The sequence below is a fragment of the Notamacropus eugenii genome, chromosome 3 (assembly GCF_028372415.1).
Source record: "Notamacropus eugenii isolate mMacEug1 chromosome 3, mMacEug1.pri_v2, whole genome shotgun sequence".
NCBI classification, from domain to species: Eukaryota; Metazoa; Chordata; class Mammalia; order Diprotodontia; family Macropodidae; genus Notamacropus; species Notamacropus eugenii.
In genome coordinates this window covers 292,386,958-292,529,094 of record NC_092874.1, presented here as the reverse complement: position 1 = coordinate 292,529,094, position 142,137 = coordinate 292,386,958, and the positions used below count along the sequence as shown (strand labels likewise).

The 142,137-nt window shown below is 47.5% G+C and overlaps 3 protein-coding genes and 2 long non-coding RNA genes across 17 annotated transcripts in view; 2 read left to right on the top strand and 3 right to left on the bottom strand.

Annotated features, from left to right (window-relative positions):
- The window catches only part of HMOX1 (heme oxygenase 1), a 13,892-nt gene extending 7,494 nt beyond the window's left edge, over positions 1-6,398 (bottom strand). Inside the window, 4 exon segments of the mRNA XM_072655873.1 lie at positions 4,129-4,249; positions 6,127-6,321; positions 6,323-6,378; positions 6,381-6,398. Coding sequence (XP_072511974.1) covers positions 4,129-4,249; positions 6,127-6,321; positions 6,323-6,378; positions 6,381-6,398 — 390 coding nt within the window.
- LOC140534638 (uncharacterized) lies at positions 6,361-9,865 on the top strand. The gene is made up of 2 exons (XR_011977405.1): positions 6,361-6,714; positions 9,557-9,865. It is a non-coding gene; the product is annotated as an uncharacterized lncRNA (long non-coding RNA).
- Positions 9,866-49,385: 39,520 nt separating this feature from the next.
- On the bottom strand, positions 49,386-97,777 carry TOM1 (target of myb1 membrane trafficking protein). Of its 6 annotated transcripts, none has more exons than XM_072655866.1 (16): positions 97,652-97,777; positions 75,507-75,591; positions 74,006-74,084; positions 72,909-73,058; positions 70,953-71,087; positions 70,628-70,774; positions 68,742-68,858; positions 65,852-65,985; positions 65,228-65,261; positions 64,252-64,369; positions 63,165-63,285; positions 55,837-55,912; positions 54,437-54,490; positions 52,498-52,557; positions 50,897-50,939; positions 49,386-50,500 (listed from the first exon to the last, which is right to left on the bottom strand). In XM_072655866.1, exons 1-16 carry the CDS (start codon positions 97,701-97,703, stop codon positions 50,364-50,366), a joined length of 1,542 nt encoding a protein of 513 aa, XP_072511967.1. In that variant the 5' UTR covers positions 97,704-97,777; the 3' UTR covers positions 49,386-50,363. The 6 variants fall into 6 exon arrangements, with proteins under 6 accessions (XP_072511967.1, XP_072511968.1, XP_072511970.1 ...); XM_072655867.1 differs by having other exon boundaries at positions 50,900-50,939; XM_072655869.1 differs by lacking the exon at positions 54,437-54,490.
- A 5,501-nt stretch (positions 97,778-103,278) lies between these two features.
- Positions 103,279-135,469, bottom strand: HMGXB4 (HMG-box containing 4). Of its 8 annotated transcripts, none has more exons than XM_072655861.1 (12): positions 135,332-135,464; positions 127,097-127,193; positions 126,301-126,449; positions 126,005-126,083; positions 125,810-125,924; positions 124,323-125,257; positions 115,132-115,213; positions 114,019-114,083; positions 109,506-109,614; positions 109,162-109,331; positions 105,983-106,105; positions 103,279-105,350 (listed from the first exon to the last, which is right to left on the bottom strand). In XM_072655861.1, the coding sequence occupies exons 6-12, from the start codon at positions 125,181-125,183 to the stop codon at positions 105,306-105,308; spliced, it is 1,455 nt and encodes a 484-aa protein (XP_072511962.1). In that variant the 5' UTR covers positions 125,184-125,257; positions 125,810-125,924; positions 126,005-126,083; positions 126,301-126,449; positions 127,097-127,193; positions 135,332-135,464; the 3' UTR covers positions 103,279-105,305. The 8 variants fall into 8 exon arrangements, 7 of the variants coding, with proteins under 7 accessions (XP_072511962.1, XP_072511963.1, XP_072511960.1 ...); XR_011977403.1 differs by lacking the exon at positions 125,810-125,924 and having other exon boundaries at positions 104,718-104,816; positions 105,232-105,350; positions 135,332-135,451; XM_072655862.1 differs by lacking the exon at positions 127,097-127,193 and having other exon boundaries at positions 135,332-135,469.
- Positions 135,470-135,598: 129 nt separating this feature from the next.
- LOC140534636 (uncharacterized) lies at positions 135,599-136,498 on the top strand. Its single transcript, XR_011977404.1, has 2 exons — positions 135,599-135,684; positions 135,887-136,498. It is a non-coding gene; the product is annotated as an uncharacterized lncRNA (long non-coding RNA).
- The last annotated feature ends 5,639 nt before the right edge of the window (positions 136,499-142,137 follow it).

The following is a 142,137-nucleotide window of genomic DNA, read 5'->3' as shown; positions in this document are numbered from 1 at the left end:
TGTCAAGGCCAGCTCTTCATTGGCCAGTGCGCCCTGCCTCTTTTTCCTCCTTGGGTCCCCACTCAGGATGACTTCCCTGGTTTCTCAAATGTCCCACGGGTAGGCAGGAGGAAGGTCTAGCTTTGTAGGTAATATGGTTTTATTAATGGAAGCATCAAGCAAAAAGATCCATTGCCATCTGTCTTGTCTCTGTCCCTTAAGGACCACGAGTCCCTCCCATCTGCCTTGAAGCTTGGCCCCTTCCCCCATATGTACCCTTCCCTTGCCCTGCTCCCACACAGCAGGGGGCTGCCTGACCCTTTCTGTATGCTCTGGCTTAGTACACTACTTGGCACACAGTACAGACTTAATAATAATTGATTTTTTTACTTAACTTGTCATTCATTCATTAACTCTAGTCACCCATTAGCCACTTGGGTGAAAAGTGAAGAGGGGAACAGAGTGGAAGCTAATGACTGAGGAGCTGGCATTTTTGTAAATTCCAAGGAGGCAGCCTGCATGCTAGAAAACTGGACTTGGGATTCAGGAAAAGCAGGGTCCAAATCCTCCCCCTGATGCTTAGGTGACCCTGCACAGCATAATCTCATCGCATTTCTGTTTCCTGATCTATAAAATAAAGACGAGACTAACCAGGAGTACCTTAATTCACAAGATTTTGGTAAGGCTCTGATAATAGCGATTCAGTTAATATGCCGTTATTAAGTGTTGGCTGTATACAAAGTTCCGTCATACACATCTTAGATAAGACAAAGTTTCAGTCCTTATAGTGCTTGCACCTCTCTGTGACTCAGTTGTGCAAAAATGAGGGGGCAGACTAGAGGTTTTCCAAGGTTCTGACCAGCTTTGAAGTCTACTTTGCCACTTAGTTCCTGTGTGACTGTGGGCAGGCCACTTAAAATCTGAATCTCAGTTTCCTCATCTGTAAAATAAGGGAGGTTTACCAGATGATCTCTAGGATGCCTCCCAGCTTAAATCTTATGACTCTTTTTCTAAGGTCTTTTTTAACTGTCTCACTGTCTTATTCAATGAAATTTCCAGGAGTTAAAAAAGGGGAAAAAACCCAACAAAGTGATGGGGCAGTGGTTCTTTGGCCCCAGACTCAACTCAGTGATCAAGACAAAGTCCAAGCTGGTGGGGCCATCCATTCCAGCCATAATTTAGCTGGGCAAATCCAAGCCTACACAAATGGTTGGGTCCAGGCTAGTTCTCCCTTCCCTGCCCTAAAGCACTCAAGTCAACAATTCTAGCCAATAGCATTTATTAAGCACCTTCTGTATGTCAGGCATTTATGTTCTGGGAACACAAATGCAAACCAAAGAGGATAGCCTTCTTTGGAGAGTGGCAGAACCTCTCATGGGCAGTGTGAGGGGGAGTTACCCGGCTGCTCAGGGATAGGGACAAATCCATAGTCAAGAGCAAAGGAGTGGGATGGGCCTTCACCTCATCATGGCACCAAGTAATCAGGGGACGTTGGGCAAGTCCCCTTCCACTCTCTGGGCCTTGGTTTGCCCATCTTTAAATCAAGATGGGGTTTGGTTGGACCAGGGGATTTAAGGCCCTTTTGGAACCTAAAACGTGGTCAAATGATTTAGTCCCCAGTCTAGACTTTCATGAGCTTTCTTAAGAACCTAGCCTGAGTTAGTTAACCCCATCTCGCAGAGCTGTTAGCATTTCTGGAGTGCTTTAAGGCTTACTAATAATTATTACTCAACATTTACATAGCTCTCTAATGCAAAACAACCCTGTATGGCAGGTACTGGGTTACCACCCATTCTTTAGATGAAAGAACTTAAAGTTTGGAGAGGATGAGCGTTAGGGTCAGCGCCAGCATGAATTGAGGGTTCAGGTTAGTGAGCTGGTGGCTGAGGCAGGTTGGGACTCCAGCCTTTTCACCATTACATCATACAGCAGGCGACCTCCTCTGTGTATCCCAGTTCAGTTTACAAGGCATTTTTCTCACCTCTGTGGGGGTGCCCTTTTAACTGAGGCTCAGAGAGATGAAGGGAGTCACCCAGGGAGTAAATAACAGCCTTCTTGCCACAATAATAAGAATGGCAAGTGTAGCTTACATTTATGTGGGCTCTAAAGTTTCCAAAGCACAGGGTCATCCTTCTGGAGCTGGAACAGACCTTGAAGGTCACCTAGTCTAACTTCCACAATTTACAGCCAGGGAAACTGAGAACCAAGGAGGTGAACTGACTTCCCCGAGTCACACGGAGATGGTTTCATTCATTGTACTGTACCCCCAAGTGCGTAGCACAGTACCTGGCACATAGTAGGTATTCAAGAAATGTTTGTGGATTAAAAGTGTCAGAGTCAGCACTTGAACCAGGGTCTTTCCCCTAGTCTCTGACAAAGAGGCAGCCATTCTTGCCAAAGCCAACTCCTCTGCATGGGCCCTTGATCTCATTAGTTCCCATCTTCTCCAGCAGATTCCATCTGTACTTATCACGCCTGTTTAGAATCTCTAACATTTTCTGTCAGATGATCTCTGCCCTACTGTTTTCAAACATGTCCAAGTCTCCCTCATCCTTTAAAAAACAAGACAAAAAACTTCACTAGGCCTTATCGTACCATCAAAGTGTCATCCTATATCTGTCCTCTCCTTGGTGCCAAACATCTTGAAAAAAGTTGTCTATACCTGCTTCCTTCCTTCTTCTCTTCTCACTCCTCAACCCTTTGCAATCTGTCTTCTGACCTCCTCACTCAACTAAAACCACTTTCTCCAAAGTCAGCAATTATTTCTGGATTGCCATATCTGACAGTCTTTTCTCTGCCTTCTTCCTTCTTTTCATCCATGCTGTGTTTCATGCTGTAGACCACCCTCCTCCTGAACATTCTTTCCTCTGAGGTTTTGTGACCCCACTCTTTCCCAAATCTTCTCCCACCTGCGTGACCCTTCTTTCTCAACTTATCATCCACACCCCACCCCTTAACTGTGGGTATTCCCCAAGTCCCTGTCATAAGTCCACTTTTTCTCCCACTATCTTCTCAGTAAATGTATCCAGTTCCTTGGATTTAACTATCACCTCTCTGCCAAGGACTCCCACCTCTATATATCCAGCCTCAGTCTCTCCCCTGAGACTCCCTCTTCTTGCACAACCATTGCCTATTAGTCATTTTAAATAGGATGCCCCAAACCAAACTCATTCTCTTTCACCCTAAAGCCTTCTCTCCTCCAGACTTCCTTATTTTTTCAAAGGTGCCATGGTCTTTCCAGTCTTCCAGGACCGTACTAGAGTCCTCATTCTTCCTTATCCCATATACCTCACAACACATTGTTGTGGTTTCAAATCTTGTGGTTTCTACCTTTGTAACATTTCTCATATTCAAACCCTTCTCTCAGCTTACATGGCCTCCCCTTGGTTCAGGCTCTTACCACCTCCTGTCTAGATTATTTTAAATTTCCTAACTAAAGTGGTCTTCCCCAAATGCAGATCTGACATTTCTCTATTCAACCAACTCCAGTGGCTCCCTATGTCTCTAAGATAAAAATTAAACTTCTGTTTTTATCTTTGAAAGCCTAACCTCAATCTGTTGCTTCCCTTCCTCTCATTCTCTGACCCAGCCAACTGACCCTCTCTTTATCCCTCCTCTTCAATCACAACACTCCATCCCCAGTGCCTGCCACACAATTGATGATTAACAAATACTTCTAGATTAGCTGTCTGATTCTTTGTCTTTTCCTTCCTAGTGCCTGGCACACAGTAGGTGATTAATAAAGACATGTTGATTCATTAACTGATTCTTTATCTTTAGATCCCTAGTGCCTAGTATACATAGTGCTTGGCACACAGTTGGTGATTAAGAAATACTTGCTGATCGGCTGATTCTTTGTCTTTGTATCCCCAGAGTGTGGCACACAGTAGGTGATTAATCAATGTGTTGATGCATTAAATGATTCTTTATCTCTGCACCCTTAGCGGCTAGCACAGAGTTGGCACTTGATGCATACTTGTTGATTAAAGAAGTCACATAGCTGATTAAGTGTCAGCCAGTTCATGTTACTCAGCAAGGCCTCAGTCATCTCTTTAAGTTACACCCAGACCTCACCTGCCTTAGGTCCACACTCACCACATACCCCCACCAAACCCCAGTTCCCTGTTCATACCAGGTGTCCCACCATACCTTGAAGCCTTCCCGGGGCACCTGCCCCTTCTGGAAATTCTTCAGGAATTCCACATTCTCAGCCTGGGTGTGAACCTCCTTTGTGGCTTCTTTCAGGGCCTCTGACAAATCCTGAGGCATGCTGGGAAAAGAAGGCCAAGGAATCATATTGTTACTGGGGCTCCCACAAAAGAACACCCACATTCTTCCTGTACTTCTCTTGTGAGGTGGCCTCCAGCGGGCACCCATCCTGCCTTCCAGGTGGCTGCCAGCAGGAAGGCAACCTCACCGGGGGTCACCCAGACCACAGACAGAAGCATCACTGGACTTCCTAGTGAATATTCATTTCTAAATACAATGTCATTTTTTAAAATGCCCATACTCCCCAAAATGGAAGAAAACGTTTTTCTCTACCTAAGAGGAAGTTGGCAAAGTGAATAGAATGCCCAGGTTGGGGTCAGCAGCACCTGAGTTCAAGTCCATTGCAAGCAGACGAGTAGACCAAGTCAGGAGAAGACCTACTAAATCAGTGCAGGGAGCTTACTGGCCATTTAAAGAGCAGAATTATTCTTCCATGGTTTTGCATATCTACACTATTCACATTCTCAGTAGTGGGTAAGGGGTGGGGTTCATGTCCACCAGCTAGAATATATTAGAGAGAGATAGCACCAGGTAGTGCAGGGATGGTGAACCTGCCACCCAGGTCTAGTGGGTAAAGACAGCCAGAAAGATGGAAAGACCGGGAGGTCAAGTTCTGCCTGGGGCACAGACCGACTGGGTGACTCTAGCTAAGTAGCTTAACTGCTCAGGGCCCCAGGCAACAGTCTCTAAGAAGCCAAGCTATCATCTTAGGTATCAGTGTAGATAAGAGACAGACAAAGACATATATATCTATATACACAGAGAGACATACACATTTAAATATTATATGGACGCCATGCTTTCTTCTAATACAGATTGATTAAATCAAATTAATTTAAGAGAAATAAAAAGACTATTGAAATTAGCTATGGGTGTCTCCTTTTCCTTATAGCCATGAAATCCCCCGTCCAGACATCTAGACCCCATCCCATGTCTATTAAAGCCATAGCACTGAGCAGTGAAAAGAACCCTGGAACACAGATCTGAGTTCAAATCTTGGCTGTTGATGACTTTGAGGCGATTGACTTGTGATTTGTCTGAAGTCATTCTGCTAGGAAGTATCAGTCAGAATTTGAATGAGGGGCCCACAGGAGGTCCTGTGCCACAAGGTGGGCTTCCCACAGACCAAGTTCCATCCTGACAGTGCCTGCTTTCCAATAAGGAGATGTCTCAGGAGAGAGCTCTAGAACCAGGGTCATGTCTAGAGCTTCCTCCAAAAGTAGGTAACCAGGACCTTTCTGGATATGAGGAAGCTTTTCCCACTACACCACACTGCCTACACTTTCCTATATGGGGAAACTGAGGAAACCCAGAATGCTGAAGTCAAGTGTAATGCAAGGGTGCCCCACATCCCAGCATCCTTCCCTACCATTCAAACCAGTTTGGTTTTCCCATGAGAGTGATTGGGGAGGGGCTGGGCATCACCTCCCCACCATCAGGAAAAGGGGAACAGCCAAAGGAAACTGGGAGTGTGGGGAGGGGGGTCCAGAACAGCCCCAAACTCCAGGCATCACAGAGTTAGAGTCGTCGAGTCTCTCCCATTCACAATTAATATCTGAGGAAACTTCGTAATGGGGGAAGTAATAGTCCAATGCCACACTGCGGGTAATGACATTTTGGATCGTCGAGTCCTTAGATTCCAAATCTGGAATTAAAGTGGGGAAGAGGAGAGAGAAAGCGGGTGGCCGGAGGGGCACAGAGATGGAAGGGAGCTCATGGCCTCGAATTCCTCCCACCCCCGTTTTACAGACTGGAAAACTGAGGCCCGGAGGGTGAGTGGCAGAGGCGGGATTCGAAACGGCCAGTGCTCTCTCCCCTGCGTCCCGCTGCCCGCCTGAACTCGGACTCCGGCCCGGGCGTCCCCGTTCCCTTCCTCACCTGTCCAGCTGCTCCGCCTTGCCAACTTCCATGACGATCTGCTCTTTCTTTGCTCTCCTCTCGCGGCTCTGTCTGCGCTTGCCTTGGCCCGGAGTGCTCAAAGTCCCGGTAGCAGAAGCGCAGTGGACGGAGTTGGTTTGGGGCACTGCCCCACGGCCAGCTTTAATACTCTGTTGGGGTGTGGGAGGGAGGGGGAGTGTCACGTGGGAAATAGCTGAAGCCCTCCCCCCGGCTGATTGCGACACTGCCTCTCCCGGGACCAGTGCAAACATCTGGCCTCCCTCTTCACTACGCCCCCCCAACCCCCGCGCCTCCCGGACCCCAGCCCAGAAGGACAATGGAAGTGGGGAGCCAGTGAACCCGGAGGCCTAGGATATCCTCCCGGACAAAGCGACAAAACGCAGCCACAGGATGTGCTTTCAAAACAAAAGAAACCCCACCAAACTGGGACGGAAGCGCGAGCTGGCTTTGCTCTAGGGCACTGATAACCCGAGAACCTCGCGGCAGAAGCTGGGAGCTGGTCAGGCTGGCCCCCAGCCGCCCGTAAACTGAGTCCCCGCTAAAGCAGTTTACTCGAATAGGAATTAGGTGGGTTCTTGTTTGTTCCCTGAAGGCAGATCCTGCACCTTTCTAGGTGAAAAGGCTAGCTGCTAATTAGAGAGGTCCCAAAAGTAACCTTGTTGGTTAGGAGTCTCCCCAATACTGGAGGAAGTCAGCAAGCAGAGGCGAGATGGGGCCACTTTTGGGGGATGCTTAGAAGCCCTGCTTGTTCCGGGAGGGGTCAGACTAGAGGCAGTGTGGTCCATGAATAAGTATTAAGGGCTTATTGAGAAGGGAGGAAAGAAGCAAGCATTTATTATGCAACTACTGTGTGCCAAAGTACTAAGTGCTTTATAATCTTTTCAACAACACCACCCATTTTACGGTTGAGGAAACTGAGGCTGGTAGGGTTTAAGTGACTTGCCCAGGGTCATAGCTAGTGTCCCTGCCAGATTTGATTTTTCTAGACAAAGGGCAGGATACAAAAAAAGAGGGGATGGGGTTAGAAAGCATTGCCCTCAAGGAGATCTTATTCTAAGGTGAGAGACAATGGCCAATCCGAGTCACCAATACTCATCTTCCAGAGTTCAAATCCAGTCTCAAACACTTACTAGCTGTGTGACCCTGGGCAAGTCGCTTCACTCTGTTTGCCTCAGTTTCCTCATCTGTCAGATGAGCTGGAGAAGAAAATGCCAAATCATTCCAGTATCTTTGCTAAGAAAACCTCAAAATGATGTCAGGAAGAGTTGTACATGACTGAACAACAACAGTCTGGAAAAGGAGACACTAGCAGCTGGGATAAGACCAGGAAAGATTTTCTACAGACGATGGGATTTAAGGTATCTCAAAGGAAGCCAAAAGGTAAAGACAAAGAGGGAGGGCATTCTGAGCAGAGGCATGGAGGTAGGAAATGGTATTTTGTTCAGAAAATTTCAAGGAGGCTGTGTCACTGGAGAGTAGAGTACATGAAGGGGAGGCTGGAAAGTTTGGAAGTACTTTCACAGACCAAGAAGGTTTTATAATTGATTCCGGAGGTAAAGGAGACACTGGAATTGAGTGTGGGGGGAGAGAATAGGGGAGGGGTGATGACATGGTCACATCACACAAAGAACAGTCATTTGAATACTAATTCTGCTACTTTATAGCTTTGAAGAGGGACATGCCTGATCGGAGAGAGAGCCTGAGCTTCTGTGGTGTTTGGGGTCCCCATGTTTGCATTAGCTCCATGATTCTGAGATCCATTGCTGGGGAGGAGTTTGGGGGGGGGGGGTTCAGTAAAGTAGCACCTAGAAATCTCCATCACTACCTGTTTATTTCCTGCCTGGGGCTCCTTTAGTGTGACTCCACCCAAGGAGCTCCATCATGTCTCTAAGCCTCAGCTTTTATACCTATAAAATGGGCTGGAAGCTCAGAATACTCCTCCCCTCCCCTTCATTGTTTGCACAATGAGATGAGTTCGTGGAACCTTCCGGGTTTTAACCCTCCCCTTCAGTAACTTTCCTAGCCAGAGGAGGGTACTTCCAGTGAAAATATCCCTTGCTCTGATTTCTTCACTGAAAAATCAGAGTGAGAATTAGAAGAAAGAAACTTTAGGGCTCATATAGTGTTAGTTCCTTCTTTTACAGATGAGGAAACTGAGGCCCAGGGATTAAATGACTTGGCCAAGGTCATGCAGCTAGTAATTGATTGAGCTAGGATTTGAATCCTGATCTGTTGGGTCCAGATTCATCATTCTTTGTACCTCAAGATAAAGACAGAAGCAGTTTACCCTCATTTCTGCTCATCAAGCAGAAATCATAATTTGACCCAGAATGGATTTATTTTCTTTATTGACCCACTGAGTTGCCAAAAAGAGAAATGTCCTATGTGATTTGTAGCTTAAAGAATAAGAAGCATTTCTCTTGGAGAAGAGAAGGCTGAGTGTGGACAACTGGATAACAGTATCCATTAATGGTGTAGGCCATGATCTAGGTAAGAAGGTTGCTGTGAGTCCTTTTGATGAGGTTTGAAGGGAGGAGAGTTCAGGGACCCCTTGAGGACTGAAGTACAGGAGAGGGTCATCTGGAATGAATTCACGGACTCAAGCAATCTTTAAGACAAGTTAGCATGGGTTTATTATTATGCTAATTATAGCGGGCAAAACTGCTTAAGAAACTTACATCTTCACAGGAATGATGCTAAAGCTTATCCAGGAAAAAGTAGTGGATAATGTGCCAGATATGCTAATTAGGTGATAGCCTACCTCATCACTTTCAGTGGTGTCATCTGGGGTTTTCTTGGCAAAGGTACTGGAGTGGTTTGCCATTTGCTTCTCCAGCTCATTTTCCAGATGAGGAAACTAAGGCAAAAAGGGTGAAGTGATAAATCCAGGGTCACACAGTAAGTATCTGAGGCAGGATCTGAACTCATGAAGATTTGTCTTCCTGATTCCAAGCCCAGCTCTCTATCTATTGCACCATCAAGCATTTGGATCTGAATTGTCAGAATCCACATCTTAACATTCTTTCCACTGTGTACCACCACTATGATACAAGCAGTAGGACTTGTTCTCTGACCTCAAGGAGTTTACATCTTAATTGGGACTTGAAGTATGAGCACAAAGAGAGTTCTCATCTACAATCCTAATGAAAGGGCACAGTTATTCTGGAAAGATCTATGTAGTTAAAAGAGGCCTCAGATGCCAGGGTTTACAACAACCCACAGGACTAGTCTAATCCAGATTTCAGGAGGACTGGGACCCTGGGGGGTTTGGTAAGAGTAAGTAGAAAGTGGGAACAAGGGTATTGGTAAGGACCCTGGGGCAGCTACAGAGATCAGCTTCATGAATGTTTCTGGCTGCTGATTCAGATAACTACCTTCTGACTTCCCTTATTTCTCTCACACCAACCAGAATGTTCCAGAAGTCACCCCCTCCTCTCCTCTTTCAGACCTGCCTTTACTTGGGAACATGAAGAGAGGTGAACATGAGAGATCATGAATGCCATACTGGGACCTGGGAGTCCTGGCCAGGCTAGCCTTGGCTGTGCCAATGTTTGACCTTGACTGAATTACTGGAATCTCCCTTACTATATAAAGAACTTTGTGAACCTTAAAGTTCTATATGAGCTCTATATAAATCCTCCAGTGTCATGGAGGCCCCTACTAGTTTTGACATTTTTGTTCTTTAAAAATTTTTAAAATAAAACTTTGTATGCATATATTTCATTTTACATAACCCATATTTCCACCTGTATTCCTCCCCATCACCTCAGATAGCTATCCCCTATTTTTAATTTTTTAAATTTTGTTAGTCTATCTTGCCCAGTAACCCTGCATCATTGAGCATATTTTTAAAAAGAAAAAGAAAAATGAGACTTCAATATTTACATGGATAGTATGGCAAAACAAATTCCCACATAGACCCTGTCCCAAACGATATGACTTATCCTGTTCTCCAGCCCCTCCCAGCTCTGACATTCCTTGTTCTGAGCTCCCTGCCAGCTCTGACATTCCCTGTCCTAAGCTCCCTCCCAGCTTTGGCATCCCCTGTTCTAAGGCCCCTCCAAGCTCTTACATCCCTTGTTCTAAGGACCCTCCTGTCTCTGATTTTCTATAATTCTCAGCTATTGTCCTCAAGATGTGATTGTGAGATCACCAAGTTTTGTCTCTCATGTCACACTCTTCTTTCCCTCAAAAGACCTTCCTCCAATTCTGCCAGATATCCTATCGTTAGAGGTACATTTAAAAAAAAAAAGTATTTCTAGAATTCTCCTTTAAAATGCAAATAACCTTGGGAGGTAGACATTGTAAGTTAGCCCCAGCTATTTTAATTTAAGTGAACAGATGCTATCAGATGTGCCCTGGCCAGAGAAGGCTGGAATGAGGAAGGGAGGTGGAGAAAAGGCCAAGGTCCTTTCCAGCTCTCCCTGTCTTTGATCTTAGGACCCTACCAGGGTTTTCTTCAGCTCTCTGGGCCTCAGTTTCCTCCTCGTTAAAGGGAAGGGGTTGGACTAGAATGCCTCTGAGGTCCCTTCTAGACTGGGCTCCTACCATGCAGACAGGACAGGGAGAGGCCCTGTGTGTTCAACAGGGTAAATAACAAACCCATATTAATAAGTAAAAATGTGAGTTAAGGGAGGACAGAAAAGAAAAAGCTGTTCCAGAGGTTTCACTTCTCTCCAGCAGCTGCTAACTTGGCCTTTGCCACCCTGAAAGCTCAGCTGGGAAAAGAAACCATGACTCAGCAAAAACATCTCTTCTGTTTCTGTTTTTTTTTTTCCTTCTCCCCCCATCCTGTGGGGCAGCCAGACTGCCTGAACCATGACTAAGCAGAAACGAACTGCCTGGACAAGACAAAAGAGTGACTCAGCAGTAGCCTGGCCTTGGCTGGGAGCCCAAGGAAACAGTGCCTCAACCTAAGGGCAGAGGCTTCTGGGATTGCTAAAGGACCTGACCGGCTGAAGCAGGGAGAGTAAGCCTGCTGATGTGTGGGGGCCCAATCCCAACCCTCTTGTCTCTGAGGAGACCAGGCTCTTTGGAGGGCAGGGTGACCTGCTTAGTCTCATCCACAGCAGGCAGGAGCCCACAGACACAAGGTCAGCAAATCTGGAGCCAAGTAACAAGGGAGCAAGTGATCTTAACCTGACCACAGATTGGAGGGGCCCCAGGGCTCCACTGTATCTTAGACTGGGTGGGGACCAGACCCCTTCCCTGCCTCTGAATGGAGCACAAATGGACTGGGCACTGGCCTGGGGATCTGGGAGCTTGGGGTTCAAATCTCAGCTCTGGCACAAGTCATATAACCTCTCTGTGTCTCAGTTTCCTCTTCTGTAAAGTGGACTAGGGGACTACTACTATCCCTTTAAGCTTCACAGCTCTGAGTCTAAGTCACTTCACCTTTCTGTGCCTCAGTCTTTTCATCCGTAAAAAAAAAAAAATAGTTAGCATTTATTTATAAAGCACTTAAGATCTGCAAAGCACTATGCATAGGTTATCTCATTTGATCCTCACAACAAGGTTTATCATCCCCACTTTACAGATGAAGAAACAGATGAATGATTTGCGCAGTCACCTTATTTGAAAAGTCCAAGAACAGAATTTGAACTGAGCTTTTCCTGACTTCCAGTCTGATACTCTATCCACTGTACCATCTCTCTGCCCTTGTGGATTGAAGTACATAGCCTCTCAGGCCCGTAGGATTCTACGATGCCTCCATCTCCAGAAGGAATCTTCCCCACCCAAACAACTTTTTGTCCAGTGAGCTAAGATCCAAACCTACAATATGGTTATGTTAGACATAGAAATTGGTATATCATGGGAGTTCTGGCTGAGCTGAATAATGACAAAGGAGGATAGAGACAGCCCCTGTGACTTCATTAGCAAAAGGAACTCCCAGATGAGGAAAGTCCTTTCACCAATGTGGGTTGACACATTTTTTACACTTTATAGTTTCAGAGATCTGTCTAGAGCAGTGGCATGGGCACTAAACAGTACACAAGGATCCCTGCAGGCTGCTTTGTGACTTAGAAAATCACATATTAACATTATCTATGTTCTGTTGTTTTTACATATGTTTTGTTAAATATTTCTCAATTACATTTCAGTTCAGGCTGCATTCCTGAGTAATAAGAGCCCCAATAAGGTCGGTGGGGGTGTTTGATACCTGTGCTTAAAGCACTCATAAGTTAAATGACTTGTCCAGGGTCAGAGAGCCAAGATGTGTTAGAGGTAAGATTGAAACCTAGGTTTTACTGGTTTTCAGGTTGACTTTCTATCCACTATGCCTGTAACCTCTCAAAAATAATAAAATACTAAAAATAATGTCCCATTTTGGTAACAATCTAATGCTTATAAAGTGATTTGCTCACATTAGTCCAGTTAAGGAGGGCACATATTATTTCTATTTTTCAGATAAGAACACTGAGGACAAATGACTTACTTAAGGTCACACAGCTAGTAAAGGTCAGAATCTGAACCCAGGCCTTCTGACTCCAAGGAGCGTTTCTGTACATTGTCCTGACTCTCTAACCCCGTATGTAGAGGAGAGAGCACTGATTCAGAAGCACAGTTGAGCTTCACAATCCCAGCTCTCTACCAAAGTGCTTTTGAAGGCAGTGAGCTCCTCATTGTCAGAAGTCTTTGAGGTCCCGGGAATAAGTTGGATAATCTCAGGCAAGTTACTTAGGTTCTTTGGGCCTTGGTTTCCTTATCTGTAAAAATCTAGATGAACCCTAAGTTTCTTCCCAAACTTCTTAGCCTTTCTTCATAAGGTCATACCTGCCGAAGCTATGGCAGGGGCAGAGCTGGAGGATACAGTGTCCTGGGATTCTGGAGGGTGAGCCTTCTGGCTCTCTGTACTCCACCTGAGGCTCTCCTGGGGCACTGAATCTGTATGTGTCTTAGGGGTGGGAGCAGGAAGCCCTGGTGATGACCAAGTAGGAGTCATACCAGAGCTTAAGTCTGGACAAAGACTTCCTTGCTCCCTGTTCATATATGGGAATGTGTGTGTTCTCCAGCACCAAGGAGAGAGCCAGACTGAGTGCAGATTAAATCCACCATTTGTATCAGGAGCAGCCAAGCATTCACAACCAAGCTTCCGTTTACCTTTCATACCATCATCTCTCATGATTCCCCCTCAATACCTTAAGCTCTGGCTCAAACAGACCACTTGTTACCCTCTAATCAACCCACAAACATTTGTTAGGCATCTCAGATGGTGCCTAATATGGTGCCAAGCACCATTATGCATTCAAGATAGAGATGGGGATTAGGGGTAGGGATGGGGCCTGTGATTTCATTGGTTTAGGGAGTTGCCAAATGAGGAAGTTCCTTCTACTCCTTAACCTTAGTTAATAGCCTTAGAATTTTGCCTAAAGGTTAAGTGACTTGCCCAGGGTCACAGAATCAAACGTGTCAGAGGAAAGGTCTTCTGGACTCTTAAGACCACTACTCCACCAGGCTGCCTTTGAGGACAGGGACTGACGTCTGCCTCTTTTTGTATCCCGGTGCTTAACACAGTGCCTGGCACATAGTAGGCATCTAATAAGTCCATAGATTGTGTATTGTCAATATTCTTCCTAAAATGTGACTTTAACCCAGGTCTTTCTGACCTCAAGACCAGTTTTCTATTTCCTATGCCATATGACTCCTAGAGATAATAACAACTGTAGCTAACACTTATATAGCACTTTCAAGTTTTCAAAGTGCTTTACAAATATTCTCTCATTTTATCTTTACAGTATCCCTGGATGATAGGATTATTATTATAATTATTAACCCCTCCCTCCATTTTATAGAGGAGGAAACTGAGGCAGGCAGTACTTAAGTGAATTGCCCAAGGTCATATAGCTAGTGCTTATCTGAGGTAGAATTTGAACTGACTGAAAGCCAGTACTAAATCCTCTGTATAACTTTTCAGTTTAGTCATTTTTCAGTCGTGTCTGACTCTCTTTGACCCCACTAGGGGTTTTCTTGGCAAAGATCCTGAAGTGGTTCGCCATTTTCTTCTCCAGCTCATTTTACAGATGAGAAAACTGAGACAAACGGGGTTAAGTGACTTGTCCAGGGTCACACAGCTGGTGAGTGTCTGAGGCTGGATTTGAACTCAGGTTCTTCTGACTTCAAGGCTAGCGATCAGTGTATCACATAGCTGTACACTTACTTGTCTAATAAAATAACAATAGTGAAAAATCTTGGCTTTCAAGGAACTCATGAAATTTAGAGCTAGAAGGAGATAATTAAACCATAGCCCAGAAAAACGCCAAAGTCCTACAGGGAATAAGAACCAGAGCTGGGATCTGAAACTTGGCATCCTACTCCCGTGCTCTTGCCAGTTTCTAACCTCCAACTATTCTCGACTCTTCTGCTGACTTTCTCCCTCTGCTCCATCAGGTGACATCCTACCTGTTCCTTGAAATCCACCTCAGAATCCTGTTTTCCCTTCCTTGATCCCCACCTGCTCCTTTTCCTTTCACCTGCTTCTAGATATTTATGCTAGATATTTAGATATTCTAGATATTTATCATTGGTATTAATTATTTGTGTTTCTATCTCCTCTCCCCAACTAGACTACTCTTTGAGGGCAAAGTGTGTTTCATCTCTGTCTACATCTTTCTACAGCAAATAACATGTACTTTGTACATAGTAGGTATTGGGTAAATGTTTGTAGAGAGAAGCACTCTGATTTGGGAAAGTCTGTGCTGCCTTAGCACCCATGAGACAGGACAGTTCCTAGAGTAAGTCTGGTTCTGTTTTGGATGAGGTTTTGGGGTCCCAGCCCAGTCTCCCCCAGATCTGGAGTCAGAAAACCTATATTCAAACCTGACTGTGGAACATGGGGCACAGCACTCAAACCTGTCTGGACCTCAGCTTCTTCCTTTGTAAACCAAGGGGGCTGAAGTGGGGGGGAGGTCTCTGTGTTTCGCTCAAGCTCCAATCCTCTGTCTAATGTTTGAACCCCAGCTGTACTGCTTACCACCTGGATTATTCAGTTGTCACAAACATCAGCTGAGGGGGCTGATGTCCAAAGTCTGTCTAAATCCTACAGAATAGGAGGAGGGCAGGTCAGACCTACATTGAGTTAAAATTATCTGATGTTAAAGCTAGAAAAAGACCTAAGTGTTATCCACCTAACCCAACCCACTTGGCCTTTGAAACATTTATTTTTTTTAAGAGGAGAAAAATGAGGTGCCCAGAGCTGGTGGTGGTGGGCGACTTTATCACAGTCACATGGTTACTTCATGGGATACCTCCCTTTGGTCTTTCTTCTCCTGGATCAAAATGCAGTGCTCCTTCTGTTGCCATACTGGGGCCTGGGAAGGGTCGCACCATTACCTTTGAGGGTGTCTTGAGGTTGAGGGAGATGTGAGGGATGGGTGCCTCTTTGTTCTTTTGACTAGGGCCACCCTGGAAGAGAGCCATTCTGAACCCTGAAGAGTCCTAACTTGGGAGGCAGTATGGGATCAGGAATCAATCAATCAGTAAACATGCCATAAGCTACTATTATATGCCAGGCTCTGGGCTAAGTGTTGGGGATACAAAAAGAAGCAAAAGATAGTCTGTGCCTTCAAGGAGCTTATATCTACTAGAAGAGCTGGATTCGAATTCTTTCTTTGCTCTGTACTTCCTAGCTGTATGATCCAGGGCTAGTCATTCAGCCCTTCATTTCTAAAATGACGAAGTTGGCCTCTGAGGTCTCTTCCAATCTCAAATTCTGTGATTCCTCAGTGAAGGGGCCAGAGAAGAGAAAAAGTAAAAAAGAGAGGAGAAAGAGAAAGAAAAGAAAGACTTTTCAAAGAAAGGAGAATAAGAGGGCTGAGACCTATACAAAAATGTATGTCTCACCTATGTTCCTATGTTCACCACTTCTCTGTCAGGAAGCAGGTAGCATGCTTGGTCATGGGTCCTCTGGAATCTAGTTTGTGAGACATGGGTATTTGAGAGCTGGAAGAGACCTAGAGGTCATCACATCCCACTCCTCATTTTAATCCTTGCACTTCCTTTCTCAGAAGGTTGCAGTGAAGAAAATGGTTTGTACCCTAGAAATAGAACCTACTGATTTAAAGGAAGTCTCAAGGAGGGCAATGGGGCAAAGACCCAGGGTCAAAATCTGAGTTCTCTCTTTTGTGGTGTGACCCTGACAGGACTCTCTGGGTCTTGTCTATAAAACAAGAGGGTTAGACTAGAATTCAGAACAGAGGTTTTTAGCTTTTGGGGGTCTTTTTTGGTAGTCTAAGGAAGCCTAGGGATCTCAGAATAATGCTTGCTTTTGAATGAATTCATATTTGAAGAAAATGCTACATTTCAGTTAGAGGTTAGTGGGGGGAAAAAAGATGTATTTTTCATCCCATCCAAGTTCATAAATACTCCTGAAATTGTATCCACAGACCTCTTGGGTTTTCATGAATCCCAGGTTAAGAACCCTATGAGTCAATCAGTGGTTTCTAAAGCTTTTGGTCTCAGTACTCCTTTATGCTCTTAAAAATCATTGAGAATTCCCACCCCCCCACCCCCACCCCCAGCTTTTGTTTATGTGGCTTACAAACTATCAAATTTTACCATTTAGAAATTAAAATGTCTTAGCATTATTTAAAAAATAGTTTTGACTCCTTAGATTTCCAGAAAGGACAGAGGAACCCCTAGGCTACATTTTGAGATCTTCCAGATTAGATAATTTCTAACATCCCTTCCATCTCTAAGGCTGTGATTATAATTATTTTTTTTAACAGGAGCAAGGGGCCTTACTGTTGTTTGTTTTTGTTGTTTTCTCGAAGGTTTTGGTAGCAGCTGAATTTTCACAAAATTTGTCCTAGCCCTTGCTTTCTGGAACTGGCCATGTTTAGCCCTAGAGAAGTGAGGACTCAGGAAGAACATAATAGCTGTGTGTAATGTTTGAAGGGTTGTCATGGGAATGAAGGATTAGACCTTGTTCTATTTGGCCCAGGAGGAAGAAATCCTGAGCCCTGGGGGAAAATTTCAAAGAAACAGGAGAGCCTTCCTGGCCAGCAGAGCTGCCCCACAGTGGAACCGGGGCCTCAGCAGGGGCTGGACGGCCCTTTTGGGTATATCCCAATGGGGGAGGGGTTCCTTCAAGGATGGGTTGGACCCAATGAATCAAGTTCTCAGAATCCTCATTGAAGGGGGTGGGAGGTTAGGATGGAGCTGGGAGTAAGAGGAGGAAGGGGAGAGTCCATTGCTTGGCTAAACAGAGCTTTTCTGAAAAGCCGGAGAAGTAGCATTTGGGGCCGGAAGTCACTTCAATGTGCTCCTGATACAGAAGAGGTAACTGACACGCAGGGAGGAAACTGACACCCCAGTCAATTGCAGGGCCTGGAACGAAGAGGCCCAGCAGGTTTTCTGCTTCCAGACCCACAGCTGGGGCTGCTTTTCCTTCTAAGTGGGGCAGGGCCAGCTGAACTTTCTCGAGCTTGGGGCCAGGGGCAGGCTGAGTCCCCAGGATCGCCTCCTTTACGATCCTGTGACTCAGCCTGCAGGTCAGCCTCGTGGCACCCTCTTTCCAGGCTCAGCCCAGCAGATACTGGCCTGCCGGCTTCCGTGACTCAGCAGAACTCAGCCCGGGAGAAAGAGTGACTCAGCAGTAAAGGGGAAGAGGTGGGGGTCTGAGAAGCATTACTCAGCACAATTCCCACTCCCGGCTTCCAAACCGCTGGGGTCTGGTGACTTGGTGTAGGAAAGGGAGGAGCTCACTTGTGGCTAAATCTAGTCGAAGGCTCTAGAACTGGAAGGAACTGGAGAATTCTGCCTTGTAGACCCAAACCCCATATTTTACAGATGAGGAAACTGAGGCAGATTCAGGTTAAGTGACTTGCTCAGGGTTCACACAGCTGGCAAAGATCTGAGGCAGGATTTGAACTCCTTACTCCAGTCCCAGGATACTATCTGCTCTCCTCTGGACTCCCTTTGCTACTTCCAATTCTCATAGTTGCATGTGACTTCAGAGATCATATGGTCCTAATCAGATTACTTTATACAATCCCACTCTGATCAGCTAGATTGGGAAGATTGTGCTGACTCTAGTCAAAGTCCAGCAGTCAAAGGCCTCTCCAAGCATTAGCTGTTTCATCTATATTAATAATGGTGCTTTATAATGATTTCCTTTGATCTTCACAACTGGAGTTTAGGTGCTAGGATTTCCACCATTTTATGGATGAGTAAACTGAGGCACAGACAAGTGAAATGGAGGTTAACATAGAAGTCAATAATAATACAGGCCTAAAACAAGAACAACCAGTTCCATGTTATAAAGGTGGCTCTCTGGGAGAAGGTAGAATTTAGGCTTTTCTTGTGAAAACAAAAGATATCGCTAACAGAAATGAATTTGAAAAATAACTCCCACTTAGCTGTCCTGCCCCCATCATCCCAAAGTCTTTTTGCCCCCTCATTCCCTCCTTGTTCTCTCAGTCTGCAACCAGAGCTCCTGGCCTCACTTTCCTCCCTTCACTGCCCTGACCTGAGAGTTGGCCAGCTCTGCAACTGCAACAACCACTAGCTTGATATCTTTGTCCTCTTGTGCTGTCCTCTTTCCTGCCTCGCCAATCCTTTTAAAACAATGTTTTGTTGATTATCTTTTTTAAAAGTATAACTGATGGGAGCACCTAGCCATAGCACCCTTCTCCTGAACAAATAGACAGAGTCAAGCAAAACAAGTGGCAGCATTGTTGAAATCTGAACAAGTATGAGTCATTCTGCACCTCTGGTCCACCACCCCTCTGGTGAGAGGCGGAAGGCATGCTTCACAATCTGCTCGGGGAGTATTTCCCTACCAGTCCTCAGCCCCTGATCTCCCTCTCCACCATCTGCCTTCTCCGCCCCTACTGTTTCTCAATGTTCCCGAGGAAGTTCCATCAGAGCCAATACAAATTCACGTTATCTCATCTCCAGTGGGCTCTCTCTGTCTCTGTAGGGAAGCAATTCTGCCTTGACTGACTCCTTATCAACTTCCTTGTCCCAGCTGAGAGACAGACAGAGACAGATGGGGCAGGGGGAGGGGGGAAGAGGTGAGGGAGGAAGGGAAGAAGGGAGAAGAGAGGGAGAGAGGAGAGAGATTAGAAAAGAAGAGGAGAGAGCAGGAGGAAAAGAGAAAGAGGAGGGAAATAGAGAGGAGGGAGGGCCACTCCCATCAGGATCCTCCCTGATCTGTCAAAAACATCCCTGGGACCCGAGACTACCTGGAGACACCTGGATGCTTCCCTCAGTCTTTTTCTGTATTTAAGTTCCATCTTGCCTCCATGAAGGCACTCAGATTCAATCCAGCTCAGACTCCTTCTAGCTGAGATTCTATCTGGCTAGCTTGTGAATACAAGTGTTACAAATGCTTAGGCTCCTTAAGAGTCAACCCAGTATGTGAATCTTTAATAAACTTTGTTTTTCTTTGGCTTTAAGAAGGTTTGTGCCAAATTCATTTGAACAGGACCCAGCCTGTTGGTATTCCGGGGTCCCTAGCACCCCTGAACCTCAACAGGAGATTACCAAGCCTCTCTGAACTGCCAGGGCCAAAGGCTTTTTCAGGGTCCTATTTATGTAGACCTACGTGTCCCACTCTCCCAGTCTTGTGAGCCTTGGTTCTGAGTGTCAAGCTGCCCGTGGGAAGTGTCCACCTGCGCACACTATCCACATCTCATTTGTAATTTCCAAAATAGGAATGATAAAAAGCCTCTTCTCCAAACCTACCCCTCCTCCAAATTTCCCTGTTTGTGTTGAGACCTTCTCTATCCTCCCCTATAGTTTTCAACATTGATGTAAATGTAAAAACCAAACCCTACCACTGATTCACAGACTCTGAACCAGACACAGTCCCTGTGATCTCTTCCAGGATCACACTCTTGCAATCAGCCATAATTTTTCCCCATCTGTTTCACAGGCTTGTCCACTTTCCCATCACAGCATCTCCTGTGTACCTAGCCTTCTCTCTACTCCTTAGGGGCCCTCATTAACTCCCACCTAGATTCTTGTGATAGGCTTCATTGCTTCTCCTGCCCCTAGTCTCCTCCTTTCCCATACCCTCTTCCACATACCTGCCAAAATGGTTATCTTAATTATATTTAGGATTGGAAGACACCTTAGAGCCTCCCTGCTTCAGCCCCTTTATTTTACAAATGAGGAAACTGAAGCCCAGAGAAGAAAAGCCAAGCAACAAGGGATCAGTGAAAAGGGCACAGATTATGGAGTCAAAGGACCTGAGTTTTGCTGACTACTTGTGGGACCTTGGACAATTCACTGTATGTCTATGGACCTCGGTTTCCTCATTTGTAAAATGAGAGGGTAGAACTAGATGACCTCTAATGTTCTTTCTGTTCTGTTCCTTTGGTCCATAATTAACAATTTGGGGGGTGAGCAGGCAGCTAGGTAGTGCCATAGTGCACAGAACACCAGACTAGTGTCAGCAAGATAGTCCAAATGCAGCTCAGCACTTACTGCCTGTGTGACCCTGGCCAAATCACTTCACTCTGTTTTCCTCAGTTTCCTCATCTATAAAAATGAACTGGAGAAGAAAATGACCAATGACTCCAGTATCTTTGCCAAGAAAGCCCCAGATGGGGTCACAAAGAGTAGGATATATATGACTGAACCAATTAGTGCTCTGGAGAAAGCAGGAGAAAGCTTTGTGCCCCTGCATCACCTTTATAATTCATGATGTGAAAATGATGCAAGAAATTAAGACAAATTTAGTTGAGGAGCAATTACCATATTGGTTTCTATTCTACTAAATAGTATGTGTGTTGGTTTTTTGTATCTAAATTTTAGTGCATTGAGATAAAGCCCTTGTTTCTCCACCCTAGTTACAGCTCTGAGAGGAGGGTATCTTCAGAACAAGGACCAGAACCCGGATCTCCTGATTGTTTAAAAAGGCCTTTTTTTAAGACCATGGAAACAATTGGGGCTAAGTAAATACTTGCTGATTGATCCAAGTGGATGGTCAGGAATTCATTGGTGTCTTACAGGAAATAGGCGAGGTTGTTTACAATGGACCAAATGCCAGGTCTGTGCTTGGCTCTGCAACTAGAACTCGGACCAGTTTTCCAGTATGACAGGTTATTTACCAGTACTTTTCAGGTGCTGGCAAGGCAGCTGAAGGGAGCAGTGGGACAGAGCTGGGAAGGGAGGGAGGACAGGGGTCAGAGAGTGCAGTCAGGCCAGGGCCCAGATGTAATCACCCCATAGCCAGGTGGGAACTCAGCCCACTGGGCTGTGCTGGGGCTTGTTGGCCTCCAAATGAAAAGACAGAGGAGAAGCATAATCCACTCAAAGAGACTATCTATTAGCTGCAGAATTAGGGGGTTAGAGGAAGGGGGACATAGAAGTTGGACATAGAATGTCAGAGCTGGAAGGGGCCCTAGAGCATGGAATGTCAGGTCTGGGAGGGCTTTTGGGACAGGCAAGGTCAGGACTGGGAAGAACCTTAGAATAGGTAATTTCTGAACTGGGAGATCCATTAGAATGTGGAATGTCAGAGTTGGGAAGACCCTTAGAACAGGGAATGTCAGGGCTGGAAGGGGTCTTAGAACAGGGAATGTCAGGGCTAGGAGGGGTCTTAGAACAGAAGCTGTCAGGGCTGGAAGGGTCCTCTATTAGAACAAGAATGTCAGACCTGGGAAGGGTCTTAGAACATGGATAGGGTTTTAGAGCACGAAACCAAAGTTGAGAGTTCTTAGTGAATTGTAATAAAGTATATACAATTACAGCAGAAACCAGTTATTTTGGTGATCAAAATGTATTTTTATAAAAACACAGGTTCACAGACCCCAGGTTAAGAAACCCTGAACAATATGTCTCTAAAATATCTTCCAGCTCTAAGTCTATGGATCTATGATCTTCCTTGTCGATAATATTTCTAAGTACCTAGCATGGTGCCAGGCACACAGTAAGCACTTAATAAATGTGGGTCCCCTTCCCTTTCTCTTGTCCAGCCTCTGTGGGCATCTTGGTCCCCTGGGAACTTGGGGGCATGTGCCTTCCTACATTTTAGTACTTGTTTTGGGGCCAAGAGCCGAGCTGAGGGGCTTCTTAGTTGTCAGGGAAAGGGAGAAGTCCAGGCAGGAGCAAAATCGCTGCCTCAGCTAGATAAAGCTGCTAAGAGCCCAGGAATTGACGTGTTGCTGAAGAATGAACAATCCCTGGCTTTCCTCTGTGCCCATGACAGGTGAATGAATAACTATAATGTCATTCCCCTGGGCACTCTCAGTGACTGCCAAGAAAGCATGGGATGCCAACTGCCAAATTGTCCAAGGGCAGGAGATATGGACACCTATCTCTTCCCAGCTTCTCTGACTACCTGGTTTGAGGTTTTCATTTGGTCCATATCAGTGATTTTGTGATTATACTTGCCTGGAAATTCTCTAGTCTTAGAAAGTTGGCTGGCCAGTAAGAGGTGAAGGGACTGGCCCAGGTTCATAACAGCCTTTGTACAAGAGATTTAGCTAGAAGGGACCTCAGAGGTCATTGAGTCTAACCACCCTCCCCATCTTACAGATGAGGAAACTGAGGCCCAGTTGGGGAAATGACTTGCCCAAATTTCTCCTCCTTTTTTGCCTGGGCATCTCCTCAACACTTGTTTCATAATTGTTAGTGTATGTATCCACATGGAGACTTGTAGGGGGTTGTGGGGGACAGAGGGTCAGAAGGAGAATGGGGAGAGATGGATGGGGGAGAGGGAGATTTGAACCCAGCATCTCTGACTCCATCTAGCTTCCCTTATATTACACAGGCTGCCTCTGATCACTACTTTGCTCATCCCTTGTCCCCATTGTGTTTACTATTGTTCCCCCCACAAAAAAGACCCAACTCCCACCCACCCTAATGGAAATCCTGGGGGACTCTTAGCCAGTCTCTTCTGGGGGCTGGACAGGAGGACCACCCGTCCCAGAGGAATCTTATATTCTTGGGTGTTGAATCTCACTGTTTATGCTTCAGGGGACGTGATTCAACCTGTACTTTTCTGGACTAAGAAGATGCTTCATCGTAAGGTTCTAACTAACAGCCAGGCCTGGCACCTGGCACCTCCCTGCTACCACACAGAGGCCTGGGCCATTCTTGCCTCCAAGCCTGTGATCACAGCCTTCCTTCCCTCTTCCTCCCTTCTCCATCCTTGAACCCTGAGCCTGGAGTCCTTCAAAGCGCCTCCCCTCTCGACTCCAGCCTGATGCAATCAATCATTCAGCATACTTATATGAAACACTATGTGTCCAGCCAAGTGCTGGCCACTGGGTTCAAGGTCATGAGTTCAGGGACACAGGCCCTGGCCTCAGGTCACTTACATTCTAATAGGAATACAAAGACATCTTTGGGTAGAATTTGTTGAAGTCTTTATTTTGTGCTAAATAAAATTAAGCTAAATTTAAAAAAATGCAAAGACAAAGAATCAGCCAGTTGGATAGTGCTGAGCCTGGAGTCAGTGAGACTCAGGTAGAATTTGGCCTCAGACGCTAGGTACCTCAGAGGTTAGCCTCAGTGTCCTCATCTATAAAGTGGGGATCATCATAGTACCTACCTCCCACTGTTATTATGAGGATCAAATAAGATATTTGAAAAGTACTTTGCGAACCTTAAAGCACTATTATTAGTATAACTTTTTAAAAATAAATGCCAACTCTGTGCCAGGCACTGAAAAACAAGTACAAAGGATGAAATCATCCCCACTCACAAGGGAGAGAACTACATTCTAATGAGGGAGACCATGTGCATATACATAAAGATACGAAGCATGCATCCAAGTGAATAAATACCTATTCACATAGTAGTTAAATACAGGGTAGTTTGGGAGGGAGCACACTTGCATTGGGAGGGCTAATGAAGGACCCTCTACAGAAGGTAACTTTTTTTTCTGGAGGCAGTTGGGGTTAGGTGACTTGCCCAAGGTCACACAACTAATGGATTTGAAATCAGGTCTTCCAGACGCCAGGCCCATTACCTAGCTCCTCCCCTTATCTGCACCATGAAGGAGTTGGGTTAGCTGACTTGTGGGTGCCCCTTCCAGCTCCAGACACGAGATCCTTCCAAGTCCAAGACTCTGATTGGTTGTCTATCCACTTACTGGCTGGATGCTTTCATTCTGCTCTCAGGGAATCCTGGCCATAAATGCCTTCATCACTTCAGTTCATTCAGTGAACATTTACTAAGCACCTACTATCTACCCAGCACTGTGCTAAACCCTGGAGGTTACAAAAAGTGGCAGAAGACAGGCCTTGCCCTCAAGGAGCTCCTGATCTCATGGCAGAGACATTATGCCAAATCATGGGATTTGCCTGGGATTCCATTTACAAGGGACAGGGGGATGTTTTCTGGGAATAATAAATCACACTGTCCTACACTTACTAAATTTGGTGTTTTTTGAACAGAAGAGCAGGAACCTGGTGGTTTGGGACCCAAGTTTTCCTTCTGACTGTGACACTGTGTGAACCTGAGGCAAGTTCTCTGGGCCTCAGTGTCTGCACCTGTAAAATGGGACAGGGAAGGTGGACACATGATTCTTAAGTGGGGAGAATGACATTTCTTGGGGGAAATCTATTTTTACTTGAACTTGGTGCTCAGAAGACCTGAGTTCAAATCCTGCCTGTGCCAGGTCACTGTGCGACCCTGGGTGAGTCAATTGACTGCTCTCAGTTTCCATGTCTTTATCTGGAAAATGGATATAATGATAGCACCTCCTTCCCTCCCTCCCAGAGTTGTTGTGAGGATCACATAAATTATATTTGTAAGACACGTAGCAAAGTGCCCTGCACATAGTAGGTACTATATAAATGTTCACTATTATTATTCACTGGGGATGACGTTGGCATCAGGGTGAGCTACTGCACTGACGGTAAATTCTTCAATTTGAAAAGGCTACAAGCCAAGACCAAAGTGGAGGGAGTGTTGGTGCATGATTTTCTGTTTGCAGATGATTGTGCACTCAATGCAGCTGAGATGCAACAAAGTATGGGTCAGTTCTCTCCTGCTTGCACTCATTTTGACCTGACAATGAACTATTATTATTAATAATTATTGTTATTTAGCTATCAGGAGTGATCTGATAGGCTGTGAGAATCAGCCTTCTGTGTGACCTCAGGCAAGTGTAAGAGCTTCTCTGTGTGGCTTTTAAAAAAGATTTGAGAGACATAGTTTCTGGGTAACTTAATCACTTTATTAATAAGGCCAGTAACTTTAGTAATAAAAGGATGGCCATTTGAGCAACTCTCTTAGACCAAAGTCATTCATGGCAACATGCTCCCAGTTTATGTGCTCTCTGAAGAGTGAGTATTCCTGAGGGTGGCAATCACCTCGGATTGGTTAACAATTAATGAGAGGATGAATATTAAAATGAGAGGGTGGCCTCTATTACAATGAAGGTCTTGGGGCACCTGACTTGGGTCATCCAAATTTTGGTCAAAGAGACTTATCAATTTCCATGTCATCTCTCTGACAAAAGGGAGGATCCACATTTTCCAAACCTGTCTGAGCAAACCCAGCGATCAGGGATGCACCATTAGCCCAAACTTCAAATTTCTTTTACTGCTTTTGATTAGATCTCAGCCATCCTGCTGGGTAAGTATTTTAGAAAGATTTCCCACACTGGTTGATTTCTGGATGAGGAAGTAGAAAAGGGGAAAAACCTTGGTTCTGATTCAATAATTAGTTATTAATACAAGAGAGAAACTGTCATTTCTCACATCTAGGAGGCACTTTTGTCATTTATGAAGGGAAGGGGTGGGTGGAGATGACTTTTAAGGTTACTTCCAGGCCTGTTCATCCTCTATTACAGGCCTCCTCTGATGTCTCATTGTGAGGCATTCTCAGTTCTTAAGGGCTTATGGGGCCCAGTGGAAAGAGTGCTGATCTGGGTTCAAATCTACCTCTGACACTGTATTTATGACCTTGAACAAGTCACCTAAACAGCTTGGGCCTAGTTTTTTTGCTATGTAGAATGAGGGGATTGGACTATATGGTACCTGAGATTTCTTCCAGTTCTAAATTTATAATTCTGTGACATTCTGATATTTTGGAAATATTTTGTTCATTCATTCATTCATTCATTCATTCATTCATTCATTCAACCAACGAACAGATTGTGTTTATTCTTACCCAAGCACTGTTCTAGGTTCTGGATCTCAAGGAGTTTATATTCTAGTAGTAGTAGTAGTACTAGTAGTAGTAGTACTAGTAGTAGTAGTAGTAGTAGTAGTAGCAGTAGCAGTAGTAGTATTGTGTATGTGTATGTGTGTGTGTGTGTGTGTGTGTGTGTGTATGTGTACAATATAGGCACTGAAAAGTAAAGAACAAATTATACACAAAGTAATTTTGGAGTGGGGATCTAATCACTAATAACTAACAAGTGGAGGGAATCCTGAGCCATCTGCCAGTAGCAGCTGAGCTTCACCTGGGAGGGGGCTAGGACATGCTTTTCAGCAATTGCAGCTCATGAGGACTGTCCATTAAAAGGTTCAAAGGAGAAGGGATTTGCCTGTTCTGTCAGGACAACAAGAGAATCACAAATCCTCAAAGTACAGAAGTGAGGAGCTAACTAATAGGGCAACCTTGTCATTAATTAACCTCCTTGCTACCCATTCAATAAATCAACAATCTGTCATTCATTTCAATTCAATTCAGTCCAATAAGTCTTGACTTTGATGTCCTTTGGACTCATGGTTGGCTGAACTTTGCTCCCAGGATTCAAAGCCACAGAGGAGGGGACTCCATCATGGAGACCTCAGAAGGTAATGAGTTTCTCATCACTGGTTATCTGCTGGTAGTGTTTGTTAGCTTTAAAGAACCAGTGATAAAGAGGATTCCTATACAGGTACGAACAGGATGAGGGGGTATGCTGGTGAATGTTTAACAACTGGATCCAAAGCAAAATATTCTTGACACACTCTTAAATTTAATCTGCATTATTCTCCATCACCTTCTTAAACCTAGACAGTCAATAAAACAAACAAATCATGTCCTGATTTATAGCATTTGTTGATTTATGAGAGAGTAAATGAAGATTTAACCATCAGCTACAATGATCCCTTTGGATATTTAGCATGGTAGCAGATGAAATACAAGTGAGCAAGTGGGTGATGATGGCCAGCTCCAGACTGGGCTTTTGTGTCAGCAGCCAATCCACTTCTTTGATCCTTGGTCTATAGATGTATAAAATGGTTTAAAGCCTGATGATCTTGGCTTTGCCAACAGTCACCAAACCAATAACACATGAAAGAAATGGTTTCTGACACTGTATATAATGAAGTGCTGGGTGGTATGGTGTAAACGGGAGATATCGGAGGTAAGGGAAGGTGTCAATGGAGCTCTAGGGAAATGGGTTCAATTATGAGCCCCAGACTATTAAAGGGCCATTAATAAAAAGTCAATTGATCTGAAACCCATATCTGAGGAGGAAGAACTGTGAGACACGGAGGGCAGTATGGGATAGTAAAAAGATTACTGCTTCAGGAGTCAGAGGCCCTGGGTTCAAGTCCCACCTTGTATGAACTTGGGTAAGTTCCATTACCTCCCTAGGTCTCAGTTTCCTCATCTATAAAATCAAGGGACTGGATTAGATGGCTCCTAAACTCCCTGCTAGTACTAGCTCTAAATTCCTCTGTTTAATCTGGAGAAGAAAAAGTCTCTTGGGGGAGCTTACATTTGTCTTCAGATACAAATATCTGAAAGGCAATCAGCACTTACTGTATACTAGGTTCTGGGGGTACAAATGCAATGGATGAAGACGTCACTACTTATGAAGAACTTATACTCTAGTAGAGGAGACAAGTATGTGTATGCATACATATATCTTTATATGTATATGCTTATGAAGAATATACACAAATAACAAAATTTAAGACAGGGAGATTAGATAAAGCATTTATTAAGGCTTACTGTGTTCCAGGCACTGTGCTAGAGAGAACACTGGTAGTTGGGGGAAGAAGAAAGTCTTCATGTAGAAAGGGGGGCTTGAGCTGATTCTTTTTAAAAATTATTTTTTATCTTTAACATTCTTAAAAAAAGTTTTTTGAGTTCCAAATTCTCTCCCTCCCTTCCGGCCCTCCCCAACCCACTGAGCAGGTAAATAATATGATATCAATTATACATGTGAAATCATACAAAATTGTCACATGAGCCATGTTGCAAAAACAACCAACCAAGAAAAAATTTAAAAGTCTGCTTCAATCTGCACTCGGAGTCCATCAGCTCTCTCTGGAGAACAGCATTTTTCATCATGAGTCCTTTGGAGTGGTTAGATCAGTTAGCAATTCTACCAACAGTGCATTAGTGTCCCTATTTTTCCATATCCCCTCCAATATTTATCATTTCCCTTTTCTTTCATGTTAGCCAATCTAATAGGTATGAGGTGGTACCTTGGAATTGTTTCAATTTGCATTTCTCTATTAGTGATTTAGAGCATTTTAATAACTTTTATTTCTTCTTCTGAAACGTGCCTGTTCATATTCTTTAACCTTTGAGTGAAGGAAGAGAAGGCCTTTATGAGGCAGAAGTGAGACCTTTAAAAGACACCCTAGCTAGCATTTGTCTGCCAAGAAAAGTCCAAAGTCTTCAGGGGCCTGCTATGAAAGGCTCTTCCCAGTTTGGTAACACCCTTCCTTTGTCCTGTAGTGTCTTTCTTTTTTTTGGAATTGTATATATATATATATATATATATATAATATAAAACAAATATATTTTAAAATAATGTTTTATTTATTTTTTAAAATAGGTTTTTATTGATATCTTTTGTTTTTCTTTTTAACATCGCCCAAATTTCTCCCGGTATCTCTCTCTCTCTGTCTCCCTTCTTCCCCTCTCTGTCCATCGCTGTCCATCGCTGTCTTTCTCTGTCTCTCCTCTCTTTCTTTCTCTGTCTCGCAGAGAATTGCCTCATATAAAAAGAATATTTTTAAGGAAAAAAAAGAGGAAAATAAATCAGCGCATCAAAAATTCTGAAAACACCTGCAGCGTTCCACCCCTGAGAACTCCTACCTGGCTAAGGAGTGAGGAAGAGGTGGGTGTGTCTTCTGTCTTAGTTGGGGCCAGGCTTGTTCTTTGTCATTTTATAACATTCACTTTTGATGGGTTTTTTTTGTTGTGTTCTTTGTCATTTTCATTGTTGTAGCCATTTTGTCCGCTGTTTTTTTTGGCTCTGCTGACTTCCCTCTGCATCAGGTCATGTAGGTCTTCTCATGCTTCTCCATGTTCACTGCACTCTTCATTGCTTATAGCACAATGACATTCCATTACATTCATGTATCATAATATGCTTAGCCACTCTCTAATCCATGGGTATTGACTTTGTTTCCAGTTCTTTGCCACTATAAAAATAATGCTGTTATACACTTTCTGTTGCTTATGGAGACAATCTTCTTTTCAGTGAGGAAACTGAGCCCCAGAGAGAGGAAGTGACAGGATCATAGGCAGATAGATGGCTGATTGGATAGATAGATGGATGGATGGATGGATGGATGGATGGATGGATGGATGGATGGTTGAATAAATATATGGATGGATAGATAGATGGTTAGATGGGTGAATAGATGGATGTATAAACATATGAATGGATAGATCAGTGATAGATAGATGGGTAGATGGATGGATAGATGGGTAGATGGATATATATATGGATAGATAGGTAGATGAATGGAAAGATAGGTGAATAGATAAATGGATAGATGGGTAGATAGATGGATAGATAGGTGGAAAAATAGATTGAGAAATGAATGGATGGATGAATAGACAGACAGACAGACAGATACAGGTAGATAGATAGATAAATAGATTGATAGATAAACATGTTTGATCAGAGAGTCAAAGCTAAAAGATCATCTTAGTCTAATCCCCTCATTTTTAAAATGAGGGAACAGGGTTAAGTGGCTGGTTCAGGGTCATATAAGCAGTAAGAGGGAGAGCTGGGGCTCCATGTTCATGTCTCTTTCCACCAAATTATGTAGCCTCCCAATGTTGTGTCCTCCTACCGAATGAGGACAGGTTCTGCTTCTCATCTGCTTCTGTCTCCCCAGTGCTTACTTAGTGCAGTGTTTGGCACAGAATAGGAGTTTAATAAATGCTGATAGTTGTTGACAGGATGTGCTAAATCTGTCAGTCAAAAAGCTCAACGTGCTTACTGTATGCTAGGAACTATTTTAGGATCTGGGAATACAAAGAAAGACAGAAACACAGCCCCTGCCTTCTGTTTTAATCAGGGAGACAACGTAGAACAACTGTCCATGTAAGATCCATGTGGTATAGATGGAAGGAAATCTCAAAGAGAAGGCACTAGCAATGAGGGAGGGTGGGGAAGCAAAGGTCTCCTGCAGAAAGTACAGTTTGAACTGAGTCTTAAAGGAAACCAGGGAAGCCAAGAGGTGGAAATAAGGAAGGATAGCATTCCAAGCATGGGGAACAGCCCATGCAAAGGCCCGGAGTCTGGAATTGGAGTGTTGTGTTTGAGAAACCCCAAGGTGTGCAGTATCACTGGATTTCAGAGTGAAGAGAAGGGAGTGAGCTGTAAGAAGACTGGAAAGGTAGGAAGGGCCAAGTCAATAAATGGCTTTAAAAGCCCCAAAGAGGATTGTACACCGATATAAAATGAAAGACTTGCAACGATGTGAATAGTGTCATTGTCACCAATACCGCCATGGCAGCCGGGAGCGTGGGGAGCCCTTCTTCCTCCCTGTGCCCTCTCGCACATCTAATCTTTGCAGAGCCAGATTGTGTATCCCAGAGTTCACTGGGCTGTTTCGACAACACTATGAGGAAGGGCTCCATGGGCCTCAGAGTCAGAAAAGGAACAGAAACAGCCGGATCAGGAGCAACTTGGCCTGGGGCCCCAGGAAAGAGGAACCAACAACAAAATCACGAGGAGTTAGCTCACGGAGCCCGATGCCCTCATGTTATAGCTCAGGAAACAGACATGGCTTCCCCAAGGTCAGAGAGCTGGTGAACAGCCAAGGGTCATGGAACCGGAGACTTGGAGCTGAGGTGTGATAGGGACACAGAAAATTATAATGTTAGATAGAAGATAGATGGGTATAAAGATGTAAGTGGATGGATAGAGGGATGGATGAATAGATATAAGTGGATGGATGATAGATATAAATGGATAGAGGAATGGATAGATAGATGAATAGATAGGTACAAATGGATAGATATGAATGAAGGGATCGTAGATGGATGAAAGGATAGATATAAATGAATAGATGAATGGATAGGTAGATAGGTAGATATAAATGGATGGATGGATATAAATAAAGGGCTAGATAGAAGGATAGATGGATGGATGAATAGATATAGATGGATAGATGGATAGATATAAATGGATAGAGGAATGGATAGATAGATATAAAATGGATATAGATGGATAGATAGATATGAATGAAGGGATTGATAGATGGATAGATGGATGAATGGATAGATATAAATAGATGGATAGATATAAATGAATAGATGGATGGATAGATGGATGGATGGGCAGATAGCTGAATGGATCGACAGAGAGCAGCTAGGTGGTGCAGTGGATAGAATGCTGGACTTGGTAGTTGAGAAGACCTGAGCTCACATCCTTCCTCCTCACCCTGCAACCCTGGGCAAGTCAGTTAGCCTGTCTCAGTCTCGGTTTTCTCTGTATACAGGGATAAATACCAGTACCTCCTACAAAACACAGTTCTGAGGACCAGATGAGATCATGTATGTTGCTTTGCAAGCCTTAATGTACCATATAAATAGCGGCTATTTATTTGTTTTAACTCTATTAGATAAAGTACTTTTTAAGCATGACCAAGTGCCAGGCACTGTGCTTAGCCCCAGGGGCACAATCCCAGCAAGACTGTCCCTGCCCTCAAGGAGCTTATGTTCTAATGGAAGGGGACAATCCGAAGAGGGAAGTGGGGGAAGGCTGGGGACCTGGGGGCCTGGATCAGGGCCAGATGAGGCACAGGCTCCCCCAGGAGCAGTGGGTCCAGGAGCAGAGTCCACGATTCTTTTATAGTATAAGTGAAATGCACTCAAGAAGTACCAACCAAGTGTGGGGTGTGGGCCTGCAGGAAGGTGACTCTCGGTGAGGGGGATCAAGGAAGGTTGTTGAAGGAGGGGGTGTCTCTGAGTTGGACTTTCCAGGACTGGTAGAAGAGTCAGGACCTTGGCATCCCAGTAGCTTTCCTGTGATTTATCCCCTCGCTCTATCTCTTCAACCCAGGTGCTTCCACTTCCCTCCACCCACTGGTCCTGGCCCAGTTGAGCCCTGAGGATACTTCCCTGGCAGGGAGGTCATGAAAGCTCCTTGGCTAAGGCCTCTGTTATCAACACCTGATCAAATGATCTAGGTATCTGTCCTCCTCCACACCTGTCCTTGCTGACTCAGTCCTATTCCTTCAGCCAGGTGCTCCCAGGTGGCTGCTCTAGCTAGAGCTGAGATTGTCTTATGATCCTACAGAACTCAGTGTGATGAGGAGGCTGAACAGTTGGCTGGATGACCATAGGAACCCAAACAGAGGCAAAACGTGAAAGGCCATGTAGGAGTGTGGTACCTTGGAAACAGGAGGGGGTCTGAGTTCAAACTCTGCCTTTGTCATAGAATCACAGATTTACAACCAGGAGAAACCTGAAAAGTCATTTAGTCCAACCCCCTCATTTTACAGATGAGGGAATGGCATCAGACACACAGATAGCCAATGGCATTTGAACTCAGGCCTTCTGATTCAAAATCCAGAATTCCTTCCTTCCACTCCTTCTGAGGTCCACACTGGTCTTCTGATTCCAAATCTAAAAATTTCCCCCACATATCATGCTGCTGTCTCCTTGAGACCTTGGATAAGTCATTTAACTTTCTAGGACTAAGTTACCTCATCTGTAAAAATGAGGGGGTTAGACTAGCTGATCTCCAAGGATCCTGTCAGCATATGAATGTTAATGTACTCCCCTCGCTCTCCCCTCCCTTTAGCCTAAGCCTGGGACAGTTTTTCTGAGGGAAGGGGAAAGAATGAGAATAATTATTTATTAATCATCTCAGATGTACCAGGCACTATGGTAAACACTTTACAAAGGTTATCTCATTTGATCAGGGACAGTCTTGGGACTTCTTTATGAGCCTCTTCTGAGAAAATCATGACTCATGGTCTCTCATTGGTTGAGAGAATTAAGTTTACATTAATAACAATAATTTGCATAGAATGAGAGTTAGAATGCCAGAGCTTAGGGACCATCCCATCCAACCCTCTCATTTTACAAATGAGAAAAATGAGGCCCAGAGAGGTGAGCCTGATTTAACTTGTTATTTTGTCGTTGTCTGCCCACTCCCTGCCATAGTGCCCAGCTTTGTAGAAGGGGTGAAGAAATACTGATTGATTGGATTATTCACTTTGAATCAACTAGGGGAAAAGGAAAGGTGAGGTTTTATATGCTTGCTTCTCATAGACACTTTTGTTATATTTAAGTTGGAAAGCAAGGACTCTTTCCTGGGGTGTGAAATAAGGGCTGTTAGCTGGGTATCCATCCCCTGCAGGGACTCCCTCCATCCATTCTCTCTTCCCATCCTTCCTTATTTCAGGAAGGACAGAGGAATGGGGAAGGCTGGACAGAAAGCCACTAGTGTGACTTTACTGGCCTGGGGTGTGTGTGTGTGTGTGTGTGTGTGTGTGTGTGTGTGTGTGACCATACATTCAGAAAGGAAAGTGATGTAAAAACAAAAAAGATAGGGATTGGATCTGTCGTTTAACTGGCACAAGGAACTCCCAACTGAAGAAATTCCCTCCACTGAAGCTAATCAATACCTTTCCTTCTAATTGATAGGACCATGGATTTAGAGTTGAACCTTAGGGGTCATTAAGTCCAACTGCCTCATTTTAAAGATGAAGAAACAGTCAGAGAGGTCAAGGGACTTGCCCAGGGTCATACGACCAGCATATGTCAGAGACTGAACTTGAATCCAGATTTTCCGGGCTCTAAGGTTGACTGTCCACTACACCAACTCTGCTTCTCAGGAATAGCAATCTATTTGATAGTAATAAGAGAATAGATAGCCAAAACCTTTTATAAAATGAAATAAATGTTTGCTGAAAGGTAACCCAGCTGCTGAGACAGAATCAAGAGCTGTCTTTTGTCCTCTCAGAAGAGTGTGATTATGGGCACGTCCACACTCAGCAGGGAGAGAAGTCTGCACAGGTTCCAAACGAAGGCTCCAAGTACTTTTGTCAAGTTGGTTGGGAAATATCTCTGACTATTCCCCCTTCCCTTGTCATGGGGATGTACCTAGAGAGTCCTCAGCCCTCAAAATGCCCCTGGGTTCAATAGCTGATACAAAGAGATCAAGATGATGACTATATATCCATTGAGCATAACTCACAGGTGTCTGGCAACTCCTGTGATCCAAGCCAAGCACAGAACTCAGTAGGGTGTGGTACAGTAACCAGGTGGTAAGATAGAAAACATGAGTCTAGTACTATCTCTGCTACTGTTAATAATAAGGAGTCCCAATTTAGGATTTCTAGCGAGATAAAGTGCTTTACCAATGTAGGTCATCATCTTCTGGCCAACTGTGACTTGCCCAGGGTCATACAGCTAGCATATCACAAAGGTAGAACATAAATCCAACGCTTCTCAGCTCTGAGGCTGGTTCTCTGTGCAATCACTTATGCTGCTTTGTGGTAACAGGAATATTACTTTGACATTTTAAAAGATCCAGATTTTCCTCTGAGGGTCTTCCCGTCACTCGTACAGTGACCCAGGCTTTACAGCCCAAAGAACTTATCACACCAGCTGACCTGGAATGGGCTTCTCTGCTAAGGTGGATCCTCAGACATACAGCTCATCACTTGCCCCTGCATTCAAAGCCTCTTCAACTTGCTGGGACCTACCCCTGCTGTGACCATTCTAGAATGTAGGGTGACTGCCACTATGTAACAAGGCACCATGGGAGGACATTTGTGGAGGAATACTCATGTATGTATCTATTTAGGATTATCAAGTATTTCACACATGCATTAACTCACCTGATTATCAGGTCACTTCAGTGAGGTAGGTATTGAAATCCTGGCTTCCGTCCCCGTGTAACTGTTCTCAGGTATTGGGAGGCCTGTGGTTTGGAGGAGGGCTTAGCTTTAGTCAGCTTGGCTGGGGTACAGAACCAAGAGCAGCAGGTGTGTGCTACAGAGAGGCAAATTTAGGCACCAGTCAAAAGACCTTGTCTGGAAACCTAGTTTTGATGCTTTCTAGCTATTCTGAATTGTGGACAGTCTACCTACTTCTCTGAGACCCGGTTTCCTTCTGTGTGAAATGGGCATAATTCTTGCTCTAGACTCTTCTTAGTATTGCTGGAACTTTCTAATCCTCACTGGCATCATCCTCAGGAGGAGGCTCTCAATGGGGATAATGTTCAAGAGCTCAGGGTGAGAGGTCTAAGGTCTGAATTGGGGTTCTGGGCTCCCTCTGAGTCAGTGTTCCCCGAAATCTTGGATACCCAGGGAAACCTGCCCTGGGGATAGAAGTTTGGAAAGAGGAGGGGGCTGGTGGGACAGAACGTCATGCACACTATCCCTTCCCATAACCCCAGGCTTCATGGCACTCCAAATTTTCTCACATGCCACTTTTAATAAGCACCTTAATTAACTTAATGATGTCACCAACCATGCCCCACAAACTGCGTGATAAGAGATCCTTGGTTCAAATCCCACCTCTGACATTCACTAATGACAAGTACTGTGTAACTTTGGACAAGTCTCTGGGCCTCAGTTTCTTCATATGTTTAATGAGGGATTGGACCAGATAACTATTTGAGAACCCTCCTAGCTCCCACTCAATGATCTGTGGTGTGTGACCTTAGGCAAATTGAATAATTTCTCTGGGCTTCAGGGTTTCAAGCATAAAATCAGAGAACTTGGGTGAGGTGATTTCTAAGGTCCCTTCCAGGCCTAAGTCTTATGATTTGCTTTCTTTGTTGTTGGAGGATACAGATAGTGTCCCCTCTGGGCCCCAGATCCCACCCTGGGGTGTGTATGGTAGAGGAAGAGCTGCCCTTAGGTATCCTCAGGCTCACCCCTGGCAGGACCTTGGAGAAGTGAATTGGATTTGGAGAAATAGATCCCATCTTTGCCTCTATCTGCCTTCGAGACCTCAGGAAAAATCACCTAACTTCTCCAGCCCTCAGTTTCCTCATCTGTAAAATGAGGCAATTGATAGATGATCCCTCAGGTTCCTTCCAGCTCTTAACCTGATGATTCTAAACCAGTTTTTATAGTTGAGCTCTCTGTTTCCTTTCCCATTCTCAGTACATTGGGTCCCAGACTCCAGATGGAATTTAAGACACCTGTTACATTCTGATCACGAAGTGCTGTAATGTAAACTTTAATGACATACATACGTTAGCCTGGCATGTAATAGGCGTTTAATGAATGCATGTTAAGTGAAAGCCTTCATTTTTGCCGATCCAGAGATCAAGGGGTTCCACAGAGAAGTGAGCAGCCATCAGGACTCGAACCCTTCTCTCACTTCAAGGTCTGTGTTCCATCCAATGCACAATGCTGTCTCTGGTGCCTGCTGAGTCATTGTTCCAAGTTTAGCAGGAAATGACATTGTCAAGCAAATTCCTGTTTTCCTTCTTAACTTTCCGGTTAGATCTTAGGATCTAGACTAGGAAGAAACCTTAGAAATCAATGTGACCTAACCTTTTCATGTAAAGGGTATATCCAAAGCCCCTTTACAGCTTTGCCTACACACAAAAGGTCAATAAATGGGCTTTGCCAGTAGGAAGGACTAGAATGATCCTGCCTTTGAATTTAACTTTGTCTCTGAGCCTTTTCCACCCTTACTCATGTTTTGGGGGCAGGGGGACAGAAGAGATGTAGGCTTCAGAGAACTGGAGAACCCTGATTTCCAGAGCTGGGGGAGGTTCTTGGGCAAATTGCCCTTATATAGCTTACGGTTGAATCTCTAGAATTTGAATGTGGTGTGGTCCCCATGGGCTAGCTAGAGTGAAGCTGCCCATAGAGACCTGTCAAGTCCCGAGATAGGAAGTTTGATTGAAAGAAAAGACTTACTAGTGGTTTAGCTAAGTGCCAGACCTGGGTTTAAGAAGATCAGAGTTAAATATGGCTTCAGACACTTACTAGCTGCGTGACCCTGGTCAAATCACTTAACCACCATCTACCTCAGTTTCCTCATCTGTAAAATGGGGATAATAATCCTTCCATAGGTTTTATGGGGATCAAATGGGATATTTTTAAAGTTGTTTGTAAACCTTAAAGTAAGTAAGATGTGCTGTGTGGCTGTTAATTTCCTGAGAAGTGAGAGGCCACATAGCCAAACCCCAAAGCTGAGATTTCCCTCAACCCTCCCCCACTCCCCACCAGCTTTTTGTTGTTTAAGGTAAGAGTTTCTTCCTTTTCCAAAAGAACTGTGGCCAGAAAACAACAACTAAAACCAACTCTTCCCTTGAGGAACAGCTCCCTAAGAACTTCTGTTGAGTCAGCAGCTTGAGATAGCTGAGCATATCCAGAAGACACTGTGTGGGGCCTTCAGACAAGTCTCCAGCATCCACAGGAGTGATATTAGGAAGAAGACACGAGACCAGCAGGAACAGGCCTGGAAGCTGCAGCAACATCTGGACATTCTTGGATGAAATCAGCAGCTGGGAGGGCCAGTGATTTGAACTGCCCTTCTGTGTGTGTACACAGGCCTCACATTTCCCTTACATGAGTTCTCCCACATACGTATGTCCTTGTCACAAGCTCCATAATTGTGTCTTTGTTTTTGTGTACGTGTTTTTGAATTCCCTATATTTATATATATGCATTTGAGTTCCATATATATACATATATATGTATGTATTCTATTCTATGTTTGAAGCATTTAATTCCATCAAAAGTAAAGTACAAGCAAAGCTTAGAGAGATGTAAGATTCCTGGCTCAGCAACAAGGCAGATGAAATTCAGTTTTATGCTGATAGTAACAATCCAAAGCGCTTTTCTGATTCCCTGAAAGTTATTTATGCACTAAAAACCTATGGTGCATCACAACTACTCAGTGCTGATGGAGCCACATTGATTAGTGATAAGGACATGATCCTAGAGAGATGGGCTGAACACTTCCTAGTGTTCTCAACAGACCATCATCAATCAATGCTGAGGCAATTGACCATATACCTCAGGTTGAAGTCAATCCCTCCTTAGCTGAACTTCCAACTGAAGAAGAGGTTTTGAGGGTCATTAGGCTCCTTTCATGTGGCAAAGCACCTGGTGCTGAGTCTATCCCAGATGAGATTTACAAGGTAGGGGGACCATTGTTCATACAAAAACTGACTGAAATTTTCCAGGTTATATGGCAAGAGGAGATTATCCCCCAGAAGTTCAAGTTCAAGGATGCCTCCATTGTCCATCTCTGTAAGGGTAAAGGGAATAGATTGTCCTGTGACAATCACAGGGGGATCTCTGTCTTAGTCATTGCTGGCAAAATTCTTGCTAGAATCCTTCATAATAGGCTGACCCTTGATCTGGAGGATGGTTATCTACTTGAGAGCCAGTGTGGCTTCAGAAAAGGTCAAGGAACAGTCAATATGGTGTTTGCTGCCTGACAACTCCAGGACAAATGACAGGAGCAGAACACAGGTCTGTACACAATGTTTGTAGACCTGACCAAGGCCTTTGACACTGTTAGTCATGAAGGCTTATGGAAAATTATGTCAAAATTTCGTTGCCCAGAGAAGTTCATCGGTATAGTATGTCAGTTTCATGAAGGCATGTTTGCCCAGGTTCTGGATAGTGGACAAAGCTCTCATGCCTTCCCAGTCACCAATGGAGTGAAACAGGGCTGTGTGCTTGTTCCTATGCTTTTTAGCATGACATTTTTAGCCTTGTTGTCAAATGCTTTCAATGAGGATGAACACAGCATCAAAGTCAATTACTCTACTGATGGTAAGTTCTTCAATTTGAAAAGGCTACAAGCCAAGACCAAAGTGGAGGGAGTGTTGGTGCATGATTTTCTGTTTGCAGATGATTGTGCACTCAATGCAGCCTCTAAAGCTGAGATGCAACAAAGTATGGATCAGTTCTCTGCTGCCTGTGCTAATTTTGGCCTAATAATTAACACCAAAAAAACACAGGTGCTCCATCAGCCACCACCACACCATCCATATGTGGAACCATCAATTGCAACAAATGGAGAAGTTTTGAATGCTGTGGATAAATTCACTTACCTTGGTAGTGTACTCTCCAGGGATGTACACATTGACAGTGAGGTTGATGCATGCATTGCCAGAGCTAGCTCAAGTATTTGGGATGCTCCAAAGAAAAGTTTGGGAGAGAGGAGGTATTAGACTGACTACCAAACTGAAGGTCTACAGAGCCATTGTGCTGACCTCATTGTTGTATGCTTGTGAAACATGGACAGTCTACCAGCACCATGCCAGGAAACTGAATCGCTTCCATTTGAACTGTCTTAGGAAGATTCTGAGGATCACCTGGCAGGATAAGATACCAGGCACTGAGGTCCTTGCTCGAGCTGAACTGACAAGTATTCAAACTGTGCTTCAGAGAGTGCAACTCCAATGGGCTGGCCACGTTGTTCAAACACAAAATGGATGATTGCCAGAAAGACTTTTTTGGAGAACTCGCATGGGGCAGATGATCACATGGTGGCCAGAAGACAAGATATAAGGACACTCTCAAGGTCTCCTCTCAAGAACTTTGGATTTGACTGTGCAACATGGGAGACACTGGCACAGGACTGCTCAGCATGGCATGCCCACATCAGAAAGGGTGCTGTGCTCTATGAGCAAAGCAGAATTGAGATAGCACAAAGTAAACACAGGATGCACAAATTTGGGATATTCACATATTCATACGGACTATCTGTGCCCAGTCTATGGTAGAGCATTCTGAGCTCGTATTGGTCTAGTCAGCCACAGTCAGACATATTGAAATTTCACTTTATCATGGTGATGTCATTTTGGTCCTCTTCAAGAATGAAGGACAACAACCATTTATACATGTATTTGCCTTCCCAATATATGCATTCATATGTGTGTATACGTTACCTATATTTGTATTTACATATCTGTATTTGAGTTCTCCATATATGTAATTGAGTTCCCTATTTGTATTCATATATGTATGTATTTGTGTTCCCTGTATGTATGTTTGAATTCCCTTTATTCGTATTTATATTTATGTACTTGCATTCCTTATATATATACTTGTGGGAGAACACACTGAAGTCAGTGGTGGAAGTGCTTTAATGTTGCCTATCGTTTTATGCTATTTCATTAAATACCTTTGCTTTGGACCAATTGTCCTTTGGCTGACTATTAAAGGGAATCACATTGGTAGGGGCTCATGAGCTGTGGTTTTTGGGGATGTGGACCAATAGAACACTCTGAACCATTCTCTGAGGGAGGGGAGAAGACGAGGAAATGCCATCAAATGTACACATGGGGCTCTGAGAGGGGAAATGACTTGGGTCCAGTATCAATGTAGTGGCAAACTAGGCTAGAACTCAGGTGTCTTGGACAGTGGTTCAGAGCTCTTCCTCCGTTATGATACTCATACTGGTTTAGTGGAAAAATCTTAGTGAGGCCAGTCCTAAGGGGAAGGAATAGGGGACTGGTTCTGCACTTTATCCATAGAATGGAGATTTAGAGGTCATCTTGTCCAATCTCCCTCTTGTTACGAACGATGAACCAGACCTAGAGAAATTCATTGATTAGCCCAAGGTCTTCCAGGTGATGCGTATCAGAAGTAGAAACAGAATTGCTCACTGGAAAAGCATTTACCAAGTGTCTCCCACATGTCAGGCACTGGCAGCGTAAGGACTAAGAAGGAAACAATCTCTGTTCACCAGGTGCTTACATTCCCATGAGGGAGACAGAAAGTTCATATGTAGGTCAGTCTGTCTGCATATCTGTTAGTCTCTCTCTAAACAGAGGTTGATATATATGATAAATACAAGTAATAATGATGGTAGCAGAAGTGTTAATAATTGTCATCAGTCGTATCTGACTTTTTGTGACCTCACTGGGGTTTTCTTTGCAAAGACACTGGCATAGTTTGCCATTTCCTTGTCCAGATCATTTTACAGATGAGGAAACTGAGGCAAACAGGGTGAACTGACTTGCCCAGGGTCACACAGTAAGTATCCGAAGCTGGATTTGAACTCATGACCATGAATCTTCTTGACTCCAGGCCCAGAGCTCTACCCACTGCACCACTGAGCGGCCCAGTAATAGTGATAGTGGTGGTTGTTTATACGGTGCTTTAAGGTTTGCAAAGCATTATATGTGTGTATGTATACATACATATACATGTATACACATTATACTATATATGTATATATACTACATCGACATAGATGTGTGTGTATATAGCATGTGTACATACTTACACACATACATACATACATATGTGTGTTTGTGTATTCTCTTTTGATCTTCACAACAACCCTAAGAAGTAGGTGCTATTATTATCCCCATTGTACAGATGAGGAAACTGAGGCAAACAGAGGCTAAATGACTTACCCAATACAGCTATAACTTGTTTGAGGCAGGATTCAAACTCAGGTCCTCCTAACTATAAAGTAGTTATTTTAAGTAGAAGATAGTTACGGGGAGAATCCAGGGAGAATCTTCTCGCAGAAGATAATGCTGAGTTGCATCTTAAAGGAAGAGAAATGAGGAAGAAATGCCTTCTAGGCTTGGGGGAGGGAGAGGGCAAAGGCACTGGAAGGGAGGTGGAGTTTCCTGTGTGAGGAACAAAAGAGAAGGCTAGCCTGGCTATCTGAGAGGGTGGGAGTGTGTGTGTGTGTGGGGGGGGGACCAATATCCTGTCATGCTGGAAATGCAGTTTGGGGCCAGGTTTTGTGGCTTTTAAAAAAAAGAGTGTTTCTTTTGTTCTACAGGCAGTAGGGAGCCATTGGAGTTGCTTGAGGAGTGGAGTGATGTGGACAGTTTTGTGTGTAAGACAGTTCACTTTTTTAGCAGTATGGAGGAGGTACTAGGGAGGGAGGGGTTGGCAAGGAGGCTGTTGCAATAACTAAGAACATTTTAGCCACAGGAGTGGGGAGAAGGGTGTGAGAAGCATGGAATCCATGCAGGGGAAGAGACCCAGAGCCCCCACTTGTGCCTGAGGGAATCTTTCTCTGCTCTGCCAGGGTTAGAGCTCTCTAGAACTCCGAGCCATTCCGAGGATGTCTGCTTTTAGGGCTGGAGGTTTTCCGTCTCTAAAGGGAGGGCGTGGGAGATGATGTCTAAGGGCTCTAAAACCTGTGCTTGCTGACCAGGCTTCTGCCCACGGTGGGGTGCTGCTGCCATCTAGTGGTCAGCGAGTCTCAGGCCCTTTAGAGGCAAGACCTGGCTGGGGAGGCCTTTATGATATTGCAGACAGAATCGTAGCATCATAGTGACAGAATTTGAGCTTGTTTTTGTCTTTGTGTCACCAGTGAATAAAACATGAGAGGCGCTTAATAAGTTCTGGCTGGTTGGTTAGTTGACTGAAAGAGCTCTTAGACATCGTCTAAAGCAGGGGGCCTTCCCCCTTTTTGTGTCCTGGACCCGGTGAGCAGTGATAAAACCTATAGGTCCTTTCTCAGAATCGTGTTTTTAAATGCTTAAAATGAAATGCATGAGATTACAAAGGAAACCAATTATGTTGACTATATTCATAAAAATCAGGGAATCAGGCTGAGTCTTATATCGAATTAAACCCCTTCATTCCCTAGAGAAAAGCTCTAAGGCCCAGGAAGGTCATTGCTGTTTCAAAGCTAAAGTAAGTCAGAATTTGAATCCAGGTCCTGTGACTCCAAATCTCTTTCGTTTATCCTCCTTGGTATGCCTTCAGAGCACTGGGCATATCACAGATGCTGTAGATGGGTAGAGACTTAAGGAGACCCTCCAGGGGCCCAGAAGAGATGAAGGAAGGGGGGGCTGGGGCTCAGCAGGCTGAGCTAGAGGTGGGGCCATCCATTAAGGCAGAAATAGTGCCAGAGACAAAGAGTCAGGGCTAAAGGCAGTGTTGTGACCTGAGAGCTTGTGTTCTTGTAGTGGGAAGGACTTTCATGTGTAGGATGGATAAGGGTCCTTCCAGCTCTCAAATGTGGTGGTTTCTCTGACCCAGAGCTTAGAATCCAGAGCACAGGATAGGTAGAGAAATTAGCAGTCAAAGACAGGGTGTGGTTAGAAGGAGAGGCAGGATCTGGGGAGGGATGCTTGTGGTATTTTTCCTGGCAGTTTGGGGGCTGGGAGGAGAGGTGAGCTAAGTCCTTGGTGGTATCCTACCAAGTTCCTGCTCTCTCCCCCTCCCCCATCCATTCTCTTTGCTCTCTAGACCACTGCACCAAAGCTTGGAAGGACCCGTCCCCCTCCCCTGTCTTGTAACTCCAGTCCAAGAATGGATGAGGTGGGGAGGGCTATGGTTTCTGTGTGGGGCTGGTGGTTTCCAGCCTCCCCTCCCTGCTGGGGCCCCCTTCCTCAGCTGCCTGGCCTCCTCCAGCCTGCAGCCAGGTGCCAGGGGGCCTCCCCTGGGGACTCCTCCAGGCCCCTCTGCCTTGTTCATGGTGGCCAGGGCAGGCTCCACCAAGCATCTGGTTCTACTTTAGTCTGGAGGGCTCACTTCCTGTGAGCTGTAAAGTGAGCCGTTGGTGGGAGGTTTAAAGCAGTCCTGGGCCCCAAACCCAGGAGTCTCCAGGAAACCTGAACCCTCTCTCCCTCCCCCAGGCCTAATGGTTTCCTTCCACTGGCTCAGCTTTCTCAAAACACACCAGAATTTAAAGAAAAAGCACAGAAGGGGGTCATGGGATCGATTTGATTTAATTCTTATTAAATTGAACTCAACCCGTGTATATTAGGCACTTGTGATACACAAGCCTAGAGGCAGCCTGACTTTGTAAATAAAAAGATTCAGTTCAAATCCTCCCTCTGACACACAGAGGCTGTGTTATCCTGGGCCAGTGCCCTCAGGATGTTCTCTGAGACTAAAAGTTGCAGAGAAGCTGGCCTGCATTGGTAGAGGGAGTCTCCTCACTTCCGTGTGTCTTATGCTGCTTAAATTCTGATTTTAGTCCCTATTCCCATGAGCAAGGCATTGGACTGGAGGTTGGGCCTCAGTTTCTTCATTTGTAAAAGGAGGTGGTTGGGATTTGATGACCTCAGAGGTCCCTTCTCTACCTAGGACAAAGTGTACATCCATAGAGAAATACAAACTGTATCAACAAGTTGACCAACAAGTATCCTTGTGCCAGGTACTGTATCAGATGCTGGGGATACCATGTATTTGCCTTCTTCCTACTGGGGTGACTTTGGACAACCAGGCTAGATGATCCATGTCCTGGCCAGTTGTAGGCCCTCATGGCCTCAGTTCAAGGTGGGGCTGTTTGCTAAGTACTTCAGCTTTGGGCAAGTCATCTCCCTTTGCTAGGTCTGTTTCGTGCTTGAGTACTCGGTGCCTTACCTCTGAGATGACCTTCCATTTAAACTGTATGTGTTTTCCTTGTATGTAGTTGTTGGCATGTTGTCTCTCCCACTAGATGATGAGCTCCTGGAGGGCAGAGACTCTGTTTTGTCTTCCCTTTGTCTGCCCAGTGCACATAGTAGGTCCTTAAGGCTTGTTAGCTGATTAAAGATTTTGGAGTGACTAGCTATAGTAATACACCCATTTATCTTATGGTAAAATAAGTAGAAAGCATAAGTTATGGAATCATAGTTCAAAGGGGGCAGAACCTAGAGTCAGAAGATCTGGCTTCAACTCCTGCATCCAACACTTACTGGCTGTGTGCTCCTGGGCAAGCCACCTCTCTGACCCTTTGTTTCTTCTTCTGTAAAATGGAGGTCCTAATTTCCCCACCTACTTCATGAAGATGTGAAGAATGTGATTTGCAAACTTTTTCTGATTTGTATTTTCTCCTTAATCTAACTATATTGATTGTTTGTGCAAACGCTTTTAATTTTTATATTACCAATAGTCTATTTTTTTTTAAATAATGTGATTTGCAAACCTTAAAACATGAATACAAATATCCATTATTGGAGCTACAAGTAACTGGAAAAAGCCTCCATATAGCACGGAGAAAAATTGCCCCAAAGCTCTTGCATTTTGCCCAACAAGAGTCTGTGTTGTGGTTCAGTTGTTTCAGCTGTATATGACTCTTTGTGAGCCCATTTGGGGTTTTCTTGGCAAAGGTACTGGAGTGGTTTGCCATTTCCTTCTACAGCTCATTTTCCAGATGAGGAAACTGAGGCCAACAGGGTGAAGTGATTTGCCAAGGGTCACACAGCTAATAAATGTCTGAGGCCAGAATTAAACTTGGATGTTCCTGACTCCAGTCCTGGCACCTGAGAGTCTCAAGACACTCTAGCATTTTGACATTTCAGAGCTGGAAGGGACCTTGGAGATCATCTAACCAGAAGTCTCTCATCTTACAGACAAGGAAATTGAAGGCCGTGTCCAAAGTCAAGAGGGAAGTTAGTGGGAGAATCAGACCTAGGACTCAGGTTTCCCAGGCCAGTACTTTTGACTCCCAACCCAGTACTTTCCACAGTGCAATGGATGATGAGCATGGATCAAGGTCCAGTCCTCTGATTTTACATTTGAGGAGACCGAGACTCAGAGAAATGAAATGACTTGTATAAGATGACTGAGGACTTAATGAGCAGACTCAGCAACCAATGTCAGCTCCTTATTCTGGCTCCAGAGCATTCTTGGGTCATAGAGCCATAATGAATGTTGACTCCAAATGGATTTGCTATGTTATTTGGTTTTTTGTGGACAGCAAATCAGATATGGTAAGGTGTGTGTCTTTCTGTATAGGAGGTGAGGAAGTGAGCGTGTGGAGAGGCAAGGGGTACTGGTAAAAGCTGATATGATGAAACCAAGCCCATCAATCACCAAGCATTAATTAGGTGCGTTCTGTGTGCCAGGCACTGCTGGGGCTAGGAACTCAAAAACAAAACCTCCCTCATGGAGTTGGCCTTTTGTCTACGAGGTAAGGAGAAGCCAGGAGGGATGATGGAAACAAAAATGTTGTGATCTCTAAGGGTGATGATACCAATGAACGCAGAGATTTCTAGAGGCCAGCCAGCTCAATCTCTCCTTTTACAAATGAGGAACCTGAAGCGCAGAGAGTTTAAATGACTTGCTCAAGTTCTTACAGCCAAGAAGTATCAAAAATTGGATTTGAACTCAGGTCTTCCTTACTCCTCTCCCACACTCTATCGACTATGTGGATGGAGGGCTGTAACGAGATCCAGAACATGGCTCTGAAGCTGAAGTGAGAGGCTTGGCTTCCAGGTTAGGGAGGTGATAACTCATTGAATTTTGTCCTGCTCAGACCATGACTGGATTACTATTCTCTGTTCTGGGTGCCATATTTTAGGAAGGACCTTGCTAAAGTGGTATAATGGTAAGGGAATTTGAAGATTTTCCCTGCCCCTTAATAGGCCCATGTGACCTGCTTTGAGCTCTGGCCCAGCCCACAGCCTGAGTCACATGTCATGGTGGGAGGAGCAGGAAGGGTGCAGCCTGAAGAGGGAGTGGAGCTGAGAGAGCAGAGCAGCTAGCATGAGTGAGAGAGGGAGTGATTTTGTCTAAAGGAGCTTGTTCAGTGAGGTTAATTGAGGGAAGACAGGGATGGCCTAAGGGATTACCTATTGGTAATGTGTAGAAACTTCTTTGTTATCATGGTGGAATTGATTTTCTGGTATCTGAATAAATACTTTGGTTTTATCTTTAAGGAACAGAATTTATATTTTGGGAATTTACCCTGGAAATACACATGCATATCCATGGTGGCTGCTGTGAGTACCACATTGGTGTTACTAGTAGCATTTGCAGGAGGACAATTAGGACAGCAAAGGGTCTTGAATCCATATTACATCAAGGTTGGCTGAAGGAACTAGGGATTTGTAGCCTGAGAAAGAGGACTGGGGGCAGAGGGGATGATGACTCTTTTTCAACTATCTGAAGGATTGCTATGTAGAGAGGAGTGATACCAAATCTGGAAGGGGGAAAGCTGCAAAGAGGCAGACTTAAGCTTGCTCTGAGGAAGAACTTTCCAACAATGAAAGCCATTCCCGAGTGGAATGGGTTGCCTTGGGAGGTAGTGAGCTCTCCTACATCAGATGTGTTCAAGCAGAGACGGAATGTCCATTTGAAGACTCAGTTGCTGAGGAGGCTTTCATTCAGGTGAGGGGTGGATGGGATGGTCTGAGGTCCTTTCTGATTCTTGAGACTGAGACCCTCTAAGGGAAAGAGGGACCACTACTAGTGTAGGAGTGAAGACCCTGCCCATTTCAGCAGCCCCAACTACACTGTTAAATATAGTAACTCATGTTCCTCTTGAGGTCCCAGGATTGGGAAAGTCTGAATGATTTCCAGAATTCTGTGATCACTACGGCAGGATGTGTGCAATAAGTCTTTAAGTGTCTATTTCAAAATAGCCAAATGTAAAGAAAAATCATGACATTTGAGGCTAAAAGAAAGCAATTTTTGATTTACACTTTAGATTCGTGTAATGTGGGCATCTCATTCAATGGTTGCTGCATGAGAAGTTAGATGATGGTTTTGCAGAAAGTGTTTCACTGACAGCTACAGGAAGATGTGGGTTTGAATCTGTCTAACACATACCAGCTGTGTGGTCCTGGGCCAATCAGCTCATCTTTTATTGCCTGAGCTACCTCTGCAGACTCGCTGTCACAGAGCAGGGGCTGATCTGTGTTGGTCCAAGGAATTCCCTACAACAATGAAGCCAGAGGCCCGATTCTGAAAAGAAGGGTCCTCCACTTTGTGTACCACAGACCCTCTGATGGTCTTCTAAGGATGTTTTTAATGCACCAAATACAATACATAGGATTAGAAAGGAGACCCATTCTATGGAAATACAGTGAGCAAAATTAGAATATCTCCAAGTCTAGACTTTTGGGACACCTTGTATCCAAATAAAAAGATAGCTCATGGACTCTAGGTTAAGATCCTTGATAGAGGACTCACAGAGAAGGCCTGTTGGAAAGTCCCTTAGGACCATCGAGTCCAATCCCTGATAATCTTATCTTCTACCATCTATGACAATGGGGGTCCTACCTTTACTTCAAGAATCCATGTAGCCTTCACAGAAGCTAGGGATTCTGAGTCAGAGGTCAGAAAGAAGTGCACTTCAGGCATGAGAGAGTGGAGGGGGGACTGCCATGGATGAGAAGCAGGTCAGGCATCATGGTGGGACCACAGGGCCCTTGGAGAGGAATGATGTTCAGTAAGGCTGGAAAGGGAAGCTGAGGCCAGGTTGTGAATGCCACAGTAATTTGTACATGACCCTAGAAGTAATGGTGCCACCAGAGGCTGATGGGTATGGCAGTGATCTGTGCTTTTGGTGGCTTTGTGGAGGCTAGCAGGGGCAGGTCTAGATCAGAGGGGATGGAGGCCTGAAGGTGGCTGTGGAGGTGGAGAGGATTGATGGGATTCGTTGGGAGGGTACAAATGACAGTTGGTTACTGAATGATTTACCACCAAGACTCAATGCCTTGCCATTGACTTTGCTGCTGCACCCTGAAGAGCTGGGTGGGTGGGGTCTCCCCCTGAGAATGTGAGGACTGCCTGACTTTTCTGTCTGTATCCTCAGTACCTAGCACAGTGCTTGGCATACAGTAAGTGCCAAATAAATGCTTTTCTCATTATAGCATGTCAGTGTTTGTTCATAAACTTCTTAGGCTGGAAGGATTTTGGAGGCTCCTCCCCAAATCAAGAAAAACTCCTCCACGGTATTCCCTGCAGATGCTCTCTGCTTGCAGAGCCCCAGGTACGAGGTGCTCAGTGCCCACCAAGAAAGCCCACTCGCTTTGCACGCATGTAGCTCAGTGGAAGCTGCTTATCATTTACCTTGTCTTTTCTATTCTCTTCTGCTATGAGACTCCTGCAAAGGGAGTTAAGCTCTGATGTGAAGGACCCAGGGGCAGGGGGGGGTGCGGTGGGAGAGGAGAAACTGGGGAGAGCAGGGTGTCAGCAGGTGCTGGGTCCAGGGAGGCCTGGGTGAGCTCTGAGGGCCACGCCTTGTCTACTGCAGGCTCTGTCGTCCTCACCAGCTGTATGACCTGGGACAAAGGGTCTCCAAGGCTCATCCTGGGCAGGAGGATGCCTGGCTGGCTCACCTGCTTGGGGTGTGATCATGTCAGGCTCAAGGGGCCACTGGGTGATGCTCGGAACTCTCCTGAGCAACTCTGGCTCACATCCCAACCCGCTTACCACCATCTGGGATGGTCTTTGCCCTGTTTAGGTCTCCCTCCTGAGGGCTGAGTTAACAAAAGGATGGAGGCATTGCTTTTCCACCTTTAATATGGAATACACAAAAGGCCAATTTCCCAGTTACATGAACAACTCCGAGTCTCCTGGCCCAGGTAGGTCCTCATTTCTTTCAACATGTGTGTTCTTGGCTGCCTGGTGGTGGGGCCCTGCCCTGGTGTTAACTCCCATTCTCCAGGAAGAGAGGGGACACAGGTGGGTAGGGCAGCTGTCATGACCAGGGAGCTCTAAGGCACAGCTGTCAGACCTGGCCTAGGGGGGCTTGCCCATGAAAGTGCACTTGCTCTGCAGGGACCCCTGGTGCCTTCACTTGTGAGCTTTGGTACCTGGACTTTGTGCAGCTAGAAAGGGGCCCACGAGGGCCTCTCTCATTCTGTGGACTGAGGGCCAGGGTCAGCCTGGGAAGGGAGGAGTTAGAACCGTGTGTAGCATTCCTGGGGGCTGGCAGGAAGGGGGACCGATTGTCCAACGGCTGGATCACAGGACGCTTGCAGGACAATGCTGGCCCCACCCATTCTTGAGGGTGAGCAGGGATGGAGATCCTCAGAGAGGATTGAGAACTCAAGCTAAGGGCCAGGGTGGGGGGCAGAGAAGGCCACCCTGGAGAGAGGTACATGGAAGAGAGATGCCCTGAGAGAGGAGGGGGCCAGAGGAGATCACAGAAGCGTCAGTCTAGAGGTGGAGGCTACAGGAAGAAGCAGGCATTCAATCATGCCACAGACACTCAGGAGAGGTAGTGGTTGGAGGGGGAGGGGAGGAAAGAGGCCAGCCAAGCACCCTGCTCTCCTGGTACCAGGCCACCCACCCCGGCCCCTGGTCTTGGCCCAGACCACGCTACTCCTGGGATAAAAGCTAACAAACCCCCCCCCAAAGCAGCCTAATTGCCAAGGCTGGAGAGGAGGCCCAGTTGGTCCTTCCTGTCCTGGCCCCGGCCTAGCAGGTAAAAGAAAAGGGGCCTCCAGTCCCCTTGTGCAGTGCCCTCGAACACAGGGCTCACAAGGCAAAGAGGGAGTCATCGTCCTTGTCCTTCTTCTTCTGGGGGGCTGAGCGGGGTGACCCTTCTGGAGGGCTGGGCAGGGTGGGGAGTCTCTCGGCAGCCTTGGCTCGTTCTTCCAGAAATTTGTCAAATTCTTTGAATAAAAAGAAAGAGAGGAGGGTTAAGGTGGCCAGGAGACAGAGTGCCTAGTGTCAGGGAGAAGGGCACACTGGCTCCAGAGAATGAGGATGGACTCAGAGCTATTTCCTCCCAGGAGAGGGGTGGAATGGGGCATATGCTGTTAGAAGTGATCAATGCTTTTGCCTAATGGTTCTGTTACAAGGGAGGCTTGGAGTGGGATGTCAGTATTGCAAAGGGGCAGCAATGCCCAAAATAGCATTGATAAGATGTTTTCTTTTAAATAAAGGGAGAAGGGGGTAAATTTTATTCACTGCAAACTGAAGAATTTTCTTAAAAGAAAGAAGATGCTCATATGGGTGTGCCAAGAAAGGAGGAAAAGGTGGAGAGGAGGAGGAGGAAGGGAGACCACTACCTTCGCTGGTGACCCCCTTGGACTCCTCTGCTTCATTTCCCTAAGGAAGAAGGAAAAGGATCATGGGATCGTGGCGCGTCAGCTGAGCTCACCCTCTTCATTTTATATCTATGTAGAGAGGAGCTGGGCCTACTCAAAGCCACCAAGGACATGAGGGGCAGAGCTGGGACTCGGCTTCTGATCTGCCTCTGGGATCAACCCCCCATGCACATAGAGGAGCCCCCCCCCCCCCTGCCCCTGCCACGTCATCCCCTACAAGCATGTGTCCGGCTTCTTCCTGAAGACCTTCAGTGTCGGGGACCTCACTACCTCCCTAGGGACACCTCAGCCCTTTGGCCAGCTTTCACTGATGCCCAGAATAAGGAATAGTGGGAGAGGTAGAAGATGAGCCAACAGCCAGTGACCATAAGGACACCCATCCTTCTCTGGAGTCATTCCCTGGATCCCGGGGGATGCTGGAGGATTCTTCCTGCACTCTCCCGTGGCATACACTCTTTGGTTTCATATTCAAAGTCCTTCCCATCCTGGGCCCAACCTCCCTTTCCAGCATCCTCTCTATTCCTTGCTCACCAAGGGCCATCTTCCACCTCTGTGACTTTGCCTGATGGGCTGGTAATGGCCTTTCTCCTCACCTGTCCACCCTGCTGTCCCTCCCTAAATCCTGTGTGCATATTCACACATATTTACTCTTCATTCAGATTTATACATTCAGATTATACTTAATACAGATTTATACCCCATTACAATGTAAGCTCACTGGGCTGCAGGATTGTTTCATTCTTTGTACTTCGTGGCTGATTGGTTAAGAGAAGAGGGATGTGATGGTTTGGGACAGGGCAGGAGGTGGGCTCAACATTATGTCTCAGTCAAGACCCCAAGGCCAACTTCACCAGGGGAGGATGGAGCCTTGGCACCAGAGAGCCCTGGAAGTCTGGGTATGAGGAATGCAAGGGCCCTGTTGCCTTCTCCCCTTCTCTTCAATCCTGGAGTTGGCACGGGTGCCTGGGGGCCCTCTAGTCCAAATCATTTGTGAACAATATATCTGATGCCCTTCCCCCCCTAGCCTGTGCTGGTAGAGAGGAGGGCCCACAGCCCCCTGAGGCTCTCAGGAAATATCCCCTTCCCCAGAGCTGAAATCTGTCTCCCAGCCCTTTCCAGCCTTTGCCCTGTAAAGTCAAGTGGCCCCTCTTGCTTAGGCTGCAGACCTCCCCTGAAGGGAGGCTCCCCACAGGGCTCTGTCTGCTTGTCTCCTTATGTGTCTGGGCCTCAGTTTCCTCAGCTTTAAAAGGAAGGGTGGGATTAGATGGGTCCTTCCCCTCCCTTCAGTCTTCTTCCACACCCCTCCCCTCTTACACACCTGACAGGCAGCTACCCAGCCCTTCCCCTGCCCCGCTCTGACCCAGCATCCTATGAGCCACCTCCTCAGGCTCTCCCTGCTCTGCCTGCCCTTTCCTTCAGCTGCCTGGTAAGGGTTCTCCTATCCTTCTCATGGTGAAATGGCAGGGGGCTGGTGGTCCTGCCCCTGAGGAGAAGATGAGGCTCCTCAGGCTCTGCTGCCCACACACTTGGGGCTTGACTCAGGGGTGGGGGCTACTTACCACATCGGTGGAGAGCCACTGCTCAATGTCCTCCATGAGGGAGGCCTGAGTGACTGGGATCTGGAGGACAAGGAGAGAGACACATGTGAGCATAAGCCATGGCCCCTTGAGAAGTCTCTTGCCCACGGCCCCGCGGGTGACCCTGAAAGCACCGTCCATTGGTCAGAGCATGGGATTGAGACAGGACACTTGGGCCCTGGCTTGGCCCTACCGTGTACTGGCCAGGTGGCCTGGGGCATGCTGACACCTGGGCACTCTCAGGTAAGGAGCCAGGCTGGCACCCCTTTCAACTTGGAGACTCAGACTTGTCTAGAGCTCCCGTCTCCTGTTGGGTTGTTGTTTGCCCAAGACACAGTGAGGAAGCCCACCCAGGTTAAGAAGTAGCAGGTTAAGGAGTGTTTAAGAACATAAATAAAATTACAATATAACATAGATAATGTTAATTTGTGGTTGGTGCCACTGGACTAGAGGATAAGTGACCCGCCTAGGGGCCCTCAGCCAGGACATGTCAGAGCCCTGCTGGGATAAGGTTCACAGGAGGGTCCTGGAGGAGTTCTTCCTCCAGCTCACAATGTTATGGGATGGGGTGTGGCATGATCCTGGCAGTAAATGGTCGGGGGCTTCTGGGTGTCCATGGAAAGCTGGGCCTGGGGAGTCTTGAGACAGACAGGGAGTGGCAGCCCAAGCCCAGTGTAGGCCAGTGGGGAAGACCCCTTCTCCTCCAGGGTGCTCCCTTCAGGCTGAGGGGCTGTTGGCCAAAGGGGTGAGCCCCCACACCAATTGCAGCTTATGTGTAATGGCCACCCCACCTCTGGCTGCCGGTTCTCTGACAGGGACACCACAAACAGACTCTCTGCCTTCCCATATCTGCTTCTGAAGGTTCAGAGCTCACAATGGGATCTGACATGGGGCTAGAAGGGATGGAAGCATTATGACCAGGAAAAACAAAGGTTAGCTGCATGTCCACAGCCAATGGCTGCTGCACAGGAGAGACGGCAAGGAGCTATGAAGGGGCCGGCCTTTCTTCATAAACCATGGCTAGGAAATAATGGAGAGAAAGGGGAGAGGGGAAAGACAGAAAGGAAAGAAGAGAGGGAGGGAAGGAAGAGAGGACAGAGAGAGAGGACAGAGAGGCAAAGTAGGGGGCAGAGGGAGAGAACAAAGGAGAGAAGCAGGAGGAGAGAGAGGGAGAGAGAGAGAGAGAGAGAGAGAGAGAGATGAGAGAGAGAGAGAGAGAGACACTATGGATTGGGATGGCAAGGGCAAGTGAGGTAAGGAGAGAGGGAAAAAAGGAAGACAGGCAGAGAGAAGGATGGAGAGGGAGAGATGGAGGAAGGAGAGATAGTGATGAATGGGGACATTCAGCAAAAGACTCAGAGAGAGAGGGAGAAAGGGAGGAGAGAGACATACACAGACACACACATACAGAGATCACTTGTTCTCAACCAAGCCCTCATCATCCCCAGGCTCCGATAATCGCCAAGCACTATCCCCTCCATGGGCCATCACACCATCACCCCAGAATGGTTCAGAAAACTCCCCAGGGCAGAAGGCACAAAGGATTGGAGCTGAGCAGCAGGGGCTGTCCTGGGCACCATCGGCCACAGGGGCCCTTCCAGCCCTACTGTCCTTGAAAGCCCCACCCAGGGAGAAAGCTCTCCCCAGGGCTACTCCCAGGTAGCCTAGGCCTACCCCCGAGGAAGCCCCAGAAGCCCAGGTCTGCAGAGGCAGAAGCAGAAGAGCCTTATCCAGCGGCAGCAGTGACCAGCAGCCTGAACCCTTGGGCAGCCTGCACCCGCCTTCCCAGCTGGCAGAAGAGCAGCATAGGCATGCCCAGATGAGAGGAGGCTGCTGTGGGCTCTCTGTCCCTTTGCTGCTTCTTTGCCTGGCCATGCCCCCAAAAGCTCCCTTACCCTGGGCTCTCCCAGCCCAGTCTCACCATTCCCTGATTCGTCATCCAGGCGCTGAAGGCCTCCTCATTGCTGCCTTCCATCTAGTTGAGAAAATGAGCACTGAAGGCTGCTGCCACAGGGCAGACAATGGGCTAGGGATCCCCAGGAAACACAAGTCCTCCCCTATGGGGAGAGTGATTCAAGACACCTTACTGATTTTTAAGGAACGGGATAAGGGGGTGGAGGAGAGGGGGCTGCGCCATCCCCTGGCCCCTTCACAGAGGATGTCTCAAGCTCTGAACAGTGAGTGTCTTGGTCCAAGGATTCAAATGGCTCCGAGAAGTGAGCTCATAGGCTTTTGGGACACAGTACATAAATTCTGGGGCTGGCAGGCTCTGAATGAGCCCAGGCTGATGCGAACTTTGACACAATCCCAGAGGTCATTTCGTCCAGTCTTCTGCTCTCTTCTCATAATCTCCATGAGTGGTTATGGACAACCTCTCTGCTTGAATACTTTTAGTGACAGGATGCTTACCACCTTTTGAAGAGCTATCATCACCCTCCCCCCACAACAGAAATCACCAATATGATTTCCTTTTAGGAATTATGAGGGTCCTTCAAACAGGAATGGTAACACAGGTTTCATTAAGAAACCGTAAGAATGCCTGGGATTCTTCCTTTTATGAAATCTGCCACGCCCACCATGACTGTGCCCCCACACCCAACACCCAAGATACTGCTCGCACCCCAATCCCCTTGTGGCTTGAACCACATGTCTGGGTGCTTGATTCAGTCTGGACATTCTCTACTGTACCGAGCTGGGTGAGTCTGGGCAAGTCACTGAATGCCTCACATATTCTGCCATGATGCTTCTCATCTGGGTCCTGCCACTAACAGCTGTTCCCTTGGTTTCTGTTTCCTCCCTTGTAAGATGAAAGGGTCTGCCCAGCTGACGCTGGTGTCCCACGTGTCCTTGGCCCTTTCCCCAGATGGTGAATTGAGTTGAGCTAACCCTGTCTCCTCCCCAGCCTCCCCTACTCAGAGCAAGAAAACATGCCTCAGTTTGCTCTCTTAATGAGCTAGGGCTGGGACACAGAAAGTGGGGGCCTGCCTGGTGGGCCCCAGGCCCGAGTATGGCTCACATGAAGGCGTGATTGGCACCAGCACATCTGGCCCTGAGTTCTAGCCCAAGGCTTCCTCACAGAATCCTCAGTTTAGGGATGGAATTCTGGGAACTAAGGAGTCTAATCTCCCCATTTTAAAGATGAGGAACCCGAGGCCCAGAGAGCTGAGGGGACTCACTCAGGGTCACACAACTTGTCAGTGTCCTGTGACCTCCCCACTTGGCCATCCTGTCCTATCTGTGATCAGCCAGTGATCCCGGAGATCCAGGAGAACACAAGCTTTCTGTGCATAGGGGCTGTTTGGGTTTTGCATCTGTACTTACTGCTCCAGTGCTCTGCTGCCGGGCATCCAGGGCTCCCGCCAGTCCATCCTTGGCCTGAGGGGCTTCATACTTGACTCTGAAAGAGACAAATGGGGTGGTTCAGGATGAAGCTAAGCCCAGGCTGGGAAATGAGGGTGACATGAGCCAGGGAAGGTGCCACAGGGGCCCACACAATCTCAGCTGATGTAAGACCTGTGGGTGTGGGGTATGGATTGCCTCAGCCTGTGTCTTCCTGGGCCTCACCTCCTTCCTCTGCAAAATGGAACCAGACCCAGTCCTCACCCACTGGGATGTCTGGAGGCAGGAAGTCTAAATTCTGCCCCAGACACTTATTAGCATGGAGACCCTAGGCAAGTCCCTTCTCTCTTAACCTGTAAAATGGGAATAAAGATAGCGCCAGCCACCCAGGGGAGACAATATTCATACACGTCTGACCTGTGGCTGGAAAGAGAGGGGAGGACACAGATGGAGGCTTCCCCTCAGACCCCATTGCCAGCGGCCACTCCTGGCCCAGCCTCTCTCCCACCTGCCATCCCATCAGCTCTGCCCTGGTCCCTGGCTCTGCTGGCTCCCCCTGAGAGCAGGGCTTGACTTATGTTCTGTGTTCTCAGGATGTTAATAAATGCTCGTCATTAACCGATTCATCCAGCTGCGGGCTGCCACCCACCTCGACCTGGCCCCAGAGCCTCATATTCACAAAGCAACCAGTGACAGGACGTTGGTCCTGGGGAACCTTGACCTGTGGACCCCAATTCTTCCACTCAGGCTCTTTCAGCAACAACACCTGTAAACCATGGAGCCTCCTCTGCAGGACAAGCTCAGATGGCCTCCAGAACCAGCCTGACCCAGCCCGTTGGGCCCGGAGGAGGCTGCCTTCTCTCTGGCCACAGGACTGGACACCTATTGCTGGAAGGTCCCAAGAAGAATCACAGAGGCTGGGAAGACAGAGGAGCTGCAATCTGCACCTGTGGGGGGTGTGCTGCTACTGGTGCGGAGTAGAGTACAAGTCACAGGACCACTTTCCTTATTTTATAGAGTACTAAACAGGTCCACAGAGGTTGGGGGGCTTGGCCGGGGGCTCACAGGTCACCCTCATGATGCCATCAGGTCTCTTCGAGAATGAAGAATGAACAACATCAACAGGGAAGCAGAAGGGCCGGGGCCAAACCTTGGTCTCATATCCAGCTCTGCTGCCCCTGGGCCCACAACCCATCAAAGGACCTACCAGAGCAAGGTCTTCTCATCCTGCGTATTCGGGGGGCCAACACAGGAGGTTAGCCCCACTAAGGCTGCTAGAGGGTGCCACAGCACTGAGTGTTGGGCCTGGAGTCAGGAAGACCCGAGTTCAAATTCCAACTCTTGATGACTATTAGCTGGGTGACCCTGGGCAAGTCATTTAACCCTGTTTGCCTCAGTTTCTCATCTGTAAAATGGGGATCACAATAGTGTCCACCTCCCAGTGTTGTGGGAAAGCATTTAGCAGAGTGCCAGGCACACAGCAGGCACTATACTCCCCTGCTCCTCCTCTGGTTCCACCATTTACCTCCATTTCATCTACATCATTGTTCCCATTCCCTTCATCACGTGCCTCCTCAGCACTGACCCACTGGGACTCTGCCCAGGGTCAGAGGGATGGACTCCCTGAGGAGCAGGGTGACCTTGCACAAAGCAAGGCACTTTCCTTATCTGCCAAATGATGGACTGGATGGCATCAGTGGTCCCCTACCGCTCCGGGGCAGGACCCAGGGGTGAAGATCACAGAGGCTGGCTCAGCAGGGGACTGGAGGTGGAGGCAGGAGGGCCTGGGGTCAGACCTCATGGCTGATCCTGATTTAAGCTGTGGCCATGGGCCACTTACCTGTTTCCTCATCTGCAAAACGCTACAACTTCAGAGAGTTACTGCCAGGTTCAAAGGCAGATGTGTACGTAGAGGTCTTAGTGAACCCTTAGGTGACAGACAGATGTTACCTACGTCATTATTAGGACCTAGAAGGCAACAAGAGGCCTGGCAGCATCCATCAGTCAGTCAGTAAACATTTGTTAAGCGCCTACTATGTGCCAGGAGCTGGAGACGCAAAAAGAGGTAAGAGACAGTCCCTGCCCTTGAGAAGCTCACAGGCTCATGCAAGCAAATCTATACCAACAAGCTACAGAGGGGAGAACAAAGACGAACAGGGAAATGTTTCCTGTAGAAGGTGGGATCTGAGTTGGGACCTGAGAGGCAGGTGTCACTATTGTCCCCATTTTACAGATGAGGGAACTGAGGCAGCAGAGAGCGAAGCGATGTGCCTGGGGTCACCCAGCTAGGAAGCATGTCTGACGCAGGATTCTAAATCATGTCTTCCTGCTTTGAGTCCAGCCCTGGGAGACGGAGCAGCCTCACCTGGGAGTTTCCAAAGGAATAACAACATTGCTCTAATTCCTGTCATTGTTTTTATCATGATTGAGTCCCAGGGTGCTGAGTGACTCCCATTTTCCTCCCTCCACACCCCAGTGAGGTGAGTCAGTCCATTCTCTTGGCAGCATTAAGGGGGTGGCTAGATCCAAGCCTCTCCAGATGGGGGCCAGAGAAAGTGTGGCAGAGGCTGGGAGGTGACCGAGACCCTGCCTTCCAGGGGACAGGGAAATGAGGAAGAAGACAGACACTGTTGTGTCTGAGAGCAAGCCCCTGGGGGAGCCAGGGTGTAAGTAACTACAGGGTGGGAGAAGGCCATATAGCTTCCCTGGCATTTCGGGGAATCCAGACTGGAAGGTGTCTGGCAGATAAAGGCAGACTCCATCCAGTGAAGAGCAGGCCACAGTCCAGTTCTGGGCAGATTGGGTGGGCTGTGGCTGATCTACGTGAGCCTCTGGACACAACCGACACACGACCTACACAACCCAACACTCTGAGTGACCCTGTGACTACCAGATCAAGTTAAACACTCCTGGCTCCCAGGCACAGCTGAGTTCATTCTGATCTTAAAGGAGCCTTGCAAATAAGTTATCCTCAAATCCCAGCCAAGGTCATTGAGAAAGAACTCACCAAAGAACTACTGCTGGGATTCTTGCTGCCTGTCCTGACAACCACAATGCATTTTACCTCTGGGATGTCAGTTAGGCAAATCAATCCCAACCTCTCCAGGCCTCAATTTCCTCAGTTGTCAAATGAGGGCTGGACTAGAGGTGACTGGCCAAGTCACTGAGGCTCAGCTCGTTTTACAGCAGAGAAAAGGGAGGCTGAGCTGGCACTTTTAGCCCACGGCTCTTCCTGCTAGACCACACTTCCTCTAGTCCAGACAGAGAAAAGAGACCTGTAGCCAGTGCCTGCAGACGCTCATGCTGAAGGGGTTGCAGGACTTGCCTTCCCTTTAGAAAGGCAGACATCAGTTCACCAACAAGCACACTGACTGTGTTCCCTACAAGCCTCACTGTTAACCAAGACGTGGACCTACTGTGCGCCCCATGCCCCAGCTATTCATCAAGCAGCATATCATTTCCTCCCCACCCTCCTCACATCTATTGTGAGCCCTGTGCCCTTGCTATCCACCAAGGAACACACTCTTATTCCCTTTCCACCCTCCTCAATACTACTATGTGCCCTGCACCCTCACTGTTCATCGAGAAGCACACCTACTGTGCAACCTGCCCCCTTGTTGCTCCTGCCTTCTCCATCTGCTCCAGGCTGCTGTCCCAGCAGGGGAGGGTGCACACTGTACGCACATCACTTCTCAGGGGAGAGGGAGGCCATGGTGGTTGGGGATCCTCAGGACCGTGGGCAGGCTGCCTTTAGTGGCCAAGGAAGGCAGGGATGGGCGAGAGAGGAGAATCACAGCCTCCTAGTGTGGTTGAAAGCCGAGGGCCTGGGCCATCTGCGGTCAAACTTGTCAAAGAAGTCCTTGTCGGTGAAGGGGCCGCCATACGCGATGGCATGCAGGATGAAGTAGAGTGCAGCCACCAGGCTGCTAATGAGCAAGAAAGGTAGGAAGGGCCTCAGGTGCCTCCAGCACTGCTGGGCCCACATGCCCATGCACAAGCAGAGAGATGAGCTTCAGCTGCTGCAGGCCACGGGGCTGAGTGCAGGGAATAAATAGCAGATGCTCCTTAGGCAGAAAAATCTCCTGGGCCCTGCCAGATATATAGGGCATGCGCTTCCCCTCCCAAGCACAAGCCAGCCAATGGGTCCATTAGGGGGATGGGGGACAGGAGCATGAGCGACAGGTCAGGTTTCTTCCATATTTCCTCCATTCCATGGTAGCAGAAATCAGGGCTTTAGAAGGCTGGTAAAAACTCCCCTACCTTTAGAGGGGCCCTACTCCCCACCACTGTCCCCAGGTCTGTCAAGGAGCCAGTGCTTCCTCCCAATGATGTGACCCTGGGTAGAGGTGGTGGCATAGGGAGAAGTGGGGCTGGCTGAAAGTTGGGGCATTGAGCCTAGGAGGTAGGGCAGCAATCAATCAGTCATACTGTCTTCAAGATGATGGAGTGAAGGCTAAGGCCAGGCTGGGGGGAGGGGCTGGACAGGCAAGAAAAAATACAGAAAACAGAGACCATGAGTCAGGGCAGGCTGGAGGTCAGAAATGAGCTTCAGACCAGGATGAGGACAAGGCAAGGTGAACAGTCAGGCATGAGGAGCCCTGGAATCACCAACCTCTGGGACGGAAGAGACTTCTGGGGCTGCCCGAACAGAAACAGCCCATTTGGGTCATCCTTGCCAACAGACCACCGGCATTCACTGGGGGACCCCAAGTGAGAGGTAATGCCCATTCCCTCTCCCCCACTGGGGTAACTCAGGCCATTGAGCAAAGCTTTTCCTTCGATCAATGTTAAATCAGACTCTTGAGTCCCAACAGAGGCCAAGTTCAACCCTGCCATTTAACAGATGAGGAAACTGAGGCCCAGAGGCATGAAGATTCTTTTCCAGGGTCACAGTCAGCGTGGGTCAGGCAGGACTTGAACCTGGGTCTTCCTGACTGAGGCCAGCTCTCCACCCCTTCTTCCATAATGCCTTTCTATTCTAGGCCTGGCGCCTCTTTGAATGCACCCTAAATCACATCAGCTTTTTTTTTGGAGGGGAGTGTTACAGGCTTTAAAAGCCCCAGATCTGTGCCAGTCCAGATAGGGTTGACCCTGAGAAGAAGACAGGAGAGATCCCAGCAGGTCTGGGAACAGGCAATTGAACCCAAGGCACTGCTCCCAAGGAATGGCCTTGATTCTCAAACAGGCCAAGAGACTCCTTCCATGTTGTTTGCTAGTCCCGGCTCAGTCAGTCTCCGGGAAAGCAGGGAGCTTTGTGGGCTGCCCAGCTCTGCTCCCAGACCAAGATACAGACAGCAAAGTGTGAGAAAGGCACTCTGGCCTGCTAGTGCACTCCCAGGGTCAGGAATTCTACAGTCCAGCTGTTAGCTTGGCTGTCCAGAGCCCAGCACTAAGGAGACTGACTTCTGTGGTCCATGCCCTGCTTTTCACCAAATTCACTACCCTGCACTTCCTGGCTACCATCTCACTACAGATGCCAAGGCAATGGGCAAATTTGCACACAGGGCCGAGTGCAAGCCCATCCCTGCTACCACTTTGAGAACCCCAAAGCATTTGCCAATGAATTCTGCTAGGCCCCAGCAGATAGAACTGGGAGCTGTGGGCTGAAGCTGTAGGAAGGAGAAAGAGGCCAGTACACATTAGAAAACCTTCCCAACAATCAGATTGAGTGCGCAAGTCCAAAATGGAGCAGGCGCAGACAAAGAACCAAAGATAGGGGGTTGGAAAGAGCCTCGGAGAACCTCACTGAGCAGAGCTGAAGGGACTTGTCCAAAGTCATCCAGCAATGAGGCCCAAGACGGGGAGGGCCTCAGGACCCCAAGAACTGAAGTTTGGAATTGGAAGAGATCAGAGATCATCTTGTCTGAACCTTCCTCCCCCCATCCTCCCACACACAAGCTTAATTAAGTGACTGCCCAGGTTAACTTGGCCTCTGTGACTAAGGTGGGCCTCTTCCCACCTCACCAGGGGAGTTCCTTACTTCTGGAGGTTCCCCCTGAAGGCCAGCCAGCCACCTGCTGGGGATGTTGAAGGAAGGCCCTCTGGACCACATGACCTCTGAAGTTCATTCTAACCCAGGAGATGCTGTGGTCAGCAGCCCAGGTCTATGCTATGAGCAGGACCACAGACCACTGCCATCTTGGGATTAAAGCAGGGAGGCCCAATTGGCCCCCTTTGGGAAAGGTCCCAAAGACCATCACAGAGATCTCCCAGGGTCTTGATGCCCTGGGCTGGTTGCTGAGCCTGTGGCTAGCCTCTTGGGATGAATCTCTTTCCTGGTTCAGAGCTCCTCCTCTCTGTTTGAAGGGTCCCATGGGCCACCCACAGCTAGGCCCTGAGGGAAAAGGCAACCTTAAGAACAAAATGACTGCTTACTATACCCATGACAACATGGGGGTAAGGGTGAGGGCATCGGGAGTCAACCCTGAGCAGGGTGAGGGAGAGTGGGCCTGCTCTAGGGCAGGCACTCAGGCTAATGCCCATTTATGTTGATAACATCTTGCAGAGAAGCAGGTGCTCTAGGGCAGGCTCACTACTGCAGATCAATGGCACCTTCTGGGGGAAGGCAAAGCCCTGAGGATTTCCCAAGAGCCCTCAAAGGGCAGGGGGCCCAGGGCTTAGGCTATACTTCCCTTCTGCCCTCTCTCCCTCTGAGAGGTGGCCAGGAGAGCCCCCTTGGATTTGTCTACAGGAACATTTTGTCACCCATGACAGCCTCCCCTAGCCATGGAGGTAGCTGGAGACTCTTGGCGTGACCCTTCACAGTCAGGTCACACAGCACAGGATCTCAGATCCAGAACAGGAAGGGAATTCAGGCCACTCATTCTATAGAGAAGGAAAGTGGGACCCAAAGAGGTTGGAGAGCTCTCAGGCCCACTTATAGGATCTGAAGTCTAAAGCAGGCAGGCCCTTGAAGGCCACCAAGTCCAATCACCTTATTTTACAGATGAGGAAACTGAGGCCCAAGAGGCAAGCTTCCTTTGGAGCTGAGGGATCTGGTGTAACATGCTGGTAGGACAAGAGGGCTGAGGACTGGAAGTGCCCCGGGGGATGCTAGGGGATCACAGAGGTTGCCTATTCCTTTTACAGGCTCTGGCTGGTAGTACTAGGACTCAGACCTTCTTGCTCCAGACCTGGTGGTATCCCTGTGGATGCCAGACTTGGGGCAGATTCCCTGCCTGGACCTTGGGGGCTAAGCAAGCAGGTACACATAGTGCCTGGGCCTGACTGAAAAGCAGGTACCAAGGACCAAAGCACATGGGGCAGCCAGGATGGGGGGAGGACCACCCCCTTCCAACTCCCCCACTCACTCCTTTCGCTGATCTGCCAGCGAGCTTCCTCGAGTCAAAGCGAACATGTCAAACTCGTCTTCCATTTTTCCTGAGGTGTTCAGCGACTCCAGTGTGGCGCTGACACTGCTGGAGCCAAGGTCTGCAGGAGAAAGGTCAGGCAGTCAAAGGGCACTGATAAAACGCCTGCTATCTCAGGCCCCTCAGGAAGCTAGCCTCCCAATGGGGGGACAATGGCAGGCACCCATGAAGTATCTAAAAAACAAATACCAAGAATGCTAGGAAGTTTGGAAAGGAGGGCACTGGCATCTCAGGATCTTTGCCTGAGAGAGGGAAGGGACCACACTTGGTTTGTCTTGGGTCACACAGCTGAGTGCCCAAGGCTGGATTTGAGCTAGACCCAGGCCCAGTCATTGGTGCCACCTTGCTGCTTCCCCAACAGTGGGGTAGATGGTACAGCTTGAGCTGTCTTGGAAGAAGAGAAGAAGTCTATGAGATGGGGGAGAGGATGAAAAGGGAGGGCATTCTAGGCACAAGGCACAGCCAATGCAACGGCATGGAGATGGGAGCAGATCTCATAGGTCTGGAGGAATCATTCCATTTTTGAGCTACAAGAGTTGGGAGGGGGAAGGAACCATTTTCCCGTGGTCCCACAACCAGGAGCAGTGGGGCCATGCCCAGGGCTCTCCTCTGAGGCTTCCTCAAGACCAGCAATGCAAGAAGAGTTGGCCAAGGCTCCTAGATTGGGGCTATGGGGCACTTCTTGGGGTTCATGCTTCAAGCTCGCTGTGTCCCTGGGAGTGTCATGTAGTGGAGCATGCTACAAGGAGCTGGTTGGGCCAGCAGCCCAGCACCCAGCCAGTGCTGACTGTTGGGTCCTCAGGACGGACAGTACCTAACGTCCCTACTCCTCTGGAGGGCCTGGGCCAGAGTTTGCAGGCGCTGCCCTGGGGCTGCTGAGCTCTCTGCCCACTGCTGAGAAACTGGGAAGGTGGCAGCCAGCCTGGGGGGCTCCCACTCCACTTGAAGCTGAGTGTCCAACAGGAAGAGGGCGCACTACCATGATCCCAATTCAGATGCTCTTCCCCAGAATCCCTCGCTCACTTACTCATCCCCGCGAGTTGAGAGGAGAGGTTTTTGGGGGCTTCGGGCTGGTGCCCCTCGGGGGCAGAACCGGAGCTGCTGAGATCAATCAGATTGGTCGCTGGCTCCCCCTCACTCGGGACCTTCAAGAGGGAAGCCCAGTTATTCTCACCTTCTGAAGGCACCTGTCCATGGTCCCAGAGCATGGGCTTTAGGGGCTGCCTGCCCCACTGGCTTCCCAGGCTGGATGGGGATGAGGAGCCTCCTTGGCTCTCCTGCTCCATTTACAGCTGCAGGTCCCTCCAGTTCTGACTGGAGGCTCTTCACTCACTTTTTAATTATCTTGTATATAATGATTTCTATGTTATTATCCCCCCCTCCCTGGAATGGGAACCCCTGAGGGTGGGGGCTGTTTGTGCATTTTCTTTGTAGCCTCTACACATGCATACGGGCTGGCACATAGTAGGTGCTCACTCAGTATTTGCTGACTGATTTATTAGTTACTCAGCGGATCAGCACTTATTATCACCTGTTGGGGAATTGTGCTAGTTTTTAAGGACAGAAATGAAACCACCCCTGGCCTCTAACTGGAGACAGCCTGGAAAGATATAAGAATGTGTGTATAGAACAAATACAAGGTAATCTGGGTTGGGGGCCAGTGGGAGGAAGGTCACTAACAATCTGGGGGGTCATATGTAGAAAGTGGCCCCTAAGCTTAATTTTGAAAGAAACAAATACTTTCAAAAGGTCTGGAGGACAGGAGGACATGTCTGTAGTGTGGGGGCAAAGGTGTGGGAGTGGGAGATGGAGGGAGGGTCATGTGTGAGTAAAGGTAGGAAAGTCTGACTGACTGGAGCACCGGGTGTGTGAAGGGGGTTGTTGGTGCTAAGCAGAGGCATGCCATTGACATGGATGGCACTGTTAGCACATGGGGCTCTATACAAGGTGGGATCAATGGGGACTTCCCATGGGATTGAATGGGTCTCTTCCCAGTGTCTTACCTTGTTATGCTGGCCTGTTCGGAACCGCTCAAACCTGCGAGGAAACAGAGAGGGGGTTCAGGGCTGGCACTTATGTCACCTCAGTCCCAGAATCCCAGAACCCCTGAGCTGGAGGGCAGCTCCTGAAGATTGGATGAATGGGCCTCTTGAGGCAGTCCAAGCTGTTTTGGGACAGTGTCATTTGGAGAAAATGTTTCATCCCTTATATGGTACTGAAAGCTGCCTCTCTGGGTCTTCCATATACTGGTCCCAGGGAAGCCCTGTGATGACCTGATGACCCAAGCCCCCTAAATCTTCTGATCTAGCAGGGTTTGTAGTCCCTGTACCAGCTTGCCCTTTTGGACTGGTATACTAAGGAGATGATCTAGGGGGTGGGGGCTCAGGTCTCTTTTCATCCTGGATTTCTCAGGGAGATATTCCCAGCTGTCCCCAGCTTGGCAGAGAAGCCCTGTAGCACCCTGAGCTCTTGGAGCATAGGTCCTGGAGGCACGCCTTCTTTCAGCCTGTATGTTTTAACTCTAAGCCCCTATTTTACTCTTAGTCTGGCTCTGTCCAGAGAGAGATGCTATGGAGTCCACCCTGGTGGAGGAGGAGGGCGAAGGGCTCAGGCAGGGTCAGGGCTACCGTTCATGGCGAAGGAACACGTTGTTGAGGTTGTCATTGACGATGAGCAGCTCCTCAGTCAGCTGCTCGTTGAGGACCCGAGGGATCAACTCGAGGACTCGCTGCTGCATAGCTCGGCATGTCCGGTTCAGCTCCTGACCACAAGGGGGGAAGCAAGCAGATGGTGGGAACCCCCCAGGAGAGAAGGCAGGTGGGCGGGCAGGTCCCTCCAGGAACTCAGATCTACAGGCCTGGGGTGGCCAGAAGAGGGATGGGGCCAAGTCAGGACTCCCAGTAGGTGGGCAGTGATGTGGTAGGGATGTGGTGGACAGTATGGAACCTGAGATCAGGCAGACCCGAGTGAGAATCCTGCCTCAGGCACAAGCCTGGGTTTGACCTTTCTTGGTCTGTTTCCTCATCTGTAAAACAGGGAATTGTAGTACTCAGCTCCCCAGGCTATAGTGAGAATCCAGTGGGATGATATATGTAAAATGCAATGAAAATGCAGTCGTCAGTGGCAAACCTATGGCTCTGGAGCCGGAGGGGGCTCCAAGAGGGGAAGGTGATACCTCTAGGGTCACAAAGTCACTGCGTGGGAGAGCCCAGAGAGGCCTGGAGCCGAGATTCTTCCTGTTCCCCACTGCTCCCATCAGAGGTGCAGGTACAAATCCAGGCCCTGCATCTCCAGTCTCACCTTAGGTAGTCACTTAACCTTTCTGGGCCTCAGTTTCCTCATCTGTGAAATGGGGGGGAGGGGGCCTGGAATCGATGGCCTCTAGAGACTGTTCCCTGTCTCTTCCACTGCTGCTACCTTCTCCTCTCAGATAACTTTTGTCCTTCCATCTTCACACTTATTTACAAGCTGTCTCCCTCATAATAGTGTGAGCTCCTGGAGGGTAGGGGCCTGGTACACTGTAGGCACTTTGTAGATGCATGACCCCAGGGTCCTCCTGGCTTTAAGGCCCAGGCCTCCTGGGGCTCTGCAAGGCAGTGGTCTTCAAAACACCAAACTACTTACTTGCTACAAGGTAAAGGGGAGGCTGGGGCGTGGGATTCGCCAGGACAAGTGGGAGGTGGGTGGGGAGGTGGGAGCTTAATGACATCTGGGAGCAGGTGAACACTGCCTTGTAATGGTGCAGGGGAAGTGTGGCCCTGTCACAGAGAAGGGCAGCCCCACCCATCTCTGCACCCTTGAGATTTATCACACCTCCTAGGGGGTCAGGCCACAGCCCCCACTCCAGACAACACTGCCCTGAGGCTCTTTCTTATCAGTCGGTGCAAGGCAATTTGGGAAGCTATCCCTTTTCTCCTGGCCTAGGGCTAGAATTGCTAGCCTATTAAATTAATTATTTATTATTAAATTAAATCCTATTAAATCCGGCCTTCCCATCAAATATCATTCTTTAATAAAGTCACAAAGAGTTAACCATCCTGAATCCTAAATGAGGATGTCCTGGGCCTGAGGTCCCTTGGGGGGATGTGGATCAGGCCTCCTTGTTTTCTGGCCACTAGCGCCTTCCTTGGTTCTAGTTTCAGCCCAGCCACTGACTGACAGGGAGATTAAACAATCCCCTTCCTCCCTGTACAGGCATTATCTTTCACAGCTGTCAGAGGAGGGCCTTGAGAGGAGCACAAATGGCCCCTCTGGTTTCCCAAGGGCACCAAGAGCCTGGCTCAGACTTTGGTTTCCTGCTTGCTTGGATGCTGGGATGTCAGGGTGGCTTCTGGCTGCATCACTGGCCCCAGCCTTTGGGCCCTTCGTTGACCAAAGTGTTTTGTGGTTCTCTCAGCTTTCTTCTCATGCAACAGAAACATCTCCCTGGTTCATTCTGATGCTGGCCTGTCTCAAGCCTTTCCCAACATCTTGGGCAGGAAGCTCCTCTTCCCCCTTCCCCTCCCCTGAAGGCTCTGTGGATGTCAACCCCTTCGAGCTCATCCAGGCTCTGTCTCAAAATGTATTTGGGAAGTCCTTAATTTATTCAGTCCAGGACCTCACAAAGCATCTCTTCAAGAGAATATCAGTCTGACCTCAATATAATCCAGGAAAGGAAACCCTAAGATGTGAGATCCAAGGTCCGAGAGCTAATAAATTGGGGGGCTGGACTAGCCTTTCTGGCTCTAAATCTTCCATTAAACCAGGCCTCAGCCTTTAAAGACACAGTCACCCTGACAAATCACTCCTTTCCCTGTCACCTGTGGCACACCCACATCTCTGCCCTGACTGCCCCACCATGGGGTCTCTCTTCAAGCCCCCAGCAGCTGCTGCCTTCTCAGTTCTCCCCCTCCAACATCCCTCTACAGCCTCTGGTCCTTTATTAGCAATGATGAGTCACCTGAGCTCCAGTTTTCTCATCTGTGAAATGGGGATAATAATTCTCATGACTAGAGCTCCTCTGCAGAGGCGGAGGGCTGTGGGGTGAGACACTGCATATGCTGGCTCATTCAGCTGTGTGCTGGTTAGTTTTGCCAAGTTGCTTTTTTCCCCTCCTCTCTAAATTCTGTTCCAAGGAATGGCTCACATGGTAGTGGAATAGGGAGGGATATATTTGGAAACAAAGGTGAGCATACATTTTTTAAAATTACAAAACTAAAGCACCCCTGGCTAATATTTGGACACTGTCCAGGTCCACCAGCGCTGCATGTCTTGAGTTCTTCTGTCTACACAGCATGGTGGTGGTGTTTATCACCAGCAAGTAACAAAGGAGGGATGCCAAGAGCCCCAGGCCCAGGGCACTGACCTTTGCCCTCTCATCTCTAAGCTGCACCTGATGGCTAACACTGCTAAGCAGGAGTCACTTGGCTGTCCTTCAGGCTCCCTTCCATGGCCCCCAGGGCCTCTTCCTGAGCAGGGGAGGCACCAGAAAGGTGAGAGGTTTAGGGGCCACTGAGCCCCCAAGGGAGTGATCCTTACCTGAAGCAGCTCCAGGTCTGAGGGCTCAGCCTTGCCAGGGACCAGCTCGGTCAGCATTTCTGACATCACCTTCACGTTCCCATTCACCACCTCCAGCTCATGGCGCAGTTTCCCAATCTGAAAATACACATTTAGGTTTGGCCAGGCTGGGTGAGACTGGTGATCTCAGGGGTCAGCACAGGTGATAAAGCCCTAAGGCCCCAAAAGGAATGTCAGCCATTCTCCAGTGGGGATCTGATCTCCCCCCAGAGCCCCAGACTCATCTCTGGCCCCTCACACCCTGTGACCTTTTCCAAACATTACCATTTTCAAGCCAGCAGCACAGCTGGGAAGGGAAGGAAAGCAAGGTCAGAAAGACTGCACCCCAACGCGTGCTGGTGGCAAAATTGCAGCATCTCCCCCAAGGGCCCAAGGTGGCTGCTAACAAGGCCACTGAGACCCTCAGGCTCCTCCCCACTGGGTTCGGGGGAATGGGCAGGGCCAGGTCCTTGCTCTTGGGCACAGGAGGCCTGCTGCTTGCCTGAGGCCCTTTCTGGAGAGAGATGGTCAAGGGACAAAGGTTGGCTAGAACCTAGGTGTACACGAGTGTCTGGGAGCTGGGGGAGTCGGGGGCGGGGGGGGGGGGGGGGGGGGGGGGGGCAATGCAAACACACTTCCCACCCACTCCAGAAGCATGGCTGCTTTGGGACCTCTCTGGACTCTCCCCTGTGCTTTCCTCCCCTAGGAAGGCTCATGGGTAGGAGCGTAATGATGCCTGCCAGAATGTGCCCCATGTCTGGGAAGAGGCCAGCTTTTCTCCTATGGGAAGCTCTCCCCCCCACTAGACTCTAAATTTTCGTTTTCTTTTGTATTTGTACCCCTAGTTCTTGGCATGGAGTCTGGCACCTGGGAAGAGTTTAAATATTGATCGATTGAGATTTAGAACTGGCCTGGCCGGCTCCCCACTGTGCTATGCCCTCTCACCCAGGGCATGCTTCTGCGGGCCCAGAAGGGTCCTGAGGCCTGCCCAGGTCCACACAGGCAGCAGATGGGAGATGCAGACTCCAATTTAGTAGTGTCTATCCACTGGGCCACCCTGCCTCTCCGTAGCTATACCACTTCTCCAAAGCACACTGAGCAGGGGCATGGCACAGCTTCCCATCCTTTCAAGGATAAGGAATCTAAGGATCAGAAAGGTCAGGGACCTTGTCCTTGGAAACCCAGAGAGAAGGGTCAAAATCAGGTCTCACTTGAGCCTCTGGGCCCCCTTCACTCCATCCACAGCTAGGCCGCTGTGCTAACAATATAGTTTAGGGTCTTTTTTTGATCTGGCCCTGAGATTTCACTGGTAAAGGGAAGTTGCAGGTGATGAAACTCCTTCCACTAGAGCAGATCGGCACTTTCTCCACACATCTTTTGGCTTCAGCGAGCCACCTGGAGCTGCCCAGGGTCACAGCTGATTGGAGTCACAGGTAGGACTTGAACCTAGGACCTCCGACTCTGAGCTCGTTACTCCATGCACAAAGAAACACAGCTTCTAGGTAATGTTTTTACACTCTAGAATTTCTTAGAAGTTGGACTCCAAATCTTAGGGTGCCAGAGAAATGTAAGGTATCCTCTATATAAAGAGATCTACACAGGGTTGGAAAATAGCTCAAGGAAATTCTTATGAACACACTCTTTCAGGAGGGGGAAACTGAGGGATGGGGGGAGAGAGGTTCCATGGTCAGCAGTAGATCTGCCATAGAAAATTGTTCCCCAAATGCCAAAGACTACAGTGCTGCTTCCAGATTCTCCCAGCTCGCTTCCTGAAGGACTGGCCTGTCTAAGGATCCTCCCTTGCTCAGCCTCCTTCCAGGGCTGAGGGAACTTGGGAACCAACTCCTGTGAGCCAGGCTGCTCCTTACCTGCTCTGGTGTCGGAGTCACAGGTGCATCGTCAGGGGCGGATGGCATGCTTGGCAGGGCCACAGCTTGCTGCAGGGAGTTTGTACGCTGGCTGGACTGTGTTACTGATGAATTTTGTCCTGGTGGGGACTCGGAGCCATACACGGACTAGGGATAAAAACCGAATCAGAGAGGGAGGAGCAAGGATTGGCTAGGGAAAGTCGGGAGGCCTGCAGGTCAGTAGGCAGCAGCTGGCCATGCTCTCCTCTGTCTCTTCCCAGCTTTCTTGCCTCTCAGCTTGGTCCACACAGGGAAAGGGAGCATGGGAGGTAGTGAGCCTCCTTACCCTCTGGGGAGTGTGGATTGGGGACAGCATGTCCAGGTCTGTCATGGGAAACTCCAGGCCTTTCCTCCTGAGGTCTTCATAGACAGCCACAACTCCCGTCAGGTCAGGTGAGCTTCGGAAGGCATCTGCCCAGGACTGCCGAGAGGAATAGAGGGGACAGAGCCAGCTGGTCACTATGCTGACCTTCTCGCTCATTTCTGAGGTGGCCAGGGGAGCCTTAGACATGAGGAAAACCAGGAGTGTCCTGGAGTGAGCCAGAGAGGGGCCCTGGACTGCTGCGGAAAGATCCCAATTCCCATTCCAGGTGACCTCTCAGGGCTTCAGTTTCCTCATCTGTAGAGCAGGGACTGGATCAGAGGACTGCTAAGGTCTCTTCCACTTTTCACTGTTGTCTCCTCGTCATCAAACTCAAGATCTGAACCCAGATCTGCAGCCTTTAACTGCTAGTAGACCTACACCAACTCCCAAGTCCTTGTGGGTTTGGGTGCTCCCTCCTTGGAGGCTCACCTCTGGACCTAACTTTGAGCAGTGGGGCCAGGCAGCCCTTCCATATTCACCTCTCCCTTCTCTGGTGAGATTGCATTTACTTGTCTGCTTGTTTACTGTATCCCTCACAATGAGGGTGAACTCATTGAACATGCACCTCACCCAGTTCTTTGCAGAGGTGGGGCCCTGTGGGTGAGCCACACTACAAACTCCATTCTACTTGGCTGCTGAGTTAGTTTAGATGAAGTCTTTGGGGTTTTCTTGTTTATTCTTTGCTATAAGGGACCCTTTCTGGGCGGGGGAAGGAAGAGGTATTTAGAAAACAAGAAGATAGCAATACATTTTTAAAAGGATGGAAACCTCTAGAGAGCAGGCCTGGGACTCTCCAGCACCGGCTGCAGCACCTTGAGGCTCCGAATCCTTCTTTGATATCTGTGTTCCTTTCTCGCCTGAGAGGGCTCTACATTCACAACCTCCCTCTCAAGGGCTAGCAAAGGTCTCATTCCCATTTTGCAGATGAAGAAACAGAGGAAAGGGGAATTTAAGGACCTTCCTCCGAGCCTAACACACAGTGGCAGAGGCTGGGACCAGAACCCAGGTTTCTTAAGTCTCAGCCTAGAGAATTTTGCTTAGAACAAGCTACTGGTGCAAAATCCCAGCACAGCACATCCTCCCCCCACTCCCCTCACTGCACCCAGGAAGAGCCTTGATGCATTGAGGCAACTGGGTGGAGCAGTGGATAAATGGAGCTTTGGACGTGGGGTCACAGAGTCCTGAGTTCGGCTCTGGTTTCTGACACAAGTCATTTAACCTCCCTGTGCCTCAGCTGCCCCAAATGTAATATGGAGATAATACCTTAGAAGGTTGTTGTGAGGATAAAATGAGAAATATTTATAAAGGGCTTTGTAAACCCTAAAGAACAATGAGGATGAGGAAGACGCTGTAAAGACCAGTCACCAGCAGCCCCAACACAGAAAGTGACCAAGTTAAACACACAAAAAAATGAGCTGCTATCTGAATTGCGGAACGGCCCATGTCCTCTGTGTTCTGCTTAGAGACTCCCTCTCAACTGGGCCATGATCTGAGGGCCATGCAGCTAGTGTCAGCGCTGGGATTGGAGGTGCAAACACCTAGAACTGAACCTCAAAGGCCATCACATCCAACTCACCCATTTTACAGGAGGAAATTAAGGCCAAGGGAAGCAAAGTGATCTGCTCCAAATCACCCAGTGTTAGAGATAGGATTTGAACCCGACTCCCAGTCTACTGGTTTTCTTGCAGGTATGGTGTTGCTAAGGATTTCGACCTTCTCTCTTCTCTCAGTCTTGTTTTAAGAATCTCCCAGTTCAAGGTTGGAGGGGGAGTGGGTGCCCAGCTCATGTTCCTCATTGTCTGGGGCCTCGTTTCCCTTTGGGAACCTCTGCTTTTTGCTGGATCTCCCATGGCCCTACCCCTTGTGCCCGGTGCTCACCTGGATGAGCATCAGAACCTTGTCATGGACAGCAGTGGGGGGGTTGTTCTTTGGCAAGATGGTCCTCACCAGGACCCCTTCCACGAAGTCCTGGTTGGCCACGAGGACGTGGAAGCGGTGGCCGCAGTTCTTAACGCAGGTTTCCAAGACCTGAGGGGTCCAAGGAGCAGTGGTGAGAACTCCAGGTGGGAAAGAGCCCTTCCTGTGAACAGGCCATCATTTGGACAGAGAAAGTTTAAACATCTGTCTCTGTCGTGGGGCTCTCTGGAGATAAGACTTCAAAAAGAAGGCTTCTGACAGAGCAGAGCCAAGGTGGGGACAGATAACAGCCCCAGAGTTAAGCACTCTTGGGGGTGACCAGTGGGCGGGAGGGGAAGCTCTATTAAGCAAAGCTTGGCCTGTAACCCTCCAACACACACCAAGGCAAACCTCCTGCAACCATCACCACTACGAACCCCTCCCTCCCTGTTCTGTTCCCCCCTGCTTCCCCTTCCCCTACTCTGCTCCCCCCTCCCTCACTCTTCTCCCCCTGAGCCTCTCCCTCTCCAGTCTGCTCCCCCTCCACTTTGCTCCTCTTCCCCTGCTCTGCTCCCCCCTGCTCCCCCTCCCCCACTTCATTTCCCAGAACACTCCCTATAGCCCTGTACCCTCCTTTGGATACAAGCTGGAGTGACGGGGCACTCACCCTCTCCTCCTCTGGCCCAGGGGCCCTGAGGTGGAGGGGCCTCTGTCTCCTTGTCACCCACCAGCCATCGGCTGCGCAGTTTGGAAGGGGGCGCTAACCCACATTTCCCTCAAATCTGTTTGTTCCCACACGGGCTGAGACTTCTGGGTCTCTGGTTTCTAGACCTCCCTAGGTGAAGTGGTAGGTCCCAGGGGACCCCTGGCTTGGCCATCTGGTTCTCCCTACCATTTTTCTGATTCCTCCTGCAAGGACAACAACATTCAGTGCACTGGGCCCAGGCCCCGAACCTTTCCCCTTTCTTGTCCTCATCTGACAGCACAGACGAGGAGGGAACATGTGCATGCATGGACATGGGCAAGAAGAGTGGACGCAGAAAGTACCGAAGAGCCCAGGCACCAGAGAGGGTGCTCACCGTGAGCGCCAGCATCACCTCGTGGAAGTTCTTATTACCCATGATCCTCTTCTTTAGCGCTCGTAAGGCATCTTTGGGGCTGTGGGAAAAAGGAGAGGGCATGGCTGTAGCACAGAGTGGGCTAAGAGAGGCCCTTGGGCGTGATGTTTTCCTGGCTGCCAATATGGGAGAGGGCTGATGGAGGCTCCCTGACACTCCTTTCTACTGGCCTTAGTGGAAGCAGCAGGCCTGGGGGGCTCGGACCCCATGACCTCTGGGAGTGGAGAGCATTTGTTAGTGCTGACCCATGGCAGAAGAACATCAATCAGATCACAGATGTGCAGATGGAAGGGGCCTGAGAGGCCACTGAGTCTAACCTCCTCATTTTACAGATGGGGAAACCAAGGCCCAGAGAGGATAATAGGATCTGAGGTCTAGAGCTGGAAGAGGCCTACAAGTGCAGTTGCCTCACTTACTATAGCACAAAGGATCTGAGAGATGCAGCTATATCATTTTACTGATAAGGAAACTGAGGTCAGAGGAGGGCAATGAAGGAGGAGATTCTAGGCACAGATACAGAAAAGCACTGGGGAGGTGACTGTCAGACCTGGCCACAGCCAGGGAGCATGTGGAGGCCAGGCTGGGGTAGGCAGTGGTGCCAGTAGGAGTGTGTGTGAGACATACATTTTCAGACATCGCCAGCACGCAGATTGATTTTGCTCAACTATTTTAAATTGCTTAAGGGAAGGCTTTGTGGTGGGGGTGGGAAAGTATTTACAGTGGGGTAAGTGGAGGCATAGCCATGGCAGTACTTAAATGACAAAACCAGCACCAGTGAAGCATTTCTTAAAGGCACAAAGGGGCACAAGAGGAAATTCTGAAGGAGACACACAGTCAGTGTGACTGCCATGAACGTAGCATATACGTTTAAAAGCCCAAGCTGCTGCTGATGGAGGCTCCCGGTTTCACACACAGCCAATGCTCTTTTTTCTTTCAGTGTGGAAACATTCATTCTCATTGGGTTTTGGACAGGTCCCTAATGTAGAAGACTAGGCTGCTTCACATGTGAGAGAGGCCTTGGATTCCAGGTCGGGCCTGGGGAGGGCCAAGGGGCAGCTGACCCAGACAAAGGATGGATGAAGGAGGTCAGCCTGGAAGCAAGTGATAGGAGAGCTGGCCAGAAGGGGAAGTGAGAGGAGGCCCATGGGAATGAGGGCCTTGTCTGGTGAGGATGAACGGAAGGCCTGCTTCCCGCACTTGAGGGATGCCTACTATTAGCCTAGTGAGCCTGGGGGTTAGATAATCCATGAAGCAGCCAGGTTCTGGCAGATCAGGATGGCTTTGGTGTTTGTGGGCCAGGCCAGGCCAAGTCTGTTGCTGCTTTGGGCTCTCTGTTACTGCTCCGGGAAAGGGCTTGCTCCCCCATGAGAAGTCTCCAGCTCTACTTAAAACAGTGACAGGCTCTAGGGACTTGGTGGCTCTGGGCAACTGAAGAATCCCAGGCCCCACCCAGCCTCCTTACCCCTCCTCGGTCTCATTAATGATGTCACAGATCTCCATGTTGAGGGACCAGTCCTCACTCTGCAGTGATCCATCTGTGGCTCGCTCTGAGGGCATGAAACCAGAAGTCAAAAGGGTCCATTTTGAGACTTGGCTGATGACCAAGAATATAACCAACCAATGGATTGGCGGGGTTACTGCTGGTGTACTCACCTCACCTCTGTGTGCTTGGAACACACCTCTATCCACACCTCCATGCTCACCTCCATCCTCACCTCCTCCACACCTCCATCCACATCTCCATCCACACCTCAAGCTTATCTCCATCCTCACCTCCTCCACACCTCCATGCTCACCTCATCCTTATCTCCATCCTCACCTCCATACCTCCATGCTCATCTCATCCTTATCTCCATCCTCACCTCCACACCTCCATGCTCACCTCCATCCACACCTCCATCCTCACCTCCACATCTCCATCCACACCTCATCCTTATCTCCATCCTCACCTCCACACCTCCATGCTCACCTCCATCCACACTTCCATGCTCACCTCTATCCACACCTCCATCCTCACTTCCATCCTCTCCAACTTCTTACCTTCAGGGGCCACTTCCAGGGTGAAACTTTCCCTGATTATCTCTCACTCCATATTCCTCCTTTACTGTTCTCTCCAAGCCTCAATCTGCCCTTTCTCAAGCAATCAATAAGCCCACATTTATTAAGTATACCTACTATGCACCAGGCTAGGAGAATACCAAGACAAAATGAAACAATCCCAGACATCAGGGAGTTTCCACTGGAAATGATGCAAGCATCCTCCCCTCTGATCCTGCCACTGGACATCCACCCAAGGGAGGCCCACATCTCACAGACACCAAAATACACGAGTATTTTCTGCAGGAACGAAACCCAGCACTAGTGGGGAGGTAGGTTCTGGAGAATGACTGAACATAGGATTCTGGGAAAGGGCCTGAAGCCTGTCAGCAGGCTCAAGGCCACCAAAGAAGATGAAGACACTTGGATGCAGGTGAGATCCAAGGATGGCCGGCTCTTTGTCTACGATCTGTTCTGTATGTATCTTTGGGGACACTAGGTTTAAATTGGCAGGTTGGCCGGGTGATGCTCAGGCTGGGGCGGGGGCGGGGTGTATCCTAGGCCCTGGGCTGGCTATCACTGTCTGCTCTATAATAGGCCTGACCTCAGTCCCGCCCTGTTCCCTCCAGCAGAAAATAAAGGCTGCTTTGGAATGAGGTCAGGTGGCTGAGACAGAGAGGTGCCAACCTAACCTTGGATTCACTCTCTGGACAGCGGAGCTTGTGTTTGGGGAAGAGGAGATTGGCACACAAGACAGTGGGCAAGAGCATGTGACTTCCCCCAGGCCAAATGGTAATTAGGGCTCCCTGGAACCTTTGGTTTGGGTTCCTTGTTATCAACCAGGAGTAGTCTCCTCCATGGAAAGAGGGCATATGATGGAAAAAAAACCACAGTATTTAGAGTTAGAAATTTTTTGGGGGTGGGTGGGTGTTGGGGGAGCTAGGTGGTGCAGTGGATAGAACACCAGTCCTGGAGCCAGGATGACCTGAGTTCAAACATGGCCTCAGACACTGAACACTAACTGGCTATGTGACCTTGGGCAAGTCACTTAACCCTAATTGCCTTGCCTTCCCCCCTCCAAAATAAGAAAATTACAGCATTAAAAAAAAGGACACCTGGTTTTACCACGGACTGGCTGTGCAAAGTTGGGCAAGTCACCTTTCCTCTATGAATGGGCCTCAGTTTCCCTAATCTGTCAAATGAGGGGGTTGGACTAGATGACTCCCAAGGTACACCCAGTGATACCACCCACTGGGTAGATCTGCCTCCCAAAGGAGGGAGAGCCAAGCCTGAGAATCCCATTATTTCCAGGGCATAGCAGAGATGCTGCTGGGCTTTCTCTCACTCTGTAAAAGACTGAAAAGCACATATCGCCCCATATAGGCCAGTGCCAAGGGACCCTCTGGGGCAGTCAAGGAAAGGCTGTAGGTCACTTCTCCCATCTGTCCTCAAAGAGAAGGAAGGAGGTGTTCACTAGAAGAAGGATTTAGCCAGCAGGGCTGGGGGAGTGGTGTCAGGAACTCGGGGCTGGAGGGATCCTCAGGGACCTCTGTATACAACCTTCTCACTGGACAAATGAGAAATACCCAGGGTCTCTGGAACTGACCTGCTCACCTTTGGAAGTCCTGCCCTGGACTAGGGTGGTTTCAACTGGTGAGTGACCCCAAGCTCACCTTGCTCACTACAGGTCATACTCACCCCAGATCAGCTCCCCCTTCCCATCTCATCCAGTCATCTGCTCTCTGCTCCATCACAACATCCAGCCCCCACTGCCCTCCCTTTGGGCACAGCAACCCAATTCATACTACCGTCGATTCTGGATGTGAAGACTTTCTGGTCTAGAGATCACACACTCTGCTACCTGAACTTCAGGGGACAGGCCCATCTAACTTTGCTAATTGTAGCCCCAGGCACTTAGCTCAGGGCCCAGTGCTCACAGAGCACTTCAGATGGGCTCCTTCATTCATTCACTTCTTTGTCACTGATTCCCTCATTCATTCATTTATTGGTTTGTTCTTTCCTTTCTTCCTTCATGTGGGGCTCTAAGAGGTCTGCCCAAGGACCTAAGGAGAAAGAGAGAGGAGAGAGGGAGGGAGGGGGGGGGAGAGAGGGAGAGAGGGAGAGGGAGAGGGGAGAGAGAGAGAGAGAGAGAGAGAGAGAGAGAGAGAGAGAGAGAGAGAGAGAGAGAAAGAGAGAGAAAGAGAGAGAGAGAGAGAGAGAGAGATCATTCTTCACTGCTTTCTTCTAGAAGAAAGTCAAGAACCTGAACCCTCTCACTCAGAGGGAAGCTTGGCAGGGTAGGAAGAGCCAGCGCTGCCACATCAGCTCTCTAGACCCTTGTTTCTTGCTCTGTAAAGTGAGGCGCTTGGACTCAATGGACCCTGAGGGCTCTTACAGCACCATGAGAGTTGGCTGTAGTTGTTCAGTCATTTTCAGTTGTGTCCAGCCCCATTTGGGGTTTTCTTGTCCAAGATAATGGAGGGGTTTGTCATTTCCTTCTCCAGATCATTTTACAGATGAGGAAACTGAGGCAAATGGGGTTTAGTGACTTGCCTAGGATAATACAGCTAGTAAGTAAGGCTGGATTTGAACTCAGGTCTTCCTGACTCCAGGTTTGGCATTGTATCGACTGCGCTACCTAGCTGCCCCAGGAGACTGGACAGAAAACTACATAATCTCTATCATTTCCAGCTTTAAATCTTTAAAATCTCCAGCTACAGAGATGAAGACACAGGCATGTGGGGGAAGGGAAGGCCCCTCTCCTTAGTGAATCTTCTCCTCATTCCACATCCAAAGGTCACCTGCCAACAGCCATGATCCTATGTACATGATTCTAGGAAGGCTCCAGGTTCTAGGTTCCAGGGTGTTAGAAAACGCCCAGGCTCCTTAGATGCCCAGACCTCTAGAGGTGAAAAGGACCTAAGAAACCACCTTTAGTGCCACTTCCCCTTAGACAGCTCTGGACTCAAATGTCATCACATGTTAAGCCTACACTGAAAGGGGGCCTATGAAATATTACTTTTTATTCCAATCTTAACAAACACCAAATAGAAACAGGTTTCCATGTAGAAAAAGGCCCACCCCTTCTCTCTTTTCCTCATCTGCCAGGTCAGACATGCAGAGTGACAGGAACCAAACAGTGCAAAGGATGAGCTATGGATTTAAGGCCTTCAAAGCCAGTGTAGACAGGGACACTCAGCACCCCCAAAGGGCGTTCCAATCGGCCTCGGCTCCTTTCAGGTTCTGGGCCCTGGTGCCCAGAAACCTACAAAGTACATCTGCATTTGCCATCTTCTCGTCTCATGGCAGGGTAGAATCAAGGTTTCTGAAGTCTTCCTGGTTGTTTTGGACAGGTGCAAGCCCCAGAGGGGGCCTCACGGATTTATTTATAGGTAATTATCATCATTGGTGATAAACACTGTGGGCCCAGGGGAGAGGCTGAGCTAGGCTCTGTTGCTTCCAGAAGAGTCAGCAATCTTTCAGAGTGGGGGAGGGGGAAGAACACTGGATTTGGGGGCAGAGCAGGCCACTTACTTCCTGGGGGTCCTTGGGCAAAAGACTTAATTTACCTGATCATCAGCTTCCTTATCTATAAAATGACAGGGTCCAACTAAGCAGCTTCTAAGGATGGAAAAGTTTTGAGTACTAGCTCTGTTGTTCGAGGCCCTGAGTTCCAATCCCACTTTATATACTGTCTTAGTAACTTTGGGTAACCTAACCTGCATTGGCCTCAGCTTCCTCATCTGTAAAATAATGGTATTATCCTAAATGGTCTCTGAAACCCCTTCTGGCTCTCAGTCTGACATCCTCTGTAAATGGATGGCAGGGGGTGGATGGGCATGGGTGTGTTTTGAGGTGATGGGTACCTAATCTGATCCTGGAGAGGATACCTGCTGGCTCAAGTCTGTGATCTTGTAAGAACAATGTGTGAGGGGGGCAGGATGGGGAGTGGGCATCCATGGAGAGGCCAGGACTAAAGAAAGGGAAAAAGGAGTCAGGGGGAAATGGGGCTAGTTAGGAAGCACATAAAGGCAAAAGAAAAAAACAAAAGAGGCCCTTGAGGGCTGTGAGCAGGGCCGGAAGGAGGTGGTGAGCAGACGGCAGGCTTACCCAGAGGTAGGGACTGGGGCATTCGCTCCAGCATCTGCCAATATCTGCTCCCCTTTCTGGCAGCATCTCCAACCCCTGCCCCTCACCCCGGACTGCAGGTGGCCCAAGGGGATCACAGGCAATCAAAGCAGGCTGAGGACTCCGAATCTGGCTGCCCTCTTTGACTCCCACATATTTCCAGCATCCCAAATAGTTACCCAGTTGCCTGGTCTCTGCTTGTTGGATAAGCCTTCAGAGAAAACAAGAAAACCGGAGGCAAGAGACAACCCGACCCCCAAGCCTCCAGGTAGCAAAGTGGATAATGTGCCTCCTCCACTTCCTGGCTGGGTGGCCTTAGTTTTCTCACCTGTAAAATGGGATCAGAATAGGTCCTGCTTCCCCCGGTTGGGAGGATCCAATGAGACATAATATATACATAAGGCACTTTGTCAACTTTAAAGCGCTATATGTTAGCTATCATTCATTAGTAATTAGTTTATAAAATTAACAATAATAATTCCCAGGATAAATGAGACACTGTCTTGTTGAGTGGAGCACCCTGAACTTGGAGCTAGGAAGTCCTGTTGTGGTCCTGGCTGGCCACATGACTGGACAATTCCATGAACCTTCTTAATCTGTGAAATGAGGCAATCATCCTTGTATTAATTAGCCAGCAGGCTTGTGGTGAGGAGCATGGAAAGGCCTTTATAAGCCTTGAACCAAGATATGAATGTCAGTTGTTGTTCTGATTAATTCCAGACAGTTGCTCAGACTGAAACAAAGACAGAAAGCAAAGACCTTGGGAGACTCAGCCAGACCAGTGGGCCTAATTATGTTTTCTTTGAATATGCCAGATCTGAATGTAGGCCAGGCTGTAGAGAGCCTCTCTTTTCTGTTTTGGGATCCTGCCAGCCTGCTCTGCAGCCCCTCCAGGGTCACTAGGAAGGGCACTATCTAGATGGGTGAAACACCTGACAATGGGGCATGATTCCCCAAGGCCTTTGGTGTGGGGTAGACTGAGGGTCTCGTCCCAAATTCTGAGAGGATTTTGGGAAGTTCTCAAGTGATGAATGAACTTGAAACTCATTCGTTAGGAATTAAAAACCAGCGATGACGGTCCTACCAGGGGTATTATCTCTTTGGAGGTTCAAGATGATCTTTCAAGAGTACTCATTCTATAACTTTTGCTTTTACATCATTTTCCCTTCTGGAAAGATCTCAGCCCCTTCTCAGTGAGCCAGTCCTTATAACAAAGATAAAAAAGAGGAAAAAAGCACTTTGGCAAAACCAACCAACACCTTCATAAAGCACGTCTGACTATGAAGTAGCCCACACCCACAGTCCCCCACCTCTGCAAAGATGGGAGTTAAGGAGGTGCTCAACCTGTCTCTGGGGCCAAGTTTGGTTATTACAATGATAGTTTTGACACATGAGCTTTTAAAAAAATCCTCACTGATCTCTTTTGTTTTTATGACACTTTTATTTACCAATATAGCTGAATTTTCTCATTTTGTAGGTAAGAAACTGAGGGCCAGGGAGGGGAAGGGTTAGGCCATAAAACTCATGAACCGGCTAGGCCCAGAGCCCAAGTCTCTGAACAATCTTAGGGGACTCTTTCCCCAGCTCCCAAATGTGATCTGTCTGACTTAGATGACACTACCTGCTCCCATTTTAATGGCCCCTGAAGGTAGCAGAATCATTTCTACATTGAAACAGTGTGAAGTGGACAGTACAAAAATCATTAGACCCATTTTCCAGACAAGGAATCTGAGGCTCTGAGGGAGGAATGTAGCTGGTACAAGGTCACACAGTTACTGAGTGTTGGAGCCAGGATTTTATTTTTTCCACATTTGTCATGTTGCATAGAAGAATTAAAGTGAATGGGGGAAACCATGAGAAAAACCAAACCAAAAGAAAACATAACACAAGAGAAAATAGTCTGCTTCATTCTGCAATCCAATTCCATAGTTCTTTCTTTGAATGTGGAAGGCATTTTGCCTCAAGGGTCCAGTGGGAATTTTTTAGGTCCTTGCATTGCTGTGAAGGGCTAAGTTTATCAGAAAAATTCCTTGCACACTGTGGTTGTTACTGTGTACAATGATTTCCTGGTTCTGCTCCTTTCACTTAGCATCAGTTCATATAAAACCTTCCAGGCCTCTCTGAAGTCTTCCTGTTCGTTATTTTTTTTTAAATTAAATTATTTTATTTCTTTTCAGCATTCTACAATCATTTCCATATATCTTATTTTTTTTTCCTCTCCCACCTCCTCCTTCCCCCCTCCCTCCCCATTCCCTGCCTGAGATGGTGTACAATTTTATGTAGGTTCTACACATACATTCCTATTAAATAATTTTCACCTTAGTCATGTTGCATAGAAGAATTTAAATTGAACGGGAGAAACCATAAAACAAAAGAGAGTTGCTATAAATATTTTTGTACATGTGGGAACCTTTCCCATTTTTATGATCTCTTGAGGATACAGTCCTAGAAGTGATATTGCTGGGTCAAAGGGTATGCACATTTTTGTAGCCCTTTGGGCATAGTTCCAAATCGCTCTCCAGAATGGTTGGATCAGCTCGCAGCTCCACCAACAATGAATTAGTGTTACAACTCTCCCACATCTTCTCCAACATTTATCATCTTCTTATCTTGTCATGTTAGCCAATCTGATAGGTGTGATGTGGTACCTCAGAGTTGTTTTGATTTGCATCTCTAAATAATAGTGATTTAGAGCATTTTTTTCATGACTATAGATAGCTTTAATTTCTTCCCCTGAAAACTGCCTGTTCATATCCTTTGACCATTTATCAACTGGGGAATCACTAGTATTCTTGTAAATTTGACTCAGTTCTCTATATATTTTGGAAATGAGGCCTTTATCACAGACACTAGTTGCAAATATTCTTTCCCAGTTTTCTGCTTCCCTCCTAATCTTGGTTGCATTGAGTTTGTCTGTGCAAATCTTTTCAATTTAATGTAATCAAAATTATCCATTTTGCACTTCCTAACATTCTCTATCTCTTGTTTGGTCAAAAATTTCTCCATTCTCCATAAATCTGACAAATACACTATTCCTTGCTCCCCTAATTTGTTTATAGTATCAATCTATATACCAAGATCATGTATCCATTTGGACTTTATTCTTGTGTATGGTTGTCAGGCATTGGTCTGTGTCCAGTTTCCGCCACACTGTTATCCAGTTTTCCCAGCAGTTTTTGTCAAACAGTGAGTTCTTATCCCAGAAGCTGGGGTCCGTGGGTTTATCGAACAGGGGATTGCTATATTCACTGACTACTGTGTCTTGAGTACCTAACCTATTCCACTGGTCTACCCCTCTATTTCTCAGCCAGAACCAAGTGGTTTTGATGATTGCTGCTTTATAATACAATTTGAGATATGGTAGAGCTAGGCCACCTTCTCTAGCATTTCTTTTCATTAGTTCCCTTGATATTCTAGATCTTTTTTTCTTCCAGATGAATTTTAATATTATTTTTTCTAGCTCTAGAAAATAATTATCTGGTAATTTGGTATGGCACTGAATAAGTAAATTAATTTAGGTAGAATTATTATTTTTATTACATTAGCTTGGCCTAGCCATGAGCAACTGATGTTTTTCCACTTACTTAGATCTGACTTTATTTGTGTGAAAAATGTTTTGCAATTGTGTTCATATAGTTCCTGGGTTTGTTTTGACAGGTAGACCTCCAGATATTTTATAATGTCCTCTGTAGCTTTAAATGGGATTTCTCTATCAGAGCCAGGATTTTGAACCTAATTCTGCCAACCCCAAGGCCAGCACTCTCTCCACTGGGTGGAGGGTACTGGGTTCCAACCCCACCTCCAGCAGCTCTCAGCCATGTGACCCTCCCAAGTCTCCTCTCTGTGAGGTAGCTGGCCTGCATGGTCTCTACAATCTGTCCCGTGATCATAGCCAGCCATGAGCTTTGCTTTTATCTCTCTAAGCTTGGGAAAAGGCTACTTTTAGAAATTGGGGAAGAAGCCCTGATGTCAGGTGACCCAAATTCCATCCCCCACAGTCCTCAGAGGTGCAGGCAGAGTCCTAGGGCTACCAGAAGGAGGCCAACCCAGGGCTGACCATTCTGGGCACTTTAAACTTCCTCTCAAAGGCCCCCGTATCGCTCTCTGTGTATTCTGGCAGCCACTCCCCGCTGAGCCTTGCTTTCCTCGTCGGTAAAATGGGTTTGATGACTTTTCCCCTTGGATGGTGAGCTCCATGAAGACAGTGCTGGGTTCTGCCTTTCTTTGTACCAACAATCCAACAGATGCTTAATCAATGCCTGCTGATTCAGCTGACTGACTGGACCACCCAGACTGGTTCAGGAGACCTCAGATTCTTTTAGTTCAAAGAAAGGAGACAGTAGCTTTGCATGGACTCATTTCATTAACTTGTAAAAGCCTTCGTGGTGGGAGTGCCTAATCAAGCAATCACCAGCAATGGAACAGGCCTCCCCTGGCTCTGACTTCCTGAGGCTGCCCTCTTGGGTCTCATCTTTAGTTACTAGTCTCATCTGGTAGCACCACCACCCCCATCTTCCAAGGGGAACCTGCAGCCTCGAGGCCACATGTGGCCCTCTAGGTCCTCGGGAGTGGCCCTCTGACTGAGTCTGAGTTTCACAGAACAAATCCTTTTATGAAGGTGATTTGTTCCGTGAAGTTTGGATTCAGTCAAAGGGTGGCACTTGAGGACCTAGAGGGCCATACGTGACCTCAAAGTCACAGGTTCCCCACCCCTGCTCTAGACTACCCACCAAGCTGAGAGGGGTCTCAATTTGTGTGTGTGATCTAGACCCCTTGGACAGTCTGCTGAAGCCTCTGGACCCCTTCTCAGAAGCATGTTTTTAAATCCCTAAAATAAAATATGTGGGATTACAAGAGAAACCAAACATCTTGAAATATAAAAATATCAAATAATGTCAATGATAGAAAAATGAAACAAACTCCAACAAGCTCACATATGCCAGGTTAAGAACTCCTAACATAAAGTTGCTCAGTAACAGTGAATTGGTGGTGATTAAAAACCAAATGCTGCTGACTGACATCAGGGCCGATTCTGGATATGCTCAGGGCGGGCAAAGTGAGTTAGAAACAGAAAGGTTGGCCTCAATGACTCCTAGCAGCCAACAGTCCTTTGGGATGGGTGTCAGCAGCACCACCCTAAGAGGCAGCTCCCAGGCTCCTCCCCGCCCAGGAAGATGGCAAGGCCCAGCCGGGAGCCATGGGGAGAGTTTCCCTGAGTGGGGGCCCAGTCTTCTGCCAGTGCCAGCCTGGAGACATATAGCAGAGGGCAGGTGATAAATAAATGGTGTCTCACCTTATTGCCCTTAGTTGAAGTCTCTCTGGGGCAGACTAATCAGAACAGTGAACAGACCTGAGCTCTGAGAGTCAGTCACAAGGTCATGCAAGCACCACAAGCTACTTTGCCTTTCTGGGGCTCAATCTCCCCATTTTACAGATGAGGAAATGAATTCCCACTTTCCAGGATTGCTATGGGGAAAGGGATTTGTAAACTGAAGCAAGAGAGGAAGGATGGGGGTGGTGATGAGATGATTGGGCTCACAGTTGTCAAGCCCTGGATACTGATTACTTACGCTGGTGAGAACATGGTGGCACCAACAAAGTTCCCATGTCTTGGGGATTCATTCCTGCCCAGGGTTCATGAGTGTCCCTCTCTTGGTGACCAAAGACTGCAAGAAGAACACTCATAATTGAGCCAGGGGATCTGGGTTCAAATTCCCTAACACTACCTGTGTGACTCTGGACAAGTCATTAGCTTGCCTTGGCCTCCATTTCCTCATCTGTAAAATCAATGGTTGCGCGAGAGGACTCCTGAGGCTCCTTTCAGACTGAGAGCCAGGATTCTCTGAACCTGGTCCCATAAGTATGGCCATCCAGCCTCTGCCTGATGGCTTTAGTGACCAGGAGCTTATTCAATGGAGGTGGAGGAGGAAGATCTGGGCTTTCCTTATGTTGAGTTTTTCTTTATATTGAAGCCCAAAGCTATTTGTTTGCTATAAGTCTAATTCCTTCTTCCAACTAATATTTGAAAAGGGATCACATCTTCCCCTAAATCTTCTGTTTTCCAAGTTAACTGGTCTTTTGACAAGTTCTCCTCACATAACATAGGTGACTCAGTGGATAAAGTGCTAGGTTATCAAGGAGATCTAAATTCAAATCCAGCCTCAGTCATGTCCTAGCTGCGTAAGTCTGGGTAGGTCACTTCACTGTTTACCTCAGCTTCTTCATCTGTCAAATGAGCTGGGGAAGGCAATGGCAAACCACACTCGTGTCTTTGCCAAGTAGACCCCATATAACATCATGAAAACATCTGAAACAACTGAAAAACTACTGAACAAACCAACCTCACAGAGCATGTTGGCTGATTTCCAGATTCCCTTTAGAACTCATCAACACCCGCATTCAAATCCTGTAGAACTCACCAACAATCCTTACCAATATGGCAGCACCCTGAGCTGGACATTCTGTTTAGGATGGTGACCATCACCTCTGGATGGAAGGCCCAGTGAGCTCTTCTGGCTGCGGCCTCATGAATGAGCTGGCCAAGCTATAATGACCAAGTCAGAATAATGGCCAACAATAGTAGCCATTAGCTTACTCTCGAAGGTTTATAAAGCACTTTATCTTATGTGGTCTTTATACCCACCCTGGGAGGGAAGGGATTCAAGCATTATAATCTTTATCTTACAGAAGAGGAAACTGAGGCTCAGCTCCTTCAGGCTCTGTGAGTCTTGGCTATTTCAAGATAAATGCCTGGTCAAAGCCCTGCTGAGCCTTAGGTACTCTCTGGGACAATGGCAGGCTTGGAAAAAGGGTCACATGCTTAGAAGCAGTTTTCCTTAAGCCTGTGCACTTGCTCAGGACATAGTTTCCAAATGATTAATTCCCAGGGAGTTGTAACTTGGTGCATAGCTATTGTCTTAGTTGCCTGGCTGCCACTCCTTCAGCCAACCTCCCTGCTCTGTCCTCCCTTCCCCCACCTAGGAACCATAAGGAAGATTATATTGTGCTTTTAAAGTAGAGAAAAGCACTCCTTCCTCCCCCATGTCTTGGAATCAGAATCTGTGCCATGGGACTTTCAGCTGAAACCTCCTCTATGTGTGGTCTCCTCCATGATAACAGGAGATTTTTCTACTTGTATTCCCAGGGCTTTGTTCATAGAAGGTACTTAACAAATGCTTATTTAGTTATCCATCCACCCACCCATCCACCCACCCATCCACCCATCCATCCATCCATCCATCCATCCATCCATCCATCCCAATGGCTAGCCAGGAGCTGACTCAACTGCAGACCATCTCCTGAAACAGAATGGCCACATGAGGCTGTGAAGATGGAGGGTGGTCTGTAAGCAAGAAGACCAGAGGCCACCTTACCTGTTGGGGTGGTTCTAAGAAGGGCTCCTGGCATGCTAAGCAACTCTAGATAATAAATGGTCACAGGGAAAGGCGGAGGAAATCCCAGATTTGCTCCTTTCTCTGCCCAACTGGGGAAGAACAAAGCCTATTCACCCAGTCCTACTCAAGGTAGATGCCAAGACCTGGATTCCTAAAATGGGATTAAGCTTTGGAAACAGTGCGATCCCACAGCGTGAAACCCAAACCCTGTGTGAACTTGGGCCCCCCTCGGTGCAGGGAAAGTTCTGGAAGGCTGTGGACAAAGAGCCAAACAGACCTGTTCTGATTAGTGGGTGACCTCGGACAAGGCATTTGCTTCTGCTGAGACTCAGTTTCCCTTCCCATCCCACAGTCTTGTTCTGAGGTCAGAGGAGATGCTTGTAAAGCTCTTTCAATACCAGTTATCATTTGTTTTAGCGGCAGCAACAGAACCTCCTGGGACTGCTCCCAAATGACAGCTCTCTGTTTATTCCCAGGCTTCAAAGGCAAAGACTGGAGCTAACCTGGCTCAGGCAGTGTGGCCTAATGGAAAGAACGCTGGACTGAGAAATGGAACACCCAGATTTGAACCCTGACTTTAAAGCTGCCTCACCTGGGATCACTCAGTTTTGGCCCTGCTTCTTTCAGACCTCAATTTCCCTCTCTGTAAAATGGGGGGGGGGGGGGGGCGTAGCCTCAAATAATGTCTGAACGTCCCTTTGAGCTCTAAAAATCTGTCATTTCTCTAGCAATAGCACTTCTAGAATTGTATCCCAAAGAGATCATAAAAATGGGAAAGGGTCCCACATGTACAAAAATATTTATAGCAGCACTCTTTGTGGTGGCCAAGAACTGGAAATTGAGGAGATGCACATCAATTGCGGAATGGCTGAACAAGTATATGAATGCAATGGAATACTATTGTGCTATAAGAACTGATGAACAGAAAGACTTCAGAGAGGCCTGGAAGGGCTTACGTGAACTGATTGATGCTGAGCGAAAGGAGCAGAACCAGGAGAACTTTGTACACAGTAACAACCAGAGTGTGCGAGGAATTTCTCTAGCAGACTTAGTCCTTCACAGCAATGCAAGGACCTAAAAAACCTCCCAATGAACTCCTGAGGCAAAAATGCCTTCCACATCCAGAGAAAGAGCTGTGGAATTGGATCACAGAATGAAGCAGAACATTTTCTCTTGTATTATATCATTTTGTTTTATGGTTTCTCCCATTCATTTTAATTCTTCTATGCAACATGGCTAAGGTGAAAATGTATTTTAAAGAATGTATATGCAGAACCTATATAAGACTGCACACTGTCTTGGGGAGGGAGAGGGGAGAAAAGGAAGAGGATGGGGGAGGTAGGGGGAAAAATTTAAGATATATGGAAGTGATTGTAGAAACCTGAAAACAAATAAATTAATTAATTTAAAACAAACAAACAAAAAAATCTGTCATTTCTTCTATTTTTTTGAAATTATTTCTCATTTCCATTCTGAACTTAATGAACACATGGCTTCTGAAACCAAGCAGCTCAGTGTGGTCAGTGGTAGTGACGTCTGCCTCCCCCCGTTCCATGCTCACCCCTGGGATGTTTCTGGAAGACTTCCCTAAAAACTCCGGTCTGCTCAGTCTTTCTCCTCTACCCACAGGTCACCAGCTCTTGAAGCCCAAGTGTAATTTTTACATAGTCAGCAATCCCTGAAGCTAGGCCCTCCCCTTCAGCCCAGAGGTCACTGGAGTGTGGCAGGATTCATTCTCCTCTCCCTTGGCAGCTGGTGTTAAGTCTGAAGTCACAGAAAGGCCCGTCTGAGGCTGGGGGCACCAGCACACCATAATAATGGCCTTGCCAGATGAGATCATCCCCTCTTCCTGCCTGCTCTGCCCCCCTAGTTTTGGATCAGAAGGCCTGTTTTACTGTGTCTTTCCTAGATAAACATAGATGCAGAATGTAAGGGCCCAAGACAGTGGGGACTTTGTTCAATTCCTACCAGAACAGAAGCCACCAGAGAGGCTTCTTGGATATCTCCAGTGAAGGGGAACTCACTACCTTTCAGAGGCAGCTGACTGCACTTTTCAATAGCTGCTAGTTTTAGGAAATTTTCCCTGATGTCAAGCCTAAATTTGGCTCCACACCTTTCATCTGCTGGCCCCTGGTTGTGCTCTCTGGAGGCAGGCAAAGCTGAATGAATCCTTCTTCCCCAAGACAACCCAGCTGTGCCTCCCTGCCTCCTTCCAAACCCTATACTCTCCTCTTCTCTGGGACACAGAGGCTGTGCTTCTCAGAGTGGGAGGGAGGTTCTAGAAAGGCTGAATTCTGGCCTGTGAAACAAGCCTGGAATAAGGGGGACCACAGAGGAAACGCAGAACTACAGATGATCACAGGTTGGCTCATGAACTCGGGAGGAAACCATGGTGGCTCTGCCTAGAGTAAAGATGCCCGAGAGGTTTCAAATATGACATCAGCTCTCACACAGAGAGAAGTGAGAGTGCAAAGGGCCTGGGTTGGAGTCTTTGCTTCCACTAGCCATATTACCTCAGTGAAAAGTCCTTCTCTGAGCCTCAGTTCCTTCATCTGTAAAATGGGGCTTATACTAGAATCCCAGGATATACATGAACTATTTGTGAGTTTGGCCTCCACTGAAGGAGGATTACCCAACAGCATGGGTGTATGCTGAACATCTTGGGAGAAGTCCTGGGCAGCTCTCTTTTGGAAGGGTCTGGAAACTGGGAGAACCTGGGATCTGCCTGGAATGCTTCAAGTATTCATAGTAAAAGCCCCCACCACTTTTTTTTTTTATAGCATTTTAAGGTTTATAAGGTACTTTCCTCAAAGCTTTATGATGTGGAAAGAAAGGAAGCAAAGCCCCCAGTACCTTGGACACCTCCCCACTGTGACCTGCCCCCTCCTCCACTTTATGGTAAGACTTGGATAAGAGGGGCCAGGATGGGATGAAATCCGTATTGGTGGAGGGAATGGCTGCATCATCAAGGGACTTACAGATCCACTGGAGTATTCCTTACAACACCTCTGGGAACTCAACATTTTAAAAAGTGCATGCCAAAAAAAAATAATTAAAAAATCTGTTTTACATGACTCCACGTGTGTATAACTGATATCAGTTTCTTGATCTCTCATTGAGTAGGGCAGAGCCGTAGGCAGGGGAGAATTTGGAACTCAAACGCTTAAAAAAATGTCCTAAATGGATGAATGAATGAATGAATGAACGAACAGTAAATTACACCATGCCCCTGGTAGTAGTACAAGGGCCAAAGGCCCATGAGAAAAGGAAAGGAGGTGGTTTGTTCATGATCGGCTAGTGAGGGGTGGAGGAGGCCCTCAAACCCGGGTCGCCCCTAAATCTAAGAACTGTGCTCTTTCAACATGCTAGAATTCCTCTCTCCCTTCAAATATCTCACTCACTACCAGTTTCCATCCATTTTCCTGACTCCCTGCTTTCACTTACACATCCTTGTCCACTCTCTTGCATCTGGACCTTCTCTCCCCATGGGCATCTGCCTTGCTGACCACAGCTGGACTGATCTCTGGCCCGCACGGCTCAGCCCCACCTCTCCTACCTTTCCAGGCTCTATTCTAGAACTGTCTTCATTTCATTCAACAGGCATTCACTGAAAGTCTATCATGTGCTTGCTCTGGCTGACAACAATCCCGAAGGCCTTTTCATGGTCATTGTTCCCCTTGGTTCTGTGATACTCCTAGGTGGCTAGGGCAGGAATTCTATTTGGTTGAGACAAGACAGGTTAAATCATTTGCGTAAGATCATATAGCCAGCCTCGCCACTATGCCATGGAGAATCTACCCTCAGTCTTTAACACGCAGCGATTTAAATGACAGAATCTCATAGGTGGTTAAGAATGGGGCGGGGGAGGACCCCACTCTGCCCGCCCCCCCCCCCCCCCCCCCAGCTGTGGCCTGGTTCTCTTCCTTTTTATGGTGTGATCTTTGCTAACCAGGTTGTCTAATGTGGTGTATGGACTAGCACAGGTGGCCTTAAGGCTGCAGGTTCCCCACCCTGGTCTAGCATGTTTGCCTAAAGTTAATTTTTTGCCAGCTGGCTTCCTTGTTCATATTCATGTTGAGTAGGGAGTTCTCCAGGTAAATTTTTTTTTTTGAGGGGGAAGGGAGAGTCATCAAACTCTGGGTTACTGATTGTTGGCTGGCCTGTTCCAGTGATCTCCTTCTAGTCACGGCTTTATAACAGGACGACCAGAAGTGAGATTCAAACCTTATTCCTTCTCTTTGTCATTGTTTCTCTTAACATTTCAGACCGCTCCTCCAAATGAACTTTGTCCTTCTATCTAGTTCTTGAGACATTCCCTGGCTAGTGTGATTGGGGCTGTGTCTGCTGGGAAGGAGCCAGGAGTTACCATCCTCCAGCAGAATAGGAATCGCTCACATCCAGCCTCCCTCAACCAGAGGACCTCCAGGGATGGGAAAAACATCCCCTTTTCTCACACACCTCATTCCACTTTTGTATACTTTAAATTCATTTTTCAGCAATCCAGAATCTACCTTTCACCAACTCCTATCTTCTATTCCTGCCCTCGGGGATCAAGAAGAATCAACTTACTCCTAAATGGCAGCCCTTCAGATACTCAGAAGATACCTATCTTGGCCCACCTAGGTTTTTTTTTTTCAGGTAAGGAATTGGTGGTTCTTCGAAATTCTCCAAAGAACACCAGATGCTGAATGCTGCAAAAATATAAAGAACAGGCCTGGATGTGAGAAAGATATGAGAAGACACCTTCCCCTGACCCTTACTTGGGTGTCCGAAGGTGCGGAACACTGAGGAGAATGGCAGGCTTGCTTTGGCGGAATTTTTTTCTTTCTCACTTTTTTCTTTTTAAATTTTATTTATTTGGTTTTAGTTTTCCGCATTCACTTCTATACGATTTTGAGTTCTAAATTTTCTCCCCCTCCCTCCATTCTGCCCCTCCCAAGGTAGAGTACAATCTGATATAGGCTACACATGTACAATCATATCAAACATATTTCCATGTTATAAAGAACAATTAGTACCAAAGGGAAAAACCATGAGAATTTCTCTCTTTTTAAATTTATTTTGTTCCCTCCCTCCCTCTCATTCTCTTTCTTAAAATTGTTTTAAGATATGACTTTCTAGGAGGGGAGAGAGGGACACCGGAGGAAATATCAGGGTTAGAAAAACAGAAGAGCTCAAAAAAATCTATTCTTATTTTAAAACTCCAGATTACTTATCCTTCCCTTAACTAGTTTGGTCAGTTCTCTGCCCCAGCTGTTGATGTTTCCTCCACAGACAGCTTCCTCCAGCTCCCTAACTCCCACCTTCATCTTTCCAGATGAAAAAAAAATGGCAGTCTTTCTCCTAAATGGCTGTAAGAGAATCATTCCTAAAGCTTCATTTCTGACCTCTGCATTTGCCCAGGGGAAATCTCTATTTCCATGTCCCACTCACCAGAAACTAGATGTTCCCAAGATAGGCTGCAACACTTGTTCCTTTAAACATTCCCCAAAGGCCCTGCCACCTTTCCATAAACATTCCCCCAAGAGGGTTGGACCATCTTTCCACTTTCCCGTTTCCCTAATCCTGCTGATAATATCATCTACCTAAAACACCAGGCTTGCAACCCTACAAATAACTTTTGTTCTTCCCTTTCTCTGCCTTTTCTGCCCTCCCCACTCAATCATTAGGGAAAAACAGAAGGACTGTAATTCAGAGTCAGGGAGGCAACTGTTGTTTGCCTTATTAGTCGAATTTCACAGAGAAACTGAGGCACAGAGAGGTAAGTGATTTACCCAATGTCACACAGGTAGGTGGCAGAGCAAAATGAAAATTAGGGCCAGTCTCTGATATAAGTGGAAGCTACAGATCCCTTGTTTATTCAGCCCCTGTAATCCTCTGGGAGGTCCCATAGCTAGGAAACAGAATTCCTGAATCGTAGTCTGTCCTCAGGTTGTCTCCTGCCCTATGTTTTGGTGCTGGCAGGACCTGTCCTGGGACAGTACTTAGAAAATGCTTAGATAACCACCAAATGTAATCACAAGTGATTACTTATTAATCTGGAAACCTTTCCCTACTGGGCTGTTGCCCTGGTGAAGGGGCCCATGGATAGAGAAACAATAGCAGGAAGGTTAGTATTAACTAAATTATATTTGTCAGCCTGCAGAGATGAGGGGAGTCAGGGGTCACGGTGGACCCCATGGGCTGGAAGAGCCACCATCTGTCAGGTAGGAGGATGGAGGAGCCTGTGGAGTTCAAGCCTGCCCATATGGGCCCAAAAAATGAGTATAAAGATGCAGTTTTGAAGTGGATACAGGTGACCTTGTTCCATTATCAGCACAGACCCATGGAGACTGTAGCTCTGGGCTGTTCTGCCCGTGGCTGATGGGGCTCAGAGGCTACAGATCCTGCCCCTTGGGCCTGGTGGGGAGGCAGCTCTTCTGGGGAGAACCTTCCACCCCCAAAGAAGATGGCCTTGGGCCAACAGAAAGGATTCGGGATGAACCTAGATTAGTGCCATGCGGTTTCACTCTACCTCTGACTAAGGGAAGAATCAGGATGACTGGGCTGTTCAACCAATACCTCTCAGGGGCCTACTATGTGCAGGTTAGTACGGATGTATGGGCCTACTCCATGCAGAACACTGGATTAGTACAGATGTATGGGCCTACTATGTGCAGAACACTGGATTAGTACAGATGTATGGGTTTACTATGTGCAGAACACTGGATTAATACAGATGTATGGGCCTACTACGTGCAGAACACTGGGTTAATAAGGGTATATGGGCTTCCTACATGCAGAACACTGGGTTAGTACAGATGTATGGGCCCACTACATGCAGAACACTCATATCCTGTGCTTTTAGATTTGGGGCCCTGGGCACATCAATTAGTCCACTAAGCTTCGATTTCCTTCTTTATAACATGGGCATAATACTAAGTGGATTCTCCAGCCCACAAGGCTGCCATAAACCTCAGAGGGCTAAGAACATTCAAGTTACATTCAAGTTCAGTAATCCCTGAACCATGGGTTAATGTCAAAGGTGGCCACTAGGAGAGGAGGATGGTCTGCTTCTCCTGTTGGATCTGTCACTGACTCTGGGACCTTGGCTAAGTCACTGTGTGCCAGTGAGAATAAGAGGGCCAGACAAAGGACCTGCCAGACCCCTTCCAGCGCTGCTGGGATGCTCTGATGGCTGGGAGAGAACAGGAGTAGCTCAGGCTACCAAGAGGAGCTTCCTTAGCCTTCCAAGACCCCCTATACCTCCTGGTTAGTGCTAAGAAAGGCAAACCCTCAGGAAAACTGGTTACATACAAAAGGGAGCTTGCCAAAGAGTGAGGAGAGAGCTGGGTTCAAATCCTGCCTGATACTGACTAGCTACATGGTGCTGAGGAGATGATTTCTTTTTAGGCCTCAGTTCACTCATCTGTAAAATGGAGACACTATTGATAAGGTTTCCTTGGAAGGATTGGTGTGCCCACAGCTGGCAATGAAAGCTCTTCCCAGCTTATTGTCCTGCTTCATACATCATGCTCTCTCTCTCCCAAATCAAGCCTTTGCCCTGGTGGTCCCCTCTGCCTGGAATGCCATCCCTCCTCATTTCTGCCCTCTTTTGCTTTCTCTGAGTGCTCTCAGCAAACGCCTGGTCCACAGGAAGCAGACACTTCACAGATGCCTTCAGAGTTACACTCTATGAATTGCTGTAACTCAGAATGGTGAATTTTCTCCAAAAATCCATTGTATTTGTCAATTAGGGAAGCTCCAATCTTGGCCAGAAGTGAAAGTGGGGCAGTCTGGGACTGGGGGGTGGGAAGACTCAGGAGCCACAGGCATGCTCTCTCCAGCCCAGAACCTGACTCATGGTCAGGTGGCCTTCCAGGAGGCGTCTAAAGCTGGGATCACCCCACCCTGGGAGGAATCTGAGAACAGTTATTCTGACCACAAAGGCTGGAATTCCAGAGATGGGGGATGAGCTTGGGATGAAATCAGATCAGACATTTGGAATTGGAAAGGACAGTCAGTCTGCAAGGCTGCCCTGCCCAGGCCAGTCCCAGGACCAGAATCCCAGTCTTTCTGGTTCAGAACTCTCATTGTAGAAGATGCCTTGGGGGGTGGGGGGTGGGGGGCAGGGGGAGAGGAGGAGTCAGATCCTCACAACAACCTTGGGAGAGAGGGGCTGGTAGTAGTCCCACTTTCAGGTGGGGAAACTGAGGCAGACCTAGCTGACTTGCTCAGGGTTACATACTTAAAAAGTAGCTGAAGCTAAGTTTGGACTAGTTGTGCTCCACCCGGTGAGTAATCCAGCCGCCTTCTGAATCTCATCTTATCCTCAGCACAGTCTTGTTAAGCAGGTCATGCAAATATTAAAAGGCCTGGTTCAGGTCCTCATCCCTTCTGGCCTTTTGATAGCATCCCCAGCCCTGTCTTTCCCCTCACCCAGATGCCACTCTGCCTCCTCCCCTCCAGTGGCACCCCATCACCTCCAGGATCAAATAGAAAATAAAGTCCTTCACCCCATTCCAGTCTTCCACCTTCCACCTCCTGTGTGCTGGTGTTGCTGTTTCCAGAACACATAACTCTTATTTCCCACCCACAGGCCTTTGCACTGTCTGTGCCCCATGCCTGGAAGCCTGTCCTTCTTCACCTCTGCTCTTTGCTACCCCAGTTTCTCCAGGACTCAGTTCAAATCCTACCTTCTTCCAAAGGCCTCTCTTGCGAGATGATTTTCTCTCCACTCTGTACCCATTCCCTAGGCACAGCCATCTTCCCACCCATACAAAGGGAGCTCCCCTTTCTTTGGGTCTCCAGCCCCTCCCACTATGCCTGGCCCGGAGTAAGCACCTAAAGGAGCTGCTGACTGACTGATCACAGACAAAGCAGGGTCTTCCAGTGGCCCCCTCCTCAGCTGGGACAGACCCAGCCTCAGGTCCTCCCTTCTACTTTTCAGAATTCTTTTTTCCTTGGAGGATCAGCTTCATGCCACCTACTCCATGAAGCCCCCCTTCCTCTTCCTAGGATCAACTTTTCATTCATCTGCATAACTATGACACCCACTGTATACATGTTAGTCAGTTAATTAACTGATTAACTGCAGTGACTTCTCAGAATATCAGGCCTAAATGCGTGGTCTCCCCTCAACAGGACACGAGCTTTTCCAGGCCAGGGACCATCTAGATTGGTGACCCCCAACGCACACAGTAAGTGCTTAATAGATGCCTTTTCATTCAGAGGATCAAAAATCTACCGGAGAATGGGGACAGATGAAGGGGTGTGGCCCGGGGGAAGTGAGGCAGGATTGGGACAGAAAGTGCTGTAGCCAGCATTTATTAGGCGCCTACTGTGGGCCGCGGTCTGGCGACACAGAGAAGACCCAGACTCACTGCTTCCCCAGCCCAGGGCTACGCGCACAGTAGGGAGCTTTCCCCCTCCCCTGTATCTGGTCTGCACGTGGTCACTCTGAGTCCTCCAGGGCACACAGCAGGAGCTACAAAAATGCTTACTGACCAATTTATGTCCGTGGAACTGCACCCCCATTTTGCAGATGAGAAACTGAGGCTCAGACAAGAGAAGTGACGCAGAAAAGTTGGGAAGACCCTCGGGGCACTGGTCCGCCCCGGAATAGTCAGGGGCAGGACTGGAACCCAGATCCTCCGCCCCCCCAGGCTCTGTCCCGTGGATCCCTCTGCCTCGAGGTCCCTCGCCCGGGTGCCGAGTGCCAGACCCCGGACACCCCTGTCCCGGCGCAGCTGACGCTCGGAGCCCCGGGGGCGGGAACGCTGCGGGCCCTTTAAGAGAGAAAACTTTCTGCCCGGCTCCGGGGACCTCCTCGGGCGCTGATTGGATAAGCCGCGGCCTCCGGCTCCCGCCCCCCAAGCAGGCTATAGGCCCGAGCCCTCGCCAGTCGGTCAAACCACCTTTTCTATTGGCTCGAGGACGTTGTCACTCCGCGCTCTCGAGGCAGGGGGGGAGGATCCCCTGAGTCCCCTAGATCTGGGGCTTCGAGCCCGAGGGGTCCCCAGGAGGCGGAGGCCGGCATTGGGGAGGCCGGGACGCGCGGAGCACTTACCGATGCGCTGCCCCACAGGGGAGCTGAACGGGTTCCCCAGGAGAAAGTCCATGGTCGCCGCCGCCGCCACCCCTCCGAGCCCGAGGGATCAGCTGACAGCAACTGCCACGGCCTCGGAGTCGTCACGTGACCCGCCCCCCCCCCCCCCCGAGCAGCCACAGGCCCCGCCCCGTGACGTGCCAATCACCGGCACGAGGCGTAGGCGCGCGGTGGGAGCAGGGGGCCCTCGTGACGTCACGCAACCTCGCCACCCCGCAGCCTCCTCCGCGGAATGTCAGAGGTCATCGAGGGCAGCCCCCGGCCTCCCCTCCTCCACCGTTGCACACCGGAGGCCCAGAGAGGGGGCGGGGCTTGCCCGCAGCTACAGCCATAAGCGACTCCCTGGCTGCCTGCGGCCTCAGTTTGCCCCTCCGTGCCAGGGGGCGTTCCCGGCTGGCCCCCGGGGGCTCCGGGTGTAAGGACTCTATGGTAAAAGGGAGAGCGGAGAAGGGCGAGGGGATGGGCTCGGAGTGGGAACGCCGGGTTCCCCTCCTACCTGCCGAAGTCACCGTCAATCAGCATTTATTAAGCACCTCCTGTGTGCCAGCCCCGGAGCGCATATAAGGAAAGTCAGGGGCCGCCCTTGCCCTCTAAGAGGGACCAGGAGACCGGCACAAACTCCTGCCTTGTGCGGCTTCCCCCCTGGAGCCCTCACTGTTGTCATTTCCGTGGTATCTGGCACACAGTAGGCACTCAATAAGTGCTCATGGGGGGCTGGACGCAGTGATCCCCAAGTCACCGTATGATTCCTCCCCACCCCTGGTCACCATGGCAGCTCACTAAGCAGTCCTTCCCCGTTAGCCAACTCCTTGGTATTCCAGCATCTGTTTGGGGGCTTTATGGAGCTCCTGGCTCTCCCCCTCCCCCTACAGATGGGTAAACCAAGGCCCAGCCGTCATGTAGTGACCTAGGCTCTCACCTAACTTTTCTGCTCACTGGCTGTGCCAACCTGGGTAAGTCCATCTCCCTTTGTCTCAGTTTCTATTTGAATAATTAAGTGGAGAACAGGGACACCTAAAGGAGCTGAGGGTTGGACTGATTTCCCTGTGGTTGTAAGCACGTCATCCTTCCCCACCCTTCCGGTAAGGACTAGGACTATTAGACCATTCATTGTTTTTTCCAAAACAGTCAGTGGTCCCTTTCCAACAAGCCTATCTGTTCACTCTGAAAAAAGAAGGAAAATCCAGGAATTGGAAACCCCAAGGGGAGAGAACCACTTGGCAAGGTGTTGCCCTTTCAAGATGGAAATCAGGTGGGCCAGCTTCAAGTTATTTTATTAGATGTTTGACTTCTCTAAACCTATTTCCTCATCTGTAAAATGGAGATAATTACATTTTTACTGGCTGTCTCATGGCGTTATTAGGAAGATGCCATAAACACAAAAAAATTCATAAAAACAAGTTTTCTTTATTATTATTAGGTGTTAAGTATTCATTGATTACAATAATGTGATTTTTAAAAGACCTAAACAAAAGTTGAAATCTGTTTAGGCCTCAGAGGAAACCTTAAAAGTGCTATAAAAATATTAGTTGCTGCTATGGTTCAAGTCAATTCAATAGACATTTATCAGACACCGGTATGTGCCAGGTCCTGGGAATACAAAGTAAAAAATGGAAGCATTGTTTGCTCTCAAGGGTTACATTCTACTGGGGGACAGGGGAGAGGGAGAGAATGTACACAGACAAGCGAATACAAACGTATACCAAGTTATTGGGAGGAATCAGGAAAGACCCAACCATAGGGTACCAGGGCCTTGTACTTGCATAAGCCCTAGAGTTTTCAAAGTGCTTTCCAATCCATATTTAACACTCACCACAGCCATTAAAGGGGCTTCAACAATGATCTGGCTCTTTCTTTGACCAGCTGTGTGACTGCAGACAAGTGATAACCTTTCCAAGCCTCCCTGCCTCATCTGTAAAATGACGTTAATTCTTGTGCCATAAGAGGGTAATTGTCAGGAAAGTGCCTCGTCAACCTTGATGTGCTACACATGGGAGCTATCAGAGTAGAAAGGGAGATCCCCATGCCCTTAATTTACAGAGAAGGACACTGAGGTCGAGGCTGCCAAAAGTCTCCCAGTTACCGATGAGTAGTAAAGACGAGACATTCAGATCTTCTGACTCTCTTTAAAGGAGTCTTTCCATAATACCATATGCTTAACCCCATGAGGTAGGCAGGCATTGTTAGAGGGAGAAACTGAAACCCAGAGATAAATGAATGAATGGTGCCAAGTGTGGGGGAAGCAGATAAAATAAGTCACATTCCAGTGGGGGAACTCACTAAGTTATTTGCTCATGTGTTTTGCATGGTCAGGAAGGAGGTGTGGAGCACATTTTGACACCAGATTGGGGCTGCCTTCTCCCATGTGTCTGCTTCAGAGGAGAACAGAGGAAGAGTGTGCAAAAACCACAGGATCTTAGAGATGTCTAAGTTCAGCTCCATGCATTTAATGGATCAATTTTACTTTATCTTCCATCAGCAGACATGTTTAAATGGATGTAGGGAAAGCAAAGACAGACCCAGAAAAATCCCCAGAAGCACAATGGAACTCCCAAACAAGTCATAGAATAAGCATATAACCCATTGACCAAGTAAAAATAAAAACAAGAGAACATGTCTCACTCCAGAAGTCAATGGGTGGCAGTGGAAAAAACTCCCTGTTCTGGAGTCACAGGTCCTGGGTTCAAATACTGCCTCTGATGCATATAATCAAGTTACCCTGGGCAGACCTAGACCACAAAGCCTCTGAGATTCTTTTCATTTCTAGATTTAAGATGCCCTGATGCCATAAAGTGTGGGTTGGCAAATTACATAAATCATCCTTAGGTTCATACAAAAATCCTTAGGGGTTTGCCAACCCCTGCTCTAGGCAAGGAAAACAATGATAAAAAGTGGTGACTGGACTGGTGTCCTTGCTATTGGACAGAAGAGACAATGACCACGGGACTCATGAGTTACTGTTTTTCCAGTTCAGTGTTCTCTGCCTCTACGCAGGTCTGTTGACACCTGTTCTTTGGGCTTCTGCTTTCTCTCTCAAATTCATTAACTAATGACATATCTTTGCCTCTTCTCTTATGGTGAAGCAACATTCCCATCTAATCTCATACAGTAATTTCTTCAGCCATCCCCCTAATGGGCACCCAAGTGGCTTCTGGATTTTTTTCCATCCTACTTTTCACAGATGAAGAAAGAAGGGAGGGTCACAGGAGAATATTGGAACCCAGGACTCCTGGCTTGTGGACTGTCTCCATCATACCACCTGGTCTCGTGCCTAGACTCAAGAGCTGTTCAGGACCCAAGGCTTCCCTTCCCTCTCTAAACTTGATGCCTTCCCATACTTAAGTTGATCTGGGATTGAAAAGATTGAAACTTTTTTTTTTAACATGCTAGGCAATTCCATGAGATTGGGAGCTTTCTGAGGGCAGGGACTGTCTTTTGTCACTTTTCGTATCCCCAGGGCCTTAGGATGGTATCTGGCATACAGTAGGCACTTAATAAATGATGACTGAATTCTTGCCTCTCCCTTTCAGTAAGTCCTCCACATGGAGTGAACTAAAGGCCTTCCTTTGAACATTTTGGGCAGGCCAGGGCCATGGCCGCAGTAGGAAGGGTCTGCTTTCTGTTTTCTATTACCCTTCATTCTCACTAACTGACTGGCTCTGTTTCCCATTTCTACCTTCACACCGTCAAAACAGTCACTCAGATGTCACCAAATGCTTGGCTTAGATGCCATTTGTAGATGATCGTAGGCAAGTCATTCACTTACAAGCTGCGGTAGTGATGGTGGTGGGGAACCCAATGATCAACTAATCAACCAGAAGGAATTTATTAAACTCCCAGTTTTGCAGGCCCTCCCTGTGCTCAGAGCTCGGGGTACAGAGACAAAGGAAAGCAGTACATTCTAATGGGGGTGGGTCTTGGGCCTCCTATGACAAACTTCCCACTACTTAGGTAACATGTGGTTCCACAACTTGTGAATTCATTTGACAAGTATCTGGAAAGTGTTGACGCCCCTCTGCTGCCCTCTTCCATCAGTGCAGGGAAGACAGTCTGATCCAAACCTACTTCCCAGCTAGGGCTGAACAAGGTGGTCTACACACATTTATTGTTTGATTAATGAATTCTGGCTAGTTTCCACACCCACTAATAGATTCCTCCATAAATCAGCCTCTTCCCATTTCTATGGTTTCTTCTCTCTTTGTACTAGGTGGCTCGCCAGTCCTGCTTTCCAATCCCAAACACCCTCCCAGGTCTTTGCAAGGTGGTCTCCTATGCCTGGAATGCACTCCTTCCAACTCCACTTTAAGAACCCCAGCTTATTTCCAAGAACAGTACAGTTCAGCTGCTCCTGAATCAAATCAAATGTTTAATTTACTTCTGTCCTGTTATACCCTGCCTCCGCTATAGCTCTTTGAGGGTAGCGATTGTCCTCATGGCCCTAATGCCTTGAACATACATAGTGGGGGCTTAATATGACTTGAATTTGATTTTATCCCACAATAAAGGCACAGGAGGCAGTATGGCTTAGTGGATGGGGCTAGTCTCAGAGTTAGGAAGACCTGGGTTCCAACGCTTCCTCAGACACACTGTGCCTGTGACTCTAGATAACACTCTTAAGACTTAGTGTCAGAGAAGGTGCTGATTTGCATTGATAGGAAGGAATTCCTTGAAATCACAGGTCTAGTCAAAACAAAGATACAATTTTATTCCTCTCAGCCTTGTGATATTTCTGCTCTGTTTTGTCTGAGTAATGTTTGTGTCTAGCATTTTCAGCTTTTCAGACAAGTCTTAATCCCGTTAACGTGAGGCTGAAGGGGGGGAAGGAAAGAAATCCATTAGCATGAACACTGAAAGCTGAAGGTTAACTCCCTGCAACCATCCAGGATGGGCTAATGTAGACACTGATCACTCTGTAAAGGAGGTTCCCCAGGGACCTTCTGCTAGCCACAGGCCTGAGGAGCGGGGTGAGGCAACCTTGGCGGTCTCCAGTTGCACCAACCAGATATTCAGCAGAAAGAGAAGTGACAGGGGAAGGTGGGAAAGGAGGCTGGAGTGGGGAATTAACAGGATCACGGCCCTCAGATTGGAAGGGACCTCATGGGCCATGGTCCAGAACTCTCATTTTAGAGATGAGGAAACTAATGTGGAAAAAGACTGGGTGAGATGACTGTCAGAAGATCCTGGTTTGGATCCTGGCCTTGAAACTTGCTGTGTGTGATCATGACAGATCAGCCTCTCGTCCTGAGCCTTAGCTCCCTCATTATTCATGGGGGGGGGGGGGGGAGGAAGGGGGAAGTGCTTTGCAAAGCACTAGAGAGAAATGAGTTTTTACTGAGTGGGGACATTTTCCCCAGAGTGTTAAGACTTCCTGTCCTTGGCGCATGGAGAGGGGAAACTAGTGCGCTCACAGTGTGAAACCTGACAGCACAGGTGGATGTGGGGTCAGGAAAATGGCCAAGGTTGATGTTGTATTAGAAAAAGAGGATGGAATTCTCAGTGGAAAAGAGAAGAGGGGCGTGGTATGAGTTCTCAAAGCATCTAACACCTGCTTTGTAGCACAGGGAAAACAGATGAGACGATACTCCAAATATTAAAAATGTGGGTTTTTTTTAATATATAAGTACAAAATTTTATTTCTTTATACAACTTTAATGGGATTTGGACCAAACCACTAGGATTTGTTTAAAAAACCAAACCAAAGCAATGGTATAAAAACTGTAAGTAGGTCTGAATCCAAAGATTTCCCTCTAATAGTACCAAATGCCACAAGGTACAGATTATTATACAAATGTGTACAAATTTTAAATACAAATACAATAGGGTTCGGTTTTGAAAACAAAACAAAAACAAGAATGGGCCCACATCAGAATTTTCTTACTCTACAAATGGCAAACTTAGAAGGAACCTCATCTGGTTCTGGATCCAAGTCTCAGCATTCCCTCCTTGTTAAAATGGAAGCTTTTACTGGTGTGCAACAAAGCTTTGGGTCAAGAGGCCAAGCCAGCTACTTCCCATCCCTGCCCTTTCCTCCCTGTTTTCCGGTGAAACCACACAGCAGCTCTGAGTGGTGAGGGGGCATGCGTACGGCTCCTAGCAACTGTCCCAAAACTGAGCTTGGAGATGGCACAGCTATGTAATGGGAGCGGTGAGCCTTAGAGGCTCCCCAAGAACTTCCTCTGACCCTGCTGGGCTGGAGCCTAGGGAGAGGCCAACAAGCAGTGGTCCAGGAGGCAGATCGCAGAGGCCAGACCTCCTGCTCCCAAACTTCAACAGCTTTCTCTCCTACGAGAAAGTAAAATGATTCTGGTTGTGTGGAAACAAAGCTAAGAGGGCATGAGCATGCACATACACACACACACACGCACGCAGGTACACACACACGCGCACACGCACGTGCACACACACACGCCTTAGCCCTTTACCTTCTGCACAGCCCACACATTTTTTCATGAGGAGTCAGAAGCCTAAAGGAATGATTCTTCTCTGTCAGAAATGCCTCAAGCTACAGGTGTGTGTGGAGGGAAGATGAGGGAAGGGATGGGAACAGGAACAAATCTAACAATCTGAATCTTCCACATGCTGCTGCTGGTGGAGGTTTCTTGTTATTAAATTATATATACAGAAATTTACAGGATAAATTAAAAACTAACAGATTTTAAAGAGTTAAATATACATGATTAAAATGCACACGCATACAGACATACACACACATATACAAAACTACCTAAGACTCAAGTGCGTTCCTATAGCTCCTATGTGCGCAGAGGGCAGAATTCTCAGCACTCCCACGCTGGAAGAGCCATGCTAAGCACACGATGTCTTCTCTTGCCATGAAGCACCTGAAGCAGTGACCATCAGGAGGCCTCGGTGGCACAGTGAGTCCGGATTCCAGCCCTGGAGCCGCCAGCCCCTGCCACAGCATCCAAGTAAGTGCGGTTCCGGGAAGAACTCTGGCGCTGGTCCCCCGAGGGACGGTGTGCTGGCAGAGCTGGCCCACCTGGCACCCAGGGCTGGAGCTCTCCTATGTCCTCAGCCTCCATCCAGACGAATGATGGGACCCAGAGCTAGTCATCCCTTGCCTGAGTCTGTTCTTTCCCTCCAGATGGAGATGATTGTCATCTCCCACCTGGGGGTGAAGTGGAGATGGTCACCTCGAGTTGAAAGGATTTGTGTTTTCTCTCCCCTCTCCCCATCCCCTTCTTTCCTAGTACACTTCAGACTGCAAGATCGATAAGGCAAACGGTCAATGATAGGTCTGGGGGAAAATACTCGGCTTGGAACAAAACCACCATATTTTATCTGTCCATAAAAGAGGTGCCTTCGGTGCGCAGAACACCCCCCCAGGCCCCCAAGTTTCTGTGATTTTAAGGCAGATTGATCCACCACCGGAGAAAAGAAAAGTAAAACAAAATAAAAACCCAAACCCACATTTAAGCCAAAGCTCCCCTTGGCTGAGCCTTCACGTTCCATAAAACTGTTAAAAGTAGGTAGTTACAATCCTATGTATATATGGTATATGTATTAAAAACATTAAAACCTACACCCAGAAGCCAGCAAAGAGTGCTAGAGGAGTCCATGTCCACGTGAGCCAGCAAGGGGGCAGAGTGAGGATGTGTCAGAGTCCAGGCATGATGTAGGCGATGTTGTCCAGAGTGTTTGACTGGAAAGGAAGAACATGGCACTGACTGAGGGGAACCTTATGAAAAGCTCTCTGTGCAGGGGAACTAGGGGGGGTCATTGAAGGGCCCAAGTGAGGGACCAGAGATGGGGAGGGGTCAGTGAGAGCCTCAGGACCCAGAGCTTGGAGGGGTGGTCAGGAGAAAAATCAGAGATAGAGGGGGATCAGTGAGGGGCCCAAAGGAAGGAACAGAGATGGAGGGGGATCAGTGAGGGGCCCAGAGGAGGGATCAGAGATGGGGGGGTCAGTAAGGGGCCCAGGGGATGGATCAGAGATGCGGTGGCCAGTGAGGGGCCCTGGGGGAGGAACTATGAGCTGCAGAACTGCTGGGATTTCTCTTTATCCCTGTTTGGGAGAGAGAGAGACCTGGAAGAGGAAGGGGAGGGCCAGAGTGGGCATATACCTCTGGGGCAACTGGACTGTGTCTGTTCTTTCCTAAGCCTATTTAAAGAACCTAGCTCTCACTGCTGCTTCCTTCTCAGTGTGGCATCCCCTTCCCTCAGGTAGACAGTGTGGAGAATGCATGCTGGGGCATGCACACGCACACACACATGCACACACAGCAGGAGCTACCCAGGGGCCCAGCACAGACACCCCACATAGGCATGACTCACCAGGACCTGCTTTGGGCAGCCGTTCAGCTCTGGCAGCTGTGTGGTCAGGCAGGCCAGAGGGCCGAGGGCACAAATGATAGAATCGAGAAGAACTGAGAGACTTCCGGAAACAGCCACCATCCCCTGCAAAGAAAGGTCATGGCAGTTGGTCGCCCCTCATGGCCCCATTGTTGCTTGGCCATTGTGAGCACACAAAGCGTGACACGTGGTGTGATGGATCCACAGCTGGTCAGCGTGTCTGTGGCCCTGTGCATCTTACCTGTATGCAGCCTCATGGTCACTAGGGCCTGGAATCAATGTTCGCCTTCTGAGGGTGGTGCAGTAGAGAGGGCACTGACATGGGTGTGAAAGCCTGGATGCCAAGCCTAGCACTGCCCTTCATGACCTGAGTGACCTCCGGCGACTCCTGGCTCTCTTCAAGCCTGTTCCCTCATGTGTAAAATGTGAGTGGTATTTACATTTTCTGTTGTGGTGAAGGTGCTGGGAGGATACAATGCTGGGCAAAGCCCTTTGGGGTGTACCTGTCCAGGGATGTACAGGCACCAGCTAGCACCCACTTCCTCTACTGCCTGTCCTAGGTCAGGGTGCTGAGGGCCTCGTCATGTCAGTAAGACACAGAGCTGCTGTGCCCAGACTGCAGGACCAGAGGAATGGTGGGACTGCATCTGTCACTTGTGACCTAGCTGACCTTGACCCCCTGGCTTGACCTCTTTTGGTTTTAATTTCCTTATCTAGGAAAAAGCAATAATCCTATGAACAAATATGAAGGGGTATTCTACTTTTATCTCATGTGCCACATGCCCATTGGATCCCATGTAAGGTACACTGTGGCCACAGAATGCTGCTATGTGAATGCCAACAATTACTGCTCACACTTCTGGGGAGGTAATGCTATTGCTTTGCTTTATTGCAAAACATTTTAAGAATGATCTAAGTGGTGTTATGATTTTGGAGTCAGGAAGTCCATGGTTTGAATCCTACCCTAGACCTTAGGTCTAGCTGTGTGACCCTGGGCAAGCCATTTCACCTCTGCCTCAGTTTCCTCTTCTATGAAATGTGGATAAATGTGACATGCACCTGCTGGGGCTGCTGGGAGGGTTAAAGGATCACTCTGCCAGCCCATTTCACCTCTGCCTCAGTTTCCTCTTCTATGAAATGTGGATAAATGTGACATGCACCTGCTGGGGCTGCTGGGAGGGTTAAAGGATCACTCTGCCAGCCCTTCTTGTCACTCCTCCTCCCTAGTGCTACCAAAACAGACCACCCCCCCTCCTCCAGGCAGCCCTGTCCCATTGCCTTGCTTTGGGATGGCAGCATGGCCTGGGTTCCAGCCTCAACTAGGCCAAGTCCCTGCACATCATGGTGGGGGGTGGCTGCACCAGCTCTTTCTACCAGGGTCAGCTGCATCTCAGGAGACAGATACTTTGTTGGTTGGCCTTGGGGCCCACACTGGGCCCTGGAGGCCCTGTTCCTATCTGGCCCATGCTCAGCCTGCCGTTTGCAGAAAGTGCTGGATGAGTGCTGAGAGAGGCAGAGGCAGGCCCCTCCATGGGCTAGAAGTTAGCGTAGGCCTTGGGCCCTGGGCCGGCTGTAGGGATGTGCCTATGCCTGCATTTCGAAGTGGGATGTAACAAACACTCTTAGCTGACCTGTGCTGAGCCTCCAGGACCAGAGATTTAGTGCCACGCCAGCCGTCGGACACAGGCCAGCCAGGGAAGGACTGCTCCGTCTGCTTTACATGACACTCTTTTTATTTTCCATTTCTTTCCTGGGGGAGAGAACTGGCTAAACTTAAGGGAAGAACAAATGCTGGGGCAACTTCACCAGAACAAGGAAAGGTCACTGGCATTTAGGGTGCCCGACTTTCCTGGGACTGAAGATAAAAACCATCCATCCCTCCAATCCTTCTGTCTTCCACAAGTCCCAGGTCCAACACTGTATTTATCTGCTGAATAAAGCTGGTAATGACTTCCCTTGCCTCCCAGGAGTGGCTGTACCTTCTCTAAGCTTAGGGGGATTTCCTGGCTGAAAGTCACATTAAGAGAAGTGATCGAACTGCTCAAGTCGTCTACAGAAAGCTATCCAAAGGCTCGAATGCTGAGTCAGTCAAAGAGGGAGACCTGGGGAACGATGAAGAAACTCCAGAGTGACTCTGTGGGGTACCTGGTGCTCACTAGCATGCCCAGAGCCAGGCTGACTTACGTGCAGCCAGCGGAGGCCCTCAGATGGCAGGAAGCACAAAGCCCTCCAATGATGATCATGCTTCCAATTCAAGCCTTTTGGGAGATTAGGAATTAGGAAAATCCAGACTCTCCCAGGTCAATATAGGCCTTGGTGACCGAGTGGTTTGAGCCCCCAGGCTGTGAGCAATCAGCCCAAAGGGGCCATTTGCACTGACAAAGGCAGAAGACAGTTCTCTGCAGATTATAGGATTTTAGAGCCAGCACCAGAAAAGCACATCTGAACGTACCCGGCTTGACAAGCTTTACAAAGCGGCAGCAGCCTCTGCATCCCATGGATTCATGAACCCCCAGTGTTCATACCAGGAGCCCCGGCTACCCTGACCATGCTGCCCCTGACGAGGCATAAGGGTGCTTCTTCTTGGTGCTTTGGTTTAAAAAAAGCCAGCCTAATGCAGATTGCTGGCCAGGAAGCAGAGGCTAGTTATCCCTAGTCACCAGGACCATCCTGGACACTCCAAGCCCAGGCTTATCAAGCACCCTCTCTGTGCCAGAAGGAGGAAGTTACAGTTTGAGAGGGGGTTAAGACAAATATTTACATGACTATAACTGAAGACAGAGAGGTACAGACAAGATGCTGTAAGGCCCTGGTTTCATGGGGTAGGCATTGCTATGGATGATACCAGCAAAGCTGGGGAAGAGGGAGCCCCTGAGGAAGGGATTCAGGGTGAGGCCACTGAGAGGGAGGCTCTAACTCAGAGGGTAAAGGGATGCTGCTCAAAGACTGTGGGCAGCAAGATGGTCTAAGCAAAGTTCTATTTTAAGATTGATCTGGAGGGAGGGTGGTTATATCATAACAGCTTATGGATGCTGAGGACGTATATGTGGTCACTGGGAGGTCAAGGGTGACTTGTGAGAAATCACTTTCTCAAGCAGTAAGGCAGGGATCAGGTTGGAGGTATCAGTAGAGCCTGGTTGAGGCCCGGCCACCATACTCACCTCTGTTTCTTGCAAGCGGTGACCGATGAGGCTCAGTGATTCTCCTAAAAGTTGGAGGTGTGCGGCTACGTCGATGGGATCTGTCTCAGGGACTTTAGCTGGGGAGGAAGATGACACTACCGTGCTGGAAGGGGACTTTTTATGTGGCGACATCACTCCAGTAGGAGAAGCTAAGGCCAAAGGAGAAGAAAGAGGTGAGACTTGGCTACTGAATTGGACACCAGAGCCACGGCTTCTGTTATACCTCTGAAAATCCCCACACTTCCCCTGCCAAGGCCCTCCTGGCCTCCACTCTGCACCCCCACTCCCCACGAGCCTTCAGTGGAGGCTGCCATCGCTCCCACCTTTGACTCTCATGGCCCCCTCAGAGCCAGAGGCTGCCTTCCTCTTCACTGTGGTGGCCTCGGCCTTATTCTGTTTGTGTTGGAGGTACTGGGCCTTCTGCTTCCAGACCTGTGCAGATAGCAAAGGGTGGGGCAGTCAGGAAAGATGGTCAGGCAGAGGGAACAAGAGGGAAGAGGTAAATTAAAGTTGGCCTGCTGGACTCAGCCAGGAGGTCCAGGGCTGAGGCTCCCATAGAGCTGATTATAGGAGGGTAGTCCTAGGGGGAGGGGGGAATCTTGTGAGATGGAGGGTCACAATGAAAGTCCAACTCTATAGATTTCACAATGAAGAGGAGTAATGGCAGGGCTAGGGCCCAGGGCTAATCCACCCTGATGAACATGGTCTCCCCCCACAGGGAGCTGTGGAGATGGCAGTGTCAGCAGCAGGAGTGGCTCCAGGGTTAGGCAGATTTAATCTCCAAATGCAGAATTAGGGTGCTCCTTGCTTTCATTGCTCCCCATAACTAGAATGACCTCCCTCTCTACAAGCTGAATTGTCCTTCAAGGTCTGACCCTCATTTTGCTTTCTGGAGCTCTCACACAGCACCCCTCTCCTGTCCTCTCTCTGTGCTGTGGCTGTAGCAGGCACTGCTGCTCTGTTTGTGGGAGAGGCTATGAGGAGGGCCTGGGGGTTGTGAGTGAGGGGACCTGGGGCCAGCCTCGCTCTGACCCTGACCAGTGAAGTGGCCCTGGGCAAGTCAGGTACTTCCCTGGGCGTAGGTTTCCTGATCTATAAAGTGGAAATAATAATGATAGTAATAATTTATGATCTAACTCACAGTGTTGGTTGTTGTGGGGAAAATGTTCAATGAATCTGAAAGCATCCTAGAAATGTGAGTCATTACTACTGCAAGTTCCATCAAGGCAGGGACAGTGGATCACCTCTGGGCTTCCTTCTGCCTATGGTACTTTGAACACGGTGGCCAGTAATAAATGGCTGCTAAATGAATGCATGATTGACAAATGAATACTTGCTCTCTGATCATTAGATGGTTCTTGACTCTGGAGACAGGAGCCCCTAACAAGTGTGCCAGGGGCCTCCCTGGGCCTGCCTTTCCTTGATGAGGTTGTTTCCTCATCTGCACCCTCGGCACAGCAGCCCACCACTATGGGAGGGTCAGGCAGGCACTCTGCAGCCGCCCAGCTTGATGCAGATTTCATCTATGGTGATGCCACCTCTGTGCAGGCCTCAGATCTCATACCACCAGCAGGGCTCTCTGTCTCAGATGATGCTCTCTGACCTGTGGACTCTCTCTCCTTTGAAGCCCAGCCTTTTGGGCCCAAATGCAAGACCATTTAAAATAGGCAGTTCCTGATTCTGAGGAGCGGGAGGTCTCGGCTCTCCAGGATATGGAGAGAACCTGTGGTACTGTTTGGCTGCTTTCAGAGATGTCTGTTAAGTGTGTAGAGAACAGGAAGGAGAGAGAAGACCTGAGATGGATACTTTTTTTTTTTAAAGGGAAAAGGATGGTGCCTTGAAACCAGAGGTGGTTGAGCTTGACTTCAGCTCCTGGCAAAATTCTAGATGGTCTTACTCCAGGGGAAGGATTGTAAGCACTTAGTAGAGGTCTACAACAGGCTCTACGCTGAGCCCTGGGAGGAACCTGACTCCACCCATTTTCCATGTCCTCTCTTAGGGCCCTTTTCAGCACCAGAGTCAGAGACCACCTGCCCATGACTATGCTGGGGAGAGAGCTGCCCCTCAGCATCCCATGCCTGTGATAGCAGTAGGGATCCTACTAGCTATCCCTCCCCATGTTAAAATAGGGCCACTGAAAATAAATAAAATCTTACATAAAGAAAGTAAGGGAAGCAAGAAGTCACTAACAGCTAGCATGTTCTTATCCTGAACAGGTCATGACACGTTAATCTGATTTCCTCCAATGACAGGCTGGTTGCTAGGCTGGTAGTCCATTGCTACAGACACAGCGTTCCTGCAGCTTAGCCAGGGACAGAACAAAAGCGCTCCATATAGTCTTATGAATGAGACATGGGTTAGATAAGAGCACGGTGAGTTGAATCTGGAGCTGATTTAATGACTGGACCTAAAGAGTGACTAGGCTGCTGAAGAACAGGGAAGGAGGGTCTGGTGTAATGTTGTAGGGATCTCTCCCTGATCCTGGGCTTGCTGCATTTTTATCAGTGACTTTGACAAAAGGAGGGACGGGACACTCACTCAATATAAAGATGACAGGAAGTGGAATGGGATAATGAAAAGGTGAGATGCTAAGGTTAGGATTCCAAAACGTCTGGTGTGATGGAGCGGTGAGTTAATCTAACAGGGTGAAACATAACTGGGTACATGCCCTACCACCAGAGCTAAGGCTACAAGCTTCAATGTTCTCATCTGTCAGATGGGGATGAAATGTTTCCTTGCATCCCTCCTTGGGTTGTTGTGGGGAGACGACACAGGGCTTGGAGACAGTGCACATGAGAAAGAAATGGGAGCATTAGGAGACAGCAGGACCAGCCCAAGACTACAGTTTTTTTAAAAAAAAAACAAAACCAACAATCAAAAAAACCTCCCCCTCAGATTACCTTTGGTAGCAAAACAATCAAACAAAAAAACAAAAAACACATTCACACTCAAAGAGTTCTCCCCAAATGTGAAGAGAAGTGGGTTACCATAGGTCATGGTGGAAGACATCCCACTGGGTCAAGAAAGCTACACATACAATCACAGTCAAAACAATTCTCATTCCCTTGAAACATTTGGTATAGATAGCTCTGCCGTCCAAAGTATTTATAGCAATACAATCTTCTCTAACTGGATGTATTTGTAAACATCCAAACATAAGATAAAATAAAATATTTTTCTCTTGAAGAGAGAAGACCTAAAGGTCTTGAGGATATAAGGTTGCAAATTCAAATTCCAAATAGATTTCAAATGACTAATAGTTTTTGCTTTGTGCCTGTGACTCAAACAATTGCACAAAGGACTCTGCTTTTAGGAGGATGCCCTGGGGTGGGCCCTGGGGGGTCTGGAAGGAGGGAGGTCATGCAGAGCCCTTGCATTGAGGTGGGAGTTGGAGAGTATGGCACAGGAGAATCTTCTGGGGCAACTAGGGATGTAGAAAGGAGGCCACCCTGGAAGGGGGATCTGACATGCTCTGTGTGGCCCCAGGGGCACAGAGGCAAACTGAGGCTAACAGCAGAGTTGCCCCAAAATGCCTTGGGCCTTCGGCACTAGTGACCGTCTGAGGAGGGGGCCCTTTCAGGGTGATACAGTGGATTTTTTGTCTAGGTGGGGCTGGCCTTGGGGTCCACATGAAGGGGGGACATTTCCCTTCTCAAGAGGTTTGGTTTCTTCATTTTTACTATGGGGACAACACTCTCCAGGCTGCTTCCCTCATGGGGATGTTGCAAGGAAAGCATTTTGCAGCCTGAAATGGCACAGGGTCTTTGTGTGTCATGCCCCAGACTGGGGGTCCTTTCCAGTGCTGTTTCTGTTTGGTGGGGGAGTGTGCCCAACAAAGAAGGCTCTTGCCATGCTTCTCATTCTGAGGATCAGTTAAGTTGGCTCCTTGGGTCAGAGAGTTTGGGATGAACCCAACTCAAGGACATGGAAGGAGAGACTGCTGAGGAAAGCCTTGGGCTCCAATCACCCTCTCAGGGCAGCAAGGGCATGGGACTACAAATCATGACCACTGTGCTCTCCAAAGAATCCAGACTGCAGTTGCCCCAAAGGGGCCCAGTGTGTGTAAGGAGCAGGCATGGCCAAAGATGTGATCATCGATGTAGATGCCCAGAACAGGAGGGGCAGCAGGAGCACCAAGGGGCAGAGCTCTGTCCAGGGTCAGAGGAAAGCTCCCATTGCCTTGGGCTCATCCTCAAGGTCAGATTCAGGGAAGGATGCAGGTCAGAATCAGACAGAATGAGAAGGCACAGAGAAGCCATCAGCTCTCCCACTTGAGAGGCAACTGTCATCTCTGAGACCAAGATCCAATGCAACTAAAGGTCCTACACCTGAGGGCTCTAAGAAGGGGACTTGTTTCCACAAGGTTCTGGCCACAAGTCTGCTGAGGTGTGGAAAGCTATGAGCTTTCTTAGTGGAGGGAAGACATATACCAAGTTAGTCAAAATTCTATTTAGAGGCAGCATGGCAGTGTATAGCATAGGGTACTAGACCTAGAGATGGGAAGCCCTGGGTTCAAATCCAACCTCACGCTTACTGGCTGTAGGCCCTAAGCAAGTCATGTCATCCCTTTTCCCTGTAAAATGATGGTGCTGGGTTCAAAGACCTCCAGCTCTAGGGTGCCATGAAATGACTTGGCTCTGGTAGGCACAGAGTCATTCCTCCAGTGGTTCACCAGGAGTTGACAGCCATGCTGAGGGGTGGCAAGTTCTGCCCACCACCATCACTCAGCTTCTGTGAGCTGAGACCAGAAGAGGCTCAAAGCCCCGCTGACGGAGCCAGAGCTTTTAGGAGTATTCCAGCCACATCAAGCTGCTAAATGATAATTCAGACACTTACCAGTTTGTCTTTTTCTGGCAGCTGTTTCCATACTTCAGCCAATTTCTTGCTTAGTTCCCCAAAATCTGGCAAAAAGAAGGAAAAGAAAAAAGGTAACTATCTATTATGGGTAAGCAACTCCATTAAAAAAGAAACAAAAACAGGTAATAAGAGTGTGTGTAAGCGTTTAGGAAGGTCATACTTGAATTCCTATCCATCTGTCTCTGGATGAAATGTGCCGGCTGCTAGCCTGGCTTGGAGAGCATCTTGCCCCAAATCCCCAAGAAGCCTGGCTCCCAAAGGTCCTCTCTCTCTCCACCATACCAAAGAACCTGTAATAACAGGTCCCACTGACTTAGGCTTTCACATAAAGAAGGAATCTCTCAGACCACTCTCTACAGGCCAAGATCCAAGGAAACAGAACTAAAGCAGTTTCTCTCCATCCTCCTGCCTCAAAACCAATCACCACACTAAGGACATCTTAGTCTGTATAGCACTTCACACATCTTAAGGAACTTTCCCTTCAGCGTTTCACTTGATCCTCACAACCACCTGAGAGGTACGGGAGGCAGGCAGTTTTCAGATGAGGGAGCTGAGGGTCAGAGAGCACTGGTGGGCTGGCCCAAGGTCACAGAGGCCAGTGGGGGAGCCAGGGCTAGAACCCAGGGCTCTTGACTTCTCCTGGAGGGTTGTTATCACTAATTCAGCTGCTTAGAAAGGACGGAAAAAATGTCTATCTGTGGCAGTGGCTTACACCTTGACCCCTACAGCCAGACCACAGGGATACAGGCAAGAGTGAGGGTGATGCCAGGCATGTAACAAACAGCTCCAGACCACATCCTCCTAAGGACGGAAGGTCTGCAGCAGGTTCTTGGAGAGCAAAGACCAACATTTAGACACACTTCCACATAAACATTTATATCCTTTGGGCACTTCTATGTTGGACTGTCTTCTATTGATAAAGCAGGAATTGAACATTTCAAATGCTAATCTGACCTACTTAAATAACGTTAGAACTGAAGAAGGAAATTGACTTGGCATTCATCCCATCAGTCCAACCTTTGGTATTCTTACAGGGTGTGAGGACACGCGGGGGAGGGAGAGCCCAAGGTTAAAGGGGAGACAGGTCCTTACCTATTCCTGGGTGCTCTGCCACGATGGTGACCCGGTACTCCTTACAGAACACCTGGTAGGCAGACATGTTCTTCTTCTTTGGCTAGCCCCAGAGAAAAAAGAGAACAGGATGAGACATAATTAGGACACAGATTTAGAAACCTAGGACCCAAGGGGACAAAAGGGAAAGGATACTAAATGAGGGTTTTCACGGATAGGCCAGAAGTAGATGTTGCGTAATAGGTTATAATCTCCTTGAAGCTATGGATCAGGGATCATTTGCACTCTGCCCCCAGTACCTAGTACAATACTTGGGCACATATCACATAATAAAAGTTTGTCAAGTGAGATTGTAAGCTCTTTGAGGGCAGGGATTGCCACCTGCCTCTCTCTATATCCCCAGGAGCTAAAACACAAAAGACACAAAACCACCCAACTTTTCTCAAAAGTATAGTTAGTACCTGCTCTTCATACCTCAGAGATGGATCAGTTCAAGGTACCAGTTTCATAATTTCATCAAATGAGGGGATCAGACTATTTTATCTGTGAAATATTTTCATCTCTGACATTCTATGCATTGAAACATACTGTACATTTAAAAGGGTGGGTTGTTTTTTTCCCCCAAATTAAACTATGTAGCTACATTAGGAAACTAAATAACAATCTGCCTGTACTTGTGAAGTAAAAGTGAATCACATTTAATTCAACAAGAGTGGTGCTAGGCACAGAGAAAAGCTCCACCACCAAAATCCTAAGGCACTGCAATTGTTTCATTTAAACAAAATGGTAAGATTATGTATTCTGGGCCCTTTTCTTCATTAACAAATGCTATTTTAACTAAACAACTACTACCACTATAGCTAGCATTTATATATCACTTTAAAGTTCGCAAAGAACTTTACAAATATTTCTCATTGGATCCTCACATCAACTCTGGGAGGTAGCCCCTATCCTCATTTGACATAAGAGGAAACTGAGGCAGACACGGGTTAAGTGACTTGTGCTGGGTTATAAAATTAGTAAGTGTCTGAGTTGGATTTGCTCAGGTAAATTGAATATACTTTCCTCTATATTAATATGAGAAACTTGAATACTGACTTGGTACTTGCCGTCTAATTTATTCATGAGCTGAGAAAAAAACCCCAAACACACATGTATGCATTCCTCCTTTTTCAATTCCTAAATGAAATTGACTGACTTGTCACTTTTGAAGGAATACATCTGACTTTAGGAGGAGGGTCAGCTGGTCCAACTTTCTCATTTCATGTATCAGAAAAAGGAGGCCCAGAAGGTGAAGGGAGCTCCTTGGGGGAGCAGAGTAGCAATTCCAATCCAAAGCCAGAGCTCTTTCTCTGTTCAGGAGACCACCCAATGCAGTCAATTAGGACTTCTCACCTTTGTCCTTGCAGACTCGAATTCTAATCCTCTTTCCACCACACCCCCTGCTGCCCTTAGGACAAGGGAAGAAAACAATTTTTTCTCCAAGGGTAGAAAAAGCTTTGAATGTTAGAAAAGAGGCTGTCATTTCCTTAGTCTCTAATGGTTTGAGGTACTTAAGAAACTTCCATCATTTCGGTGTGTTAGCTTTCTGTAAAAATTAGTAAATGGATATTGTCACCACAAAATGATAGACTGATTTAAAAAAAAAATCACCAGCATGTATCCATCTGACTGAATGCTGCCTTTTAGAGCAATTCCCTGAATGTCTCTATGGCCATGAGGCTACAATTGCTCACAAGGTGGTGGAACTCACCTGTGGGAACTGCCTTCACAGAAAGTTTGAAACTCCACGAGAAAGAGAATCTCAAGATTGAATGGATGCCCACTATTCCATAGGCTCTAAGAAGAGGGCATTTTCCAATGTGACCATCTCTTGTACGCCATGTTTGGCACTGACTACCCTAATTCTTTCCCTGAAGTCTCCCTACTTTCTGTCAAACGTGATCTTGTTTTTGTCAGTACTTTTTGTTTCTGTATCATTTCATCTTCAGAATAGATCCTTCTCCCTCCCCATCCTGGGAATTATCCCTTATAGCAAAGCCAATCTACTTTCAGAGGGTGAAAAATTCAGAAGAAACGATCTACCAAAGCACATAAAAGACTGAGATAGATTAAATAAAACAAAACAAAACCTGAATAGCTGCAGGAATGTTTATTGTTCCTGGCTTGGCCATGCCAATATAATATAAATGTAAAATAATAATATGACCTAAGGTAGTTTAACCATTTAATTTTATACCAATAAAATTACCAAAGGGATAGTTCATAGAACTTGATAAAATAATAAAATTTGGAAAAAATAAATGATCTAGAATATCAAGGAAAATGATGAAAGAGGTAGGGATAAATAGCATTTCCAGATCCCAAACTATATTATGAAGTGGCAGTCAACAAAACTATCTGGTATTGGTTAAAAAATAGAGGCAAAGCAATGCACCAGATCAGAAAAGGGAGAATTAGAAACACAATGGAGCTACCTGGTGCTCAATGAAGCAGAAAATATAAATTACTTAGGCAAGTAATGCTGGTAAAGTGGGAGAGGTACAGCCTGGCAGCAATGAGGCTTAGACTAACACCTTCTACCATACTCCCCAGCGCATTCTAAATGGAAACTTGGCCCTAACACTAAAGATAACACCAAAAAGAGAAACAAACCATAGATCTCTTACAGATCTGAGTAGGAGATGAATTCTTAACAAAATAAGGGATGGAGGCAAACACAGAAGATAAAAGAGAGAACTCTGATTACCTGAAATGGAAAAGCTTCTGCACAGACAACATTAATGCACCTAGCCTAAGAGTGGAAGTGGGAGAATGGGAAGAAATTTTGCATCAAAGTTCTCTGATGACGGTTTGGAATGAAAGATGTATAAATGATGAACAAAGACAGATACGCACAAAAACATATACATACACGAAACATATGCATGTATGTGTGTATTTGTATACACATATATATATATTAATGTCATTGACGGCAATTTTTCAGTAGTTGTGTTTTAACACTGGTACCAAGAATTAAGAATAATGGCAAGAGAAAAGTCTCTCAGATCTCTATATACAACTTTTATGAAAAGGCTGTTTTAGATACTATAAACTGGAAATAGAAATCTTAATCCCTATTTCCAAATCTCTGAACTTTTACCCAAATTAAAACTTAATTCTATTAATATATTAACATAAAATTAATCTAAATAAAATTCAATGAAAAAAATAATTCCTAATTTTGTGTCTCCTGACTGGAATGCCTGAGTCTCATCCCCCATGTGGCAAGCAGCCACATCCCTCCTAACTTTTTCTAAGACTTGGTCCAATTTTTCTTTACAGAATATAATCCAGAATGAGATACACTGTTGCCGATCTGTTGCCAAGAACAGTTGGTTTCACCTTTGCAACATATCTTGAATACAAAGTTTATGCTGGAGGTGAGGGCACACTTCATGTGAAACAAAGTATTTTGGCAGGGAAGAAAGAAGAGTAAGAAAAGACTAAAAGCAGAGAAACGTTGCAGACAAAGGAAAGCAAAGTAGCTCATTAAATAACCAATTTCTTATCACTGGCAGCCAAGCTGACCAAGCCCCAAGGGTTGGCCCAGGTCCAGGAAATCATCAGACACGAAAGAGGCCCCTTCGGTCTCCCTTTCTGGCAACGTGCTCTGGGGTGGAGGCACCCAGTACCTGTATTTAGTGACTGACCCTGGATGACAAATCCAGAGTCTGGTCTGTGGAGGCCGTCCTGAAGATGTGGGCAAACTAACAAGCTAGAATCACATAAGTTTCTTGTTTTGTGTCTGTGGTACAGTGGAGAACACTGGCTTTGGGGGTTGGAGGACCTGAGTTCAAATCCTGCCTCTTTTACTATCTTAACCTCCCCGGCCCCCTGTTTGGTAATCTGTAAAAGGGGTTGGCAGAGAGGTCCCTCCCGGGACTAGATCTACGATCCTATGAGCCTTCCAGATGTGGTAACAGTAAAAATTCGGCTCCCTCTCTAAGGATGGCCAGGGTCTGGGTAGCAAAGGGCTAACTGTCCTTTCTACTCTCTCCTCTCTGGCTTCCTTTCCTCCTTTCACTGTTCTCTGTGGAGGAGTCCTACTCTCCAGGACCTGAAACCCTTCTTGCTTGCCCAGGGCCCTTCCTAGGAACATTGCTGATTGTGCCCACCAGGCAGCGCCCAACCCCACGCTCTGAGTCTGGCTACCTCTGGCTCATGTTTAATCATTTTGGAGGGCCCCTGTCAGAGTGCCTGTCTCCAGCAGCCCCATTCTCCTCTCACATTGGCCACTTAGAACTCACATTATCTTTGGGCTTGGGGACATCTTTTGGCTCTTCTCACCCCTTCTTCTCTCACATGTAATCAACCTCGGTCACAGGTGTTGCTTCTGTCTGCCGCAGTTCAGGCCCTCATGCTTCCTGGACTCTAACAGCACCCTCATGGCTGCCTCCATGACACATATGACAAAGCTGTCAAGTTAATCTTCTTTCTCCACAGACAGGATCAGGCCCCTCTTTGGCTCCAAACCCTTCAATGACACCTTAGTGTTTATTGAATAAAGCTCCAATTTATTAATGATAACCTAGAACGTCGGGCCTTCTTAACCGTGCACTGCCTCAGCTTCTGGCCTTATTTTGGGATACTCCCCTTGAGATATCAGGGTGCCAGGTGTATGAATGTATGTGTGCCATGATTTCCTGCCCATGTTACTCCTGATGCCCAGTCTACCTCTTCTTTGCTCTCATCTCACATAGTTTTGGCCTCTCTAAGTCCAAAGGAGGCTGTCATGACTATGACTCCTTTAATGTAGACAGGACACCAAGGGCCCATGAGGTGAGATGACTTGATTCAGGGGGACACAGAGAGTTCTTGGAAGAGACAGATGACACCTCCTTCCATGCAGTGTTCTCTCATCCTCCATCTCTCTGCACCTGTGCCCCCTGGACATCTCATACTTGGCTGCAGGTAGACTTCTCTTCCAAACTGACCATATTCCATTCTGAATCGGTCATTTGGCTCTGTGTCCTCCTAGTAGATAATCTCCATGAGGGTAAAGACTATGTCCTGTTTATCTCTGTCCTTCCCCCACCATACATAGTATACAGTAGTATAGAGTAGGACCTTAATGCACATTTATAGAATTAGGCAGAACTGATCAAAGTACAGAGCTTCCTTACTTAGAATATGCTAATAAATAAATTACTTAGAAGGGCAGCTATCAGAGAGTAGTTGTTTAATGAATGCTTATGGAATTAAAAAAGAAAACATAGCAAATGCGATTTCAAGAATCCACAAAGCTTCCAGGACCACACAACGCTTTACTTGACAGTAAGGAATACAGTAGCAGCCCCAGTAGGTGCTGAACTTCAGAAACTGCTTCTCAACAGGCATCCTGAGATCCCGGAGTCACCATCATCTGAAGTAGTACAGTTTTTAGAGAGGACTACCCTGTGGGGAAAAGGCAACTAGAACCCATTTTTATCTCTGTCACCGATGGACCATGGCCTGGCGTGACCATACTGCCTCATGCCTCAGTTTCCCCAGTGGACAGATAGTGTAATGCTATCTGAAGTCTAGTTACCTTGAGACTCTGAATGCCAAATGGGCACTTGCCTAAAAGACTATTTTATGGAGAACTCACACAGGGCACGTGCTCACACAGTGGTAGGAGGAAGCGATACAAAGACACTGTCAAGGTCTCTCTTAAGAACTTTAGAACTGATTGGGTGACATCATCAGAGAAGGGGCTGTGCTCTATGAACAATGAACTGAAACAGCACAAAGGAAATGTGAGGTGAGCACATTCCGAGAATCCACCCCACGTTCCCACTGACTATCTATGCCCGATCTGCGGTAGAACATTCTGAGCCTGTATTGGTCTGATCAGCCACAGTCAGATGCGCTGTGACTTGGCTCTAACACAGTGATGTCATCTTGGTCCTCTTCGAGAACGAAGGACAACAGCCAGCCAGTCATCTCCATATTGTTTCTGAAATGTCTTAAAGTTCACGCGCACAATTTTGAGAGCAGAAAGTTAGGCCGCTATCTAGAGTTTATGGCTATTAATGATTGAGTAAAATCATCTGAACACGTTTCTTCGGGGAGGATATCCTGCTTGCTCCATTTCCTATCAGAGACAAACAAATTCACTCTCTAAACTTTTCATGCCTACTGATGACTATCTGGGAAATAATCCTGAGCTGTTTTCGGACAATTTTCCTATTCTCCAGAATGTTTCCTGCTGTTTTATTTATTCACAGGTCTGGTGCAGTCCAGCCTAATGAATGGAGTCGGCATGGACTTCCCAAGTGTTCATTTCATAAGAAATTTCGTCATTCTACTTCTGACTCCTGACTACCAGGATGTGATCTGCCTACACGTCTTCACTTCCTTTCCCCTTAATGAACCTGGTTCTTCCCTCTCTGACTCATTCTGCCCCCAAAATTATAGCACCTTTTTACCCTTTCCCCAGCCCCTCCATTTCTCTCTGGTCTTCCACCTCCAAACTTGTACTACTCTTTTCACATGTCCTCTTTCTCATTCTAATCTGTCCTGCAATCTCCTGTTTCCTTCTACTATGCCCTGTAGAATACCTTCTTCATGGGATGCTATGGGGCACCCTTCTGAGCCCCATTTCTTTCACCTGCACCTTGTGCTCCACACCTGTCCTCTTTGCCTAACCAACACCTGACTCTTTCCTAAAGACACTCTGTACTATAACATTCTTCCTGTTTCTTTATTCCCTAATGCTACTTTCAGAACATGAAACTGTTACCTGTTCTCTATTTCTCTGCCAACATCATCTTCTGATCACTATGGGTGGGTCAACCACTTCACCTATTTCTGACACCTTAGAGAAATCAAGCACTTGGCCACCTTTTTCCTTCCCCTCTGCTGTAATGTCTTTTGTGATACTTAATTCTCTAAGGAAAAGAGCTATTTCATGACCTTTCAAGATCATGGACCTCAATGAATGAAACTGACCTCCACCTCCATCCAGCTGCCCTGTGGAGGCTGCACTTTGGATTTTATCACTGAGTTATCCACCTACGGGGTGGAGTATGGCTCATTACAGCCCACAATCTGCCTGCCAGAAAACTTTGTTTCTCTAATAAGAAGCATACAGGCTCTCTAAACGCTGTGCCCCTCCCAATTCAGGTCTTGGTACCACATTTCAGGAGGGGCAGTGAGGGACAAAAAGTAGGTCATTGAAAGGAGAGTGACTGAGATGGTGAGGAGACAATGAGCCACATTTTTATGATACAGGCTGAAAGGCCTGGGGATGGTTAGCTTGGAAAAGAGATTCTGGGGGACATGGTAGCTATCCTCAGGTATTTAAAAGACTGCCTTGTTAAACAGGGGATGGATATTCTTCCTGGCCTCACAAAAGCCTGGAATGAGCCCTGGGATTAATCAGTCAGAAAGACTAGATTTAGATGCCATAACCTATTTGAGCCTAAACTCCCTCTGTGAAAAGAGAATAAAATTTGTTCCTGGTCCACTCAAGAGTGCTGCTGGAAAACCTCCAGATACTCAACAGATGAAGAAGGGTTTGGAACTACGAAGTCACCGGGAGTCACATTTCAGCTCAGTATGAAAAAACTTCCCAACACTGGGAGATGCTCTAAGGAGGCGGGAGCTGCCTTGGGGGGTCCTAAGGTCCCTAACACTCCAAGTCTTCAAGCAGGGTTGGCTGACCATCTATCAGGGGTCTGACAGAAGAGATCTATGCTTGGGGAGGGGTCAGATGTGGTGATCAATGAAGTTCCTTTCAATTCTAGGATTTCATTCCCCAAGTTCCTTAGGCCCTTTCCAGCTACATTTGGTCAAAACTAGGGAGGCTGGGGCAAGTCTAGGTACTTTAACTCCATGCTCTGAACACCCCCTGCCCGATAACTTGTTTATCCCCATTTTCTGTTTCCTCCATTTCAAGCTTGGCCCTGGGCCTGGCCTAATGGCAGGCACTACATAAATCCTTGCTGATGTCAACCAGTCCTGGAGAGAAAAGCACAAAACCATGCTGACAGCCCCTTTCTACCCTTGTTCGTTTTCCTACTGTATTTTCTCCTCTCCCTTTGAGTCTCCAGTGCTAAGCCTCCACCTCTTGCTTTGAGGCCCAGCTCCTCCCATCTCCTCGGGGATATCTATCTTCTTGTCCTCCCATAAACTACCTTCCCTTGACCTGTGCCCCCACCCCCTTATCTGAACAAAGGTTGGCCCCTGCTACCATGTCCTCACTAGCACTTTGCACTGTGGCTTCCCCTTGGTCACTCTTAAGGAAACTGCTCTGCCCAGAGTCACTGACAGCCTCCCAAGGGCCAAATCCAGTGGCCTTTTTTTAGTCCTCATCATCCTCTACCAGCCTGGAGCATGAGACCCTGGTTACTCCTCCCTTGCTTTTGAAACTTTCATTCACTGGTACCACTTTGTGTACACTTGCTTATTCCTTCTCTCTCTTTTCTGTCTTTTCTTCTCCTGTCTCATGATGAGGTCTCCACCTGCCACCACTGTCCTTAGGCCTCTAGACCTCATTCCAATTGCCTAGCAGATGGTCCTGCCTCAGAGACCAGCAGGCCCCTAAAACTCACAATGGCCTTCCTCTACCTTTGCTCATGCCACCCTACCCCATGTGTGCTATTAGTTGTTTTAGTTAGGACTGTTTCTTTTAGCAAAAAAGTAGCTCTGTTGTTTCAAAGATGACCTTTACAGAGAAGAAAACTATTTTGTGCTACTTAAATATGGAGGTGAATGGGATTTCCCTGACCTCTGCTTTCCTGTAAAGAAGACATCAAGGTCCCCTTGTCACTCTGCCTTTAGCTCTTTCTACTGCAGTGACAAAGAAATGAAATTGGTGATCATATGATCATAGGCTACAGAAGAGTCACTAGGTAGAAATCTCATTTGCCTGAAGAGCAAAGTCAGGGATTTTGCATTTCCAACAACGAATGTAAAGAGAAAACAAAACGCTACCCAATCCTACCTCAGAACATTACCTTGCTTGGAATCCCCAGCAAAGATACAGAGGAGTTTTCATTAAAGTGACTGGTTGTTACACTACAATTCTGGCCAACGTTGCCACTTGACTTCTAAGAGCTGTCCCTGTTTAGACACTGCTCTCCTGTGACCCCACCACAGGAGTCTCCCACGGCTCAGTGATTAGGGGAACTTGCCTCAGACCAGACGCCCCAGGCTCCCTTCCCCCAGTGGGGCCAATTCTTTACCTTTTCTGTTTTCTCCACCTTCTCTTTCTCCTTCTCTTCTTTCTTCTTCTTTTTCTCACTCTGTCCATCAGGGTGGAAGACTGGTGGTGGCGGAGGCAGTGGTGGTGCTGCGGCTCCAGGGAAGGGTGCACTGGGTGGGGGCAGGGGTGGGGGCCCAGGGCTGGCGCAGAGCCCAGGGCCCTTCTTAGACTTGGAATGCCGCTTCTCCCGGTGCCTCTCCTTGTCCTTCTTCTTTTTGCTCTTCTTTGATTTCTTCTTCTTCTTGACCTCCCGGTAAGAGTCGTCGATCACCAGCTCCCCAGCCTCTAGCTCGGCCCCGGAGGATGAGCCTGACTCCAGCGTGGGCTCAAGGCCGGAGGACACATCAGAGCCAACACCCTCGGGGCCAGGGGAGGGGCGCTGCTCAGGGCTTGCTTTGTGCTTCTTCCGGGCGGTTTTTAGGAAACTCTGCAGCTCGTGGCCGAGGAGAAAAGTGCCCTGCTCATCTCGAGCGGATTTCTTGGAGGACTTCTTTGCTGTCCCTTGTGGAGGAGGATTCTGGAAAGGCTCGTCACCTGTCCTGCCTTCCTTCTCCTTGGGGGACAGAATCAGTTTCATTTTTAAGCCGTCTGGCTCTCGCAGGGTCAAGGTCTCTGTATTAACATAAAGTGGCTTCATTTTCTTGGCCTTGTGGAATCCGCCATCCTCAACGGGGGGCTCCCCGCTACTGCCACTGCTCCCCTTTTTCCTGGCGTGCTGCTCCTTTTTGCTTTCAGAGTAGCTTGAGGAGCTAAAGGAAGAAAACGAGGATTTCTCCCCCGTTTTTCTGGGGGGCTTGGAGCCTGTTGCAAGGGGGGATGTGATGGCCTTCAGCAGGTCCATGGCTGTATCAGAGGGCGGGGGACTCGGCACCACCTTCTTCTTTTTCTTCTGTGACGACTCCAAAGACGAAAGATCTGCAAATCATCAAAAGGAAGACAGTTTCAGAATGATCGGAGGCAACAGACACCCCTTCTCACCAGACACCCCGCCAGCAGGAGGAAGAAAGAGGCCAACAGGAAGGGGAGGGGGTGACCCTCCAAATGGCTCGCAGCACTCAGAAGTGAATGCCCACACACGTCCTGGCTTGGGGTGACCGCTTGCCTCAGGACCTTGGAGGCAGCGGGCCACTCAGGAGTCTTCGCAGGCAACCAAATAGAGCATACCCCAGAGGATGGAACAGAGCTGTGGGACTAAGGTAGGTTAGAGTTTAGAATTCAGAGTATCATCTGGCTCTGTGTCCAGGCCAAACCCATTGGGAAAAGGGTTAGTCTCTTCAGCTGTGCTTATTACATGGTCAAGAAAAACTGGTCTTAGTCAGGAGTGGCTATGCAGTTATGCTCCAGAAGAGGGAGAGGTGACCTACAGTTGCAGGCCAGAGGGCATGGAAACCACATGTGGCAAAGGGGGTGCTAGAGAGGAATGGGCAGAAGACAAGTGGATGGTGGGGGGGAGAGGGAACCTGGTACCTGGTGTATCACAAATGAAGACTGTTCTTCTATGCTGAATCCTCCACAATCCCAGCCCTCCACCTCTCTCCTCCTTCACACTGGTTTATCGGCAATCAGAACAAGAACCACTGTCCTGTTAAATAGGCCACTGAGTCAGCAACATCTGAAGCCCTTTCCCTTGCCCCGACTCCTGTGGTGCCCTCCTGTCCTCACCTCCATAGCAGGACTCGCCGGAGGAATGCTTCCTCCTCCTCTTGTGCGCGTCCGTGCCCAGGGAGAAGAGATCTCTCTCCTAGAACCAAGGGAGAGGAATAGGCATTGACGGCTGTTCAAGGAGGCAAGTCAAGAACTCTTCAGAAACCATGCTCTGCTCTCTGTCTACTAGTGACTTTAGAAACAAATAAACAAAACAAAAAAGGGGAAAAAACCCACCACGGGAGATATGTTCTCTCTTTGTTAGTTGTGAGAGAGGACACAGCTGCCCCTCTCCTGAATGACCAGTCCCTTACCTTCAACCTCTTCTTGGAGGACTTCCTGACCTGAGCAGCAATCTCTTCCTCTTCTCTTAAAAGATCTTTGTAAGAACGCTTCTTCTCTCGTTGGCTCCGGCCAGCCGCCAGTCCTATGTCCTCCAAACCTTGGTCACCATCGAAGCAATCTGAAAGTCACATGAGCACACGAGTAAAGAAAACAAGGAAGTTTGACAAATTCTTCAGTCCCTGTACACGTAGGGCTGTGGTCCCTCTGCTCCATAATAGTGATGAGTGATCATTTCACCAGAGAAAAGGGTCTGGATCCAAGGGAAGAAAATGATTTCTCCATGCCCCCAGCAGGAATACCAAAACCAACACCTGCAACAGTACAAACACCTAACACCCACCCTCAGGTGGGATCTCTCATTCTCAGTTCTCCACTGGGCAGTGGTCAAGAGCACTGCAAAGGGCAGGCCTGGAAGAATCAAGCTTAGTGTGCTCTGCTTCTGTGTGGGAGGCCAAACCATGGTTCCTATCCCCCATCTCTTGCTCCATGGAGCTGGCAAGGTTGAAGAGTGCTGCAGGAGCTCAGCCTGGGAAAACAGAAGCTAACATTCCGTGCTCTCATGCTGGGCCCCCCTGTCTTGCTTTTTCATCTCCATGGACCCAGTCTGGGAACTGCTGTAGAGACTGGGACTCCTAAGGACACCGCTCTGGACCATCCTAGGAGAGAGCAGGCTGTGATTCTCAGTCCTGGCCTCTCACTCCATGGCCTGCGGGAACTGAAGAGGGCACCCCTTTCCGGAACGCTTCGAAGATTAAGGACTCATACCTTCTTTCTTCCGGGAGTCATCATAAGCCATGGCCGTCCTGCAGGACCTGAGAATGTGGCGCCGTTTCCAAACTCCTTCCCGGCTACAGGACCAGGCCTGAGAAACAAAGAATGAAAACCTTCCTGTGAGGGGAAATCACTGTGGAGGCCAAGAAGGCTTCCAGATGGAAATGAGTAGTCATCCACTGAAGAAAAGGACACAGCAAGAAACAAAGGGGCGTCTTGTCACCTCCTCATGGTCCCTGTAAATCTAGAGGGGTTCAGATTGCAGAAGGTGCATCAGACCTAATCACGTGGCTTGATTGATAATATAAAGTTGTGCTTCTTGGAAGTACAAACTGCCATGCCAAAAAAGGTCTGTCAAGAATGCCTGATAAAAGTGAGCAGGGGGAAAAGACCTAAGTCAATGGGCTAGGTTCATTCCTGGCCACAGGCTCCAAAGATCTGGGAGTCTGTTGAATAAACAGATTACACTGCACATACAAAAGAGTGCAAGAAGATCTTAGGTTGGTTGAAATGATGACAGAGGGGGATCTATTGAACTGCAATTTCAATGGACAGGTAGATATCTCTGTAGCAATGTTATATAGGTCTTCAGAGTTGAATTTTAATAAAAGGATTTTGTCAGGCTAAGGAATTTATCAAAATAGTTGAAAAAGTGAGTTACTTAAGCTAAATGGCTCAATGGTATCTTTCAACACTAGTGAAATGATTATTAACTGCATTGTTTCAGCAAAAAGGGAAGAAGGATGTTATTTTCCTGAATGGAGATGAATTTGAATCAGCAAAAAAAATGTTAAGACTGTCCTGTATTACAACCATTCACAGTAACTTGAAGGTCTATAAATACTTTAGAATTAACTGAAAAAGATCTGCTAGGATACAAGTTTATAACTTCTTTTTTTTAAAACATCAAAGTAGCCCTGTTAATTTAAGTACAGAAAAAACTGAAGTCTATCAAATATCCGAAGGGACATGACATGTCACAGGAGAGCAGTGCACATATCTTTTTCAGGGGATTCCAAGTACTCTAGACATCCAGTATATTTACACTATATACTAGTCTATAAACAAGGCATATTTGAAATTTTCTCATGAAATCAGTAAATCACTTAGATCTTTACCCTGGCTTAGCAGTTATTTAAAATGTATTTCACATTCATAGTGAAGATTTAGAAATGTTAAGGATGCTTCACTAGGTAATACTCATCAAGATGTTATGATGTTGAGGGTAACTAGATTAAAAAGAGGGGAATTAAAATTCTGTATAATTGCATATATACGTGTGTACACACACACATACACACACTCCTTTTTTAAAACTAGATTTAAATATGATGCTGAGATGAAGAGAATACTTCATCAACAAATAAAGATCTCTGCTGTCTTCCAAAGCCAGAAGTAGAAATGAAGAACCTATTTGATGGAAACCAGAGAGGTTCAACAGACTGACCCTATGGGAAGCACTGGCCTCAAAATTTATTGTTGGGAAAGAAGGGGAACTGTTACTTTGGAGAAAGGGGAGGGGGGGCATATCCAATGTTTCCTACATCCCTGAGGCTAGTTCTGGATGGCCCAGCTCTAAAGCAGGCCCTGATCTCGCCACCTTTCCATCTACCTAGTGATGGCACCAATGGAGTAATGAAAGGGACTTCCTCTTTATTCCTCAAAAATTTTAAAGCTATTTTATTAACTCCATATGTCTCAAGGTGATAAATTTGTCAGAAATATATCATTTTCCTGACAAAGGCTTCCACTGCCAAAAAATACAGCAATCTGCAAACTCAGGGATAGTAAGAGCCTAAGAGTCAACTCTGTTCAACTAAGGAAAACTGAGGAAAGTGAACAGGGAAACAATCACAAAATATTCTGCCATGGAAAGAAGAAAAAAGTCTCCTCTTTTAAATTTTAAAAGCTGGGACAAAGATAGAGCCTAGAAATCACACTGAAAACCTCATCTGTATGTCAAAAGGCCATATAACAGGTTCCACAGTGGGAACAGAAACATTCAAGAGAAGGCTAAGAAAGAACAGGGTGGAGATAATTTACTTGGCCTATAAAAAGAGCATTTCTTAAAAGGGCCAATGGATTTAAAAACTTACTTGGGATGAGAAACAGACCAATAAGGAGCTACTCATCCCAGGAGAGGTAAAAACAGATTACTTTATACACTGTTACTAGGAATCCCATTGCTACATTTTTTTAACCACATGCAGATATAATCTAATAAATTAGAAGAAGATGCTGAGATGACTAACATCTCTTTAAATAACAAAGTATGGCCTGAATTTGGAAATCTGCAGTGAGATGCACACTGGACTGTCCTAGCCATAAGGTTGAGAAATTAATTTCTACAGCTGTAAAAAACAACATATTAATCCAGCATGCAGCTGTTGGCTTTGTTTGCTAGAAAGAAAAGATGGTACTAGGGGAACAAAGTCTTAGAGATCAGCGTTAAAGGGTAGAGTCTAGTCAATTTATGATCAGGTGATATCATGAGTCACCTAACAGGTTGTGGATTTTATGGTAATTATATCTATCTATCTATCTATCTATCTATCTATCTATCTATCTATCTATAAATACATATTTAGGTATAGGGAGTTAAACTCAGGAGACTTGAGGATCGCTAATTCAGGAAAAATGTTCAACAGATGTTTTCTCTTTCCTCTCAGAAAACTGGGACCTTAATTAAATTAATGGTTGGTAAGCCTATAAAATGGCAAAATACACCTGAGAATTCCTCAAACTTGGGGATGAAGATCAAACTTCTGTGGGATAAGAAAATATAATTGACCCTCAAGGTGGGAGAGAAGCTGAGACACCAGAGGGGAAAGAGGCATTTTAAGCACCCAAAGAGACAATTCTGAAAAATGTTTAAGAAGATCTATGGATCCTTTGGAATTTTTATACAAGATGTGGAAAGGGAGATATTTGATATGATATACTTTAAATGAAAAACCCAGACTTACAATGCTAAAAGTTTCAGAACTTGATTTAAAAATAATTTAAGTCCCAGTCAACATTAAAAAACTTTTCCTTCCTGGGGTTCTAATTGATTATGGCAAAAGAACAAAGTAAAATCTATAAATTGGATATTTGAAGGGAGATCCAGGAATTGCTGAGAATCAAGATGCTATCTTCCAAACTGCCTCATTTTCTTCCCAAACTCGTCCTTTGGAGGCTGTAATGTCGGCCAACGCAGCTACAGATGCTACCTCCAGCACGTCCAGAATCTGTTAGCTCAAAGTGCATCTCTCCAACGATTTCCAGAGGCATCTTCTCACTTCTGTTCCAGGTTCTTCTCATCCTAGCACAGAACTCCAGCCTTTGGCCAGGCCAACTACATTCCCCCTGGGATCTCTGCAGCACTCCCAGCCCCTACCAGCTCTGCAAACTTCTGAGCTACAGACCAGTTGGGATAGGGACAGATGTCTTTCTTCTCTGTACCCAGAAAGAGGCACAGCTAGTACCAACGAATTGGTTTAAAAACAATGCCAAAAAACCTCCACCAATATAAATTTTGTCTAATAAATAGGATTTGTTTTGTACTCAGGTAAGTTTTATTTTTTGAGTTGTAAATAGAATGTGAAATCAGCTGTGACCAACTTGGTCAACAGAAAGTAGGAATCAGAATCTTTTCCCTCAGAGTACACAATACCATGTAATACAGTATTATATTCTGTGAGAGGAAATTAAAACATGATTTCTGTCCTGCAAAGAGGCAATCCCATGAGTGAAGCATGTTCAAAGTACACTGTAGAAGAAAATGCACACAAAATCCATTGGCTATACAAACACCTGAGGCCACCACTGTTCCCTCTGTGGGGGGGAGAGGGGGGTGTGAGGTGGGCTGGCAGACACCTCTGCATCACCTGCCAGACCAGCAAAGGTCTAGGACAAGGGATGGATCACAGCACAGCAGGTCTGGAAGGGATCTCAGAAGTGACCTGGTCTAATCTCCTCAATTTACAAAGGCCCAGAGAAGGGGTGAGACTTGCCCTACCATAAGTGGCTCTTTACTTTTTCTGTGCATGAACCCCTTTGGTAGTCTGGTCAAACATTTATGGACCACTTCTCAACAATGTTTTTAGATGCACAAAATTAAAGGCACAGGATTACAAAGCAATGACATTGAAAAAGCCATCAAAACACATTTTTAAAAAGTTCATGGACCTTGAGTGAAGACCCACTGCCTTACATGACAGTTTATAATTAATGCATTAATTCTTAATCCTAGAATCTGGAGCTAGGAAGAATCTTAGAGATCACCCAGGGTCCTTCCCCTCCCCAAACCTGTCTAGCATACATCTCTTGAGGTTCTTCTTTTGCTCTATTAGTCCAGCACTGCTGCCTTCCCTATAGTAGGCATTTAATAGATGTATGTTAAAGTTACTCCACCTCAGTCCCCTGCATTCTATAGATGAAAAAACCAAACAGCAAAAGAAATTGACTTGTCCAGTCATGACCTAGTATGCAGGACAGTGTGAGATTTAGAGTTACAGAACCTAGATTCAGATCCTAGCCGCAAGACTCAATCCCGTTATGATCTGGGGCACATCTCTTCTCTTTGTCCAGGTTTTATTTTCAATCTGTAAAATGAAGGGCTCCAATGAATGAAGTCAGACTAACGAGTCTAACCAGGCTAAGTGATGGATACATTTCAAGAGTTCCGGGAACTTGGATGGGAGAAAACATTACATCTTGATTTCAATATAATTGGTTTCATTCAATATAAGTGGCTTCCTATTTTATGCATTCAAAAACATTATTTTAAGTGAGAAAGTACTACCAAACCATCTGAGTGATCTATGATACAAAACAGGTTAAGAACTGCTCTAAGAACTTCCTCCCCGTTCTATAAAGAAATACAAAGTATAAAGAAATACAAAGTATTTAGTGGAAGTTGGCCTGCAGGGAGAGTGAGGATGGGTTCATGAGGAGGCCTCCAGGTTCAAAGCCCTCAGGAAGAGCCCAGGTTACAAGGACTTACTAGTCCTTACAACTTTGCAGACAATGAATGGCCTCCACAGGGCAGTGCCCCTGACTGGGGTCTTTAATCACAGTTGGATGGCCAACTATTTCTTAGCATGCTAGAGCTGGACTGCTATACCCTCTGAGTTCCCTTTCAACCTTCAGACTTTATGTGTCTATGAAGCAGCAGGATTCAAACCCAGAGCAGCTAGCTCCAAATTCAGCTCTTTCTCCCATACCTTGCTGCCTTCTCCAAGATGAAAACAAAGCTCCCAAATTACCCAGGGAAGCAGCTGGCTTGATGGAAAGCTTTGTATAGAGAGGTCCTGGGTTGCAAGGACCTCGGCTCTGCTACTTGCTCAATCCGAGAATCCTTTATTAAGTGCCTACTGTGTGCCAGGAGCCGTGTTAAGCCCCAGAGACACCAAGACTGTCTCATCCTGGGGGCACACTTTCCCAGTCGAACCGCCAGGAAAGGAGATCATGACCTCTCAGCTCTCTCCCAGGGAGAAATCCTAGGATCCAGCTCTGGAGACAAGGCTAACACACACAGAGCACATTAGTGAAGAATAATCCCAGAAGAGATCTGGAGGGGACTGCACCTGTTCCCTTGGGTCCCTCTGACTAGTTACTGTTGTATTCACTGTGCAGATTATTGAAGTCTCCACTTCACATGGCAGCTACACCGATGGGAGCATGACTCTTTTCCTGGTGGCTCAGCAGAAAGTGCTTCTAGGCTTGTTGCAGCCTGGCCACAGTCACCTCGGAAGCCTTGCCAGCCCTTAGATTCCCCTGAGGTGGCTCCCTAGAACCCAGGCTGCCTTCATGGACCCATTAGGCACTGGAGCAAGGCTCTGGGTGGAGAAGTTATGCAGCTAAAATATAGGACAAGCCCCTTTCCCCCTCTGAGTTTGGTTCCTCATTTGTAAAACTGCAGGCTAGGACCAGGGTATCTCTATTAGGTCCTTTCCAGCTCAAAATCTGTGCTCTTTGTGAGCTGGTAGGCTGGGAATGGAAACATCTAGATTCTAGTTTCTCCCCCTCTGTTGGTCTGTTTCTCCCTAGTACCTAGAACACAGCCCTGGTGTTTACAATAAATGCTTGTAGGATTAGATTGCTAGCTGTAAAAGGGGGTTAACTTAGAGAGCCTCTCAGGCCCCTTCTGGCTCTAGAGGGTGACCCCCTAAACTGGGGAGCAGAATCCGCTCTCCGGGCCTCACTTGTGAGATGAGAGGGCGTCCTGGGACGAACTCTCGTGCCTGCCAGCTCTAAATCCAGGCAGGATACTCTGACAGCCTGGCCCAGGGAGCCGCCCTTAGTTCTGGTCCATTCTCTGGGGCTTAGGCTTTGTCTTTGGATCTCCGGTACTTAGGATTCAATGGGCATTTGAGAGAGACCACAGACAACATGACAGGCTTGCACCAGTTCACTTTTAAAAGTCCCTCCTAGAGCCACGATCTGCCAGCCTGGGGAGCAGATATCTGCCTTTCCGTTCAGTGCCTACCTACAAATGGGTCTGGGCTAGATTATCCTCAAATTCTCTTCCAGTTGGGACTGGGAATTAGGATAGATGAGTTCTGGTCCCTCCTGTGGGTTAATGGAAGAAGTCAAGGGTTCGAATAACTGTCACCACCTTCTACCTTTCTTAGGCAAACTGCTTGCCTTTTCGAGGTCTCAGTTTTCACACCTATACCACGAAGGCCTGGAGGAAGTACTTAGGGTTCTAAATCTAACACACATCTCAGTCTCAGTTTCCCCACCTGCTAAATGGGAGGGTGCACCAAGAAGGCCTTTAGGGTCTCAAGTTTCCTTGTTCTGAGTCAATGGTTCTATGGGACCAGAAGACTTGAACTCACTGATCTATTCTATACTCTTTCCCTTTTCTATGCCTCAATTTCCTGGTCTGTGAAATGAGGAGGGCAGCCTAGATAACCACTGAGATGCTTCTAGATTTAAATCTACGATCTCATGACCCTTCTGGGCCTCAGTTTCCCTAACATTAAACAGGAAGGTGAGACTTGAAGACCTCTCAGATCCCTTCTAGCTCAAAGTCTATGGATCTATAGCCCTTTCTGTGACTCAGTTTCCTTCTCAATAAAATGAAGGAATTGGACTGGATGCCCTCGAAAGTCTTTTCCAGTTTTAAGGTGAGGGTCGTTGGATTCTTTACACTAGGGGTCAGAAGACCTGGACCCATGGATACATTCTATTCTCTTGCTTTTGTGCTGACTCAGTTTCCCAATCTGTAAAAAATGAGGGGAGTTGAACTTGACCTATACGGTCCCTTTCAGCTCCAAGTTTGGTGTCCTCAGGTGCTCCAGACTGGGGAATCGGCCCCTCTGGGCTCACAGGGGCATTCTACCCTCCTTCCCTGCTCCGTGCCTCAGTTTCCCCATCTGTAAAAACAAGGGCAGTTGAACTTGACCTCTAAAGTCCCTGCTCTTGCTCAGTTTCCCCATCTGCAAAAAATGGGGGTGAAGAGGTTGGGTTGGATAGCTCCGGAGGTGCCTTTGGCCTCCAAGTCTGGCGTCCTCGGATGATCCAGGCTGCGGAATCAGACTCCCCAGGCTCAAAGGTGCAGTTTATCCTCCTTCCCTGCCCCGTGCCTCAGTTTCCCCATCTGTAAAACCGAGGGCAGTTGAACTGGACCTCCAAGATCCCTCCCAGCTCCAAATCTGGCGTCCTCGGGTGCTCCAGATTGGGGGTTCGGCCTCCCCGGGATCACATGGGCATTCTACCCTCCTTCCCTGCCCCGTGCCTCAGTTTCCCCGCCTGTAGGGTGGAAGGGGCAGGGCTGGACCCTCCTGGCTCACTGCATCCGCGCTCCCCCTACCCACCAGCCCCGCGCCCGCCTGCCGACTCCCAGCTCCAGCCTCGCTCCGGAACCCGCGGCCTCCAGGGCGCCCCCCGCGGCGGGGGCGGGCACTGGGCAGGCGCGGGGGGCGGGGCTGCCTCGGCCTCGCGCGTCCCCGCGCGCGCGCTCCCGCCCCCGGCCCCCGCCGCCACTTTCCCGCCTTCTCTGTTTGAACGCGTCCCGCCCCCGTCGGCCCCACTCCGGCCGCCCCGGGCCGCCGCCTCACGCCGGGCCGTGGCTGCCACTCCAGCCCCCGGCTCGGGCCCGGGGCCTAGGCCGCGCGGCGCGGGGAGGCGGCCTGGGGCTGCCAGCGCGGGCCTGGGGCGGCGGCTGGGCGCGGGTTGGGAGGGGCGGGCGCCAGGGGGCCCCGGCTGGCCGGGACGGGCGGGGTCGCTGCTCGCCGCTACCTTCACTCCGCGGGCCCGGCTCCCGCCTCAGCGCCGCCGACAGCCGCCATCTTGAGAGGGAGAGGACAGGGGAGAGCCGCTAGGCCTCCGCAGCCGAGCGCAGAGCGCCTCCACCGCGGCAGGCGGCCAGCCCGAGGGGCGGGGAGGGAGCGGAGGAGGGAGAAGAGAGAGGGGAGGAGCGCCGAGCGCATCGAATACCTGTTGGAGCGCTCTTGCTCCAGCCCCAGCGCCAGCCGCAGCAGCCCCGGCGCGCGCTGCCCGCTCTCTGCGCTACTTGCGCGCCTGGCCTCCGGGGTCGTTGCAATGAGGAGTAACGATAAAAACAGCTGGTAGCGTCCACAGGGCGCGTTAAGGTCTGCTGTGCATGTGACAGGCATTTTCTCTATTTGTCCCTTTAGCAACCTTGGGAGGGAGCTAGCACCACCCCCATTTTACAGATGAGGAATCTGAGGCACAGAGCACTTGCCCCAAAGAGGCAATAGTTACAGAACTCTGAACACAGTGGCTGGCACGTAATAGGAGCTTAATACGTGCTTATTATCTCCTTCCTTCCAGAGTTGCCCAACTGGTAAGCGGCAGAGGCAGGATTGGAACCCAGGTCATGAGAGTGCCATCACCTGATTGTAGGATCATGGAGCTGGAAGAGACCTTGACCAACCTTCCTCCTTTTACAGATGTTTTATTTAAACTTGCCCAGAGTCATCCTGTTACTTCCTCTAACGTTCCAGTTCAAACCCAGATCTTCGGACAAAGTCCCACCACGCCCTGCTGCCTGCCTCCCTGGAAGCTGTAACCGATGGGATTTCCTCCATCCCTAGGGGCTAGTGCCCCCTCTCCCAAAGTCTTTTAGTTCTGAGAGGCAGTGAAGTGGGTAGAGAGCAGTGACAGATGAGGAAACTGAGGCAAACAGGGTGACATGACTTGCTCAGGGTCACGTTGGATGTGAGCCCAGGGCCTCCTGACTCCCAGCCTGCTTCTCTGTGCTGCCCCTTCTGTTCTCTTTGGTTACAAACCACAAATAGCTGATGTGTGTATTGGTAGAGGGAGTTTCCTGCCTAGAAGTTCGCTATGCCAATAAAAGTATAGGACCAGAACTAAAAATAAAACCTCCATTCCTGGTTTTTTTTTTAAAGGTAGGAATCTATTTTTTCATTATTTTAGGCAACTCTCAGCCAATCCATCACTTGCAATTTCTACTCGAGGGTTTAAGTACATATTTGAGCCAGTGTGTGACAGGGTCTATCCATTGTGCCTCCCTTGCATACAGTGGACCCTTACTAAATGCTTGTTAGGTTGACAGAATCAAGACTTTATTGAATCTTAGAGATGAGAGGGCCCTCAGAGGCCACTTAGTCCAACCCTCCTTCCCTCTTCAACCTCTGTCATCCTTTAGCCTCAATTTGAATATCCCTGGTGATGGGGAGCTCACTTCCTCACTTTAGATGGTGAGTTCCTTGGAAGTATTTTGGATTGTCTTTTACCTTTCTCTGGAGTCCCAGTGCTTAGTGCACAGTAAAGCGCCTAATAGATGCTAATTGACCGACTATTAAGTCACCCATTTTACATTAGCACTGTTCTAATTGTTAGGAAGGTTTTCCTTTCCTGTTAGGAAGTCTACTTTCTTACATCTTCCACCCACTGACCCTGGTGAACCTCAGAGATCAGCTAGTCTAAGTAAGACCCTCATTTCACAGAGGAAGAAACTGAGGACTAGGAACTTTGACAGGCAGATACTGTAAGTGAAAGGATTCAAACTTGGGTCCTCTGACTCCAAATTTACCAATCTAAGGCAGATAATACTCTTGACTATTTAATTTTGAAAAATAAAATATCACCCCTCTCCCCAAAGTCTGAGTCCATTTTCCTTTGGATAAATAGTCCTTTCAGTAGGAGAAAGAGGTGTAGTAGAATGATACCTTGATTTGGTACTGGAATCCAGTCTTTGATGCTTACAGGCTGTGTGGCTGTAGTAAGTCACTCCCTTTCTCTGAACATCAATTTTCATACCTGTAAAATGGAGATACGACAGCCAGGTGGTGCCATAGTGGATAGAGTGCTGGACCTGGAGTCAGGAAGCCTCATCTCCTTAGTTTGAATTCAGCCTCAGACTAACTAGCTATGTAACCCTGGGCAAGTCACTTCACCCTATTTACCTGTTTCCTCATCTGCAGAAGGAGCTAGAGAAGGAAATGGTAAATCACTCAGTGTCTTTGCCAAGAAAACCCCAAATGGGGTCACAAAGAGTCAGATGCAACTAAACAAGTCATTTCACCCTGTTTGCCTCAGTTTCTTCATCTGTAAAGTGAGCTGGAGAAGGAAATGACACAACATTCCAGTATCTTTGTCAAGAAAACCCCAAATAGGGTCACAAAGAGTCAGTAGCAACTGAAAAAAACAAACTAAAAACAAATGATCCTTTATCTACCTTAAAAGGTGGTTGGGATAAAGTTTTTTTTTTTATTTTTAACTATAAGACCCTGTGAAAATGGGAGCTGTCGATGGTTATGTGGAAGTTTCCAGAGGGTCACAGTGAGGGCTGGGAATGTATGGGGGTTGTCTTTGTAAGAGCGCATTGTGAAATCATTTTCATGTTGAATCATCCCCTGACATATTGCAAAAGTTATTTGCATTTTTAGAACCAGGAAGTGCCTTCAGACTGCTGAAGAGCTATTATGAATCAAAGAGAAGAGACATTGATCCAGGTGGCTCTGGAGGGCAGGGGAGAAGCAAGAATGCTCTGGGTTCCATCGTTATCATTCCCCACATTTCCAACTAGATTCTCCAGATGACAAAGGGCTTTCCCAGCAAGTGTCACTTCTGCTCCTTATCGCCACCTCGTGGGAGTTACATGTCCCTACAAGGATGGTTCCAAATCTTTCTCCTGTTTTGGCTTCTGTTCCATTGCCAACCCTCTCAATGAAAGCAGACAGCCTCCTGCTTCAGAAATGATTGAGGATGTCTGACAGGAGCTCCCTCTGCTTGTTCCATCATCACGTACTCTTCTCTTCTTCTCTCTGCTCAATGCAAAGGGGGTCCCCATTCCTCCCTTGGACTGAACCCTTCCCCCCCACCAGCTCCTCCATTTCCTTAGAGAGCTTGCTTGGCCACCAGAGTTTTTCCAGCTGCCTTCAAACACAATCAGGTTTCCCCAACCCTTCAAAAGTCTTTCCTTGACCCTTGATCATCAAGCTATCATGCCTTCCTACCTCTCTCTCCTTCTTTGGAGCTAAAGTTCTGGAAAAGCTGACAAGTCAGTAAGCCTTTATTAGGTACCAACTATGTGCCAGGCAGTGTGCTAGGAGGCAGGGATCTAAAGAAGGGAAAAACAAAAACAAAGTTCTTTGCTTTCAAAGAACTCACAACCTAATAAGACAACATGAAAGCAACTATGTTTAAACAGGATCTCTCTGTCTCTCTGTCTCTGTCTCTCTCTATGTCTCTGTGTCTCTCTGTTTCTGTCTCTGTGTCTCTCTGTGTCTCTCTATCTCTGTCTCTCTGTCTCTGTCTGTCTCTCTGTCTCTGTCTCTCTCTGGTGAATTGGGAATAATTTGAGAGGAAAGACACTAAGATTAAGGGCTGGGAAAAACGTCACCTACCCCTAATGTTTCTCCTTCTTTGGGACTCATTTTGTCCTTCATCAGCCCCTTGCAGTCTAGTTTTTGCTGTAACTGCTCTACTCAAAGCCTTAAAGGTCGCCAACTGCCCTTTGAATCACCCATTGCACTGGTTCTCCCTCTCACCATTCCTCCCTCCCCCCAACAGTACACTACACTAGGTCTTCACCTTCCCTGAGTTGTCTGTAGCCTTTGACAATCCCCCCTCTCCCCCCCTCCGACCTGGGGTTGGATTGTCTCTCCCTTTGGCTTCCACCTCACCCAGTGAATCTTCCCTGATTAGAAATGCCTCCCTTCTGATCTCCCAGAGCACTTGGTTCTGAAACCTGTCAATGCAATTGTCCCGCAATTTGGAATATTATCTTTATTTGTTTTGGGGTCTTATTCCCCTACCAGACTAGGAGTTCTGTGAGGGCAAGAAGCCTGAATTATCTAAACTTTGTGTGTCTCGCAGTGACCAGCATAGGGCCTGGCACATAGTAAGTGCATGGTTAATGTTGGGTGAATTCTACAGATGATTAAACTGAGGCTCAGAATGGTAAAGGGACCTGCCCAAGGTCACTTAGTTATGTGCTGGAGCCAGGACTAGAATCCCAGTCTCTTGTCTCTATTCCATTGTCCTTCCCTTGGATCGTGAGAGATCGTAATGAGGGTACTGCTCCCTCTGACCTGGAGCCTTGGTAATAATACTGGGGATCCCTTTGTATTGAGATAAGAGAATTTTCCCCAGTGCCAGATATCCAGAATGAAATTTGTTATCCTTCCCCCTACCTCTACCCTTCCTCTTAAACTATCCCCACTGCTATCAAGAACCCACCATCCTTTGAATCACCAGGTTTGTAGCTTCTGAGTAATCTGAGGTTCTCCTTGATTCGCTCCACATCCATGACCTTACTTAACATGAACCTTATCACCTCTGACTTGGAATATGGCGGTGGCCTCTGAATCAGACTCCCTGCTTCTAGTCTCTCTTTTCTCCCTGCAGTTTGTCTTCTGCACAGCTGCCAAATTGCCATTTGTGAAGACTGGGTTTGAGCATGTTGCTCTCCTCCTCAAGAAACTTTTGTGGATCCCCATTGCTTTTAGGATATGTTTGGTATTCAAAATCCTTCACCCTCTGACTCTGAGAAGAGTAATTTGGAGTACTTTGCTTTATGCTTTCTATTGTATTAAATGGCAGAGCTGGACAAGAATCCAGTTCTTTTAGCTCCCAGCATGTGTGTGTGTATGTGTGTGTGTGTGTGTGTGTGTGTGTGTTTTCCCCAGCCAGACCACAACAAAAGGAAGAGCTTGGGGAGTAATAGTCCCTGAGGCTCCAACTTGCTGCTGGACACCTCCCCTGCACATCCCACTGGCATCTCAAATTTACCCTATCAAAAGCAAAATTTATTCCCCTCTCCCTAAACCTATCCTGTTCCCCCCAGTAATTCCTGATACTTCAACCTTTCTATCTCCCCAGCACCAGACTTCATAGTCATGCTTTATCAACCTCTGACCCTCCATATCCCCATCATCTATCAAAATCTGGGATTTGAACCCAGGCTCCTCACTCTAAGTCTGGTGGTCATTACATCTACCACACCATGTGCTTTTTAGAAAGAGCAGGAAAGTGGAGAAGTCCAGGGTGTGTTTAGGGGATGGTGAATTCTAGACCCCAAGATTATCGTTCATCTCATGCCCCTTTTGCAGTGAAGAAACCAAGGCCCAGATTCACAGAGGTCGTGAGTATCAGAAAGGGATTAGAACCTGGGTTCTCTTTCTGCAGAACTTGGTTCTTTCTTCGGTACCTTGCTTGAGTTAGGAAGCCTCATTTTATCCCAGAGTGCAAGGACAGTCTGGTGAAATCCAGCTGGAAGGGCTAGGGTGGTAGTATATTGTAGAGGGCTTTGTTTAGCAGAGAATGCTGGGTTGAGGAAGCCAATGTGCTCCCTATGTGGCCAGGCTGATAGGAGCATTCCTGAGGGTCTGACAAATACTAGAGATGTTGTATACACACATATGTTATTATATACTGTGTTGTAATATTTTACACATATGTATACACACACAACACTTGGCATAAAGCAGGTTCCAGACAAGCAACAATTGACTTATTGGCCAATGATTTGTGCCATCCTTCTCTAATCTGAGATTCTATGAAACAGTAGAGTATTGAGAAATATTTCTCTACATGTGCATACATATGCATGTATTCACACATCACACACACTGTACATACACAATACCTATACGGCATTTGTTGTCCAGCTGATTGACTCTATAGACCATGCTGTCCATGGGGTTTTCTTGGCAAAAATCCCGGAGTGGTTTGCCATTTCCTTCTTTCATGGATTAAGGCAAACAGGGTTAAGGGACCCACTCAGAGTCACACAGCTACGAAGTGCCTGAGGTGGGATTTGAACTCAGGTCTTCCTGACTCCAAGGCCAGTGCTCTAACCACTGAGCCATCTAACTGCCCCATACACAGCATACATGTCTATGCTATGACACATATACATGTGTACAGTCATATATGACTACACATGTATTTATAGTACACATGCTTTTAATATGTATTCTTTGTGTACATATATGTATAGACATTATACAGGTATACGAGCATATACACATATTTTTATACACACACATTTATATATGTATGTGTTTGTAATATGTTATTTACATGTACACATGCATGCTTTAATGGTTAATTTAATTAACATGCTATTTAATACAAGTTATTTAATTTAATTAACATGTTATTTAATACATGCTATTTGTGTGTATGTGTGTATAACATACATTACATGTGTATATATACACATTCTTTATATATCCAACACACACACATATATATGCACGCACGCATACACACACACACATACACATACACACACAGACTGTTCTTAGTTGTATTTATCCCAGATGTCCACTAGATGACACTCTTTACCTAGTCTAGGTCTCAGTGGCTACTAGTGGGTTTAGGGTAGGGTGACTGATCATGCCTCAATCCCACTGGGGAGCACAAAGCAGGGCCATGATGATTTAGGATGCAAAGACCAAGGAGCATTCTCTCACTGTTTCCTCTCTCTGGCCCTCCTTCTCTCTTGAGCCTCTGGCTACTGGGAAGATCATGGCCTCAGGAACCGGAGGCCCAGACCTGAGTCCCAGTTCTTTTCCTTAGTTTCTCATCTGTAAAATGGGGGGGGATCA

Excerpts from the sequence above, each read along its gene's own strand:
- TOM1 (XM_072655866.1), bottom strand. The coding sequence starts at position 97,703 with ATGGACTTTCTCCTGGGGAACCCGTTCAGCTCCCCTGTGGGGCAGCGC. Across the intron at positions 54,491-55,836 it reads GGCAGCAGAGCACTGGAGCA|ATGGAAGGCAGCAATGAGGA; the intron begins GTAAGTACAGAT and ends TTTCTCAACTAG. Across the intron at positions 50,940-52,497 it reads AGTGGCTCTCCACCGATGTG|GGAAATGAAGCAGAGGAGTC; the intron begins GTAAGTAGCCCC and ends CTTCTTCCTTAG.
- HMGXB4 (XM_072655859.1), bottom strand. The coding sequence starts at position 127,127 with ATGGCTTATGATGACTCCCGGAAGAAAGAAG. Across the intron at positions 115,214-124,322 it reads AGGTGGAGAAAACAGAAAAG|CCAAAGAAGAAGAACATGTC; the intron begins GTAAAGAATTGG and ends CTCTGGGGCTAG. Across the intron at positions 109,332-109,505 it reads GGGGGCCATGAGAGTCAAAG|CTTCTCCTACTGGAGTGATG; the intron begins GTGGGAGCGATG and ends CTTTGGCCTTAG.